Source organism: Peromyscus californicus, unplaced genomic scaffold (genome assembly GCF_007827085.1).
Source record: "Peromyscus californicus insignis strain IS unplaced genomic scaffold, ASM782708v3 Scaffold_12__1_contigs__length_115047231, whole genome shotgun sequence".
NCBI classification, from domain to species: Eukaryota; Metazoa; Chordata; class Mammalia; order Rodentia; family Cricetidae; genus Peromyscus; species Peromyscus californicus.
In genome coordinates, this window is record NW_026294413.1 from 84,404,751 (window position 1) to 84,548,929 (window position 144,179).

At 49.0% G+C, this 144,179-nt stretch overlaps 1 long non-coding RNA gene across 2 annotated transcripts; it reads right to left on the bottom strand.

Annotated features, from left to right (window-relative positions):
• Positions 1 to 30,794: 30,794 nt before the first annotated feature.
• Positions 30,795 to 86,014, bottom strand: LOC128107575 (uncharacterized). 2 transcript variants are annotated; one of them, XR_008217135.1, is made up of 6 exons: positions 85,932 to 86,014; positions 85,553 to 85,652; positions 84,585 to 84,745; positions 83,748 to 83,810; positions 38,450 to 38,574; positions 30,795 to 31,398 (listed from the first exon to the last, which is right to left on the bottom strand). It is a non-coding gene; the product is annotated as an uncharacterized LOC128107575 (long non-coding RNA). The 2 variants fall into 2 exon arrangements; XR_008217134.1 differs by lacking the exons at positions 30,795 to 31,398; positions 38,450 to 38,574 and having other exon boundaries at positions 81,311 to 83,810.
• Between the last annotated feature and the right edge of the window lie 58,165 nt (positions 86,015 to 144,179).

Consider the following 144,179-nt stretch of genomic DNA (forward strand, 5'->3'; position numbering starts at 1 on the left):
GGACCCCACATCCAAATGTCTCCCTCACTCCTAAAAGAATATGCAAGGTGTTTCTAGTATAATTACAACACACAAAATTCCAGTTGCTCCGTGAAATCACTAATTTTTTTTTAATTGTAAGGAATTTTTATTGATTGATTGGTATTTGTGATGGTTAATTTTAGTTGTAACTAGACACAACCTAGAATCACCCAGGGAGGGAGACTCAGGGAGGAATTGTCTGGATCAGGTTGGCCTGTGGGCATGTTGTGTGTGTGTGTGGGAGGGGGCAGTGTTGTCTTGGTTACATGTTAATTGATGTGCGAAGCCCCAGCCTAAAATTGGGCAGCCCCATTTCCTGGGTTTGGGTCCTGGCCTGGATGAAAGAGGAGACGGCAAGTTGAGAGTGAGCGTACATGCATGCACTCATGTCTCTCTGCTCTTGTTCGCGGATGTGATGGAAGCAGCCTTTTTAAGTTCCGGCTTCTGTGGTGATATATTGTGTCCCCCAATATATTGTGCATCCTAATAAACTTATCTGGGGTCAGAAAACAAAACAGCCACTAGATAGAGAGGCCAGAAAATGGTGGCACACACACCTTTAATACTAGCATTCCAGAGGCAGAGATCCATCTGGATCTCTGTGAGTTCAAAGCCACACTGGAAACAGTCAGGCATGGTGACTCACGCCTTTAATCCCAGGAAGTGATGGCAGAAAGCAGAAAGGTATATAAGGAGTGAAAACCAAAAACTAGGGGGGTTAAACTTTTAGGCTTTTGAGAAGCAGTTCAGCTGAGATCCATTTGGATAAAGACTCAGAGGCTTCCAGTCTGAGGAAAAAGGATCAGCTGAGGAATTGGCAAGATGAGGAAGCTGTGGCCTGTTCTGTCTCTCTGATCTTCCAGTATTCACCCCAGTGCTGACTCCAGGTTTGTCTTTATTAATAAGACCTTTTAAGATTCATGCTACAGGCTTCCTTGACGTCCCCACTACCATGAACTGCAACCTCGAATCGTGAGTTAAAACAAATCCTTCCTCCCTGAGGTTGCTTTTGTCAGGGTATTTTTATCCCAGCAACAGAAACGAAACTAGAGCATCATTCTAATACATCCTCACGGTACCTTAAGGTAATCTTACTCCATTTTGAATTTCATGAACTTCTTTATTGCCGGTGTGTCTTCAAGGAAGCCTCTGTTCAGATGTCTTGCCCACTTGGTTATTAGGTTCTTTGTATTTCTCCTGTTGAATTTGAACAATTTTTGCTCCTATCAGACACAACCACTTTGCTGGATGTGTGGTTAATAAACTTCTCTTTCAGGCTGTAGATTGTCTTTTCATTCTCTCGACACTGTTTGTCATGGGGAAACAATTTCTATTTTGTGAGAGTTCAATCTATAGATGCTGTTCCTTTTGTGAACCATACTCCAGGTGTCATGTCTAAGAACCGTTTGCCCCATGAAGCCTCGAGAAGATTTCTTCACGTTTAGCCCATCAGTTTTACCGTTTTGCATCTAGATCTGCAGTTGGTTCCGTGTCAGGTGTGAGATGTTTCTGTGTTCCAGGCTTGTGGTCTTCCATCATCTCAGGTGGTGGTTGGTGAAAAGATAATCCCGTTTCCAGTGAGTTTGTCAAAAATCACGCTGCCCTTTCTGCATCTGTCTGCATCTGGGAGTCTGCTGTACTCCACTGCTCTCTTCATGTTGCTCATTTCAACAGCCCGCGCTCTTGGATCCTGTAGGCGCAGGCTTCCAAGGTAGTGCAAGCCCTCCAGATTCACTAACCCCCAAATTGTTCTGACCCCCAGCTTTGCATGCTTCTCTTGTACGCATCACAATGCATTGTTCTTTTTATTCAGTTTTGTAGCTTTCTTTGTGTTCTATATGGGTTCATGAGGAATATTTGCTCAAAAGTTCTTTTCATTTGATTGTTACGTGGTTTTGACTTCAGAGTACTAGTAGCCCTAAGAGATGTGCTCTGAACTGTTCCTTCTTCTAGCTCTAGAAGCAGTTGTACAGAATTGGTCTTATTTTTTTTCCTTTAAATATTTGGCAGAATATGTCCATGAGACCATCTTGACCTGGAGCTTTCCTTTTGGGGAGGATTCCTTTTTAAACTAGAAGCTATTTCTTTAATAAATGTAGAACTATTCAGAGTGTCTATTATTTTCCTAAGAGGGTTTTTAGTAGATTTCTAAAATAAGTGCTCTGTTTCATTCAAATTATTGAATGTATCCGTACAAAACCACTTACAGAGCTTCTTTAGAGTCCTTTAACGTCTACAGGCTCTGTGACTTCGGGGTCTGGAGGACCATTAACTGTGGCTTCTCTTCTTACTCTCCTCTACCCAGTGTAACAGGCCCCCAGACCTTAGCACTACTAACATCATGTTAGAGGTACCATTCTGACCTTAAACTCCAGCACGCAGGTCCTGACACATGCCAAAAATGGGAACAGAGACCTAATCCATCAAAGACATGGTCCAATGTTCCAGGATCCAGGAAAAGTCTTTAAATGTACTAGCCTTGCTTTGTGACTTCTAGGGTTCTGCTTCTTGCTGACTGAGATGTGTCACTCAGGATGTAGTTTTTATGCAAAGAACTGTGGGGACAGGTCTGCATGATGTGGGCAAGTTCCCTGTTCAGCCTCTGGCCAGTGATAAAGACTTTCTTTTCTGCTTTAAGAGTATCCACGAGTGTTCTCTGGTGGGCTTACGTCACAACAACAGGGTGGAAACACTGGGCCCTGGTAAAGCCATCTTGAGAGGCATGGCTTCAATCTAGACAGTGAGGCTCCTCAAAGACCCTGGTGTACTTAACCATTGAATCCCTATGGTAACTTTTAGTCACTGTCACCTAAATATCCGAAACTTCTCCAAAGAACAAATTAACCAATCAAGTCATTAATTCTTTTGCTAATGGTTCCAGAGGGTTCAATCCATCATTTTGGGATGGCATGGGTGAGTAAAGCTGCTCACATCATGGTGGACAGGAAACAGAGGGAAGGGATAAGGCCTACTACATTCCACACACCTTGTTATGGGCTGGAGCATACCACATGAAGGATGGGTCTTTCCACCTACCTCAGTTAACCCTGTAGGGAAGAAACTTCACATACAAACCAACAGCTGTGCCTCACCAATCCCCTGGGTAAGTCTGTAGTCAGTCCAGCGGACAACAAAGATTAACTACCCAGCAGTCTTGGTCACCCTGAGGAACACAGACTCCCTTCCCTCAGGCATCTTTGGCTACTCAAGTGACTTAGAGATGTTTGCTGGGTGTTATAGGTCTCAAAGAAAAAAAAATGGAGGCATGTTCTAGCTTGCCTTCTGCTGCTGTGAGAAACACCATGACTAAAAGCAACATAGAGAGGACAGGGCTTTCTTCATTTCAGAGCTTACAGTCCATCACTGAAGGAAGCCCAGGCAGGAACTCAAGGCAGGAGCTTGAATCAGAAACCATAGAGGAATGCTGCTTACTGGCTTGCTCTCTCTGATTTGCTCAGCTCGCTCTCTCTCTCTCTCTCTCTCTCTCTCTCTCTCTCTCTCTCTCTCTCTCTGTTTAGCTTAGCTTTGTTTTTTGAAACATGGTTTCTCTGCATAGCTCTGGCTATCCTGGAACTCACTCTGTAGACCAGGCTAGCCTCAAACTTACAAAGCTCCATCTGCCTCTGCTTCTCAAGTGCTAGGATTAAAAGTGTGCACAACCACTGCCTGGCTCCACTAGCTTTCTTATATATCACAGAACCACCTTCCTAAGGATGATACTGCCCACAATGGGCTGGGCCCTTCCGTATAAATTAAAAATCAAGAAATCCCCACAGACATGCCCACAGGCCAGTCTGATCTAGGCAATTCTTCAGTTGAATTTTCCTCTTCCTAGGTGACTCTAGGTTTGTCACTAGTGGACAAAGAAAATTAAACACTGCAAGGATTAAGTCCTTGCACATCTCCTTCCCTAATTCCCACACTCACTAGACATGTAGGGCACAGATCACACAGGTACAGTGTACTGTCAGAGGTCCCTCAGCTGAGAAGCAGGAAGCCAGAGAATGGAGACTGCCTTCCAGGAAGAAGTTTTGGTAAAAGCACATGAGCTATACTCCAGCAAGCTAATAAATGTGTGTGTGTGTGTTGGGGGGGAGGTGTTGGTCTTGGGTCCTGAGGTCATGCATTGTCAATGTCTGACTCACATGAGTTCAACAAAGCACATTAAACACTAGATCAGACAATTATGGCAATGCCATGTTGCAATGTGGAGTACCAACAAGGCTTCAGGGAAAGATCATCCTTTATAAGAGTAACTGATAGAGCACCAAGGAGTCTGGGACTCTGGGATCCTGGGTAGAGGGGAAAGATGAGTTGGAGTGAGAGGAAGTTGGCTTCTGCTGTTGGGCTGGGATGTGGAGCCCTGTCCTTATTAAGGTGGAGAAACTAGGGAAGTATTCAAGCATCATACTGAGGATCAGGGGGCCACACACAGGGTCGTTCAAGGCCTCAGGGGCTCTGCCCATCTCTCTCCCCATCCCAGCATCCTAGTGCATCCCTTGGGGCCCTGGAACCCCATCACAGTCAGACCAGTAGAGGGAGATGCACGGTCCCTCAGCCCCCCCGCTCCTAGTGTTCATTCCGACAAGGGTGCATCCTGATCTCAACAGGCAGAAGAACACGCCGAATAGATTGAGGCCTCAACCTAGGTGAGGGCTGCACACTTGAGCTTTCTGCCCCAGGCCCGTTCATCTGACTGACGGCGGCTATCAGACCTCACGCCTCAGAGAACGGTCCTTGTTAGAATGTAAGAACAAAACTGTAGGATTTCTGTTTACAATAAAGAGAGGCAGCTCCTTGGACCTTGCACTCCCTTTAAGTCAAATAAACATCTGTCAAGGAGGAACAAGACAGGATTCCTCTGATCAGATGCTCCGGGTTCTAGAGACATTCATCAAAGCCCCACTCATCAATTAGAGAAATATTTGAAAAGGCACACAGCTCCCACCAGAACCTCATGCATAATTCACAGGAGCGCCGCAGTGGAGGGAGGCGGCCACAGGAGCCAGGGTGGGCTTTTGAAGGTAAACCTCCTTATTGTTCCTTTCATCCCCAACCCAGGAAGAAACTCTGGGTCCTTCAAAAATTGTGCAAGCCTTGGATGTAGGAGGTGGAGAAAGCTGGCTACTGAGGTATAGAAACTTCCTTAGCCTCCCTTTGGGCCCTCTGTAGGGGAGACCCTTTCTCGGGTCTTTGGAACTGGGTGTCCCTGTGAGCTCAAGGCAGCACGAGGTGACCCCTCATCTCAGCACTGTGTTCTACTTTTATCAGGGCTTCCAGGGCTGAGTGGTTCCGAAGGGGCTGCAAATTAAAACAGGCTGACGGGGGAGATCAAAGATACCAAGGAAGGCCCGCCTTTCCTTTTCTCCTTTCATGTAGTGTAGTGGTGTTAGGCCTGTTTTAGAGAGCAGACTGACCCCGAGAGGTAGAGACATGTTGCGAGTCACACAGCATATTTGCCCTGAATACTTATCTTGACAAGCAGAAGCTGTTTATAAGCATAAACCCATGGTAACTTCACTTCTGTTGTTCCGTTTAAACAGCAGGGTGAATGATGAACAGAAGATCAGTCTTTGTCAGTATTTTTTATTGACACTTGGTTTGGAACGATAAAGTTTTATTTAATAGAGTCAGATACTTTGTTACGGCAATCATCTTGCTTTTATCCGTAAAGCTATCCTAGGCCTGACTTCCATTTGGTAAACGGGTTCAGCTGATGTCACTTCCAAGTTGCACTACAACAAGATGCCACAGGGAGGGATGCCGGGAAAACACCACTGTTCAACATCTCCACATCGACGTCGGATGGCACCCCGAAGTTAGTTGTTCCTCCTCAAACCCGGTTAATAATTGTTCTTGCAAAATAAGCACACTCTGAGAGGGGCAGGGTGGGCTCTACAGAGGCCCCAGAAACAGGTGGATGGTCTCCCCAACTCTAGCCTCTTATTGCTGCAGAACAACACCAATGTGATCGGCTGAGCCTGCTGAAGCTCTTCATTTTAGATTCTGAGCAGTGCCAAGCTCTGGGCCTAGCAAGGACGGACCAGAGAGGCCGAGAGGTTCCAGGCAATGAGGCGGGCTCTGAGAGTCTGCTTTGGTCTAGGCAAATCATACAGGCCTCTACAACAGCCCCTGCCTGTAGTCGAGAATGTGCAAAGCACTCTGCTGGGTGGAAGGAACTCAGCATCACCTGCGGAGAAGCCCTCCAAGTGTTCAGTGGGAGTAGAGGAATGGCCTCTTCTGAATTCCCATCATGCTTTGCACTTGTTCAGAGACAGGCACATTATGGAGTAACAATGGGGTTTCTGGCCTGTTTTGCTCCAGGATCTCATTTGCATTCCCAGCATCCTCTGTAAGACATGATGCATATTAAATCCAAAGGAAGGAGGGAGGGAGGGAGGGAGAGAGAGGGGGAGGGAAGAAGGCACCTTGGCTAAAGTGGTTCACAAATAACTGAGTAAGGACAAGAAACTGGGCATTCCTAGAAGGTCCTGGCATATATCCCCCAAGTTTCCGAGGCTGCTGTTGCCTCTCTGAGGCCCACACACAGTTCTCCTACACAGGGAGCTCAGGCCTGCTGTTACTGAAAGAACATGAGTCCTATCACCTCAGAGCCCACCTTGGTCACTGGGTTGAACCAGCCACCAACCAGTAGCATGCAACTTATTACAACAGCTTCATATTAAACTGGTTGAGTTAATAAACATTGGAGTGGAGAAGTGCCGGGAGTTTTGTGGTTCTGTGTGGAGACCCAGGGTAGGAAGCTCACCTGGACGTGGTTCAGTGTGTAACCAGTCAAATGGGCAGTCAGCAGGGTTGCTGGTGGCGGTCTGCCTCCCAGGAGAGGCATGCAGCCCTGCAGCCCCAGCACCGGACAGGCTCCTCCCTCAAAACCTTCAACTTCACTGCTCCACAATACAGGCTATCAGCTTGATCACAGCCCACCTTTAGAATAGGTGTGAATGCAAGACTGCAGAGGGGTAGTCGTGGTGCTCCAGCATTTTCCTTCACCCCTGCCATCCCACCACAGGTTCCCAGGCTCTGGGACGACTTTGGTGGTCACATGCAGTCTGAACTTGAAGGAGACGTGATCGAGCTTGATTTAGTACTCGGGCCCAAGAGCCACAGCTCACTCACTGGCCCTTCTCAGGTGCAGGAGACCACTGCCAAGCCAGAATCTGGGGAGGGAGGCTTCGTGGCTCTGCGTGGGGTTGGGGAAAGACATAATCCACCATGCAACAGCACTTCAGTGAATTGTTTTCTTAAGATACTTTACAGGATGAAAATACAAACTGTGCAGGAGCCCAATGAAAGCTGTGGGCCCCACCCTCCAGAAAACAGAAAAGAGCCGACATTTACTTTGGGTGTTCCTGAGGGTGATGCAGTCCATGAAGGGCATCTGAGTACAGCCTCTCGATCTAACCGTCTAGAGCAGAGCCATCCAGGAGAGAGGGCCCTGGCTTATCAATAACTGCCCTTTGCAGGTGTGCCCTCCTTGCTCTGGATGGCCTCAGTATTGCCATCTGTGAAATGGATGGCCAGGGTTACCTAGTCAGCGCTTAGTGACCCACACACCCCAGGTACAGGCTAAGTGTGAGGCCACGCTCCTTACTGTGTGCTTGGAATTAAATGTGACCCCTGGATGGTGTCAGGTCCCAGAGAAACCAGGGACAAGTCTCACTCAGTACCTATGGCTCCTCCCAGAACTTCTCACTCCACCTTCTACCCTAAACCTCTCCCTCCCAGGAGGTGAGGTTCCCTTCCCTTCCCCCAGCTCACTTTCCTATATAATCCAGCCATTTGGGGCTCTCTTGGTTCCCATGTGCTCACCTGGTCCTCTTGGCCTCCTCTGCCTGCCTGCCTCCACCAAGTCTATCCTGCTGGCCATGCTCAGTCTGGACTCTTCCAGATTTCTCTGGTTGTGCTCTCCCTCACGTCTACAATAAAACCCTCTCCTCAACCATACCTAAGAGCAGTCATGTGTAGCAGGAATCTTAACAGGTCTTATTAATAAAATCAAACCTGAGGCCAGTTATTGGGATAAATGCTGGAAGATCAGAGAAGCAGAACAAGCCACAGCTTCCTCACCTCGCAATTCCTCAGCTGATCCTGTTTCCTCAGACTGGAAGCCTCTGAGTCCTCATGCAGAATGAATCTCAGCTGAACTGTGCTGCTCAAAAGCCTGAAAGCTTAACCAGCCAAATGCTTCTAGTTTCTGGTCCTCACGCCTTATATACCTTTCTGCTTTCTGCCATCATTCCCTGGGATTAAAGGCTCACTTTCTGGGATTAAAGGCATGTGTCACCATGCCTGGCTGTTTCCAATGTGGCCTTGAACTCACAGAGATCCAGAGGGATTTCTGCCTCTGGAATGCTAGGATTAAAGGTGCGAGTGTCACCATTTTCTGGTCTCTGTATGTAGTGGCTGTTCTGTTCTTTGACACCAGATAAGTTTATTAGGATGCACAATATTTTAGGGAACACAATACCACCACAGTCACATCCTCATTTCATTTGGAGGGGTATAGAGTGTGGGTGCAGCCTTCTCCAGGAACCAAGTTCCTGGGTCTATAGAGTCTGCTTGTTTCTATGCCTGACTTTGTTCTAATGGACATCCCGGTATGACAATGGAGCCTGGTAGGTCCCTTGTGCAGAGGAGAACTGTTCAGACTCCCTTTCCAACTCTGTCGAAAGTGGAGGAACAGTGGAGGTTGGATGTCCATTGGCAAGGGAGGCCCCACAAATGCTTCTTCCCAACCTTTCTACAGTGGATCTTCCAGAGAGCTAAATTTTAACCTCTCACCTCCCCCTATTTTTAAGAGCCAGAGCCAGAGAGCTGTAACTGGCATCATCCCTCCTAGCCTGATGCTCCTGGTGGTCCTGAAGATGACTGACTGTACCTGTGCTTTTGGTTTTGGTTGAGTGAGTTTAGTAAGCATCTAACAAGCAAAAATGAAAGAGCAAATAGCAAGCGGCAGATGGAGAGTAGCAGTGGATAGATAGACTGACATCATCAAATCCGGCATTCAAAATACCCAGAGATGACCAGAGCAGCCCGCTCGAGAGAGCAAGCAGAAGTAAACACCATCAAATCAGGGGCTCACAAACACCCAGCCGAAATGAACCAACCAAGGAAGTCGGGTTGCGGCGGCCAGCCAGAGTTCCTGATAGATAGTCCCAAGCAGAGCATTGTGGAGGTGGGTAAAAGAATAAATGACAGCAGATAAAGATAGCATCATTGGGGCTGGAGAGATGGCTCAGCAGTTAAGAGCACTGTCTGTTCTTCCAGAGGACCTGGGTTCAATTCCCAGCACCCACACGGCAGCTCACAACTGTCTATAACTCCAGTTCCAGAGGATGTAGCACCTTCACACAGACATATATGCAGACAAAACACCAATGCACGTAAAAATAAATAAATTAAAAAAAAAAAAGACAACATCATCATGTTGCAGAAACCAACTGGGAAATTCTCTAGAACTGCGTCTCTGGAGTTCTGGGAAGAGCTTGGAGCAAGGCAGCACCTTCTGCCCAGGGATGAGCATCCAGGTCCTCTTTCCCACTGCAGGCATTTTATATTACGGGGTAAGCAAGAGCAACCTCTGTTGGAAATAGCTTTTCATCTAGCTGTTCTCAAGGTCGCAATGGTTTTAATAACCCTGGTCGCTTGTTTTTCTTTCTTTTTACAGAGTTGGGAGGGGGGTAGCTTGCCCCAGGACAGGAAGCTTTGGAGGACATTTGGCATAAAGATGTCTTGAAGTTTGATGCAGGAGGGGTAACCCTACTTCTAGAGCCAGTTTCTCAGCTTCAACAGCACGAGGTTGCTAACCCACATAATGTGCATTATATTATACCCGGACTGAGGCTGAACTGTCAGCACAGCCCCGGCTACAGGAGCCCATCATCACATCTCACCCCATTTCACCTCGGAATGGCCCACTGAGGAAAAGAGAAGAAGCCTTTCACCCAGCAGTGAGACTGAGAAGGACCTGGGTCCAGGTTCTCAGCTTGGCAGACCTCACTGGTTCCCACTGGTGAGCACGCTCCATTCTTCCTCCCTCCCTCGGCTTCCTCTTCTTCCTCGCTATCTTCATCTCTGTTGCTCTGAGTGCTGGAAGCTTCCGCTGCAGCTTGCTCAGACCTACTGTGTACAGTACTGTACTCAGAAGCCACCCACCCACCTGCCCCAACTGCACAGGGTGACAGCTGTGTCCACAGTTTCTGAGGCCTGGACTCTCTTCCTCAGGAGCCTCCCAGGAGCCTGCACATCCATCTCACCATGTGTGTATCTTTTCTCCCCTGGAGCTTGAAAGGTCTCTGATGTGAGGCTTCCGAGGACACAGGGACAAAATGTTGGGGGTAAGGAGTCTAAGAGTCATTAATGCCAAAAAAGACAGACAGGCAAACAAGAACATGGAAGGGGCCCTGAAGAGAGGAATCGGGCGCCCTTTGACAGAAGTGGGGGCCTCTGCTAAGGACCAGGGTGGGGGGCGTGATTTCACATGGGGGCTTCTTGCGGGACTCTCTGGGAACAGGATGTGTGGCCATCAACACCCTGCTTTGATGTGAACTCATTTCCCCAGGTGAGGAATCCCTGCACCTGGAAGTCTGTGAGGTAGCTCTCAGGCAACATCCTAGGTAGGGTGCCTGTTGGTATCTGTTGGGAGGAGGGAGGCTGCTGCAGATACTGTGGACTGAGCAGCTGTCTGGTCCAGATTCTACCGTTACATTCTTCCAGAAAGACTCCTTCCATCCTCTCCACCCCTTTCCCTCAGGGCAGCTCTCCTCAGGGCATCTTTTCAGACCACCCAGGTGCACATGGGCAAGCCTCCCTCCTCCCTCCTCCCTCCTCCATCCTCCCTCCTCCCTCCTCCTGGCCTATCTGGGGTCTTCAGAAAAGGAGACTGGTATCTGCTCCTGCAGATAAACATCAGTATCCTCAATCGATCCATAGTCAGTGTGCAAAGTGGGTATGGCTACCTGGCTTGGAAACCGGGCTTCCTGCCTGAGACCCAGCCTGGGCTCTGCTCCACGGCCCTGCTCAGCCTCCTGTCACGGTGTTATTTACCCTGAGCTGTGCGGGTCCTGCTCTATGGGTCTGGGGTCTCCCCTAGAAGAGAGACTGCTGAGCCCTTTGGCCTCCCCCCTGGAGCCGTGCACAGAGAGACCTGCTTAGCCCGCGTCTGAAGGACTGAGGCACGTCTCCCCCCACACACAGTGGTTGGCATTTTCCCTGCACCTAGAGCTGCAGTAATGAAATTTCCACCATATGCTGCGAAGGATTGAAATGTTGAAAATGTCACAACCCGGAGGAAAGCGGGGCTCTTGAAATGTACCAATAAAAGGAGGGCTGTTGCTTACTGAGCTTCCACCGTGAGTCTGTGTGAACGTTTCTCTCTGGCCCCTGATGAGCAGCACCCTGGAAGCGGCTGTATATTCAGGCACTGTGTAACAGCCACCACGGAGTCTGTGGCTGCTGTCAGTACTGACCCATTAGAGCTGTTGTGAGAGAGCTTAATCCCAAACCTGCCTAATAGGTCAGATGCTGTTACTGACCAGACCCATCTCACAGGTGAGAGTGGTAAGCTCAGAGGGAGCAGGGTTTGCCCAAAGCCATGCAGCTGGGGGTCCTAGCCCAAAAGATAGGTCTCAGCAGGTACCTCTTAGCCAGCCGGGCACACTGTTCTGTCGTCATACAGCCTGGCTCCCCAGTCTTAACAAAACTGTGCTTAGGGTTTACCTGGAGCAGCTGGGGGCTGACTGATCTGCAATCAGGCGAGCTCACTACAACAATGAACCCGCTTGGCTCTTTGTGTTCTGGGAAGGTGGGAGGCATTCACGCTGTGTGCAGAGCCCAGAGTCCCCTGGATGCCAGATATCAGGGGATGAGGAGGGGCAGTGGTCCTGCAGAGGAAAAGGGAACCCGGAGGAAAAGCGAAGCCCAGAGTCGCTTCCTGGAGAAGTTTCTAGCTTGTGCTGATGCCATACAAGATAGACCTGAATCTGGGGTGAGAAACATGGCTGCCGTGACTGTGTGAATGTAATATTAGCTCTGATCTGGCCTCATCTCCCCACCTGCAAAGTCCCCTGTGCTATGTGGCTCTGATGCCCTCACTCCTCCAGCCTTCTACTCCGGAGATCACACGGGCTCTGAGCTCCAGGGCCAGCCATGGGACAATCCACAGCAACCGAGAGCAGGTCTTCCCTTAAGCTAAAAAAGGAGGACTTCTCTGTGTGGTATCAAGCAGCCTGACTCCCAATGCCAGCATGGGAACAGTGTGGGAGACTGTGGACCCTCCGCTTAGCAGCTGAGGCGATTTCCTTTGCTTACCAGCTGTGTGACTTTGGGCAGGTCAGCCAACCTCTCTGGACCTTGCTGTCTTCCTCTTTAAAATAAGGAAAGGCAGCCCCGCCCTCTCCACTCTCTCAGATGTTATTAACGGTAACGACAATACTAATACTTCCAAACAGAGCTTCAGTATGTACTAGTCCGCCACCGTCCCCCTTCCCTCTGACTCTGAGCCTCACAGGAAACAAACTGGTGGCCTGCTCAGACCTGTCAAAGAGGAGGAACCCATGGGGGCTGTTGACGGGGCGGGGGGTGGGGGGACCAAACCCTGGAGACAGTGCAGAGTGCGGGCAACTGGAAGAGATTATGATTGGGAGAAGTGATTATGAGGAGGAGGAGGAGGAGGAGGAGGAGGAGGAGGAGGAGGAGGAGGAGGAGGAGGAGGAGAAGGAGGGAGCACACAACAGAGGCAGGGAGGACTGAGGAGGGCGGCTAGGTTACATCAGGAAGACCCACTCCCTCCTACCGCTTCCACTTGTGCTGAGCTGACTAGCTGATAATGGGGTACACTGGAGCTAGCTAGCACCATACCCAGCCTGTCAGGGTTTATTGTAAGAGAAGATTTAGCCTCTTTTTTTTTTTCTCCCCAAGTAAAACAATGAAACCTCCATAATTGTTTCAGGAGAAATAAACATGCCAAAATATTTAAGTACTAATAAAACTTAAGAATTATCTCAGCATATTTAAATATAGATGTAATTTTACAGCAGGCAATGAAGGCAATTGCCAGGAAAAAGCATTTCATCCAGACCAGTTAATATCAAACCATCCACCCCTGCTTTGAGGCTTGGGTGAGGAGCGGGTCACAGAGGGGCAGAGCCACAGAGGGGATGGAAGAGACGCCTCGGCAGACACGCAGGTACCTCCAGGTGTAGGAAGGCACAGTCACAGGCATCAGGCAAGGAGCTGGGCCCTCGGTGAGTGGGCTCCTCCTGCAGCTCTCCATAACACCCGAAGCGTCTGTGCCTAATGTGGAAGACTCCAAGATGCATTGAGAGGAAGTGGCTTGCCCCAGGCTGCACAGCTGGTCGCTACTGGGGCTGGAAAGAGACACATGACTGAGGCACCCCTTTGGAACAGTCACTCATTACTGCCTGGCCCCAGGGTAGAAATGAGGGACACAGGTTGACCACAGGCCAAGTGCAGGGCCCTCTCAGCTTTTGCCAGGACATTCAGTAGCTTCAGGGCAACGGGTCTCAGAGATGATCCCCACATGCCTGCCCACCACCACTCCGGGCACTTCCACTGCCATGCCTCTGCCTCTGTTTGTGTGTGTGTGTGCGTGAGCGTGTGTTTGCCCTTGTGTGGACCTACGTTTCTGAATCAAGTCCTTTCCCTAATACTGTATTTCAGGACAGGACCCGACAGTAGGTGCTTCAGGCAAGTGCAGTCCTGCGCATGTGTGTACAGAGGCCGGATGTCAACATCAGATATCTTCCTCAGTCTTTCTGCACCTTAGTTGTTAGGTGGGATCTTTCCCTGAACCTGGGGCTCCCTGATTGGCTAGACTGGCTGGCCATCAGGCCTCTAAGATACTCCTCCTCGTCACCAGAATGACAGGCCTGTGCTGCTGTTTATGTGGGGGCTGGGGATCTGAACTCGGGTCCTCCTGCTTTTGCAGCAAGCTCTTTAACCATGGAGCCACCTCCTTAGCCTTCACTGCGCTTGTAATGTGTATTTCTCCAGGGATCAGTAACAGTGAGAGTCTCTGCCTGTCCTTACTGGCCCTTTGTCTATCTTCCTTGGAGAAAGGTCTATCAGATCTTTCTTTGTCCGGTTGTTTAATGGGATTGTTTTTCATTGTTGCTGAGTTATAGCCTGGGTCATATTTTAACATCCAACGAGCCGAGTCATCAACTTTCCACGGGTGACATAAATGTGTGTGTTAATTGCTGGGACACAGCACGTGCTGTGATTCTTATTTAATTCTCACAATAACTTAAGTCTGCAAGTCTATGACCTCGTGTGGGGGGGCAGAGGAAGAGAGAGAGAGAGAGAGAGAGAGAGAGAGAGAGAGAGAGAGAGAGAGATTAGGCATTATCCCCAAACTGAGCCTTGACATGTTGCTGGTTTATTCCTCATGTCAGGCTCACCATGGTCCATCTCCAAAGTGATGCACCCTCTCTCCTAGCCTGCTTCGCTGCAGAAGCTGAGGCTCCCCAAGCAGAGCAGACAGCCCTCAGTGAAGACCAATCCATTACTGTAATCTGCACTGAAGAGACACCCCAAGGTGAATGATGTCACTACGAGGCTCTGAGCAAGGACCACCATCAATCTCATGGTTACAAACAATATAGGAAGATTATGCTGGCCTCCAGCCCAGTTAAGTGGACATTTGGATTTCTTCCAAAATAAATGTGGAGACTGTAAATACAGGTCAGCTCGTTTGCAGGAAGCCAGCATGCCGTCGAAACTGTGCCTAACGAGGTTTTCCCAAAGTCCTACTCCAGAGGGACTGGGCAGGGCGTGTTGGAGTATGTCCCCACTCTTTCATCGGTGACATACCCGCTGGTTAGACTCATGGGCTTAGGCTTATAGGTGAGACACTGAGGGTGAAGGAGCCAATGAACTGGGACTAATAATAATCCAGAATATTATCTGCCTTCAAGTAATTTTTTGTTGTTGTTGTTTTGTTTTTCGAGACAGGATTTCTCTCTGTAGCTCTGCGCCTTTTCTGGAACCCTGGAACTCACTCTGTAGCCCAGGCTGGCCTTGAACACACAGAGATCCACCTGCCTCTGTCTCCCGAGTGCTGGGATTAAAGGCGTGCACCACCACCACCCAGCTAAAGTAAGATCTTGACACCCAAGGGAGGTAGGGTTTTTGTGTGAGGGCACATGGCACCTATGTGAATGAAAGAGCTAAGACATTCTAAGAGGTCAACTTCTGTCAACACTGTTATCATTGTTATTTAACCTACTGATCTTTCTAGGTTGTTACTCACACTCCAAATTATTTTCTCAAACTCATGCCCTAATTTAAATTTGTTTTCATCTGTTGACAATTTTATATGTTTATACAATATATTTACATCATATTCATACACCTCCATTACCCTCTCTCATCCCCTTCCCTCTCAATCTTTCTGGACACCTTCTTCCCAGCAAGCCACTCCCCTGCTCTGCCAATACTCCCCCATGACCCACTGAATTGTATTCTGGCCGCCTGCATGAACATGGGGATGGAGTTATTTACTGGAGCATGGGCAACTTATCCATGGCTACGCCACCAAAGAAACAAGACATCCTCTCCCTTAGCAGCCATGCTTTGGTCCCCAGCTCTCACATGGCTGCTCACAACTGTCTGTAACTCCAGTTTCAGGAAATCCAATATCCTCTGTGGCGTCAAGGGCTCCTTTATGAATATGGTCTACATAAACTCACAGAGGCTACAGACATATGCTAAATAAATACGTATTTTAAAATCCCTAGAAGTGAATATAGGTGGAACTGCCTGGCTCTGGACTCAAGCCGGGAGAAGCTAACACTGTAACATTCACCGCTTACTCCCAGAGACGGTTAGCAAGCATGAGAGAGAAGCAGAAGTCAGTTCTTTGTGGTTCTATTTGATGAAGTACCTCAGGAGTGGGGCAGGCAGTGAGTCCTTTTAATCTACTCTCATCCAGGATGTAAGAGCAGGACTGTCCCTCTGCATTAACGTGACACCCAGGAGGGCTGAGACTTCACTGCAGACTCTTCACAGAACTTAATTAAATGCTCCATGGTAGGGGCTCCCCTAGGTCCATCAGTTCCTGGGGGCAGTTGTCCGACAGGATGGCTATGTGGGATCTCCTCCGGATGTGACTCTGGCCTCGGATGGATGCTACCTCTACATGAGGAGTCGGATGATTGCCACGGCAGCAACACAGGGGAAGCGGGACAGTCAACACAGAAGGAGCTAGAAGCATTGTCTAAGCCTTCTCTGGCCACAGCTGGCCTAACCCCCAAGCTCTGTCCTAGCCTCATGCTGGAAACTAGCTGTCCATGGCCTCCCAAGACACTGTTCCTGAGCTTGGTGTGCCTGGCCCTGGGGCTTCCTCTTGGTGGGAGACACCATCTGACTGTTCTGTGAGAAGATCAATTCCTGGCTCCTTTAGCACCAAACTTAAATCTTAAGACTGTGTCAAGTAAAATGCTTGTGTAAGTTCTAATGGGAGAAGGAGAGGAAGAGAGAAAGGGAAGAGAGGAGAATGGGAAGGGAAGGGAAGGGGCAAGGGAAGAGGAGAGAGAGAGGGGAAAGAAGAGAGGGAGGGAGGGGGAAGGAGGAAGATAGAGAAAAGAGAAGAAAAAGGAGGCAGGAAAAAAGAAAGGAAGGAGGAAAGGTAAGGGAGAAGAGGAAGGAAAGAAGGAAGAATGGAGGAAGGAAGGAAAGAAGGAAGGAAGGAAAGAAGGAAGGGAGGAAAGAAGGAAGGAAGAGAGGGAGGGAGAGAGAGGGAGAAAGGAAGGAAGGAAGGGAGGGAAGGAGGGAGAGAGGAAGGGAAGCAGGCAGGCACAGAGGGGGCTGCACATAAAACTTCCTCTTAACAAAACCTACACGATTCTCTGGTGTTTCTACATGGATTGCCGGGGCAGACATGTTTGCCAGCGGCGCCTCACATCTATAGGAGCTGGTGGTCCTGTTTGCTGAGTGAAAGAGTAACGGAGATTTCTAATCTGTTTACCTAAGAGCAGATCTCTCCTGCAGCCTTATGAATCACCATCAGTACGATCAATACACAGACTCCAGCTTCGGTTTTAAGTCCCAGGGTGACATTGTCACATAGGAGGCCATTTTTAACTACAAGTAGTATGGTTATTCTCGGAGCTGTATTCGGTGAGCATGACTTCCAGGTCACAGCCAATCGTTGATTATCTCTCCCTGGGCAAATGCTCAGCTCTTTGATTGCTTGGGACAGTGTCCTTCAATGAGCACAGCCTATGACTTACCTCTATTCTCAACCCAGGAGCAGGACTAGAAAATCTTCAGTGAGCCAATGGAGGTGGTAGGTGGTAGAGAAAGTGGGGGTGAGGTGGATGTGGGAGAGCACACCTTTGTCTAGCTACTGTGAGAAACAGGCTGATTCATGCAGGCCCAAGAGACAGGTTTGGTTTTTCTTTTTTTCTTTCTTCTTTTTTTTAAAATTTTTTAATTCAAAATGATTTTATCTGATGATCTGGTTCTTCTAAATATGGCTTCAACCATCACCTGAATAATTTCCCTTCCAGGAAATCAAGACCCTTATCCACCTCCCCAGTACCTCCCGGCTCCATGATTCAGAAAATGAGGCTTGAAGAAGATGCCTAAAAATAGCAAAGAGCCCAGCAGCCCAGCAGCCCAGCAGCCCAGCAGGGTGGGACCCAACATCTCGCCACATTAACCCTGCGAACTCAGCACAGTAAACGAGGCTGCAGCCATTAAAGCCTAATGATGTTGCATTGTCTTCCGATAACAAACCATCTTACCAGTTGGTTTTATAGGGGACCAGCTGTTGTTAATTGGGGAAGATAAGCATGAAATGGCAGCTTTCACACCTGACCAAGAGAGAGCTGTGGTGTTCCACGCAGGATGGGCCTTGTCTGCTGTAAGCAGGAGGCTCCTGAGAACTTCTCGGGTAAAGGAGACAGACAGACCTCAGTTTTCCATCCTTCTTGCTGCTGCAGAGGTGGGAAGGAAAGAAAAAGGTGTCTCCCGTTCACTCAGCATCCCACAGTCACTTCCCCCAGCCTGATGGGATCCACTTATCATGAAGTGACATCCAGATTCATCTGCCAATGGTGTCTCCGGAAAAGCCAAAGGGACTCAGGGCCAGGGCCTTTGCTCCCAGAGTCTTCTGCAGCTCCTGCTGTTTCCAGCTCTGCATTAGAAGTGTAGCTGGGTTCTGTACCACTGATACAGGTGACGGAACTGGGGATGGACATCTGGTCCAAGGGACATGGTCTACAGGCCACCAAAAACCAATGACACGAGGGCCTGTCCTCCACAGTGGCTACAAAGCGAGAGGCGTGGGTAGAAGGAGGCGGGGCCTGGAGCAAGCCTGCAAGAAGGATGGTGCACAGGGACAGGAGCTCTTGGGGAAGACCAGAGATGCTGTAAGAATACTTCAAGAGCCGGGCGGTGGTGGCACACGCCTTTAATCCCAGCACTCAGGAGGCAGAGCCAGGCGGATCTCTTTGAGTTCGAGGCCAGCCTGGTCTACAAAGCAAGTTCCAGGAAAGGCGCAAAGCTACACAGAGAAACCCTGTCTCAAAAAAACCAAAAAAAAAAAAAAAAAAACTTCAAGAAAGAGCATGTAGGGTCCACAAGCCTCAGGATTGACTTCCTGGCTCTGATTTTCCAAGAGAACTGGCTGTGCCTCACTCCAAAGTTTAGAGTTTCAAGTTTAGTAAACTCAGCAAACCTAGAACTGTTGGCCTCTGTTCTTTGCAACCCAGAAGGCCTCCATAGTTAGGAAGGCCACTCCCAGGAGTCTTCAGTCAACCTCAGTGCTGAGATGTGGGTGCAGATGTGGGAAGGTGCTAGTGGAGGCCTCGTCATCAGAGCTGAAACAGCAGGGAAGTGGTACCTAGAATCTTGGCTGCATGAGCATCAACCTTGGAGTCTTACGGAGGTGTCTTCCTTAGATACCCAGGAAAACGTTACATTGTCCCCATTTCCCAGATAAAGAAGACTCTATGTTGTAGGCAAACTGCTCACCTGTACAGAATGGAAGAACTGGGACCACGTGACTCCTCTCCGGTACTCTTGACAGAACTGCACCATTACTGTGGGCCTGAGGACCTTGGGAGGCCTTTCCCATTGGTCATCAGAGGTCGGAAGTTTAGTGTCATTCGGGAAGCCCTGCCAGCTTGCCCCCTTTCCCACAGACTGAGAAAAGCACATGCCTCTCTCTGTGCCTATATTTGCCTTTCTTTTTAGCTTTGCTGTGGAAGACGGGAGTGTGCAGCATTAAAACATGTACTGTAAATAAACCAAATTAAAGTAAAATTGACTCATTTAGCAACCAGCCTCCAATCTTGCATTAAAGGCAATTGAAGAGATTTCACAGATTTTAGTAACCAGATAAGATTATTATATAAACAGACTTCTGCATTAAATGATGAGCCATATCTGAAGGAGAATATTTGAAATCAATAGCAATACAGGCTGAGAATTAAGTAATGTGGTTAAGCGCCTCTGAATGATGCCATTTTTAAGAGCTGATTAGAAATAAATATGCCAATTGCAGCAGGGCTGATAGCTGAAAGTGCCTGATGATTAATCAATTTGGGCCAGAGAACTAGGGAAGCCAATTTGGTGAGGATGTTACCAGCCCCAAACTTGCAGGAGAATGATGAGGCATGATGTGCTGCGGCCCGATGGCATGGCTTCGGGTCTGGGTGGAGGCTGGTGATAACCCAAGACATAAAGGGATAAGGAAGAAGACGTTGGTGTCCTCGTGCAGAAGTCCACCTCTGCACACTGAGGGGCTGGCAGCTGTGGTGGGTGAGGAGGGCTGAGAACTGAAGCAGCATTACCCATGAGAAGCTAAGTCCCGCTCACAATGGTGAGCCAGCAATGCAGAGGAAGGTGTGGTGGAGGATACCAAAGCCCTGGCGTCGGCAACGCCCAGTTGCCATTCAGCTGGGAAACGGTTGGTCATTTGGCTACCCTGTAATCACCTGGATGATTGTGAGGCTTCCTGGTGGGACACACACACACAGGGACACACAGACACATTCATGGAGACACACACTGACACAAATAAACACACAGACACACATAGAGACACACACACAGACATACATACATACACACACAAATGCAGACAGACACACACGCATAAACACACATAAATACAGACATGCACACAGAGAGGCATGCACACGCGCGCACACGCGCGCGCACGCGCACACACACACACACACACACACATACACACAGAGCACCATCATTACAGGGCATCACTTGGAACCTATCACTCTCATAGAAACCCACTGCTGCCTCCCTTTGCCTTAGAACAATACCCAGGAGCCTTTGCTCAGGGTTCAAAGCTACTTGTGGCTCAATGGTCTCTAGTTGCCTCATTTCTTCTTGTTCCCTGTTTTCACACTGTGACTGCACCATGCCAGCTTTGGGGAGCAACTCCATTGCATTATGTCCATGATCTATCATGGCTCTGCTTCTGCTCCTACCAGCCTTCCTTACCCCCATCTCTGGAAACCTCATCCTTTCTCTCACCTAATTCCCATCTCCTCAGGACCACCCCCCTCCCACCCCACCCCCCGGCCCAGCCCAAGCAAGACTGGCTGTGTCGTCTGTTGCCACCATCCCTGAACATTTTCTTCCCGTTCCACGTCAACTCATTCACATTTCTCACAATAAAAATACCCTTTTCATTACGTAGGCACCTTTGCTGTGGTTGGTCCTGAAGATGCAGGAGAGAATACAGATGTAATCTCTGCCAACCTGGAGCAGAACTCAGTCCCGCACTAAGTGGGTTGTACTCGATGGCACTGGCTCAGCTCCGAGAGGCAAGACAGGCCCATGTAATTCCCTAGACACAGGCAGGTGATCCGTATTAGATTTAACGAATGAATGAATGATCCAACAAATGAAAGGTAAGGTGTGTCGGTGGAAGGTGGCTGCCATGAAGCCACGTTTTGCTGGGTGGAAGGAGCTGGGACTCTGCCCAGAAGCACAGAAGCTGCCTTCTACAGGGCTGGGCTCCCAGGAACTAGAAGCATTCATGCAGAGGGAAGCCATCTGTCAAAAAGGTTCCCGAAAAGACTCAGAACTGGCTAAGGCTGAAGCTACCGTGCCATAGGCTCTCGGCCCAACCCCATCACTGACTTGATGTACAACCGCAGGTAGACCTTGGGGAGAGGACACAGTCTCTTTGAGTCTCAGTTTTCCCATCTGCCCCCCTCTCCCAGTTTCTCCATGGAGACACTAGATCACAAGCAGCCAATCCTAGAGCCTTTTGTTAACGGAAGGAAAACTGGACTCTTCTTCCCACATGTTGGTGACTTCCAACCATCCACTTCCACAGCAGATCGTGGACAGAGTTAGGATGCAGCCATGGAACGCGCACCAAAAAAATAGGACACGTGTTTGTGGGATGATGGGAGAAAACACGAGGGGCAGATTTTATGACAGAGGGAAAAAGAAGTTGGTGGGACAGTTATGTGCTCTGGTGCAGGCTGGAAGGCTTCCTGGGAGAGACAGCGTGACAGTTAAGTACTGAGCAGGAGTGAAACCCTTAGGGAAAGGAGCAGCTGCTGTAAGTACAGGTCTGAGTCAGCAAGGCAACCTCACCAGGGCCCCAAGGATGCTTCAGCACAAGGATGCTTTGGCACATCACATGCTCATCCTTAACCTGGAGCAAATGACTGGCATGCTTTGAATGCTACATGTCCCTCAACAGCCTGTGAGCTGACAGCGTGGTTCCCAGTCTGTGGTATTATTGGGAGGTGACAAGACCTTTTAAGGGTGAGGACCCAACAGGAGAAAGTAAGGTCACTAGGAATGTGTCATTGACGGCGGATTGGAATCCTCCAGCCCCTCCCATCTCTTTCCTTTGTTCCCCCAGAAGGAAACAGGCCTTAGGGTTCTTTGCCACCATGCTGCTCTTGAGGTCCTATGTGTGATACCCTGAGTCAGAAAGCAACACGGCTGGACAGCCATGGACCGAAATCTCGGAAACCATAAACCCAGTCACATCTTTACTCCTTTGAGCTGACTGTCGGGTCATTTGCCACAGTGACAGAAGGCTTCCTACTCCAACTGGAGAGACCTGGTTTGAGAGGCTAGGCTTCCTCAGAGAGAACAGACGTGCATGCATCTCTGCCGGGGTAGTGCTTTGCCCTTTCCATTCTGTTTTGTTTTCCTGTTTCCTGTCTTCACCCCCCTGCATCCTTCAGCCCCACGGACTCCCAGCCACCCATCCCGCAGACTGAGTACAGGCATGAGACTGCAGCTGGTTTCTGGGCTGAAGACTGTGAGATTACCCTGCTCAGAAGACAGGGGTCCCTGGAGGGGGTTGATGTACCCAGGGGAGCAGAGAATAAGTAGAGAACCTTACCGCATAGGTCATCAGCCAGGCTCGGGGTCTCCCACCGGGAGCTTGGAGCAGAGGCTCTTACAGGGAATGGCCATCTTTGCCTGAGCCGCTCATCAGTGGGAGGCCCTGCCTGCTACCCTGCTCCCCACAGTTCTGCCCAGCTGTCCAGACCCAGCATTCACAGCTCTGTGTAAGCTCGATACTGTAGGGACGTGAGGACATGGGTGATAGGACCCATTCAGAGGCCTTCCCCATCAGCTGCTAGAGGAACTAGGTCAGAGAGGATCACTGTGCCCTCCCCTACAGTTGACTTCCCCTCTGCCCTCCCCCTCACCACCCCTACATTTGGCTTCCCCTCTGCCCTCCCTCCTCACCACCCTACAGTTGACTTCCTCTACCCTCCCTCCTCACCACCCCTACAGTTGACTTCCCCTCTACCCTCCCCCTCACCACCCTACAGTTGACTTCCTCTACCCTCCCTCCTCACCACCCCTACAGTTGACTTCCCCTCTACCCTCCCCCTCACCACCCTACAGTTGATTTCCCCTACCCTCCCTCCTCACCACCCCTATAGCTGACTTCCCCTCTACCCTCCCTCCTCACCACCCCTACAGCTGACTTCCCCTCTACCCTCCCCTCCTCACCACCCCTACAGCTGACTTCCCCTACCCTCCCTCCTCACCACCCTACAGTTGACTTCCCCTCTACCCTCCCCCTCACCATCCTACAGTTGACTTCCCCTCTACCCTCCCCCTTACCACCCCTACAGACTTCCCCTCTAACCTCCCCTTCACCACCCCTACAGTTGACTTCCCCTCTACCCTCCCCCTCACCACCCCTACAGTTGACTTCCTCTACCCTCCCCCTCACCACCCTACAGTTGATTTCCCCTACCCTCCCTCCTCACCACCCTACAGTTGACTTCCCCTCTACCCTCCCCCTCACCACCCCTACAGTTGACTTCCTCTACCCTCCCCCTCACCACCCTACAGTTGATTTCCCCTACCCTCCCTCCTCACCACCCTACAGTTGACTTCCCCTCTACCCTCCCCCTCACCACCCCTACAGTTGACTTCCTCTACCCTCCCCCTCACCACCCTACAGTTGATTTCCCCTACCCTCCCTTCTCACCACCCCTACAGTTGACTTCCCCTCTACCCTCCCCCTCACCACCCCTACAGTTGACTTCCCCTCTACCCTCCCCCTCACCACCCCTACAGTTAGTTGACTTCCCCTACCCTCCCTCCTCACCACCCCTACAGTTGACTTCCCCTCTGCCCTCCCCCTCACCACCCTACACTTGGCTTCCCCTCTATGCTCCCCCTCACCACCCCTACAGTTGACTTCCCCTCTGCCCTCCCCCCTCACCACCCCTACACTTGACTTCCCCTCTACGCTCCCCCTCACCACCCCCACAGTTGACTTCCCCTCTACCCTCCCCCTCACCACCCCTACAGTTGACTTCCCCTCTACTCTCCCCCTCACCACCCCTACAGTTGACTTTCCCTACCCTCCCCCTCACCACCCTACAGTTGACTTCCCCTCTACCCTCCCCCCTTACCACCCATACACTTGGCTTCCCCTCTGCCCTCCCCCCTCACCACCCCTACACTTGGCTTCCCCTCTGCCCTCCCTCCTCAGCAGGACAGTAACCAGAGGCAAACTCCTACAGGTCACTAGTAAAATAGCTCATAAGAGACGGGGAAACTGAGCCTGGAAAAAGGAAGAGAGCTGCCTGGGACCCCAGGATGAACCAGTTACGGCAGAGAAGCGGGTGTCCTGACGCCGGACCTGTTTGTCGTGCGGTCAGTCAGCGGTTCTCAACCTCCCTAAGGCCATGACCCTTTAATACAGTTCCTCGTGGTGTGGGGACCCCCAACCATAAAATAGTTTTGTTCTTACTTCATAACTGTAATTTTGCTATTGTTATGAATTGTAGTGTAAACATCTGAAATGCAGGATATCTGATATGTGACCCCCGTGAACGGGTCAATCAACCCAAAGGGATGGTGACCCACCGGTTAAGAACCACTGCGTTGAAGCCTAGCACCCGCACCTCAGCCTCTGTCCATGGAGCCTCTCTCTGTCAGACAGTGACATCTGGGAACTAGGCCTATGAAAGCTACAGGGAAGCTAAGCCTCGCTCCCACAGTCCTCTTGCACCGTCTCTGACCCCCTTTCCCTAGGCCTTGGCTACACCTTCCAGGATCTTGCCCCTAGTCTGCCTTGGCCTCACCCCACCTCAGCACCCATGGCCCCCCATTGCCCACTGAAGCTTTAGGCTGTTGACAAGGGTTTGCGTTGAGACCAAGTTCTAAACATGGTCACACATTTCTCTTTCAGCTTAGTCCAGCAACAACAACAAAGAAGCAGACCACAAGTAAGGTTTATGATAAACACACATTCTAACTTCCTGGTTTCCACCACAGTCTTCATGGGTGTGGGGAAGAGGACTAGGGAACACCCCAACCTCACCACTCTGCTCACGTCTGTACGGTGAGCTCTAGAACTGCAGGATTGCTTCTTTTCCATCTACCTCGCACTTCCCACTAACTCGGAGCACGTGGCAGCCTCTCTCCTCTGAGGAGCTAAGCTCACTGAAGGCAGCTACAGGTTCAATCTGCATAGCCAGACACCCTCAGGGCTCCCACCTCGGCTTTGTCTCTGGGACTCACTCAGGCTTAAGACAAGAGGCCTGTCAGCACAGCCGCGATGTTCTAGAGTGCTAAGCCCAGGCTCTTCTGCTCATTCCACTGAGGGCAGCTGCCCTTGGGAAGGCTTCGTCTGTGGCGTGGTGTTGAGCTGGGATCCCTGGGTAAATAAAGTGAGTCCCAGGCCGTTTCCCCATGCGCCACTGTCCAAAGTCTTATTCAGCGTTTGAACTGGTCTCTGATGGACTTTGATGTGAAGAGAGCATTGATTAGAAAGCATCCCTGCTGTCCCTTTCAGGGTCAGTGGCTCCAGCTGTGACATGGCATGCCAGAGGCATTTTCTGCCCTGTTCCCAGCCTCACCAAGGAAGAAATTCAAGCCTGGGAATGTTGTTTGGGATTGATGTGTGTGTGTGTGTGTGTGTGTGCGTGCGTGCGTGCGTGCGTGCGTGCGTGCGTGCGTGCGTGCGTGCGTGTGTGTGTGTGTGTGTGTGTGTGTGTGTGTGTGTGTGTAGCAACAAGCAAAAGCACAGGTCAGAGAACAACTTCCCTTGTCATTTTCTAGGCACCTTACACTTTCTGAGGCAAGGCCTCTCGTTGGCCTGGAACACTACCAAGTAGGTTAGGTCAACTGGCCAATGAGCTTTCAGGGATCTGCCGATTCCCACCTCTCTGGCCATCAGGGGATTACAAGAGCATACGTCAAGTGTTTTACATGAACTCTGGATCCAACTCGTCATTTCGAGCTTGCAAAACAAACACTGTGCAGACCGAGCCATTCCCGCCAACCTGGGAAGCTTGTCTCCAGGAGATGGTTGGTTTGTTGTTGTTGGGTTTTATTTTTATGTTTCAGATTTAGAACAAAATGGAAGACTTTTCTAGCCTCTAGGTGAGGCATTTTGGGCTTGAAGGATGAGGCCCTAAGAGTGTTAGGTCAGGGGGTCACTAACCTTGCTGAATTGATGAGCTCCACCTTCACAAACAGAGACTCTAGCTCAAAATCTAAGGGGGCAAGTGACTGAGGAAGACGCTCAACTTCAACCTCTGGCATCCAGGTGCACACTTACATATCCGCAAGCCCATCCTCATGCACATTCTGGAGTCAGCCCTCCTCGTGCACACATGCATACACACATGAGCATGCATATATACATAACACACACACAAACACGCAATTATTTCTTTTTAAATTTATTGTCTTCTACTACCATAGACCTTGCTTCAGGCCATATGCTTGGTATCTTGTAGTAGAGATGAATCAGATGTAAGCGTACGAGTCCTAGGGAGAAAGATGGTACCAAAAGGAGAGTGAGCAAGGGAAAGACAGAGAGAGAGAGAGAGAGAGAGAGAGAGAGAGAGAGCTGGGAAGCCAGAATGGGGCAGCCATTCTGTGTTGTGGGAGGTGAGGAAAGGATTCAGAATGGCAGGTATGTATCTCTAACAGGAACGTGGGGGTGAAAAGAACCCAGCTCCTGAAAGGACCTTCCCAGCTGTCTCTCCAAGGGCTCTTCACAGTGGCTGTGGTTTCCAGCCTCCTCTGCCAGCGGTCTCATCCTCCCCAGCCGTGTGCAAACACTTGGGTGAGGTGACTGGGTGTAAGTCACCACTCCAGAAACTTAGTGCAGTGAGGCCCACGAGAGGCGTTTGAATGATGCATGTCAGCTCAAGTGACAATGGGCCCCTGTGAACACTCGGCTGGTCCTCAAGGACCCATTGCTCAGTAACAATATGAGCCGCACAAACAAACCAAATCACCCTAAGTGATCCCGCCAGGCACCAGCTCTCATCTCCAGCTCACAATAAATAACCATGTCCAACCCCCAACCCAGGGCGGGGGGGGGGGGGGATGGATTAGCAAGGAAAATGGCTGTTCAGAGACCAGGATTTCCTCCTTTCCAGAAGCTTTGGTCATCTCCTGAAGCTGTCCCATCAACATGCAGGGGTGAGGAGGACAGGCCTGAGACAGCAACAGGTGGTTCCGAAGGCTCAAGCAGACCCGTGTCCCGTGCAAGACCCCAGATATGGGGCTGAGATGTCACATGGGACAGAGAACCAAGTGAGGGATGCCTGCATCCTTTGAGCATTGACATTAGTCTCATTTGCACATCTGAGTAGAGTGTCAGGTGAATGTTATCATTTCCTGTTTACATAGGAAGAAACAGGCTGCTGCAGAGTCACTCAGCTGTGAACAGACAGAGGCAGCCCGAACCTTGGGCGGCACACATCTGTGCATCCATACTTCCTGCTTGTCTGTCACAACGGACGCGGTGAGGCCAGGGAGGCACAGCCAAAGGTGTAGATGACCCCAAGGTGGGGTCGTCTAAGGAAGGGCCTGCACCTCAGTTGAACTCTTTAAATGTGGTCTTCTTGGCTGCCCCTTGCCTTTCTCAGCTGGAAGTTGCTCTAGAACACCCTCCGGGCCCCCTGCATTGTCCCAGGTCCCCTTGAGAAGTCCCCATTTAAGGACATCCTTGTGAAGGGTACAGACTTTTCTGTGCATGACCCTCAAGAGTGAGTGAGCAACCAGTTCACAGTCATCCCTTGGCTGTTCCAGACTCTACCAGAAAACACAAAAGGAAGTGTGCACATGACCATGTTTTGCAAACACAAATCAACTGTATTTTAATCTGTAACAGAGTCCAGCAGCGTTCTGCCTTACCCAACACAAGAGAAGTTCAATGTTTATTTCTTGGAACCCCTTCCCCTGTTCTCTGATTCAGGGAAGAGTCATGATGGAATGATGACTATCCCCACACATATGCTACTAAAGCTATGAATAGTGTTCCACCTCCTCATCCTTATTTCTATTCTTGCCCCCCACCATGTTCCTGTCTTTGCCATGGCTATATCACATCCTTTTGGGAAAGGCTCAATCTGAAGACTGCCCTCACACCTCTGCTTTCACCCCCTGACACCCTGGGCTGAAGGGCTGGCCCTCAGCTCCATGTCTACAGTTCCAGGCCAGGTCTTCTACTCAAGGCTTCTAGCTTGTGGGGAGAAATGAGGGCACTGTGTTCTTCACAAGGGGTTTGTAACTCCCATCTCAGCTCACTGTCACCCCATCAATGAGGGTGACAACTCACCAGTGGCAGACACGAAGCTGACAGTGAGCCTCGGTGTGAGCCTTCTCCCTCCAGCCAGACTCTATATGGTGCCTGTGTGGTGTCTCGTGCTTCAGCTCTATGCTGCAGGCCAGGTGAGGCTTGACAAGATCTAGAGTCACCTAGAAGACAAGGGTCTGGGCAGACTGTGAGGGATAATCTGCATCAGGTTGACTGAGGTTAGAAGACTCATCTTAACTGTGAGCAGCAGTATCCCATGGGCTGGAGTCCTGGGCTGAAGGAAAAGGAAAAAGGGAGCCGAGCACCAGACTCATCTCGCTCTGCTTCCTGACTGTGGACATAATGTGGCCAGCAGCCTCATGTTCCTGACACCATGCCTTCCCCACCAGGATGGGCCTCCTGGAGACCTGCGAACCAAAACAAACCCTTCGCTTCGTCCATTGCTTTAGTCTGTGTTTAGTCGCAGAAACGAAGAAGCAGCTACCATAACTCTGTAAAAGAGAACACAAGTTCACTGGGTGCACGTGCAATCACACCATATGTGCTGAATCTACATTTACATATGCAAATCCACAGAGAAAGGTCTAGAACAGGGCTGCTTAAATGCTTTCTGCTCTCAAACCCTTTTTATCCAAGACCATTCTATACAACCCCAGTTACATATGTAAAATAGGTATACAAATCAAACACTGGGTAATAAATCATAAAGAAATTCTTAACACAATTCCTTGGTATGCACACAATTTTACCCTTTATTAAAGATGAAAGCCAAATTTGCATACTAATGAGATAGATGTGTTTGTTTAGTTTTACATAAGGAATTAAATCATAGCTAAATATTCAACATTTTTAGACTTAATTGACATATTTTTATTATTGTTATTTATTTATTTTGTATGTGTGTGTGCGGCACACATGTGTGGTGAGAGGTGTCTCTGTGCCATACAAATGGAGAAGTCAGAGAAAGGCTGTCACTGGAGACTATCTCCTGTCCCCAGGTGGGTTCTTGTCTTATACTCCTCCATGAACACACGGGGAAGAGTACAAATGGGAGGTACTTTATTGTCAAATTGGGATTAGCAACCTTAAAAGAGATGAAAAAAAAAAACTTAAAACAGATTGCCATGTGGGATTGGGTTAAAACAGGTTTGAACTCTTGGTAGCAGCAGGATCCTAGCTGAGAGCGGATGCAGCTCTGAGAAATATTACGGGTCAAAGCTCTCGAGGGCCTCATGGTGCCAATCAAGTGCTGTCTCTTGCAGAGCAAGCCTGCAGGTCTGAGAAGTGAAGAACTCGTACATACTTCCCCGAGCAGCTGGTCTCTGAAGTGGTGGGTATTCTTGATGTCTGGAGGCTGAAAACTGCCAAAGGAAGGAATCCCCTTGGCAACAGAAGCCTGGAATCAATAGGCTGTGGTGGTTTAAATGAGAGTGTCCCCCGTAGGATCAGATGCTTGAACAGTTGAGCACCAGCTGGTGGTGCTGTTTGGGAGTGGTTCAGAAAGTACAGCTTTGTAGGAGGTAATGTGTTTCTGGAGGATCCACTTCCGGTGCATCCTGTGCTTCACGCTTGTGGTTGAGGAAGTGCTCTCTCAGCTTCCTGATGTTCCTGCTACTTGTTGCCAAGCTCCCTTGAAGATGGACTCTTATCCCCCTGGGACCATAAGCCCCAATAAACTCTTCTTCTCTAGGTTGCCTTGGGCATGGTGTTTTATCACAGCATCAGAAAGGGACAGGAACAAAGGTGTTGGCAGGAATGGGTTCCCTTGGTCTGCCTCTGAAGTCCTGGAGACTAGCTCGATCTCTTACAAAGGCAAAGCTTCAGGACAGGGTCCTCTATCTGCAGTGAGTCTATCTCCCACAAGCCTCTCTGTCTCGGTCTTTGTCTCTCAGTGGATTTTAAAGCATTCATTTCTTCCTTCTCTATCAAATTCTAGTGCACCTTGCATTTTCTAAGCCTAGGTTCATGGGTGCCTAATGGTGCCAGCCAGGCCTAGTTGAGCCCTGATTGTCTGAATGTGGTCATGGAAATTAGGTGAAGAATAGGACCAATCAGGGAAGAGAGGTCAAGCCTGGTAGCAAAAGGGAAGGACTCGACCTCTAACAAAGGTGGGTTGCTAAAAAGTTCCAAATCCTTTGCTGGAGGTCTGTTTCTGCTAAAACTTAGCTTGTTAAAATGTTTCCCTCAGTTACTTCAGGCCAGACACACACACACATACACACACACACACACACACACACACACACACACACACACACACCCCACTTCCTTCCTCCAGGGGTTTTGTTTCTTTTGAAGTGGCTACAGCTGCAGAGCCACAAGTCTGCTGTGGGGTCTTGACGTGCTGGCTGTCAAAAGCACTGAATAGGCTCCATGTCCCGTAGAAGCAGACGGGGTCCAGCAATCAGTGAATTCCACAGATCCAGCTCAGGTCACCCTGCTTATGGCAACTTTGCTCTCCAAGCCATCCCCCACCCTCCCAGCTCTTGACCAGTACTTTTATTTTGTAATTGTCTACACCCACAATGACTCTTTGCCTAAATACAGAGCACAAAATGGCAGAAGCATGCCTAGGGCCATTGCAGAAACTGTTGGAAAATTCTTTCCTAATCTCAAGCAAAAATTTATTGAGTGATTTTTTTAAATTTATTTAATTTTTTATGACAGTCAAGTCAGCAACCGGTACAGCAATTTTTAAAGTCAAACATTTGAACACAATGCAATTCAGAGATATGCTAATTTCGATACATACTGAGGAAGTTGGTAGTCTTTGTTTTCTGTAATTAAGCCACTCTATTTCTATAAGGACAGGGAACTTTGTATGTACAGTCAAAACACTGCACTTCATACCATAAAGTAGTCTGGAAGCTGATCCCAGGGTCGCAGACAGCAATTCTTGGCAGGGCTTGGTGTGATGGCTTGGGCAGTGCAGAATACATGTGTGGTGTGTCCCAATCGAAGCTGCAGCATCTTTCAGTATAACAGGGGAGGATGTCCAGAACCACCTGGATTCATTTGGTAACTGCTTCTGAACTAGCAGTTGATCACTGAGTATTCAGAAGCCTCTACAGTCTCCTCATTTTTCTCAACCCTACATTCCTGTCCAGGCTCCATCCAAGGTCTAAACCAAGCTTAAGAAACTGGGGTCACTGGCTGGACAGATGGCTCAGCAGTTAAGAACACTTGCTGATCTTCAGGAGGACCAGGGTTTGGTTCTCAGCACCCACATTGGGCGCTCATAACCACTTCTGACTCCAGTTTCAGGGGATCCAATGTCCTCTTCTGACCTCTGAGGGCGCCTACAAGAAGGTGGTGAACATACATACACTTAGACACACACATACATGTAAAATAATCAGCTAAAAAAAGAAGCTGGGGTCTAAAAGCGCTCATTGGGCCGCTCCTGTCCTTGTCCCACAGTGACCACTGGATGGGAGGAGCGGTAGTCTGATGAGAGTTTCACGTTAGTTACGTGTTTTTCTTTAAGAAGCAAGTATCCTAACTTTATTTACGTAATTAAAATTAATTTTAAAATGGGAGGAAATTGCAAAATGGGACCTGGGTGCTGTGACAATGTTTGTAATTCCACACTCTGGAGTGACGTCTCCCAGCTTCTGGCAGCCTTTATTTTCCCTGCCCTGACGGATGCAGGTGGTAAGCGGGGAGTCACTTCTCTGGTCCCTCAGCACAGAGATTAGAGGAAATTTTAAAGTGTATCTATTTGCTCTTTCCTGACAAAGGTAACATATATTCATCATAGATGATTTGCAAAGGACGGATATGTAGAAAAAAAGGAAAAGGAAACATTGTTGCCGCTCACTCATCCACTGAGCCATACTCAGAGTTAACACATTAACCAGGGGTCAGTGTCCTGCCTGCCTCTGCCGCTTGCTTATGCCTTGTTAACTTAGTCCTTGAGCCATGAGAGGGGAGCGTTACTACAGGACAAGGACTAATTAACCAGGAACACTCAGCAGTGTGTGCTGGGAGTGCTCAGAACATTCTTGCTCATGCTGCATTGTAGCTGGTATTTGTGTGTGTGTGTGTGTGTGTGTGTGTGTGTGTGTGTTTATATGTGCATGAATTTGTATATGTGTGTACCTATATTATCTGCACATACTTCCCACCATGTTTAGTTCACACATAGTGTATAGCATTGTGTATTCCTATAGATACTTTTGGCATGGGCACCTTTGATATGGGCATTCTCTAGTCCTTAAGAATGTCAACCACTATGCCAAGACACCAGAGATGGAAACAAGAATAATCTCAGTGACACACCTCACCCCTCCTTCAAAGCCTTCCATGACTCCCTGATCTCTTTTTAAAAATTATTAGTGTATATTAATTATACATAGTAATAGGTTTCTGTGGTGGTATTGTGTTCCCCGAAATCTTGTGCACGCTAATAAACTTATCTGGGGTCAGAGGACAGAACAGCCACAATATTAAACATAGAGGATAGGCAGTGGTAGCACACGCCTTTAATCCTAGCTTTCCAGAGTCAGAGATCTATCTGGATCTCTGTGTGTTCAAGGATACAGCCAAGCATGGTGACTCATGCCTTTAATCCCAGAAAGTGAGCCTTTAATCCCAGGGAGTGATGGCAGAAAGCAGAAAGGTATATAAGGCGTGAAGACCAGAAACTAGAAGCTTTTGGCTGGTTAAGCATTCAGGCTTTCAAGAAGCAGTTCAGCTGAGATTCATTTGGATAAGAACTCAGAGGCTTCCAGTCTGCGGAAACAGGATCAGCTGAGGAACTGGCGAGGTGAGGAAGCTGTGGCTTGTTCTGCTTCTCTGATCTTCCAGCATTCACCTCAATAACTGGCCTCAGGTTCGATTTTATTAATAAGACCCTTTAAGATTCATGCTATAGGTTTCATTACATTTTCACACAAGCTTATAAAGTGTTTGATAGTATCCACTGATTTCTCCATTCATGACTTTCTTTATGGGTGTGCGACCCAGTTTATTAAGGGTTACTTCCAGGAAGAGGGTATTTACAGGAGCATGGGCAACTGCTACATCACTGAAGAAAATGTCCCTTCCTCCTTCCTCTAGCTACTGCCACCCAACTGTATGCCTTCGAGCAGAGACCAGACCTCATGAGTCCCTTCTCTTCCATCTCGGAATGACGATGTCTTGAACAAGTCGTGTGCAGGTAAACACAGCTGCAGTGATTTCAGGGCTGCAACAACCATGTCATGCCTGGAGTCAGTGTTCCACACTCTCCCTCACTTCCTCTGGCTCCTGCACTCTCTCTTCCCCTCCTTCCGTAATGTTCCCTGAGCTTTGGAGGGGATCATCTTTCACCTGGAGCCTGCGGTTCCTCAGCATTCTCTACCTGCTCAGCCTGCTCCTTGTTGCCTCCGGGATGTTCCCGATGTTCCCACCGTGAGTCACCCTGACAACCGCCAACATCATCCAGCCCCACACCAGAACACCTGCCTCTCTCCCTGGGTTTGTTCAAGCAGTTTCTCCATGAGCCCCCTTGTCCTTACTGTTCAGGACACTATCATCCCCTGGCTCCTTTACTCCTGAGAGCGTAGTGGGGATCACATGGCAAAAACCAAGCAATTGGCTCCATTTTCAGGCTTCATTTTAGCTCCCCAACACCACTGCATGTCCCAAGGACTGGAGTTCCACTGTTTGCCCCTTTTTTTTTTCCTTTTTAGATTTATTTATTTTATGTGTGTAAGTGGTTTCCTGTGTAGCTGTCTATACAATATGATTGGTAACTAAGGAGGCCAGAAGAGGTGACCAAATCTCCTGGCGTTGGAGTTACAGATTGTCGTGAACCACCGTGTAGGTGATGAGAACTGAGCCCAGGTCCTCTGCAAGAACAGCAAGTGCTCTTTACCTAAGTCATCCCTGCCCAGCCTTGCTTTGTGACACTTTTAACATTATTCTTCCGCAAGTCGTCTAGCAACCTGCTGAGCCCATGGGTGCCACCCACTGACTGACACATGGACCAGGTAGCCATGGGCTGTCTGTTTTTCTGTCTGTTGGTTTGCTTAGCCTCACGGATATCTCCTGACCAGGCCTGGTCCCAGATGATAAGCCCAGAGACCTCTCTGCCAGTATGCACAGCTGTGGTTGTCTCCGCAGCACCTGGTTTTCCTTCATTTTACAGCTTCCTCATTGGTTCGTGTATTTAGAAGTGATCTCAACACTGACCTAGGACTGGGCCTCCCTCCTGGCCATGGTGTGGTGCCTACTGAAAACAGAGAGAGGACCTAAGCCAATGTAATACAGCCTGACACCTCTGCCAGATGAGAAATAGAAGGGAGATGAGCCGGGTGGTGGTGGCTCATGCTTTTAATCCTAGCACTCAGGAGACAGAGGCAGGTGGATCTCCATGAGTTTGAGGCCAGCCTGGTCTACAGAGCAAGCTCCAAAGCTACACAGAGAAACCCTGTCTTGAATGCCCCCCTAAAAAAAAGCAATAGAAGGGAGATGGAAGGGTCTTTTCTTGCTGATCTCTTGGTCTTAAGGGCTGGGATGGGACATTTGTCTCAGGAGAACTGTTATTTGGGAAGGTTTTGGAGCCCTGGGTCCATCTGAACACATGACCCTATCCTATGTCTCCTAGTTGCATGTGCTGTGGTTTGGGGGTGACTTTCCCTCTAGAGACCCTTGTGCTGGAACCTTGGTCCCCAGTGCAGTGGTGTTGAGAGGGAGGAGAACCTTGAAGAGGCGGGGCCTAGTGAGAAGTAGGGAGGTCCTTGGAGGGTGCTGCTCTTGGAAGGGATTAAGGTTGGGTCCTAAAATAGAAGGTTGTTTCTAAAAGACTGAACCCACAGCTGGGGAAATGGCTCAGTTGGTAAAGTGCTTGGCATGCAAGTCTGAGGACCCAAGTTCAGATCCAGGATCCGTGTTAAAGCTAAGTGTGGTGATGTACATTTATTACCCCAGCACTAGGGACCGGGAGGCAGAGACAGATGAATCCATGGAGCTCATTGGTCAGCCAGCCTGGCTAGATTTGAAACCTCCAGATAAAGTGGAGAATAATTGAGGAAGACACTGATGTTGATCTCTGGCCTGGACACATGTGCATACATGTAGATATACACCTAAGATATACATCCACACAAAGACAACACACACACATACACACTCACACATATATATATATACATATATATATATATATACACTCTCATACACTTACACATACTCTCTCACACACTTACACACACACACATTCTCTCTCTCTCTCTCTCTCTCTCTCTCTCTCTCTCTCACACACACACACACACACACACACACACACACACACACACTCACACGAGCACACGCGCTTGTGCTCCTGGTCTGAGTCCTCAACTTTCTTCTCACTATGTGACTCCTGCTGTATCTGCTCTACCACTGCGCTGCCACCCACCATCCTGATGCTACCGGGCATGAGACTGTCACCAGACAAACAAATGTGTTCACCCACTCTTGAATTTCAGCCTCTAAAACACTGAGCTACACAGCCTTTGTTTATAGGATGTTCAGCCTCTGACTTATTGTTGCTATTGTTAGCACAGCCTGAAACAGACAGACGGGGAGCCAAAATGCTTTTCCCTCAGAAGCCAGTTTGGTTTAGGTTTTCTGCGATTCTGTTTAGTACAGTCCCCATACTAAAACTACTCAGTCTCCTATCCTTGGTTCCTTTCTACAGAAAAGAGCATTTTGGAGCCCTGAGGAACCCTGGAGTCTAAGCCCACTTGAGTCCCACAATTTAGAGACAAGAGACAATAATATTTTAAGAAGGTTTGCAATCCTCCCAAGACCCCACAAGGAACTTCAGGCTGGGACCAACTGTCTCCTGGGGACAGAGCTGCACTGTTCTCTCAAGGCCCTGGAGAGACCTGTAGGTACTCACCCATCTCCCTTGTGGTTGCAAGTCTTGGAAAACAGTGCTTAGTGGTATCCCATGGGGGACGTGAAGGTACAAGACACACAGCCTGTTTCCCATGTGTCGTCTGAAAAGCCCAAGGGAATCACTCACACTGTGTGTACAAGTGCAAGTCAGAGGATCTGCAGCTGAGGACCAGTGCCCCAGCCCAGACAGAAAGACTCAAGCATCACTGTGGCATAGCACTGCACAAATCTTTCCCAGTCGGGGGATAGTCACCGTAGTGGAGGTGGGGGGCAGACCACAGGGCTTCCATCTCATCTCCTGGAGAAGAGGATCAGCCATGGAACCCTTCTGACCAAGCTTGAATACAGATGCATTATAGCCTTAGGCTTTTTCTCCAGGCAGCTCTGGACAGCCACTGGAAGTGTTTGAGAGTCCAAAAGGAAAGCCACACGTTTTTATCTGCTATTGGAAAGGCATTTGACTTAGATATGCCATAGCGTCTAAAATAATCACACAACCAATGATAGTTTCTGTTTGCACTGGGGAAGGAATTAATCCTAGAGGTGTGTCGAATGACCCTGGTGATTCATGGACTAGGAAACTGAGACTCTGAGAAGTCAAATGGTCAGACACAAGCCATGCAGAGAATCACTATCACTCCAGATCTAGAATGGGACTCTCACGGCTTCCTGTAGGGCATTCTTCCCACTTCCTCTCAGATACTCAAACCCCACACCCAGCTCTGATCCATATCTGCGTAGATCCTTCCTCTATATCCGTGAGTTCTTGAGTCATTTGAAACAGTCTGAGTGTTGGTTGAGTACACCACATTGGTGGAGTCAACTCTGCTCTCTTACTGTGATGGCCTGAGTGTATTAAGCAGTAATTATCAATGCAACACCATGTAACAACTAACCAGTTGCTAGCCATAACAACTTCCAACTGCAAGGATGGGATCTTATGCTCACGGATCCACAGATTTGGGCATGTGAAGTGGGTGATCTTGACTCCAGGCTGAGCTGAGATTCCCTGTGGCTCAACGTGTATTCGATCTAGGCCAAGCTCAGGAGCAACAGTCGCCTGGGTGAAGCTTTTGAGTAGAAGCGTGGTGCCTTGGAAACCTCAGCTGAAACAGCCAGTCAGTCTTCACTTTCCACCTCTGTTCCATTGGCCAAAGAGAGATACCAGAGCCAATGGGCCTGGGAAGCACACTTGAGAAGGAAAAGCTGCCCTTGGCTCATGACAGAGCAGCACGCTCTCATGCAGTGAGGTGAAAAACTGAGGGCCAGTATCCAATCTGCCAGGTGAAGTGGCACAGCCCGCCCCCCTCTGTCTGTCTCCATTCTGGCTCAGTGAGCTGCCATCACTCCTACACATTTACCTCTGCTCATCTCCTCAGAGACACTCAAATTACTCCCTGACAGTGGGTTTCAGCTAAAATCCGGCACAGACATTTAACTCTCCTTCATGAGCAGAACCAATGAAAGGGTCTTGTACAGCATTCAACTCTCCCTGGATCTAGCCCATTGAAGCCAGAGAGCCTGAGGCATCTTTCTGAAGTCTAGCTTGTTCTTAGTCTGGGCCACTGAACAGGCCTTCAGTGGCTTCAATATCCATGGCATTGAGCCATGACCCTCAGTCTGGCACTGCATTCTGAAAACATGGCATTGCTCAGTCCATCTACCTCAAGGGTTTCACTGCCATGACTTAGCTGGATGGAACAAACTTCTTCACTTGCCTCTACTCTTTGGTCTGTGCCCGTCCCATAATAAATCCATAGTCTACCATGCCCTTCCCCAGGCTTCCACTGGCTGGCCTCCACAGATTGTGCCCCAGTTGGGGTGCATCCAGATCCAGAAAAATCTAATCATCAGGAGATAAAGATAAAGAAACTCATTGCAAAGAAGTGGGCAATGCAGCTCCAAGGTCTGGCTAGACAAAGGTCCCATCTGAAGAGCAGCCATTGGAAGGTTTCAGGCTGGAGGTTCCAGGCACAGGTAAAAACTAGAATCCACAGGTAGATTTCCCACCTGTGAAAGGATTCAACTATGTTCCTGAAGCCCTTAGCCTGTTTAAATCAGGCTTATCCTGACTTGCTAGGGCAATCCTATTGGAAGCTAACTGGTTACAGACTTGAACACAGCTCCAGAACCTCTGCACAGGGGCACCTAGGGTAGCTGTGGCAGGCAGCTGAGCTAGGCTGACACGTGAACTGAGCACCACCTGAAACGGTCCATCCCTTGTCAACTTGATGTTCAAACACATCTCCTGAAATCACATTTGCTTCCAAGTCAAGATGCTAATTAAGTTCTATTTTCATCTCACATGTACACGACTGTCCTGTGTACAACTGCAGGTCTACTAATCCATTCCAAAGTAGAGGGTGTAGTGGGAAGAGTGCCTGTCACTCTTCTCTTTTGATACCATGTGATGTAACTTTTAGTAATGCATCTTATATGAAATGATAAGGAGATATGAGAAAAGCAAGCAAAGTGCCTTACCTATGTTGCTGGAGAGACAACTTAGTGGTTAAAAGCATTTACTGCTCTTGCAGAGGACCCAGGTTTAGTTCTGTGAGCCACATGGAGGTTCTAGTTCCACAGGATCCAATTTCCTCATCAGGCCTCTGTGGTATCACACACGGGTGGTGCACATGCAAGCAAAAAGAAGGAGGAGGAGGAGGAGGAAGAGGAGGAAGAGGAGAAGAAAGAAGAAGAAGAAGAAGAAGAAGAAGAAGAAGAAGAAGAAGAAGAAGAAGAAGAAGAAAACTCACATGAATAAAATAAAAAGAATAAATATATTTTTTTAAAAAAACGTATTTACTTAAAGCCTGAAGAGTTAGATCAGCACTTAAGAGCACTAGCTGCTCTTCCAGAGGATTCGGCTTTGATTCCCAAGTGGCAGCTCACAACAGTGGTCTATAACCCCAGTCTCAGAGGGTTTAATGCTCTCTTCTGGTCTCTATGGGGACCATACATACATGTGGTACTCAGACATACATTCTGGCAACACACACACACACACACACACACACACACACACACACACACACACACACACACACACATTTTCTTGTATGTACACACGTTCACAACCTAACCAGAAAGCAACACATAGAACATTCCAGAATAGTTTCCTTCACTGCCCATCCCATACTCTAATGACCCTCAGCAAGTGTGTGCATGTGTCTTTGTCTAGTGAGACAGATAACTCAGAGCTTTGTTACTGAAGGGTCTAGGCCATGAGCATTACTGCCTGAATCAGCTAGTGAAGTTTCTCAATGACTTTGGTCACAGGGCATGAAGATTCTAAGACCCTGAGGGAGGTGCAGTATTTGGGACACGCTCTTCCTCCCCTCCCTTTCCTCTAAGGAGAGATCAGGGCATGTCGCCCCAGCTCCTTGTGTCCTCTGCTGATTCAGAAGCATGAGGAGTCAGAGGTGGCCAGGTGACAATCTAACACCCATCTCTGTGACATGGAGGCGGTGTGTCCTGACTGCAAATAATCTTCCTCCAGAAACTGAGGCCTCTAAGCTAGACAACCCTGAAACCATGGAACAAGAAGCAAGCCTCATGTAAGGAACTGCTCAGGGTAGAAGTGGTGGTACCATCCCTGCTTCAATTCTTGATTTCAGGACCTATAAAAATCTATATCAACCCTGATAGTGGCAGAAGTACCCCAGATCAAATACTGATTTAGATAAAGCAGGGCTTCTTAAGCATGCTATACTCACAGCTCTTCTACATCTGAGAAACTTCATACAATCCTGAGAGGATAGGTCGTTAACTAGATATTAATTTCAAATTGAAACCTTCCTTAAAGTGGTCTGAAAGTAGATGTCTCAGAAAGCTCCAGAAACTTCACAAGGCTCCCTTCCCAAAGTCATCCAAGCAGCAACAATTGCTGGGAGAGGAGCCTCTACAACCTACTGATGGAGTTGCCTACAAGGCTGGATGCAGCTTTCCCGAGTCTTCATTGAGCCTGAGGTATGCTCTTCTATGCTATGATGTCTTTGAATCTCTATGCTCCTGTGAGTAACCCTTCACTCGTACTCCTGTGGGGAACCCCAGTAAACATACTGGTTCACTAAGCTAGTATGGGATGGAACAGTATCTTTGTCTGTCAGTATCCTAACTGGAGAGAATGGACATTTGCTCATTTCTCCCCAGGAAAAGTCCTGCAACGTAGGTGCATAAAATAGCTATGCAAATCAAACACGTACTGTTAATAAATCACAGAGAATTTTATTTTAAAACAATTCTTTGCTATACATATAATTTTAGCATTCATTAAACATGAAGCAAATTTGCATACTAATGAAATGGATGCACTTGTTTAGTTAAAGAATTAAATCTTGGCTGAGTATTTGATACTGCAGTGTGTAGAGCATCGTCAACAGTTTTCAGGGTTGATCGATATTTTGATTTTATACTCATCAATGCCACAAATGCCACTTGGCATAAATACATAGTACAAAATGGCAGAACCATGCCTAGGGCTACTCAAGAAATTGTTAGAAATTTTGACCTAATTCCCAAGTCAAATTTTATTTAATGATTTATTTTTCAGAATGAAGCTCCAGTCAACAAGCGAAGCTGCAATTAAAAAAAAAAATCAAACGTTCAAACACAATACAAAGATATACTAATTTAATTTTTGCATACTCAGGAATGACAGTAGGAAAACAGTGAAAGTGTTTTCTGTAATTAAACCATTATGTTTCTAGAAGAACAGAAAACTCTGTACGGACCGCAGGATCACTGCACTTTATAACATATGATCACTTCCCATCTGCTTGGGGTGTTTTGAGATGCATTGTTTGGCGTTGCATATATGACAACATGCTCAATGCAAAGTGTGTGCGTTATATATGCAGAGCCAAGGTGCAGTGAAGTCCTTCAATGCAACATGGGTGCGGGCTCCAGAAATGCCTCACAGTCATCAAGTGCCTGGCTTCAAATTCAGTTTCGGTCTTTGTGCCTTCAGTAAACGTTTACTGTTGCCAAAATTTTCAAGACTGCCACATCAGCTTCATGACCCTAGAGCAATGGTGTCATGACCCACAGTTTGAGAAGATAGACTTTAGGAGATACACCACATCAGGGAAGCCATGCCTGAACACTGCCAGGAAGTGTCAGTTGCTTTAAGAAGAGACCATAGTACAGCCCATTGGCCTGGCCCATGGTGGCACACCATTTGCTACAAGGTGAGTCACCTGGCCAGCTGTCACTGCATAATTCCATGACACTGAGAAGAAAGCTGTCTGAGGTCCATGCATGGTGCTTTGGGCAGAAGGACTGAGCTGGGAAGGCAAAACAGTCTCCCGAGGAACTAACCCGTAGATCCCACACCCCTGTACCTCCCCCCATCCTAGGTCCCAGGAAGACTTTGGTAATGCTTCAGACTAATCAGTTACTTAGCTCTTCCACAAACATTTATTAAGTACCTTCTGTGGACTAGACAGTCTGCTGGGTGCTGTGGAGAAACTTAAGTAGTGAAATAAAATAAACAAATCTGTTCCCTGGGTCCTCACAGCCCAGTGGACATTTGGTTCTCTTTGTTGCTGGGGAGTTTTCTCTGCCTTGTCAGACTGTGGGTGTTGAATATGGTGTTCCACATTCTCACTCCCAACATGCAAAGGAGCTGAGATGTTCTGGGACCCATTGGGAAGGTCTGGGAGGCAAGAATTCATTATTTCTCAGAAGAAGCCACGGCTGTGTGGGGCCCATGGGGATTCTGCCAACTCTAGGGGGGTAGCAAGTGGGTACGATACCATGGAGAAGGCCACACTTCTGCAACTTGTTGGGTCTATCTGCATTGCCAGGCTAGCTTGGCACCACAGTCCCTCCACTTGGAGCAATCCATCTCCCTCTCTAGAGGACCACATCATTCCCAGCAAGCCACACGCAACTGCAGCCATTCTACAAGAAAGCAGAGGATGCCAGGTGACCCTACAGGGCACCTAAACATCAGAGCATCCCATTTACCTCCTAGAAAAAACCCTTCAATGCCAGGCTCAGTCCCTGTTTCTGGTCCCATGCTGCTTTTCTGTCCCTGAGCACACACCGTTCTTATTGATCAACATTGGCACTACCCACCAGGAAGTCAATATCTGGAATTACCTTTCTGCCACATGCTGTCAGTCGTGCCCAGAAGCCTCAGGGGTTGTTCTGAGCTGAACACACACGTGATGTCTCTGGCCCCTGCAGCCAGCCTCTCACCAGAAGCCCAGCACACCCTCTTGCGGAAAAGAAAAGGAGCTCTAACTGGGAGGCTAGATTTGAGCAGGCGAGCTGCTCGAGTCCCCTCCCCTTCTGGCCTTGGGTTTTCAGTGTGAGATGTGAGGTGATATTTAGATCGGGTGGTGCCTGGGATGCTTTCCTAAGCAAGTCACAAATTCCCAGCGTAAAAACCAAGTGGGGAGCTTCTGCCCAGGAAAGCTTCCGTACTCCTCGGAGCACTGGTTTTCCACTTCTGGAACAATTAGTCCCCATCTAAAGCATCTCCCTCATTCACCCACACACCGGCCGTCCTACTCCATCATGGCTACATGGTGGACCACACCCTTGGCCCCAGGTCTCGGCTCCTCCTTGCATCCCCAGGTTAGACACATTTATTTGGTGTCAGCCACGGGGCCTGGATGGTAAGCAGAAGTCACCATGACCAACCCTTGGTACCCAAAGTCCTTCCTTTCTCCCACTTGCAATCCTGCCCCCTCTGCAGTGGAGGGCTGTCACCATCCTTGCTCTAGACAGTGTGGACAACTCAAGAAGTGTGAGCTCTCTGGCGGTCATGGAGCATTTATCCTGTGCTCTAGATACCAACCCTCAGAGAGGGGGACTTATACCACACAGCAGTGTAGTCAGCAGCCATGGCTGAGATAGTTCTCAGCAGCTCTTGGGTTCCTGGGAACTGAGGGTTGTGCCGTGTTCTGTCCAGTTGGTTGAGCATCGTTTGCCTTAATGCCTCTTGTCCCTGGACGGAGGGCTCCTTCTAGGACCAGCTTCAGCCCACAGGTGAGCTGGGGCGGGCCCAGTGCAGAGAGAAGTTTGCTCAGTCATCATCCGCTACTTGGGCAGCCGTCAGTAGCTCTGTAAATGTGCACAGACTATGGGCACCTCCAGGTCCATAGAGTGCTGGCACAAGCCGGTCAGCCTACAAGCTGAATGCAGCCTTGTCTACCAAGTCCATGGTCAGTATCTTTGGGTAGTAGAGGCCTGTGTCCCAGTGGACCAGGACCAGGATCCTAGTGACTGTCAAACTAAAATAGGCCTGCCTGCCTGAGAAACAGAGAGGAAGTCATTTCAAACCCTTTCTATGGTAACTGTTTCTCCCCCCTCCCTCCATCATCCAGAGCTGGTGAGGGAGGGAGCGTTCTCATCCACACACAAGCTTCTCTGACATGTCCCTTTGTCTGGGGTGGGACAGCATGGAAAGACGATCTTGTCTAATGTAGACCTTTTTTTTTTTTTTCTGCATCTGTCTTACTTACATGTCTTCTATCACAAGGAACTCATTACCTGTTCCAAACAGCTGACAATGAATTGGAATCTGCCTTGCTCTTATTTTCTGCTCCAATCTCTGCCTGCTACAGCTACTTTAAAAGTCTCTTTCGTAAAGAGCTCATCGGGAAAGACACTGTCTCTATCTCTCACTTGTCTTCAAGCCAAATAGCCCTGACTTTGCAACTGTCTTCAGGTTGCCAATTTCTAGCCCATCATATGCTGGACTTGCCCCTGTGGCTGCCTCAGGGGGAACCAGTCCTTCTCAAAGACCCCCATCAAGCCGGATATGGCATGCAGATTTCTGGACAAGATTGGGACAGACTGTCACCAGCACCCACAGTCACGCCGCTGGGGAAATACACAATCCACTTACTCTAAGTAGCATGATGTCATTCAAGTGAGACTAGAATACCAGGCTGCATCTGATCCCACATGAGTGATGACTGACACCAGTTCTCCACTGCTACAATTGGAGAAGAGGTGTATCTGCCCTTTGGGAAACACTGCCGGAAACATGGTGCTCATGGGTCCAGCCCTTCTCAAAGTCATTCTGCAACAGAGAGGTAGTAGAGGGGCCATCATCCAGTGCCTTAGTCTCCTCCAGACAAGCTGAGCCAATAGCGTGTGTGGGTGCATGGGTGTGTGGGTGCATGGGTGCTTGCACGTGTGTGTTGCAGACATTTATGTTAAGAAATCAGGTAATATGGTTAAAAAAATCTGACTGAGTGCTGTAGAGATATCTGTCAATAAAGAACCTGCCAAGAGAGCACGCAGACCTCGCCTTCATCCCTATCACCCACGTAAAAGAACTGGGCATGTTGGGCTGGAGAGATGCTCAGTGGCTAAGAGCACTGGCTGCTCTTCCAGAGGTCCTGAGTTCAATCTCCAGCACCCACATGGTGGCTCACAATGATCTATAGTAGGATCTGGTGCCCTCTTCTCACATAAAGTTGTACATGCAGATAGAGCACTCAGATACATAGAATAAATAAATAAATAAATCTTTAAAAAATGGAACTGGACATGTTGAGACACATCTATCTCCCAGTGCTGGGAAGGACAGATGGGAGGACCCCGGGGACTCATTGGTAAGCCAGTCTTCCCTAGTAAGAGGACCGGTTTTGTTCTATTCGGTACTATCAGCAGACTGAATAAGGGCCACTCACATACAAAAGGTTGTTTGCCTCAAGTCCGCTAGTCTAAAGATGAACGTCATGGAAACGCACCCTCCCAGAAACATCTAGAACAGTGGTTCTCAACCTGTGCATTGCAGTCCCTTTGGGGTAGAATAACCCTTTCACAGGGGTCGCCTAAGACCATTGGAAAACACAGATATCTATGTTATAGCTCACAACAGTTGCAAAATCATAATTAGAGCAATGAAAATAAGTTTATGGTTGGGGTCACCACAACCTGAGGAACTGTATAAAGGGTCGCAGCACTAAGAAGGTTGAGAACCACTGGCCTAGAATAACGGTGACCACGCGTTGGGGGCTGGCCAGGTTGACACATGAGATTAACCATCCCTCCCAACAAGCCCTCCCATCCAGTGACAGAGAGGGATACTGGAGGTTCTTTGAGATGTACTTAAACTTGCAATGTCTTCCAGAAGACAATGACACCTTCAGAAACCTTCCTGAACATCACACATTCTCATATTCTTGTTGTCTAAGACAGTTGATGGGATTCCTCATGCCACAGACTACCATATGAAGGCTACCAAGCAGGGTTCAGCCATCAGGCCATCCAGCCATCAAAACTGATACTGTCTTCAAATCCTTAGTCAGGTGATGAGACATTAGTAAGTAGAGATGTCAGAATATAGTGCAATACGCATTTAAAATAAAAAAACAAAAAACAGCTTGCATCCACCAAAATGTGCGAAGCATTTACTTCTAGACATGGAACTAAAACGCGCTTTTGGTTTGTTTGTTTCTCTCGCCGCATTATGTAACATCTTCATTAAGATCCTCCACCGATCGCTAAGGGAGGCAATAAATAAAGAAAAATTTCTCATCTAGACAAAATGATTTTACAAAATCGTTCCCATCACTCAAAATACATAAAACTCCAAAGTAGATATGTCATTCCCCTGAGTGATGTTTCGGTTAAATCTAACTAAACTTTTACCCCCTAGCCTGAGGGTTCTGCTGGTGTTCTGATTGTTCAGTTGGAAAGTGTTTCCATGGGTTCTGACTGGATTGGGAGAAGAACTTTATAAACTCTATTAAGTACTATGCAGGTACCAGTTACTTTTAGGAGACATTTTCATCCCTGGATGCTGGCTGTCTTGGTACTTGCCTATAGCTGTAACAAACTACCGTAGACTGGGTAACTTATAAAGAACAGAAGTCCACTGCTCACAGTTTAGAGGCTGGCAAGGCCATGCTCCAGGCTCTAGCAGGCTGAGTCCAAGGAGGGCTGGGTCTTCTACTTCCAAGATGGAAGTTCATTGCTGTGTCTCAAGAGATAGCATGCTGTATTCTCACACAGTGGAAGGTATGAAAGGTTGAGAGGGTGCTCAGCTCCCTTGACCTCTCCTATAAGGTCATTAATCCCGTTCATGAGGTAATTGCCTCCTACAAGGCCCTCCCTGCAAAGACTACATTGACAATTAACCATCGGTGTGGGCTTTGAAGACATATCCAGAAAGACACTGGCCATAATTAATTCCTTCCCAGTCCTGTTTACAAGTAACTATTGCCCTTCCAGCTCTCAGCTGCCTCTTCTGCTGAGTTGGCTGACTTCCGTGTTTCTTTGTCAGTCCTGTGTTTGAAGGAAAAAACCTCTCACCTCTAGTTTGTAGCCACACGAGGCTTAACAGCAGGTTCTGCCTCTGTCAAGGGGATCTTACTGAGTGTCCAGGTTGCTCAGCTTAGAGCTTGGTGACTCCATGATAGGTTGAGGAGGAGATCCTGTGTAATATAGGATGGCTAATGCTATCCCTGGCTTTGATTCACTGAATTCCAGTAGCAAACAGCTAGCAATATGTCTGGGCATTTTTTTTTTCATCCTATTGGTTGAAATTCACTGTCGTATGTCTCCACGGCCTCGCACACTCTAGAATAATAAGCTTGAAAGGATGACCAGATAAGCATTTGGAAAGCAGAATGTACCTTGCCCATGGGGACCTCCAACACCACGCTTTGTGTGGTTTGATGGTGTCTGACTGGCCTCACGTTCGCACTCTGAAATCTAGAGTCATGCTCTCTCTTACATCCTTTATCACTGGTACCGTCAGCAGGGACACCCACTCACAGGAGCATTGTCCCGAGATAGACCGCACCAACATAGAACCAGGGCAAAGAAACTGCAGAAACAAAACAACAGCAAAAACCCTCCAGAAGTTGAAGGTGGCACATGGGTCTACCTGCATCTTCAGATCACTAACAAATTCCAGAAAGTGCAAGGGATGGCAAGACAGCTAGAGATGGGGGCTCTCCTGCTGCTCTGTGCCTCAGACAGCCCTGGGCCCCCCAGCCCTGGTCTTCCCAGGCCTGGTCCCCTCAGTTAGGCACCTGCTTTCAGGGCCTTTCTTACACCTGTTCCCTAAGACCAGGGCCTGCTGCCAGGGATGCAGTTTCAGCAGCTCAGAGGCTGAGGGAAAGAGGGAGGGAGATGCCTGGCTCCTGGCTTGTCTCTGCATCTGTTCTGGAATGTTTATGCTATTTTTTTTTTCAGCCTTGGCACTAAAACCCCAGATCTGGGCCTGGAGAGATGATAGATTATGCTTCAGATGTCACCAAGCTTTGTTAATGGAAGGGTAAAGACTCATCCTCACTATGGTTGACTCCAAACCGTGCGTGAGGTTCCTGACTATAAAAAAGTAGAAAGAGGCCTGAGCACCACGATTCATCTCCCTTTGTTCACTGGCTGGGGACACAAAGTGACCAGCTGCCTCAAACTCCTGCCTCTGCCACTGCGTCTTCCCTGCTATGATGGACTGTCCCTTCAAACCGTGAGCCGGAACAAACCCCCTTTTTCCCTGAGTTGTTTTTGTCGGGCATTTTTGTCACAGCAGCAGAAGTAACTAGTGCTGACTGCCCCCCCCCCCAGGTGTAAGGGCAGGAGATGCAGAGGAAAAGCCCACCACCAGGAGCTTTGCAAAGCCGAGTCATGACTAGGCTTTGATCCTTATCGTGTCCCTGTTTCCCATTGACCTCCAAGGAGCTGAGGCCTCTGCAGTGCCTTGGCCTCAAGTTCAAATTCATAAGATCAGCTGAGGCTGGGGACAGCTTTCCTGGAGCCTCTTGAAGAGACTTTCTACAGATGGCTGGGACAAAAGGCCACTGGACACGGACTCCAGTTTAGAACCTCACCACTGCTTCCTCTGCAAATGCTTCCCCCAATCCACATCGGTTTCTATCTGTCGCCTGTGTGTTGCCAGGGCCTAGGGGGTTGAGTGCCAAGGATGGAAGAAGCTGCCTGTGCAGCCTGGAGTGACCCTGACAGTGTGGCCCAGTAGGGAGGCCTCCAACCTTGGAAAGGTTTTTCACCTTTTCAGCACCAGCTGAGGGACCTCTCATCACTAGGTCCACACAGACACTATAGTATCCCTACCCTGATTTGTACTCCACCCCCTTCCGGGCCACCTCCCATCTCTCACCAGGGGCCACCAGGGGCCACCATGGCATGGTCTGCTGCAGTGCACCAGCCCCCAGCCCTGGTTACCCCTTCTCAACCCCATGCTCATTACCAAGGTATCTTTGGTGGGTAGCTATTCCAGGCTATGCAGACTGGCTCTGCTTGGAGCACATTTCCATTGCAGGCATTGTGTGGGGGGCTGCTGAGGAGGACTGAGCCTTGAGCCACGCTGCACACCTCATACTAGATCAGCACCGTTAGCTCTGTGGCTAGCCATCGTGTGCTGCATCCAGGCACCCAAGTGCCCAACACACTGAGTAGCAAGCTCCCCTGGCTTTCTGCGGTGGGTGCAGATTCTTCCTCCATTCCCAGCTCCATTTACCTAAATCCTCCTGCATTCTCTGCTACAGTCTCGGAACGAGCCCTCACTGCAGGCTTCTCCCTTGTTCCTCTTTCTGAGTGTGGCTGAAAGCCAGGAGGTTGAAGGACAAATGTAAAAAACATCTGTGATACCTCAACTTTACAACTTTCCAGATGTGTGTGTGTGTGTGTGTGTGTGTGTGTGTGTGTGTGTGTGTGTACCCAGGGACTCACACAGACTAAGAACTGAGCTATTAACATGCCCTGGTCCAACCCAGATATAGCTTCCAACAACAAAGTCAAGAAGCTCTTGGCCGGTGTCACAAAAGGCCGAGTCTGCCTCTGGACTCTAGCTCTGCAAACAGTTTCTTATTTTGAGGGAGGAGGGGCGGGCAGAGAACTGAAGGAATATAGTCGAAAGCATTTGCTTACTGCTTTATTTATCCATCTATCCGTTGACTGAATAGCTTTTTGGAGGCAAAGTGGCACACAGTAAGCTGCACATATTCAAGCCACACAATTTCATACAGTTTTGTCTTCTACTTCGTGACACCACACAACAGTGAGCACACCTGTCCCTAAGGCTCTCCAGTGGGTAAATCTTCCTTCTAAAGCTCTGCAACTCTGGGTCCCGGCCTCAGTCACAGCCGTGCTTTCCCTGACTATTGACTCACTTGAATATCCTAGCTCCCACGGGAAAGCAATCAGAGTATGCCTGCTTCAGTCTCGTCTCTTCTGCCCTTGTTATTATTTTAGGCGCATCCACGTTCTAGCACACACCCATCGTCTATCCCTTTTTGGGGCCGAGTAATATTCTTTTGGAAGAATTTACCACAGTTTGTTTCTACGTTCTTAGTTGATAGGCACTCATTCGGGCTGTTTCCTGTTTGAGCAGGGCTATGAAACAGCCGTCACGGGGTAGGTTTTCATTTTCTCCGGAGGAAACAGTGAGCATGGAAAGGCTCAGTCACACAGGAAGCAGGGAGTTAACTTTCTAAGAAACGGTATTTACCAGTGTAGCTGGGCCCTTTCGCATACCCAGCAGCCACACAAGCGGTCTGCTTCCTTCCTTTCCACCCTCACCAAGAGTGTTTCACATTTTTACCTGCTCTGACAGTAGTGTGTATGCTATTGTGCTGCTAATTTGCATCTCCCTAATTGCTAATGTGAATGAGCATCTTTTCATGTGGCTTCCCATCTGAATACCACCTTTTGTAAAGCTTCTATTCAAGTCTTTTGCTCACTTTTTATTGTGCTGTTTCCTTAAGATTGATTTTTGAAAGTTCCTTAAATATTTGGATATGAGTTCTTTATTTTCCCACAGGATGGAGCTTGTGTTTTTACACTCTGTCGATGGCGCCTTTTGAAAAACAGAAGGTTCTCATCTGGGGGGTGGTCAGGACATGTTGGTGGTCTCAGAACGGCATAAGGATTCATCGAAACATTTGAAAACAGAGAAAGCTTCTGGTGGCCATCAGTCAACATTTATGAGGGACCCACTGTGTGTCAGGAGCCAAGAACCTAGTAGGCACCGAGAACTGAGAACTTACTGTGTTCTGGGGACTGAGAGCCCTACTATCTTCCAAGGACTAAAAACCTACTGTGTGTTGGGGAATGAGAACCTACTGTGTTCCAGGAACTAAGAATCTACTATGTGCCAAGAACTACAAACCTACTGTGTATTGGGGAAATGAGAACCCGCTGTGTGCCAGGAACTGTCTAACCTCAAAGAGAAAAAAGAATGAGGTCCAGTGCCTGATTTCAGTCCTCAGACAGTAGAGGAGAAGGTGATGGCGACTGTGTGGACATTATCAATACTGTCAGAGAAGAGCGGAGGGTAATGGGACTCCCAGGGGAAGGAAGAGAAAAAACTTATGTGACTAAAAACCCATTCTTTAGGGCTTTGTTTTGTTTGTGGGAAAGTGTGAGGTTTGGGTTTAGCTCCACATACTGAAGGCTCCACTGCCAACCTACGGTTCTCTGAGGCGCTGAAGGAAGCTTCAGGGGGTGGACCTAGTGGAAGATGTTAGGCAATGGGGGCTTTGCCTTTGCAGAGGTTATTGGGACCCCAGCCCCTGCTCTCTTCCTCCATCCCTTTCCAGACATCATGAGGTAGAGTACCCACACCATGGGAAGTCCAGTCATATGCTACACCACCACAGGGCCTAGGCACTGGCACAGAACATTCTGAATCTATGAGCCCGAAGAAGCCTTTCTTCTTTTAACTCATTTTATTTACTTCCTTCTTTCTTTTTGGCTTTATGTGGTTGATGTGTGTGTCATGGGGACTGGATGTGCAAATGAGTGTGGAAGCCAGAGGTTGCCTTGGCCAGCCTCTACACAAGTGTGAGAGTTCCAAACTCGGGTCCTCACGCCTCTGCAGGAAGCACTTTAAAGGCTGGACTCTCTCCTCAGCCCCTTCTCTCCCTTAAACTGTTTACCTCAGGTGTTTTGTCCTAGCAACAGAGTGCCAACCAAAACAGAAAGAAGCCCTAAGAATTGTTTTCCCTGCTCACGGAAGCTGAAAGGCTGGAAAACAGACCTCACTGAAAACAAAAGAGGTTTGGATCAAAAACTGAGAGGAGCTGGCTGGGAGAAAAATGCCAAGAAGGGCAGGAGGGGGGTGGAGATTAAAAAGAGGAGGAAAAATAACCAGAGCAAAGAAATATCAAGGGAAGTTTCTACTCGTAAAATAGAAATAAATGGATTATAGAGCAAGGACATTAAGGAAGATCTTTAAGGGGTTGCCGGAAATGGGAGAACCAGGCAACTCTGAGCTGTCATGTAGAACGTTTTATATAACAAACTGCTGGGGATAGCTGATGTAGGCTTTATCTTCCAAAGGGTAAGAGACAGGACAAGCCCGAGAGACGAAAAGAGAGAGGAGGTAGAGCAGGGCCCACACCAGGACACACATGCTGCTGGCTACAAGGGAACCCCAAGCCGCTTCAGGTTAAGCCGCTCTCCCCTGTACCTTGCTCACTTAGGGAACCCAGGACAGAGACTCCAGCCCACTCTGATTTGGGGACAGAGGACGAGGATGTTCTCCTGCGGACTGGGGAACCTTTCCAAGGTTACATTTTCCCTGGAAATCCCTTCGGCTTGAAGGGGATTTCAAGGGAAACTAGGCAGATACAAAGTGCTTCCTCATGCTGTAGCGTGCTTTGGAGGGCCACAGAGCGCAAGGGTCCAGAGCAAGGGGTGCTCGACTAGAGAGAGCCTGAGGCACTGGATGGAATCTGCTCTTCTTGCTCCCGGCATCTGGGGGTCAGCAAGCTGACTGGAAGGCACAGGGAAGGCCAGATAAAGACACCAGGCAGGAAGAATGCTCGCTTCACCATAAACTACCATCTCAGGCGAAGAGTCATCCGTATTGCAACAGAATACCAGAGTGAGCACTCCAGTGTCAAGCAGTGGGACCATGGGACGAACTAAAGGTGAGGAAATGGCACCAAACAAAGGCCGGAAAGCTGACGATCCCACGGCCACCCGAGGCCTCCTGTTCTCCCTTCTCTGCAGCACTGTCTCCAAAGCCAAGTGATGCCTGCACTTTGTGAGTAAGTTTGAGCTCCAGCTGACAGGTATCACCTCAAACAGCAACATAATCCTTCTCAGCTATGGTAGCTGGGATTAAAATGTGACTGACTAAAACTCCAAATACAGCAGTGACTTACATACCTTGGCTTATTAATGTGGAAGTCTGGATAGGGGCTAAGAGACGATTCAGTGGGCAGAGCACTTGCTACCCAAGTGTGAGGACCTGAGGTCACGTTCCCAGAACCAATGTAAAGCCGGGTGCAGTAGCACGACTCTATAATCCCAATGTTCTTACTTCAAGATGGTAACCAGACAGGGGAATCCCAGAAGCTCACGGAACAGCAGACCTGTCTAAGCAATGGACCAAAAGAGAGACCTGTCTCAAAGAAGGTAGGAGATGAAGACTGTCACTCAAGATTGTCCTCTATCTCTGCAAGAGTTGTGACATGCATACATGTGTAAACATGCACACACGCACACACACACACACACACACACACACACACACACACCACAGCACACAAAGACTTTAAAATAGATCAAAAGACTAATAGAAGGGGAGCTCAGAGACCCTGGAAGCTTCTAGACCACTGCTTTTGGCACTCCTGCAGTATAGACCCTACCTAAATAGTCTAAAGGAACATTTGTGTCTTAGGAAAGAGCAGATAATGGGAGGGGGTAACATATCTGGTCTCTTCATAAAAGGCCTCAGACCTGTTCTAGGTAAACACTTCTGCTCACAGCCAACTGAACAGGGCTTAGCCAACTTAGTCACATGGCCATGTCACTTGGGATTAAATGTGGCTAACCATCAAAACACAAGAGTGCCTTAAAGGCAGGAGGGTGTACTGTCTCAAGGGGTGGCAGCCAGACCCTCCGACAACACTCGGAAGAAGAGGAAATAGGTATTAAAGACGGCTAATGATCTCAGCCACATTGATGACTCCCTCACATTAAGTCCTAAATTAAGAAAATGTAAAGACACCATCGTGTGTTGAACTGCATATGATCAGCAATTACAGTTAAGATTCTGTCACAGGAAATAAAGATTGGCCCATCACAGGGTCCTGGGGAGGCAAATGGACAAGGGTGTGTGTGTGTGTGTGTGTGTGTGTTCAATTGTATGCAAGCACACATGCATGTGTGCATGTGTGTGTTCCTGTGTATGCAGGTACATATGTGCATGGAAACAGAACAGAAGACAATCCCAGGTCTCATTCCTCTGGTATAGCTCTTTGTCTTTTTGTTGTTGTTGTTGTTGTTGATTTTGAGGCAGGGTCTCTCCCACTGGTCTGGAATTCCCTAGGTAAGTTAGGCTGCCTGGTCTGCAAGCCCCAGCTCTCCAGCTGGCTCCGTATCCCTAGTGCTAGAATTACGGGCACATACTGCGATGCTCAGCTTTTTTTTTTAAAAGATGGATTCTGAAAATCAAACTCATGTCCTCTTGTTCATAAAGTAAGCACTTTACTGAGCAACCTGCCTTCCAAGTCCAAATGGGCAGCTTTGACTTGAGTGAAATAGGACAGTGTTGAAGACAGACAGACAGACACACACACACAGCACAGTGAGCAACCTGTCTTCCGAGTCCAAATGGGCAGCTTTGACTTGAGTGAAATAGGACAGTGTTGCAGACAGACACACAGACACATAGACACACACACACACACACACACACACACACACACACACACACAGAGCACACTGAGCAAACTGCTTTCTGAGTCCAAATGGGCAGCTTTGACTTGAGTGAAATAGAACAGTGTTGAAGACAGACAGACAGGCAGACAGACAGACACACACACACAGAGAGCACACTGAGCAACTGAAGAATGACACTCTGAGTCACACGCTCTGCAGGTCACAGGAAAGCTATGGAACCGCGAGAAGGGGCAGAAGAGCTTCAGCCTGACATTATCAATGGAAAGGGGGATATGTAACCTGAATGGAGTGTGGCACTTGAAAAGCCAAGTTATCACTTAACTGGTCTGTGTCCTTTGGTGGTGGGACAGCCTTCATTCACCCTGAGGCTCTTCCTGGACACTTGCCTTGCACAAAGACTCATGTTGAGACCAGGAGATGAAGGAAGAGAAAGGAGATCGAGTCACATCTTTTGGGGGTGGGGTGGAGATTCTAGTCTCAGAATTTCCACTGTGTACCTTACACTGCTAAGGGACACTTTGAAACGGACCACTTCAAACTTTGTACCTTAGTTTGTAAGCACCATAGCAGAAATCTTTACTAAACAGGTACACAATGCTATTTAATAATGAAAGTTCTAATATCAGATAACGACATTTACACAGTGACTTTCCAAGAATTACCACTGAAATTCTTATATCTCAGATAAACGGCCTCATTGGTCACACATATATGTGTGTGTGTTTATGTATGTATGTCTATGTCCATATATGCTTCATATTCTGTAGTGGACACATATGAATTATGTGTCCTCTTTGGGTCTTAGTTTTTTTGAGCTGTAAAATAGGGACAATCATTTCGAGCTTTTGTACTGCTGCACATACTTCATGGGAACACATGCACAGTGCTCTCCAAGGCTCCTGGGCTCCAAAAGTGTTCAAAGCATTCTCCCATGGTACTAGAAAAATCCTTTCAGATCTGATGGCTTCCTATCTGCCTTTCCATATCCTCTTACATGGAAACCACACACTGTACTGAAAGAGCTGTGACTGGGTATTTATGATGTTTTATAACATATTTCTTGTGAACGGCAAGAAATTACTGTTGTAGGGAAATTTCTCTTTTCCAATTTAATGTAGAGCTTGATATAGAGCTCCAATTTCTGGCCTTTCGTCTCCTCTGTAGACTAATCTTGTCTCCCCATTGTTGAGTCTCGGAGATGAGACTGTACTGTGAACATCCACGTAAAGCAATTGTCTGAATCATTACAACATTTGCTTTTAAGTCCCCGTTTCAGGTACCGGAATGATAGGGGATGTTGGAAGTTACTGTTTTTATTTGTTCCTTCTTTCAATAATGTTTAATCGTGCTATTATTGGCTATCAAGCAACACATCAGAGCCTGGGTATGGGGAGCGAAAAGCCAGAGTCTCTGCCCTCTAGAGACTCACTTGGGGAGCTTGCATGAAAGTGGCAATATGGTTAAGATTCCAGCACCTAGAGTGGACCAGCATCAAATAAACAGTCCCCATTAGTGGGGCATTGAAGCCATGACTTGAGCTACAGGCTGTGTTAGCGCACATGAGCTGTCATCACAGGTCCTTGCCAGGCCTTAGTAGACCATCAGAAGCATTGGATAACCTCCGCCGTGTCCCAGGCAGATGGAAAGGAACATATTTAGGTAGAGGGGAAGGCCCCAGGCTATTTCAAGTCATGCTGGGACTCTAGTAATGAAGGGGTGTGGAGACTGTGTTTGCAAGCTCACCGAGAAATATTAGCTGGGCACCTATCACCCAGAGGATCCCAGAAAAACAACGATGTAGACTGTGTCCTTGGAAAGCTTCTGGCTTAGAGGAGAAAATAAGATGGGTACCTGGGGCTGGGGGCTGGGGACGCAGCTCAGAGACAGAGCAGTAGGAGGAGGAAAAGGAGAGATGTATTCGTAATCAACCAGACCAAGGTATCTGTTATAGACTGAAGGTTTGTGTCCTCACCCTTACCCTTAGACAAGGTGATTTGGTGAAGCCCTAACCTTCAATGAAGTTGTGTGTGGAGACAAAGCCTCTAAGGAGTTAGCTGGGATTTAAGAGGGTCATAAGGGTGGGGCCCTAGTCCTATGGGATTAGTGGACTTGAGGAAGCTAGAGCTCTCCATAGCCCCCTCCCTCAGTACACACCAAAGGAAGGTTAGGTGGAGACACGAAGATGAGCCAGGACCCTTGATCTCAGACCTCTAGCTTCCAGGAGGGTGAGGAAATTGGTACCTGAGGCTGAAGCATGCCCCCCATCACTGTGATATCTGCTGAAGCAGCCTGAGCTGACTACTACAATCACCACAAACATGCCATCAGGAGAGACACAGGGGCACTGACGGTGGAGAGGGAATATCCGTCAACTAGCTGCAGAAGGCAGCCACCCTGACTGAGCCTGGAAACACCTGCAAACACTTAGATTTAAGAGAGATTGATAGGGAATATTCCAGCTAAAGGAAATACCAAGGGCTGGTGGGCAGTAGCAGTAGGGAAGCGAGCATGAGGCCCACTGGGCTCATGCCATAAAAGACTTTGAAAGTCTGGGTAGAAACACGGAGTTGCAGCCTGAGTTTGGACAAGCTTCCTTGAGCCTTGTGCTTTGGCAGAGAGACCAAGAGGTCGTGGGAGAGGCTCCAACTACAGGGTGGCTGCAGCAATATAGGGGAACTATGGCAGCTGTGGCAATAAGGGTGCAGCCCAGGTCAGCAGAGATGGGGAGAAGGCAAGAGAGGTCCCGGAGTGCAGATCCACTGAATTTTGTAGCCAATGGATGTGAACAGGAAGAGAGAGGGATATAGATGTTAGCTGTAACGAAGTACACTCCCAGAATCATTTTGCTACTGTCCACTTCTAAATCACTTACTCCTAAACAGTCCCACCTTGGGGGTGAGGACATGTAGTGGGAAGGGTGAGTTGATATTACACCCCAAACTTTGCTCCTTTCTGATATTCAAGGCAGCTGCTGCCCACTTTGAGATCTGGCCAGGAGGTCATTAGCAAGTGTCTGCAACCAAAGGCCGAGTGAGTTCGGAACAAAGGGGGAACAGAGCTTCCAGATTTCCTAGCCCAAAGTGGCCCCATAAAGTCGGCAAAATGTCCACGTCTGTCAGAGAGACAAAGGTGAGTGAGTGGATTTGGGGATCCGGGGAACTCACTCAATGAAGGCCGCAGAAGACATAGCCCTGGGTACAGTCACACCTAGAATGCGAGAGGAGGCGAGAGATGCCCAAGAAAACTGAAGGCTCCAGAGCAATGAAGACTCGAACCCTGCTTGTGTGAGATGGTGGCGGCCGCTGGAGATCACCATGCCAGGAGAGAATTGGGGCCAGCTGAGCCAACCATTGTGGATTCTGGAAAATGGGAGTGGAAAAGCATACCCATATTATGAGAAGAGTAAAAAGCTCTCCCTCTGTCCTGGACAGCAGATCCCCTCTCCTGCCTGAGGGAGAGCTTTGGACCAGGCAGGCTCCATATCCTTAGGATGGGTCTGAAATCTGGTCTCCTGCACTTTGGGGGACCTTTGTTACACTCCACCATGTAACCAAAGGTGTATAGGGAGGTACAATGAGCAACCTGTACTTAAGGAAAACGCCACCGAGCATCCCAGCCAATGTCACGATCGTAAACAATCGGTGCTGTGCCATTTTTCTACACCTTAGCATGTATGGGGATCATCTGTATATGATACAGGAGTGCAGATCAGGGCCTGATTATCATTCCCAAGAATAAGGAATGTCAAAGTGTCTGGTTATCCAGCCAGAGATCATTAACACAAGGGTCTGTAGCACAGAACATGAACTGACGGTCCCTGGAATCTCCTGGAAAACTGTTTTCTTTGACTGGAACCAGTCCTAAAACATTAGAATTATTTGAAAAAATCTAAAACCTTTATGTTAAAAAGACTCCATGTTCCATCTTTTCTCAAGAACCCCTGGGGTTCCAGTGGTTGGCATCTGCCAGCCAGAGCAGAAGCTAGTGCCGAGCACAACCACAGATGCCCATCTGGGATGGGGGAGAAGCTCTCCATCCATTCTGTAGAGAGTTTTGCCCCAGATGGACTCCACCTCCTCACTGATGCAACCATGGGCTCTGCAATCTCCCAGAACTTTCCATTCCTGCTCTTCAGTTAGGCCCTCACCAGACAAAGGAGTCAAAATGCAGAGACGGTGGGAGCTAGGGTGCAGGGCTGTTCTACACGGCTGTCCTGGCTTCATTCCTGTTGCTGTGGCAAAATACCTGAATGAAAAGCAGCTTAGGAAAGAGTTTATTCCGCTTACAATTCCAGGTTCCAGTCCACCGTCAGGGGAAGTCAAGGCAGAAGTCACCTCACATCCACCGTCAAGAGCAAAGAAATGGATGCGTGCATGCTCACTTGTTTACTCCCCTGCTCGTGCTCAGCTCTGTTTCTCCACTCCCACACACTTCAGGACCCCTTGCCTAGGGAATGGTAACCCCGTTGGGGGTCTTCCCACATCAGTTAACTTAGTTAAGACAGTCCCCACAGACATGCCCATAGTCTGATTCGATGGAGACCAACCCTCGTTGAAACTTAACCAGATAATTCTAGGTTGTGCCAAGTTGACAAGTAAAGCCAACCATCACCGTGCCTCTGGACCTGTGGGTGCTCAGGAATTGCTCCCTAAAGATCCAAATGCCCTTGCCCGACTCCTGCTGTAATGATTAGATGCTGAACTCCTCCCATGCCAGGGGGCTCTGAACATAGCATGCTGCCCGAGACTCCTCTCTGTGGGCACACAACCGTCCAAGGAGGAGCATACAAGACCAAATCCCCCATCTCTTTGTCCTCTTCTCCTCCAGGTGCCTTCTTTTGTTTCTTGGGGAGAGGCTGAGGCACACCAACTCAAAAAAAAAAAAATGTGCTTCAACTGAAGGAGAACCTGGAGTTTATCTAATAGGCAGGTTGGGAAAAATGAAAACGCTAATTACTTCAGGGGAAGCGTGGAGAATGAGTCAGCTGATTGGGCCACAGGGCAGCCAGTAGGAGCTGATTTTTTTTTCCGTTAGAGGATAATGACTTATTCTTATTCTCGGGGATTTTAGCTGTGCACACACAACAAAAAAATCATTCCAAGTGTCTGCTAGCAAAATCCCAGGCTGCCGAACGCCACGTTTGAAAATTAATGTGACAAGCTGGAGGCCCATTTGCCCCAAGATCAGAAGACAATGAAAGCCTCCTCCCCAGGAAATGTCTCAAGGTAGAAGCAGAGACCCGGAACTGGAGAAGCAAGGGGGCAGGGCCCCACCCCGGGACCCTGAACAAGAGTCAGCTGCGAACCTGGCAGCTGCCTTTGTCTTCACAGTCAGGCCCGGCCTCCTCAGTTACTGAACATCCACAGAGAAGCTAGTGAGGCTGATCATCAATCGCCTTATTCATCCCATCATTAAAATGATAGGTCTTGCTATTGGAGCAGCGCTAGCTGTCTGTGCGTCAGGTACACCTCCTGGTAGAGAGGTCTCCCCGCAGGACCCTTCCAAGGACTTGGGGTTCATCTGATCACCACTGGACTGCAGGAGCTGGGGACCCCCAAAGTCCTAGCTCTTACTTCCCAGCTGGCCATGGAATTAATGAAGCTGGGGTAGCCCTGGATGTGGGGCACACTCTGGTCCTTTACAGTTCTTTGTCTGCAGTCAGGCTCTTGTCTTTCAGAGCTGGCTGCCGCTGTCTCTCGGGCTGATGCAGCAGTCAGATAATGAACAGTATATCAGCGCAGTGGAGAGGGGGGCCAGGGGGAGAGGGGCCAGTGAGTGCCTGAGCCAGCCAGCCTGACTTATTATTCCTTCACTCTCAAACAAAACAAAATCATTGGCCTGCCAGGGTCATTAAGGACCCCGAGGTTGTCATAGAAACGACCTTTGGGGCCCGGTGGTTGTTAATGCATGAGTGACTGCCTGCATTGTGTGTTCCAGGAGAGGTCAGAGTCTTGTTGGTGGCTTAAGAAAGAAAGAAAGAGAGAGAGGAAGAAAGAGAGCCAGCACAAAGCCCAGAATTGGACAGCTGACATTCAGGAAGAAGGCTATGTAAGATGGCACTGATTGGTTGTCTGGGATGGTGACTCTCTGGAGGTAGCTCATAGTAGGTGCTTGATAAATGTCTGCAGCGGTGAGGGGGTGCAGTCCTCTGGTTTAAAGTGCCCCTTTCTCTCTTCCTATTCTCCTATTCCCTTCCCTATAGAAACTGCCCCTCCAGGGTCCTCTCTGAGGACTAGGCAGCCAATTGCTCTTCTGTGGTCCCGGTGAAGATGAGTAAACTCACAGACCAGTTTTAGAAAATATCAGCCTTCCGTCTTGAACCACATCGTTTTTCAGGCCTCTCGGAGACCAGGAGAGCTGGGGAGGGAGGCTGTTGCAGAGCAGAAACACCAGAGAGCAGGATCTAGCTTGCCAGCCTTGGACTTTATGTAGCTTTTTCAAGTCACCTCCCAGTCAAGGGAAGAGATATCATTATCAAGTGCCAAGGCCAAGCCCAGCACCCAAATCCTAATGAACTATGCCTGGCCACAGGCCCCAGTACAATAGCTAAAGAGTTAAGAGATGGTGAAAACCAGAGATTCAATGAATGCAGCCACAAGGAATGGGTTTCAGCAGCCTTGAAGTCCAGCTTTGAGGTACCGACAAGTTCTGAGTTTAAACAGGGCAATTGAAGTGTGAAGTGGGGGGAATTGGGTGTCAAAGTGTGGTCTGGTCATCTTGCCTTAGGTTTATAGAAGGCCTTGTTGCTTGAGGGGACAAGCCAGATCCCACGAGATGATTGCTCTGGTTTGAAAATGGAGTCATGATGAGGTGGCCTGTTGTGAGGCTCTCCCGTTCCTGGAATCCAACTTGACTGTAGAATTAGGACAACGGTATGGAAAGGCTATCAGGAAGACTGACAGGAAGGTGTCCCAGCCAGTCTTTGTTCTGGAAGGGAGGTAGGGGAGCCTGTGTGTCTCTAGTTTTGAACCTTGAGTCATTCACATGACCGCGCAATTAAACCGGCAAGGGAAATGAAATGCAGAACATAGATACAAAATGAAGGCAGAGACGCATGGCCTTTATACCATTTTGGCTTGCTTGAGGGTCCAAGGTGAGGAATTGATGCCTGTTAGCCTGTTCTTGCCCCATCCTCTGAGCCCCACTGTGCTGCAGAGCACCCCCTATCAGCTGCTGCTTAGAAAGCTTAACCTACGTGGATCATCCCCAGGCTGCCTGGGAGTCCCGGAAGAACTGAGGTTGCAGAATTCGCCCTGCTATTAACTGTGCATTTTCCTGAAAGCCTCCTGCATCACTTGCCTCTGTTGGTTTTTCCCTCCACTTTCTCCAACACTGCTTAGATATTCTTTGGATGACAAGAGAACTAGTTGAGCTCTGAGACGACCCGCACTGGTCAATTTCTGTGGTGCAACCACAGAAGTGAGGTAGTTAGGACATTTCCAACCCATCTAACCAACCATCCTCCTAACCAGCCTTCTAACCCATTGCTAAGGGCGTCACCCAGCAAGGCCTGTGTTCATTCCAGCATGGCTTTACCCCAACAGCTGCCTGACGTCCCCAGGTCACAGTTAGCAGTAGGACCTGAGGCCTACTGGGAGACACACCCACTTACACACTGGACATAAACACATAGCCAGGAAGTCCAAGGGGGGACAGGAAGAACCCAGAGCCACAGCCACACTCTGCCATTGTCTGATCTGTCATGCTGGCCAAGTTGTCCCCGGTCAGTACTAGATAGGGACACCAAGCCTTATCATCTCCAGTTCTCACGTACCGCTGTCTAAAATGCACTTTCAGAGAGGTTTGTTTCCCTTTGTTTTTGTTTTTACAGTCTGCATATCTGATTTGCATAACTGTCTGGGCTGTGGTCTGGCACCTGCTCCCCCAGGGAACAAGGCAGAAGGAGGCTAGCTTTTGGAGAGCAGCATTTTCTCTTCCTTCCTGACTGCTTGTGGAAGCAGAAGCGCAGGAGCCCAGCAGAGACTCAGCTCAGCCTTATAGCTGATGGTTTGGTTTTTCTTTCTTTAGCAAACATCTTCCCAGACCACTGAGGAGACAAAGGTACCAGGGAGTTTCCTATGCTTACAAAGGCATAATGACTCCACAATAGAACACTTCATCCTTCTGGGTCTAACATGTCAAGGAAAAGTGTCGAGGGGCCTCTGGTGGGGAGGGAAGACTGAAGCTAGGTGGGCCCAGCTTCTCTGGGGCCAGAACTGCCCCTAACTCTTGCAAGAACGTTGAGCACATCACCTCTCCTCATGGAACAGACTTCCATTTCTCTAAAATGTAAAGGGGAGCCCAATGAGAAGAACTGGGTCTAGCCTCAGACCCCGCATAAAAGCTAGATACAATGATGCATGCCTGCAGGAACCCAGCTCTGAGGAGGCAGAGACAGGAGGAGTCCCAGGCATTTGCTGACCAGTCTATGTAGCAGGAATCTGTGAGCTCCAAGTGCAGTGACAGACCCAGCCTCCAAAATGTAAGTTGGGAAGGGACTGAGGAAGATACCCAGCATCAATCTCTGGCCTCCACGTGCATGTTCACACACACACCACATACACACACACACACATACACACACACACACACACCACATACACCACACACACTACACACATACACACATGCACACACCACATACACACACACACCACATACACCACACACACTACACACACACACACACACACACCACATATACACACACCACATACACACACACACCACATACACCACACACACTACACACATACACACACACACACCACATATACACACATCACATACACCACACACACTACACACACTACACACACACACAACACACACACACACACACACACACACACGCACGCACGCACGCACGCACGCACATATATATATATAAATGGGCCCACACTGTGCAGTGCTCTAACTCTGAAGCCTGTGTGCTTCTAAAGGACGATAAAGTCCAGAGCACTTGTACTTACTGAAATTAACTCCAGGTTGTAAAATCAAAGCACTTCCTGGGAGGTTGGCGCACCAGCAGGAAAGAATACAATGTTTCTCCTGGCCCTTAAGTTCAGAATGTTTCCTTAGAAATGAGAGTAAAACCCAACATTATAGAAAATGCCATGAGTATTTGCATATCATACAGAGAATATTCGCATGTAATTACTTGTATAAAGCAGGATGCTTGTTTCTCAGGATGGGAAACAGGGTAGCTGACAACTTTCCTAAGTGCCTCCAGTGTACCAGCTGCTTGTCAGGTAGGATTGAGTCCTCAGCACCCCAGATGCTCAGTACTTGGTGAACACATCTTGAAACTGAGGGCCAGAGCGGGAACTGGCCTGCGATCCCACCATGCTGTTAGGGACTTCAATAGTCCTACATAGCCTTTTTCTCTTCTACAGCATCACAGTATCTAGTGTAAGAGATGGGTCTGCAGTAACAGCAGTGAGGTGGACTCAGGTCAGTGGGTTTAGTCACATTCCTCTGTTGCATGAAGGTTTGGACAAAGTGACCTCTAAGATCCATCTGATTTTTGAAATCTCAAATTTAAGGTACTTACTTAAGTCGCAGTTACCAAAAACAAACTCTGAAACACAGTCTGCCCAGGACACCCAGGAAAGGCATGTTTTGTGGTCAAATGTGTTTGGAAAATATCCCTAATTGTGTTCCCAGTTAGAGACTTACAAAGCATGTTACAAGCATCAAAGACACTGATAAGGCCTGCAATAAAAGCTCGAGTAAGTAGTTAATCTCTTTCCCAGACTTACTGTTTTCTCAACCCCTTTTTTTCTCCCTACAAAACACTTACTGGCATTTGTTGGGGGATAGGGGACAAGAATAACAGTATGGGCTGTAATTCAGGGGTTCTCAGTTCCTTCGTTTCCTGTCTTCCTTCTTTCTCCATGTGGGCAGAGGACCAGCAGTCCTCAGAGAGACTCATGGGGTCAGAAGTGAGGACTGGGGAAAGAGTCTGTGTAAAATTAACAAGCCCAGCTTCTGCTTCCAGGCACAGCTCGCCCACCACTCTTAAAGCTCGCACATGGCTTACTCATGAAAAGCAAGAGCCTTGGCTGCCGAGCAAGCCCTCCTAGAAGAAACGGATACCACTGAAGCTGCTTCTGAAGTCTTGACGCTAGAAGCATCTCCATGTTCTCTGTGTATTTGTACACAGATCCACTTACGGATGAACCACAAAACACAGCTGCTTTTCTAATTCGGTCTTCCTTCTAAGGGCGCTCCCCTACCATACTGAAGTCGGGAAATAGCCACTCTCACCAAAAATGGTGGTTCCTGCAGGCTGTTCCTCCTCAGCTACATCAAGTGGGTTGGTTCCACGCCTGTGTGGGGACTTCCTCACTCCTTAGTAGCCCTTTTCTCTGTATCACAGTGCCATTGGCACTTGCTCACACAGCTTCCCTGACGGCAGGCCAGATCTGGTTCACTTTTTTGTTTCTGTGACAACTTGGACTAGTCGGACGAGCAGTCATCACCTTTGGTGATTCGTTTGAAATACCTGGTCTTCCCACTAGACCACAAATCTCCCAAGGACAGGGATCACACCTATTTGCTCACACTGTGTGACCACCATCTGCCCAAACCTGTGCTGAAGAACATGTTGCTGAGTAAATAAATGAAGGAATTGTTATGTGAAAGTAGCCTTGTCTACCTGGCCCTCACTGAAGTCAGGCTCCTTTGCTAGCAATTCTAATATTTCTCCTCATTTAAATTTGACCTTCCTCTCATAGCCTGACTTCAGCTCCCCACTGAGACTGACTCTAAGTCACTAGATAAGGCTCACCCATTCCCCTCTTTCCACTCCCACAGGCTCCATCATAGTTCCTGCCAATGGGAAGACCACAGGATGGGGGATCTGCAACCGACAACTAATTGACTTTTTTTTTCTATCAAAGCTATATCAGAGGACATTTGCTCAATTTTATCTTTTGTCCCAAGAAGAAAGTTGCAGTATGAGTTTCAAAATGGCACCTGCTTGGTTGGGTTTGTATCTAAAAAATTTCAAACCAATGCATGCTTGACTTTTGAAAAGTGCAAATGGGTTCTAAACTTCTGCAGAAAGTGTTCAAGGCATTGCTTACTGATGTTGCGCCTTCCTCCCATTTAACAAAGGAAGAAACTCAGATCCACAATGAGCATGAAGTCAGGAAGTGAAGCTGCCCAGGTTGAATGAAGCTCCGTCCTTGGTCCTTTGTCTGCTTTACTGAGTCCTAAGCTCAGCGAGTCAGCTCAGGCTACCATGGCTGCCTAGCTCCCCTGCGAGATCGTGAACTACTTAAAAGCAGGGGCCACTTCTCTTTGGCAACTCCAGTTCCTAGCTCAGTATCATGACATGTCATAGGCCCTAAAATTTAAAGAATATCTAGATGAATGACAGAAATATTAAAAGCTGTCACAGCAAGTCAGCTCAGCGTGAGTCTCATGAAAGATGTGTGAGATGAAGAAGTCAGAGAGTCCTGAAGGTCTGAGGAATCACAAGTTCAAGGCCAGTCTGGGCATCTTAATAAAACTGTTTAACATTAACAAAAAGTTACAAGGATATACATCAGTGCTAGACCTTAGGAGCAATCACAAGGAAGGAAGGGAGGAAAGAAAGAAGGAAGGAAGGGAGGGAGGAAAGAAGGAAGGAAGGAAGGGAGGGAGGAAGGGAAAGAGGGCAAGACAGACAAAGAGGAGGGGAATCTGGAGATAAACACTTCACTCCTTTAAGCTGAATGAACTTAAAAGAACTAATTTGCTTTACAGAAAAAGATTTGGATATAAAAATCTAAAGATATCTTATTCAAATAGTCTGGATAGGAGGATAATTGTAGTGATTCGTTATTCTTCAAATTAACCCCTAGGAATAATGATGGGAAGCACAGGAAGACAGTCACCCTCTGCTTACCATTAACTCAATACAAGCATTCCTGTGTGCGCACACGTATGTGAATGCGTAGCATTCCCGAATGACTCAAGACACTTGTAAGAAAGGGTAGATGTACATGAATTTGAGCACAAGGGAAGGAGTGCTACTTCAGTGCTTTTGATTATATATCTTACCCTTCTCTTAGAGGTTTTGAGAAGTAGTTTCAATAAATGTAATTAATGCAGAGTGCTCCCCAAGTGAACCCTTCGTCCTTTTTTAAAAAATAGCTTTAAGCCATCCTTTGTCATGGCATTTGTCACCTTGCTGAACAAGCCACCATTTCTGTTTTGCCACAGAGGTGATCCTTACCTAGACTCAAGCCCATCAAACCCACAGACTCCAGAGGGAGCAGATGCTTCCAGCCAAGCATGCGCTGTGCACCAGAGAAGGCCTGACCGGCAGGGCTGCAAGCAGTAATAACGCTAACGCAGGGTGAATGTCAGCATCTTGCTCAGCACAGGGTACAGGCTTTGAACCTGAAGACTGCAGACTGAAGCCAGGTGGGGTGGGGGCGAACCCCAGCCACAAGTGGAGGAAGGCAGGGCGGAGAGGCAGGAAATGCTCCCCTTCCCCAGGGTCCCGGGATTGTTTTGGTAATTACCCCAGCTTCTTCAACAGCTTGTGATTTGTCCAGTGCCAGGGAACCTGGATTTGCCTCACACAATGCATAATTCATAGGGCATGGACAGCAATTATGAGCTAATTGAGGGGTGTAATGTTTAAAGAAAGGATCCATTATGAGGCACATAAGGGATGTTGGAGCGAAGACACTCTTGAGTCCACGGAGGCTCGTTGCCTCTAATTCAGCTTTCCTTGAGATGACTCTAATTGTCTCCTGAAGGGCACTGAAGCTGCCTCTTCCAGGAGGCCAGGGGCTGGGCACAAGAGTGCTCCTGTTAGAGGATGCTCAAAGGGACCCAGAGTGACTTTCCCACTCTTGTGTGCTTAGTCTCCCACTTGTCACACTGACACTGTTACCTGGATTCATAGGACTTGACAGATGCAGTGTAATCCTAACCATATTTTCAAAAGGAAAGTCAAGATCACGTTTCAGGGCGTGAAGGATGCTATAGTCTTTAAAACAGTGCAGTAAAGAATTTATGCCACTTCCACCAGAAAATTACCTCTTAACCGGGTTAAGAGAGATCTTAGGTGGTACATCCTGGAAAACTGGGAGCTAGGTGTGTTCATAAGAAGCCCCTGGGCTGGTATCCTGTATGTGACTAGTTTTCCCTCTTGCCAAGGACCACAGAAACACCACCACCCACCTGTGGCCTCAGCTTCACCACGTGAACCGAGGAATGCAGGTGGGAGGGATGGTCTTCAGACCCTCCTGGCCCTGATGCATCGTTTCTCTGCACCAAGACTCATCTTTCTGACTGCAAAAAAGAAAAGTTTGAGACAGAGCATCTATGTATGCAGACTAGGCTGTCCTCAAATCCGTGAGGAGATCCACCTGCCCCTGGCCCCTGAGTGTGGAATCACAGGCTTATGCTACATGCCTGGCTCTGACTGAAAAATTTAAACCATCTCTATAGGAAAGTCTTGCTTTCCTTGGGACCAACTCTGTGTGCCCTGACTCCCACAGGATACCTACAATGTGACTGCCATACATATAGGGTCATGTGATAGCATATCAAGAAAAATATTTCCCTTTCGGTTCCACTACCAAGTCAGTTGCACATCTCATAACAATTAGTCAAAGACACTTGGTAAAAAAGACTCTGCCAATGTCTGTTCTTTGAGTAAGAGGGAGATTGAGGTAGTTGTATACCATGTACAGGTTGCCACCTTTCTGGAACTCTCTAGACCTCAGCATACATCTCACTTGGATTGTTCTAGGATGGCCCTTTAGAAATTGGATTTCCTCTTGGTCTCCAACCAAGTACTTCCACAACAATTTGTTGACATCATGTGAAGCCCTACTTAACGAACCTCTTCTGAGTGTGGTACTGCTGCTACTCAAGTTGGGTTGCAGCACCCCACAGCACCAGTAGAGGCTGCTTTTTGAAATGTGTTACACACAACCCAAAGATCAAACCATCATGGGGTCATCCCATGGGCACTAGAGGTCCTATTAACCACTTTGTCCAAACAGGCCCTGAATAGGTGTCCTTGCTTTGTCCTGGATGGAACTTACTCTGTCTTCAAGGAATCCTCAGCTGTGGCATGCATCGACTGTCATTGACTGTTACACAGCACCCCTAGAATGTATCATTTAAGCAGAGTCCTGGCCAGTTTGCCTGGCTGCTGAATAATGGCCCCTTAGAGCACCGGAACTGATGGCCTCTGCTCCCCGTGTCCTGGTGAGAATAACAACTGCTGAATAGTTTTTAATCTTTATTTTTGAAGCTTCCAAGGTGAGAAATTGAAGGAAAGCAAAATGACAGTGTTGCTCCAAGGGTTAATCACACAAAGCCCAGAAGAAACTGTCTCCTTCTTTCTGCTTCAGAGCTGAGCTTTTTTTCATTGTGCACGGATGTTGGCTTCTGACCAGCGGAGTAAGACAAATGGGGGTGGGGGTGGGTCAATCCCTTTCCCTTCTTATGGGGGTTCAGGGATTTCTGGAAGGAACTCTTCATAGATTAAAAGAAAAAAAAACTTTCTCAACTCTTCCCTCTCTTCCCTAATCTGAAGATCTTCCCACAATGTTGGCCACCGCACTCTTGTTCACTGAGTTATCCAAACCCTTTCAAAACCTTTTTATTTCCCTCCTTCAAGGTTGTAACTGGTTCCACACCCATCAGTTCATATGATCACTTTAAATTGTTCCTTTTGCCCCCCAATTCATCTTCTATCATGTTACTCAATGGATTGGTTTCCCAAGGTCCTTCTTGGCTCCCTCATCAAACTCCTGCCTCTTGGCCATCTCCTCACGGTTGAAGTGCCAGGCCAGGACTGACAGTTAGCTGAGCTCTACCTTCCCACTCGATGCCTCCTTCACTCAAGGGTTCATTTAACCTGTATGCTCATCAGTCTCGGATCGGGCACAAAGACAGGATCCAGGTTACAAATACCATAATAAGGAGCTGCCTTCAATGAGCTTGTAGGTTTTTTTGTGACAGCAAGCTGATATCACTGTCCCCATCTTGGCTGAGGGCTATGACAGGGGTGGTAAGGGTCAGTTGAAGCACAGAAAAATGTGTGGCCAGTGGTCTGTCCTGGGAAGACTTCCATCGTTAACTATGCTGATTTGGCAACTTGACACAAATCTAGGATCATCTGGGGAGAGGCGACCTCAACTGAGAAAAGGCCTGCATCAGACTGGCCTACAGACAGTATGTGGGGCATTTTCTTGATTAATGGTTGGTGTGGGAGGGCCCAGCCCACTATGGGCAGTGTCATCCTTAGACGGGTCGTCCTGGAGGGTATAAGAGAACAGGCTGGGCAAGCCACAGAGAACAAGTCAATAGACAGAGTTCCTCCATATTCTCTGCTGCAGTTCCTGCCTCCAGGTTCCGGTCCTGCTGGAGTCCCATCTGGCTTCCCTCGATGACAGACTGTAACCTGGGAAACGGAACAAACCTTTTCTTCCCCAGCTGTTTTTGATTGTGGTGTTTTATCATAGCGACACAAAGCAAGCCATCACACTGGCCTACCTTCCTTTTTTTCCAATCTTTTTTTTTCCCTCTGACATCTGGAGGGCCATCTGAATGCTGAGCTTTCTCAGAAAGCCAGAAGACAAGGAGAGGCAGTCTTCAACCTGCTTTCCTTGAGAGTAAACACTGGGAGGCTCAATAGATCCCCCCTCCTTTGGGCCACCCACTAACATCATCTTGAGAATTCCGATCATCTTTTGGTTTTGCACACATAGGGGCTTATTTCCCATAGGATGGTTTCCAGGAACCCACCTGGTACGGATAGATGAGATGGATGTGTAGCTGTTTCTCTTGGAGACTGTTTCCCAGGTGTCCCAATCCTGAACTTAAGTTTCAATTTACACAGCAAATCATTCACAGTTGTGTAGGTTATAAAGTGTGTTAGCATATGTTCAAACCTCATAAGGAGGTTACCAGCCATGATTCCCCTTATTCTCATCTTCAAGATGCTGATAAAGGCCTTGGCTGGCCCCACACAGCAGGCAAGCAGTGCGACTAGATCCAAAGCCAAGCCATCTGGTCACTTAGCAAAGCCTGACTCCTACATCGTGCCTCATTGCGCTTCAGCAGCTCCTCTGTGAGACAGACGGCACACTCACCAAAGACTGGGATTCATAGGGACTAGTGATTGGCCAGAGGTCACAAATAGCAAGTGAGGAGATGGTGGGTCTGAGTCCCATGCTGAGCCCACGTCATGGACATGTCTCCTACTGGGGATCTAAATGCATTCTCTAGATAGTTAGATCACTGAAGTTGTTGGTTTCCAAAATCTGAGCAGGAACAGCAGGGCACCTGTGAGAAATACCACTTTTTGTGGCCACCCATAACCTATCCGACTTAGGAACTGCAGGGGTGGGTCTTCTGTGTTTGGCCCGCTCAGATTCACCACATGTTTCTGATGCAAGTTTGTGGCTGGAAAGCTGGCCTGTATCATGGTTTCACCACAGTGGTGCACCTTGGACTCGGCTTCACGGGTCTCAGATAGGCCTGGATATGGACATTTTTCACCTTTCCTCTTGAGACCCCAGTGGGCAACAGAGGATGAGGACTGAGAGACTAGCTGATACTTTCCCCCGTAGTGGCTACATTGTCAGATATCCTGTTCTTCTTATAGGTATGCTACAAGCATATAGGCAAGGGGCAACTCCAGCCATGTGGCCCTGATGAGGTGAGGCCCTATGGCATGGTGGCACATGCATGAATGGATGCTGCTGAGGTCCCAGAGGAGAGGCATGATGGGGAACTGTCAACTCCTACCCTCCCAGGAGAAGCAGGAAAAAATTCACAGTGCGGCTGTGCCCTGCCAGCTGTCCTCCTACGTGGATTACAGGTGTAAATCTGCACACAGCAAAGGCTGCGTTATGCCACTGGTGTGACGTGGCATCTTTACTTTTGCCAGCTATAAGCCTTGTGTTTAAAACTGCAGTGAGGGATGAGGCTGTTCCACTGGTAGAGTGCTTGCCTAGCATGCATGAGGCCCCGGGTTTGATTCTCAGCGCCACATAAATGTGACTGCACTGGAGAGGTAGCGGCAGGAAGATCAGAAGTTCAAGGTGAAAGGCAGCTTGTTGTACTTGACACTCCGTCTCCGAAACAAACAAACCAACAGTAAATCTGCAATGGTGCTTTGGCGTCCCGTCAGAGGAAAGTAGGCATGGGTCTGGTGTAGCTTTGTTTCAATTTAAGCAACATTCCACTATGATCGCTGAAGCCCACACTACGGAGCTGTGCGAACACGCTTTCCTCTGTTAATTCTTGGGTTTGAAGGATCGTCACACCGTGCTTCCTGCAGAAGTTGACTTGTGTTCCAGTCACGTGTCCATAGATTCCCCTCTTGTGTATAGGCATTCAAAAGTTAACTGTTGGAGGCACCCTGGCAAGCCCAGGGACCCCAGACCCTCTAGAGGGCACCCAAGGACTCTAGCATGCCCTCCGCACCTTGGGTTGAAGCAGGAGTTATCTTTCAAGATTTCCAGGCAGTAATTAAATGTAATTTCAGGGGAAGAAAACTTGGTCAGTTTCAATGTGGGACAAATTGGCTTCCCCTATCTGTCTTGGAGGAAGCTTTGTGTGCTAGTCTGCTATCGGCCCTTTTCCTGGAAGCATTGTTTCCCATTTCAATATAATTGCTTCAAAATAACGTGGAGAGATCAATTGCCACTTGTCAGATGTAATTTTCTGTCACCGGGGGAAAAATAACATGGGGAGGAAAGCAAAATATGAGCTGGCTTATTAGCCAAGATGGAGGGAGGGTGGAAAGTCTGCCTCCACGTGGGACAGGGGGCTTATCCGGAGGACAACACGCCATTAGGGCTCCCATTCCTGTGGCCCTCCATGCCCAGAACTAGCAAAATCTCACCTGCTTCTTCCAATACCATGTCTACTCTTCACATGAAAAGCCTTCCTGGCCTCCAGCTGTGGAGATCTGGCCTCTCTTCTAGCTTAGCGACTTAGCCAATAAATACAGATCAAACACCCAGGTTTCCATAGGAGTCTTTAGGCTTCAAGGAACCAGAAGCCTCGCAGACAGAGATTTCAACAAGCAACTCATTTTCTTCCTATCACAAGAAGGTGACTTCAGGTTGGGTTTAGAACCCACTTCCTTAAGGACTCATTTGTTCTGAGATGGTTAAATGGCCACCCAGGCTGCAGACATCCACCTGCCTCCCTGCAGGAGAAGAGGCCAGGGCAGGCACCTCCCATGGAGGAGATAGCTCTTGTTAGGAAAGTCAATCTTAGCCAGGAACCCCTGGCAGTGTTTAGAAACATCTCCAAGGTAGAAGCGACATATAACAAATTGCACCTATTTAGAGTGCACACGATCTGATTCGCCTTGATGAAGTCCTCAGTCAAGACCGTCCAGAGATCAATCGTCCCCCCCACACACAGAGACACAAAAAAATCTCTTCCAGAAGTACACCCTTCACCCCAAAGTTTGGAAAAAGAAATCAACCGAGCCCCATTGTCCAAACTTGTTTCAGTAACCACCTAGAACTTGGAAAACACCCAGGAAAGCCAGAACTTTGATTTCCAAGACACATGAGAGAAAGAAGCTGGCGAGTAAACTTTGGCCAGCTGATGAGCACGTCTGCTTTGCCCACTGCCCTGGAATCAGGAAAAGGCAGAGGGCTGGGCAGCCAGGCTCTCTGGCCATGCAACACTCTCAGCATGGCTGGATGGCAGCAGAATTCTGTTGCTGTCCGCCCTTGGGTGGGCTGCCCACGCCCCCTTTGTGATGCTGAGAGATAGTGGGACTTTTGAGAGGAGGGATCTGCTTGGAGATTCCTAGTTCACTGAGGTCATGGTCACCAGAGAATCACGCCTCCCAGACATGAGGTGGACAGTTTGCTATGTCATGCAGGCCCACCATGATGAGTTTCCTCCCCACAGACAAACAGCAGTGGGACCCATCAGTAAAGGGCCGAAACCCAAAACCATGAGCCAAATGCACCCTTTTCTCTGTATAGACTAGTGTCTTGAGTGTTTTGTGACATAGACAGAAGCCGACTCATATACTCCATAGCTGCCCAGGAGCCAAAGAAGGAAGGGAACTAGATCCCTGCATTTGTTGTACGTCTGGTACACCTGTTGTTTGCTAAGTGTTGAGCACCTCCTGCAAGTCCCGTCATTACAGAGCCCCTGTGTGGTATGCGAAGTGTGTGTTTCTCAGCCTTTCTTCAGTGAGGTCTGCAGAGGCAACACCACTGGCCTGGAGGAACAGAGATGTAAGATGGCAAGTAGGATCGGTGATCAACCTGAGACTACAAGGGCCTGGGCTCTTTTTTCTTAAGAAATCGCTGCATCGGGCCTTGCAGTAATGGCAGGCTCATGCTTGACTCCAACAGGCACTACAGGTGACCAGACCTGCCCAAAGCCTGGCATGCAGAAGTCATGAGGCTTGAGTCGGAACCCTCACCTCTGGGCACCTGCCATTCGTCATTCTCTGTGCCCAGAAGGAAATGCATGGGGAAAGGCAGGGACAGGATGCATAGAAAATCTTGGAGAAAAACTACCATAGCTTGCAAAATTTGGAACTATTACCAGCTGCAGGATCTTGGGGCTCCTATGATCCTATGAACGTGTAGAGGATCCCTCACTTCCTCCTGCAAGATTACTTCGGAGGTCTGGAGACCAGCTGTGGTCATGTAACTACGGATACTGCTTCCACCGTGTAGTGATGAAGAGCCAGAATGGAGTCTCTGAACTGCAATAAACTGACCAGCTCTGCCACCTTTGGCAAGGCAGACAACTTCTCTGTGCCCATCTTTCCCACTCACGTGTAGGGACAGTCTTTCTGTTCCTTGGATCTATGCCAGTGGTTCTCAACCTTCCTAATACTGCGACCCTTCAATACTTGCCTACGGTTCCTCAGGCCGCGGTGACTCCCAACCACAAAGTTATTTTCATCTATTTATTTCACTATTTTCAAATTACTGTTATGAATCATAATGCAAGTACCTGTGTTTTCTGAAGGTCTTGGGCGACCCCTGCGAAGTGTGATCCACAGGTTGAGAACCACTGAGCTGTGCTGTTCCCGTGGAGGCAGTCTCCTCCCAGTAGGTCTCCGGGGCTTGGTGCAAATGAGTCACAGTAGAAAGAAACTCCCCAGGTGAATCTGAGAATTCTTCACCAAGAGCTAGATCTTGCTTGGAAATAAGACCCCACTGTTTGACACAGATACTGGAAGCCACAAGTCAGGCACCCCCAGGACACCTTCTTGGGGCTCATTCATTTGCTGTTGCAAAACCCTGAGACGGTCACTCAAGTGTTTCCTGTGCGAGCTTGAGGACCTGAGTTTGGATCCCTAGCACCCAAGGTTATGGTCTGGGCCTGAGCTTCTAAGTCCAACACTGAGGAGGGAGAGACAGACAGCTCCCTGGGACTCTGTGGCCAGTCAGCACAGCTAAAATTGTAGAGCTTCAAGTACAAGGGACAGCCTCTGTTTCAAAGAAGGAAGGCAGAGGGCTCTTGAAGAAGGATGCTATGAGTTGACTTCTTGCCTCCACAGGCCACATGTAGCCCTCCCCCCCACACACATGTTAACCCTGTGCTTGTCACCTACACAGAGTCCCACCCTACTCAGGAGGGTCTTCTGGTCATGGCCAGCTGGCACCATGTGCCCACTTGCCTTGGCCTCAACCCAAGGATAATGTTTGAGGCTTTTGAAACTCTGGAGCTTTGGGTCACTAACATCAGAAGGCCTCTGGGCACGTGCCACAAGCTACAGGCCAGAGATTGAGTCCCAGTCACTGTGCTTGAACATCTGTAGTGTTCTTTTTCCTAGTCTCAGAGCCCCTGAAGGGAGGCAGAGGGCCCTGCTGAACTCTGAGCTGCCTGTGGAGGCAGGAAATCGCCCACAGTGGTAACACCAAATTTCCAATGGTGGAAATGCCCCCAAACTGACCTGCGGAACGCGGCCTTGAAACAAGCCATCCAAGGTCAGAATAATCTTGACTGGATCTTTTGCCTACTCAGAGCCTCGCTTATTCTAGTATGCCGCAGAACTCAATATTGTAGACGGGGGAAGGGCCGGCGGAAGACAGATATACCCACACCTTTAGGGAATCATGTCTCTGTGTGAGAGTTTGGGAGACATGGACCTCACTAGCCCCTGGCTCCTGGCCAGCCAGCTGCCAGGGGAGGCTAATGAAGGCCTGTCAGTTCCCTGCTTTGCCCTTCCCTCTGGTTAATGGGGGTGGTCTTCATGGTGGCCGAATTGAGCCCAGGAGCCTGGAGCAGAGCCCTTAATGAGGGCGGCTTGGTGATGAAAGGCCCCTTAAGCTTCAGCCACCATTACTACATGATGAAATAAATGCAGCCGGGCTCAGAGCCGCACAAGAATAAATTTGAATAGCGAGACACAAATGCGGCCCTTAACTCTGACGCGCAAATAAGAGTTTAATACCGAGGTAAACTGAGACCGCTTTTATTTATTGCCGTGTAAATGTATTTAAAAAAGTATTGGCTTTGTGCAGCTACAGAGGGCCGGCTCCTCCGCAGCCTGGCACTTCCGTGCCCGCCGCTGTTATTAGAGTCCTAATGAATGGGCCGCTGTGAGTGCACTCTTCAGAAGGGCTGCAGAGGTACAAGATTAATGAGATGACAGGTACCGACAGCCCCGTCTCCCAGCCGCGGTGCGCGCTGTCTGCAGCAGCACCTCTCTGCCTTTGTTTGCTCTGCTGTAGCTGTGAAGCTGCTGCAGATAAATGTTGGCAGGATCCGGGCTCCGGGATGGAGACTGCAAAGCGGAGGCATTCCCGAGATAACTGAACTGGGGGTCAGAAGCATGCATGTCCCACTAGCCTCCACCCTAGGGTCCAGCACCTTCTCCCTGCAGGGGGCCGATCCTTTGTCAGCCCCTCCCCAGAGCAAGCTGCTCCAGCTACTGTCCCCACCCACCCCAGCCTGCACGGCACCTGCAGCTTTCCCTGCAATGCACGCTTGGTTTTGTGTCTGATTGACCGTCACCTCCCCACATTCTCTTTTTGAGGGCCTGTTGGAATCCTCCCATTGCTCCTGAGACCCAGTAGCCGCATTCAAGGTAGGGAGTTGCGCATGCTGTGCTGTAGGGTAGCTTCTTAAGAATATCCTGCTGTGTGGAGGTTTGCAGGGCAGAGTGGTCAAATGCTAACGCAAAAGTAAACTTGGGTGGTGGCAAAAGGGAATGGACTGTCCTGGGCTGCGAATTCACAAATCACTTTCAGGAAGATTATCTGAGGCAGGGTTCTCAACCTTCCTAATGCTGAGACCCTTTAATACCGTTTCTCATGTTGTGATGACCACCCCCCCAACCATAAAATTATCTCCTTGCTATTTCATACCTGTGATTTTGCTACTGTTATGAATGGTAATATAAATATCTGATATGAGACCCCCAAAGGGGTCGTGACTTACAGGTTAAGAACCACTGATCTAGGGGGTTAGAAAAAAAATCAGCTTGTGTCTCACATCCCTAGAGGGAGGGTACAAACCCATTTTATAGCTATGAACACAGAGGCAGAAAGAGAAAAATGTCACATGGTCGAGGTGCTGGATTCCAGACCCATTCTTCAGTGAAAAACTTCTGTGTGTCAGTGTGGTGACATGCCACGGCTGGCTAGGGGGCCCTTCTCTTTTCTTGTCCACACTTCAGTCACGGCCTGGATAGATTGCAAAGAACGGATGCTGGCTAGGGAAAAGAGATCCCGGGGTGAGGATCTGGCAAAGGTACCTGCCCACAGCCGCTGTGCGAGCCAGGTGAATCATTCTGCCTCTCTGAGCCTCAACTTGCCCATCTATCCAACGGAGGTGGCACTATTGCCGTGATCTTTGCATAGAAACACATACATCTGAAAACACTTAAAAACCGCGTGACAAGGGGCTGGGGAGATGGCGAGGTCAGTAAAACACTTGTGCAAGCAGAGGGACCTGAGTTCAAATCCAGCACACACGTAAAAGGCGGTGTGCTGTGGTTGTGTGCCTGTAATCCCAGAACAGGAGCAGTGGATACAGGAGGATGCCCGGAGCTCAGTGGACTTAAGCAAGCTGGTGAACTGCAAGTCTAGTGAAAGACTCACAAAATTAGGTGGAGAGCAATAGAGAGGATGCCTGACTTTAACTGCTGGACTCCAAATTCTAATTCTCCCTCTCCCTCTCTCTCTCTCTCTCTCTCTCTCTCTCTCTCTCTCTCTCTCTCTCTCTCGTGAACACACATACATGTGTATGTTCATGTACGCCCCCATCAAAAAAAAATAAAATGCATGGTAAATCCTTAAAAAAAAAAATCCTTCCCCCACTCAAAAAAAAAAAAAAAAAAGAACCAAAAATATGAGAAGGTGATGCTGAGTCTATATTTAACATACTTAGCACAGCAAGGAGAGTTCCTGGTGTGAAGTGAGTTTTTGTGTTCACTGGTTTTGTGTACAGTTGGATGTTCATAGTTAATAATAACATTGTATCTCTCAAAATCACCACAAGAGAGGTCTTTGAGTGTTCTACCTCTAACAAATTGGCCAGTATATAAGGGGATAGAGGTGCTAGCTGCCCCGATTTGATTGTTATACAATGGATTCACAAACAATGCAACCATAAACATGAATACTTACTAAGCACATCAGTGTGTGGTTTGTGTGTGTGTGTTTTGTTATGTTTTGTTTGAGACAGCATCTCACTATGTAGCCCTGGCTGGCCTGGAACTTGCTTTGTAGACCAGACTGGCCTCAAACTCACACAGATCTGCCTGCTTTTGCCTCCTGAGTGCTGGGGTTAAAGGCGTGGGCTGCTACACCCAGCTAATCAGAGTATGTCTTTAGTCCCAGGACTCGAGAGGCAGAGGGATGACCCGGTGGAGGGTGGGATCTGGACATGTGTCTCTCTCATTCACTTTTTAGCAGACAATAGTGGGATGGCTTCCTTCCCCACATGGGATCTTGTGTTGGCTATGAGTGATACAGCAGTGACCACAGGACCCTGGCGTGTGCCTTTCTATAGCTTACTGTCATGGGACATGCTCAGCGCTTTGGCAGTGACAAGGGTGAGCCAGAAACTCAGTGGAGGATGGACAGGCCTGGCTTCACTGAAAAGACATCTCAAAACACCTTAGCAAGGTAGTAAATGAGTTATTCAGGTGTCCGATGAGAAAACTTTCCAGACAAGAGCTCCGACCCACAGCCCCAGACTGAACAACTCTGGCCCAATTCTGCAAGCCGTGAGTAGTCTCAAGTGCTTCAGAGGAAGAAAGGACAATTTAGGGTCATTGTGGACTTAGGGGATACAGGATGTCCTGGACAAGAGCTAGGGCAGTACCACGGGCAAACAGTATGCTGGTGGGTAGACTCGAACCTGAACCAGGAGGAGGCAGCAGGTGGGTAGAGCTGGGAGTCCCAGAGGCAGAAGTAGGGATGACCCAGCTGATGCCCAAGCCTGAGCCCACCCCAGCCCTCCTGGCCCCACATTAGTACTCATTAGCACATCTTCTAACTTACCAAGAAATTCAATTTTCTACAAAATCACCCGCCAAGTCCCCAGGGAAGCAAGGCCCTATTCATCACAGCCAGCCTCACTAAGGACCTCACTGTCCGCCCTGTGGCTCTCCTCCGGTAGGGAGGCTGGCCCACCGTGGGAAGAGGGACTAATTGGCACCACAGCAGGCTGGGGTGTTTTTTCCACTGGATCTGCAGTTTCTGAGTAAACAGGGCATCAAATGAGCAGAACGCATGAGCCAGGGAAAAGTCTGCACACCGGCCATGTGGCTTGAATTTAAGAGCCGCGCAGTCACCAAGGCCTGTGTGCTAAAAAACAAACTTCCAGGATGGCAGGAATGGAGATTTTTTTTTTTTGTGGCCTTTTAAGGGAGGCAGATGTCAATTTTTTAAAATTCCAAATAAAAATGTCCCTGGCAATATTTCTGACAGTCCTTCACAAACATCAGCCCGTGCAAGCTGTAGTGGATATGAATATAGATGAGGGTGTGCGTGAGAGAGCACCTAGAAAGTTTTCGGACACACGTGTATCACAGTGGGTAAACCATGTAAGTGTGTGTAAATCTGCATGTGTACGCATGGAGGCGGCATGGATGTGTGTGTGTGTGTGTGTGTGTGTGTGTGTGTGGTTATGTGTGGGAGAATGCACATGAGCACATACATGTGTGCCTGCACGAGTGTGATATATGAGAGGATATGAGTGAGTCCAGGCGTTGGTGTGTGTGAATGAGTGGATGTTTGTGGGCACCTGTGTGGACTGTGTGTGAATGTGTGAGTATACTGCACGTGTGTTTCGTGTGTGGACAGATAGGTGGTCGTGTGTATGAGCGAGGGGACTGAATACCTGTGCCTCCCTCCTGCCTTCTTCAGCGGTGGAGGCGCCAGGGCTGCAGCCAAGAAAGCAATCAGACCTCCCATTTGTGTCCCGTCTGTCTGTCACCCACAGGGGCTGATGGTGTGGCAGGTTGCGGCGCGGGAGGGGGAGGGAGTGCAGTCCCCCTCCTCCGAGGATGCCAGGACTCACTGTAACAGAAGAGCACTGAGCCTGCTGGGGGCAGGGTGCGGGTTTCCATCGTGCTCCCAATTACTGGCACCTTCTGAGCCGCTTATGGAAAAGGCCTCGGTTGCCACGAGGAAGATATTCCACTGAAGCATTCCCGTCCCCACAAAAAGAGCCTTCCGCATATTAGCCACATTTTTCAATGTAATTATCCCCAGCCCACACACACAGCTTGGAGGATTAAAACATAAAATACAGTCTGCTCCCCACACATGAGACCAACGCTACAACTGGCATCATAATAAATAAATGAGTGGCCTCTCTCCTCCTTCTCCCCTGCTCTGCTTCCTCCCCCTCCTCCTTTCCCCCCTCCCCTCCCTTCCCCCTCCACTCTGTTTGGCACTGGGCTTGTTTTGCATCCTGTCTTCTGGTTCCAATCCATCCCTCCCACCCTCTCCCAGGGCAGCCCAGGGTGGGCAGCATCGCCATCGCCACCGCCACCGAGACAGTCACCCCACACTGCTGCCGCTGCCACGGATCTAAGGCTTTGTTCGACACACCACCGGGGTTCCGTTTGGTGCTCTGCCGCAGTATTCACAGTGCTCTCAGAGCTGGCTGATGGGGTGGGGGTGGGAAGAGGGAGGGGAAGGAGAGGGGGGAGGTTTTCTAAGCAAATGGCTTCTTGGATCATTGGAGGGACATTAAGAAGCCTCCCGGAGCACCTCCGAGCACCTAAAACCCATGCCTCCTGCAAATGGATGGAAGGGCATCAGCTGTGGACCTGCAGCTGTGGCCAGCAGCTCGGGTTGCTAGGGAACAGCCCTGAAAATGTTTTGTCTTCCTGCTTCTGATCTGGATCCACCTGGGATTTCTAAGTCCAGGGCCCCTGCCAGTCTGTGGTTCCAGCAACAAGGGCCGGTGGAAGCAGGCAAGTGATCCGGTCAGGCTCTGAGACACCATACAGGCATCAGGCCGTTCTGGGTGAGGTGAGCATGCACCCACGGGCCTGTCAATCAGCTAAGGATGGCCCCATTTGGACCCAGAGCTAGTTGGTCTTGACCCTAATACTTCCTGCTCCCTGGCTCCTCCTCACACTTCGAGTTTCTCTCCACCATGCCACCTTTCAGAAGCATCTGCTGACCATGTTCAAGCTCTTTGAGGGTCAGAGGTGAGGGGTCCTCCCCTACCCCACCTTACATCAGAAATACTGATATGTCAGCTAAATAACAAAACGTTGGGTGCGGTTCTCCGTAGTCCAGATAAATAAGAAGTTTAGGGGAAGGGCAGAGCCTAATTCTGTTTATACCACATCTCTACATGTGAACTGTCTCAGGTTTGGACTCAGTGTCCAGATTTTTAGGAGGCTGAGAAAATACTTACTGAGCAGGTGGGGCCAGAGTTGAGGTGGTCAACTTGGGTTCTCATCACACCTCTGCTCCTAGGTACTGTTAAACGAGACATGGACCCCACTGGGCCTCAGTTTCCTAATCTATAAAATGGGCCAGAGAGAATCAGGTAAAGTAGTGTACTGAAAGTTCAGGGCCCAGGCTATAAGGCAATTTCTTCTCTGCTTCCTACCTACCACCTCACCCTACCTCACTCTACCACTCCTCTGTGAGTCAAAGTGCCTCTCTGTGCCCACATAAGTCTGCATAGGTGTCCGAGAACTGTGATCTTGCTCACCTACCTTCTGCCCTAATGTCTGCCCCCCATACACACACCAGCCTGCTTACCCTGGAACCTGCCTGAACTCTCCATTCTGAGCTCAAGCCAGACCTTGCCCCACTGGTGAGGAGCGGGCTGAGGGCTCAGACTTTTAAGACTAGCTGTTCTCCTGCCTTATTACTACCCAAAAGCTGGCTGCTAAGTTGGAGTCTTACTCCCACCCCAGGATGCCACACCTGACCACACAGTCCTAAGGTGTGGCTTTGCACACTTGTTCCGGGGAGCAGTCGCACCAAAGTTCAGCCACAATTGCCCTGCAGTGCTGGCCTGAGGAAAAGAATGCATGCTCCTTCCTGGGGTCTCTGGAATCTCTTGGGATAAAAGAAAGGGAAAAGGAACTCAGATACAAAAGAAGAGCCTACTGTGCTCCTGACTCTAGACAGGCCCCGCACAGGTCCATACAAAATACCTACTGAATGAGAGTGGGCATCTAGAGGCTGCCCCCACCACCACCACCTCCACCTCACCCCACCCCCGTCCCACAGGACTCAGTAAACCTAAGAGCTGGGTATGAATCCCTCTTTGCAGGTGGCAAAACTGAGGCTTGGGGGTTTCATCTGTGGCTGTGCCAACAGCCCCTAGGGCTCAGATTTAAGGCACACGGACACCTGAGTGCCTGTCACCTGTGCAGGAGCTCACTTATCCCACTCCGATGCTTTGCTGACACAACGTGACCCAAGACTTCAGGAGATACGGCCTTTGGAATCAGGCGCATGGCCCAGTCTAAAGTCTAATGAGAGCCAGGAGTCCCACAGCTTTCTCCTGTTTCCAAGGCCAAGGAGGGCACCCGAGCAGCAGGCAACTGCCAGGCGAGACAGAAGCAAGAAGCCAGGAGAAGAGGGGAGGCAGAGCCTGTGGGATGTTAGGGGTCCACTCTGCAAAGGTGGAACCACTGAAGGACTGGCTTGAGGGTCCCTGGATAGCAGCGTAGAGTGCAGGGGTGTGTGTGTGTGTGTGTGTGTGTGTGTGTGTGTGTGTGTGTGTGTGTGTATGTGTCCCTCTGTGTGTCTATCTGTGTATATGTCTCTGTGTGTGAGAGACCTTTTGTGTGTCTGTCCGTCTGTCTGTTTGTCCATGTATTGTATGTGTCCCTCTTGTGTGTCAGTGCCTGTGTATATCTGTGTGTGTATGTGTCCCTCCACCCTCTGTGTGTATCTGTGTGTGTATGTGTCCCTTTGTATGTGTGTGTGTGTATCTGTGTATGTGATTCAGTGTGTATGACCCTTTTGTGTGTGTCTGTCTGTCTGTGTATGTGTGCCTCTTGTGTGTCTGTCTGTGTGTGTCTGTGCCTGTATATGTCTGTGTGATCCCACCCTATCCCCCATATGTGTGTGTGTCCCTTTGTGTGTGTCTGTCTGTGTTTATGTCTGTGTGTGTGTGACCCTTTGTGTGTTTGTATGTATATGTGTCCCTCTTGTGTGTTTGTCTGTGTGTGTCTATGCCCATGTATGTCTGTGTCCCCTTCCCCCACCCCCGTATGTGTATGGCCTGGGTCATCCCTGAAAACCCCGAGGGGCAGAGAAGGCCTGCACCCGGGTGTCCCAGCATCAGCAGACAACTTAAAGCCCCCAAGGTTAGAGAGGACTGAGCTCAAAGAGCCCAAAGGGGCTGCCACTCTTCTCCTCTGTCTCCTTAGGAGACAGCACATCTCTGGCCACACAAATCCTCTAATGGAGTGTGGGAGTCTGGGTCAGACTTTGAGTTCAGGACAGGAGTTCCTCAGAGAGAAGGGAGCTGGTGTCTTCTGGGCTCTACCTCCTTTCCTGCCTCCCCAGAGCTGGTCTTATCTCTAAATTCCCCAAGCTGCTTCAAAATCTACAGTTGAAATTAAACTCCATTAAAGTCACTTGGGAGTCTGGACTGCTCAGTGCTCCACAGCTTTTCATCCACATGGAGAGACAGGGTCGTGCAGGCCTGTGCTCACCCAGAAACAGCAGCTGAAAGACAGAGGTACTCCTGGCCAGCCTCAGGGCCACCTCCTCTACAGGACCTTCCAGGACTGCTTGCCCCAACCCCTCCCCCATCTCTGTCTGTATGACAGACACAGTGACAGGGCCTGTCCATCATCACCAGCACTAGGACACGTTAGCCAGGCCTTTGTGGATGCAAACCTCCCCCTTTCGGGTGGGGAGGTTGGGATGGGAAATGGCTGGTCCCTTTCTCAAATCTCACGCTACATGGCAGTTTATTAAGTGTCCAGCTCCTGCAGGTCTCTAAGTATTTGTCTGAAATGCTCTTCTATTCCTTGGCTGTCTGGAAGGCTCCTTCGCAGCCAACAGAACCTACATTAACAGTCCCCTCCTCTGGGACACCATCGCTGACTTTCTCTCTCTCCAAGTTCCTAGCAGAGCGATGGTCACCCTCAGAGCCCACCTTTGCAACTGCCTGTGGCTTGAACTGAAATACTGCATCTCTGTCCCTCAGAGCACTCTCTCTGTTCAGGACTGTACCTGCCTCTGGACAAAGGGCCATGTAACCCTGCGATAGCAGTCAGCAGAGTAGGCTGGACTTTCAGAATCCTAGGTGCCAATGAGCCTCGCCTCTCCTGCCAGTGTCCCCAAGCACCTCCTCCCCTCAAGAGCCCAAGCAGGAGGGAGATCATGGGGTTTGACTGCGGACCCTCTGTCCAGGACCCTTCCAACTAGGATCTAGAAGTAGGATCCACCTGATTTATACAGTTTAATCTTTTAAGAGTATTATAAAGGTTAAATTGTAGGACTTGGTGGGGGGGAGACCCTAATAATTTGTATGTCCTGAAAATTAAAACTTACCAAGAAATATCATGAAGAACTGGAAAAGCAAATCACAGAACAAGAGAGGACATCCTCAGTCAGTGCGTGTGACAAAGGACTTCTATTCAGAATATATAAAGAGCCTTCCAAATCAATAAGACGTGACAGCTCACAGGAAGACGAGCAAAAGGTTGGAATGGTACCTCCACAAAACCGCATACCTGAATGGCCAATGGACAGAAGGAACTCAGCTTCAACAGGCAGTAGAGACATGTCAATTAAGCCTGTAATAAGATACACATTTCAGAACGGTTAAACTCCACGGCCTGACAAGACTAAGTGTTGGCAAGGGTACAGAGCAGCTGGAATGCTTCAGCACTGCTGGTGGAAGTTAAAAAAAAAATGGCCCAATCAATTTGGGAAGTTGTCAGGATCCACTAATGTGGGATATTTGCATATTTGCATGCTAGATAAGCTAACCACTCTGTTCCTACGAACCAACACACAAGTATGTATGTATGATCTCTGCCACAGCATTCAAAAGTATTAAAAAAAAAAAAAAAGAGGAAACAACCCATATACATGGAAGTGGGTATAGGAGCAACAGAATTCTATGCGACCTTGAAAATGAAAATGAACCACTTCTCTACCCAGCAACATGCATGAATCTCAGGAGTCTATGCTGAGCCAAGAAACTACACTCTGTAAGGTTTCAGTTCATCTTCCCAAATGGGCAAACTCGGAAAGGGCCAGAAGAATGGTGGTAGCTTCATTACTTTTACATAATAACAGAGCTGAGACATATTCTTCTCATCTCTTTCTCTCTCACTGCACGACTGTGGATTTACATATACATGCCCATACACATGTATTTCAGGAAATTAGGTATACATAATCATAAAACATCAACCCATGTGTACAATACATTTTGAACAAATATGGTTCAGGAAATTTTTACGTATTTGCATATAATTATATATGATACAGCAGTGTTCTGAATTAAACACTAAAACAATATACCAACATGATCTAGGCTGCACACCCTGTTCTAATTTTACCTGTTGTCCAAGTAATCCGGTTGTGCCCATGTTTCCCAGTCCTGGGTCCCGTCAACTGGCCCAGCTTTACACATTATATTCAGGTGTCACATCTCTGTGGTCTCCTCTGGTCCATGGCTCTTCTTCAGCCTTTTTCCTTTTATCTCTTCACTGACCAATCCCTGCACAGAGAGAGGACCCCTCAGCCGGCCTCATCATTTCCCAGGTTGCAGTTTTCTGACAGGATCTCACAGCACACGGTTGCATCCTTCTGGGTGCAGTAGAACAGGGAGCTCATGGTGTCGGCTTGTCCTCAGGCTGCTCCTGTTTGCGTCACCCCTGGCTAACTGTGCCTGTTTGCTTTTTCTCCCTTCTTGCTGAGCAAGCAATTTATGAGGAGATGCTCTTAGGGCCCCCACATACATCCTCTTGAGTATCTGTCTGCGGTGTGCAACAGCTTGGAAGGGAGGCATGCCTTCATTCTTGCATTCGGACAGAACCCAGAGACAATTTTTAATTTTTTTCAGATCTGAGAATAGAGCCAGGGCCTCACATGTGCCAGGCAAATACCTTGCCACTGAGTCACCACACCAGCCCCATTTTTAAATATATAGGGCTAACATGGTGCCAGGAATTTAGCTAAATGTGTTCAGTGTAGTATTTCAGCTAAACTTTTCAGCTTACCTGAGGAAAGAAAGCGAAATCTATGACTTGACCACAGCCACATTATTTTGAAGAAATGGCTATAATGTCAAATATTTTAGAAAGAGTAATAATAATAATAATAATAATAATAATAATAATAATAACAGTTGTCATCATTTTAGCACTAAGGAGAAGACTTCCTGGTCTTAGGACATACAAGTTTGCAATGGGAATTATTGGTACGTAGGATTCACATCCAGGAAATTGGACTCCAGGTCCACATCCTTAACCTCTACTCCATCTAATCCTGATATGGGGGTGCTGAGCAGTGGGGGCACACTCACTTCCAAATGAGTGCTTCTTGTCTTATTTCTTCTTTTGCCTCCAAAGCAGTTTTCTGCAGCCAGTTGAGTCCAGGATGGCTCTTGAGATGAAGGTGTTTACCTGCGTCAAGGAAGAAGACAGAGGCAGAGGGTGAGAGGAAAAAGATGGCTGAGCAGTGGGGAGAGGGAGCCTCATCCAGCCCAGAGGACACCCACAGCACACCCTCTCCATAGCACACCTATGCCACCTGGGCTCCCAACCCCACAGCTGCCTAACAGGAAACACTGTTCTATGTCTGCGGGGAGCCCTTGTGCCAGGGGAAGTATGGAGCTCTCTGATAAGTTCCTGGGTCCAAAAGCCCACAGGCCCCATTTTTCTGCCAGCTCCTCTAACACACACCCCAGCCTGCTGGCATTGCCTGGTGTCTGCAGCCCTCTTGTGCCACCCCAAGACACCCTGGTTGTGGCCTGTGAACATCATTATGCTGAGCTGAGGGAGGCTGTGTTGACGGCTTGGCATGGGGGAAGAACACACAGATCTTTGTTGCCAGGCTACAAATGACTCTTTTTTTTTTTTCTCCCCAGAAGAGAGAAACAATGATTAAAAACTCCTCAGTTGCTTGGCAGGCTTCTGGGTGGTTTGCTTCGAATGTTCGGAGGCCAGGAGAGACCTTGTCTTTCACAAAGCCTCTGCCTCACTTGTTCCCTTGGTTTGGGGCCTGTGATCTTTCCATCTTCTGAAGAAAGATGGGAGATTGACCCATGATCGACCAAAGAATGATGTTCTCTTTTAAAATATTTTTCCAGAAAGAGTCAGTATATTAGTGATTTGGTCCAGAGTGGCAGGGAGAACCCCCAAAGGACAGAGGCAGTGTTACCTCAAGTGGAGGACTGAGATCAAGGTCAATGAAGGAAGGGTAAATGCAGGGTAAGAGGGCAGAAGGTACCAACGCAATGCCATGAAGCAGGGAGGCTGTGGGGAAAAGATGCAACTGGAGCCTAGTGTCCAGAGTGGGCAGTAGTCCGGCCCAGTTTGTGCGCTCTTCCTGGTAGCCAGTGGCTTCTCCCTGCAAAAGCCCAAGTTCTGGCTCTGCTCAGATCCTGCTCCTCTTCAAAGGCCACAACACCAGAACTTTTCATTTCTGTATGGCCTGGATGATGGGATTCTTCATGCAACTCCAATATTTTTGATAAAGCTAATGAGTTCATTGCTGGTTGCCTAGAGTGTCCCTGTAAGATTTCCCATACAAATATTTGCAACATTTTGAAGACAGTCTTCTACGACAGAACACTGCAGACTAGGTAATGTATGAGGAACAGAGGTCCATCTCTTAAGCACATGGAGGTCGGCAAACCTGTGATGGAGGGTCCCACTTGCTGCACTGGAATATGGCACAGGGCATCATATAGTGAGAGGTAGCCAATGATCTGTCTTGTGACTTCATATCCCTTTATAGTAGGCATGAACCCATCTACAAAGAGAGGTGTGCCCTTCATAATCTGGGCACCTTCCCATAGTTGCCCCTCCCACCACTGTGTGGACTAATCACATTTCCAACTCACAAATCTGGGATCACACTCACATCACAGTAAGACCACACTACCTTTTGTTACTATTGGTTGGGTTTGCCCAATGAGGGAAGATGGGGGCCTTTCATCTAAAACCCACTAAGGGACCCTGATGGGTGATGTTGCTCTATATGCTGTGAATCTGTTGCTTTGATTGATTGATAAATAAAATGCTGATTGGCCAGTAGCCAGGCAGGAAGGATAGTATAGGCGGGACAAAGCAGAGAGAAGAATTCTGGGAAGTGGAAGGCTGAGTCAGGAGATGCTGCCAGCTGCACTGTCATGAGAAGTAAGATGTAAAGTACCAGTAAGCTGCAAGCCACGTGGCAACTTACAGATTAATAGAAATGAATTAATTTAAGGTATAAGAACTAGATAGCAAGAAGCCTGCCACGGCTATACAGTTTATAAGTAATATTAGTCTCTGTGTGTTTACTTGGGTCTGAGGGGCTGTGGCCCGAGCAGGACTGGAGAAAACTCCAGCTACAGGACCCAATCATGTTCTGCAGAGATCCTGGGAAGAAATCAAAGGTCATAAATTACTCATAGCTCACCTAACTTCACGAGCTAATAGAGTAGAAACGGTGTCCAACAGGGACATAAGAGAGTTCAAAGGTTAGATGTTTGTCCTTCCAGAAAGTCACCTTGATGCCAAATGTGATGGTACAGAACTGTCATCCCAACACTTAAGTCATGGAGGCAGGAGGATTACAAGTTGGAAAATGGCCTGGGCTAGCTAGTAAGATTTTTATCTCAAAAAGACCTCCCTCAAAAGAAAAGCACAAAGGCTGGTCCCTGGGTTTCCTGACTCCTGAGAATCCCCGGGGGAAGTAAAATCCCTTGGGCATCCATTTGTTATTTCTGTTCTCACCATCCCAAGAGCCTTCCCCGGGACCCCTGCCTCTGCTTTGAGTTCACCTGCACAGGCATGAAACACAGAATGACTGTTCCAGGCAGATTTCCTTCCTGGAGCTACTCTCCCTCACAGATTGAAGCAGCCTGATTAATCAGAAGGGATGCTGTGACGAATGCCATCAGACATCCTCCATCCCCTTACAGCAGGGGAGGAAGCCCAGCCTTTAGTCACTCTCTGGGCTGCAATCAGAGCTTCCTGCATGAGCATGAAGGTGAGCAGGTAATCAGCGCCATCATTGCCTGAAGGAGAACTCCCTCTCATGAGCCTGCTCCACCAGGGCTACCGCACAAATCACACAGGCTCCAGAGCCAGCACAGGCCCAGCACCCTCATGTGTGGGGGTCAGAAAACCAGGCAAGTCTTTGCCGCTCCTCACCTGTGGGTTGATTGCAGTGGTTGTGGGTTAATTCATTCTCAGACTTTCAGGAGTCATGTGCACGGATGTTCTTAGCTATGATTGTAAATGTGAGTCATTTCACCTTCACGGCCCAGGCATAGAAGCAGACCGTTGATGGAAGCAGGTAGAATCATCCCTGGGCTCCAGTCATGCTTTGTGAGGATGTACTTTCAAAGAGATGAGTTGGCTTTGATATTAGAGTTAAGTTTCCCTTGAGTCAAGGGTTTATTCCCTCATCCTTTGAACAAATATTTAGTTAGTATCATGGACTATCTGAGAGCATCTCTAGGCCTGGCAATATGGTCCACGAACAAGGCATGGCTTCTGGTCTGTCAGGGCTGATATTTGGGCCCTATTGGGATCTGAAGATCTGAGTAGCTGCGGCCCAAGCAGGACTAGAGAAAACTCCAGCTACTGGACCCAATCATGTTCTGCAGAGATCCTGGGAACAAACCAAAGGTCATTCTCAGGAGGACATCCAGAGGTTGGGAGCTAGTGGACCATCCTCATAATACAGATCCTAGCACTGAGACAGGAGAATCACATTTTGGAAGTCAGCCTTGTAACTTGTCATCTCTCAGTCAGAAAAAAAAATGTCACTGCAAATAGAAAGCAATGATTTTGACTGAGGCAGGGCATGGCTGGGATGGTGCCCTTCTGGGCAGATCAGCTGATTGGGAGGCACAGTAGGTCTGTCTGAACTCCAACTTCCTCCTCAACTTCCTGGGGCTGTGACCTTAGATGGATCAAGGGCAGCCTCTGCCTTCATGAGACATGGAATCCAAAGCGCTTGGTGCTTGGTAGAGCCTCTGGAGCAATGATCTCCTCTCTTCCTCCACTGGTGAGAGACTCAAGGATGTTCACCTGTGTCCAACTTCCTCCTTCTAGAACATTCTAATGCACTGTGGAAATGTGCCACTGCTTCTTTAGACTTTCTACAGTCTCCTCCCAGCAGGGTTTGTGTGGAGCTCCCTGTAGGCCATCAGGACCTAAAGGCCACCTTTGCACCTCTGGGATTGCCAGCTGCAGGACTGGAACAGAACAGTCGGCAAAGCTCAGAATCACAGCCAGATGTGAGCTTTCTCACTGCCACACAGAATCATGGCAGCTCCCCAGCAGCCTGTGTGCAGAAGCCTGGCCGAATCATCTTCCCATAAGCCAAGTGGAACCCGGGTCTGCGATGTCCTGTAGTCGACATGGTTAGGGCACATCTGGGCAAAGGGGAAAGGATTTCCTGGCACAACCGAAGTGTGAAAAAATGGAAGGAGAGCTCGGCCTGGGAAGGCCTGACTCGATTGGGTCAGCGTGCTTCTTGAAGAGGCAGACGTAAGAAGCAGCTGTGTTGAGTGGTTGGAGGGGTGGCATGTGACTGTCTACCTACAGGCTGCTTCCAGGAACTAAGACCGGTCAGGGGACAGAGAGAACATGGAAAGCCCAGCTCCATAATTGCAAAGAAAATTCTTCCAAGGACCCAAGGGAGATAGGAAGCAAAAGTCACCCCATGTGAGCCTCCTGATGAGGACGCAACCTGGCCAGTGGCTGCATTCCAACCTCCTTAGGCCAGGGATGGAGATTCCAGTGAAATCCTCCAGACTGTGCCCTGCAGCAGCCACCACCAACAAGCAGGGCTGTTTCAAGCCACCAGGCTTCTGACAGTGCAGTAGGCAGCATTAGAATTCTAATGCCACACCAAGTCATTGAGTCACACTCTTCTCCCAGCAGGTTCAGCCACAACCTCAAGTCCCTAGGCCCCATCTCTAGGCTTGGCTCACCACTCCCTGTTCCATGCTCCTGGCCCTCCCCCTCCCGCTCCCCCCCACAGACACACACACACACACACACACACACACACACACACACACACACACACACACACACACACACAGGCTCTGGTCAGTGCTCATGTCCCCAGAAAGCAACTTTGTCTGACTAATTTTGATTGGAACCTGGTGTGAGGCTGGTCCTGTGGAACCTGTGAGGCAGGTCCTAGCACTTCAGAGCTCTCCCACAGTCAGCAGATGAAGCCTCAGTGTGAAGTGCTTCACCCAGGTGGAAGTGGGATTTCAAGCAGGACCTTCCAACTCCCATGCCTGCTCTCCTCCCTCCTGGCAGGGGAGGGGCCATCAAAGGCCTCAGTGCCTGCAGACCCCAGAGCGTGGGGTGGGTGTGCTGCTTGACACTTGGTGTCGCCCCCAGACTCTGAGAGGCACTGTCACCTCCAGTTCGCAGAGGAGGACAGTACGACACCAAGGATGCTGTTTACTGGTTCCCTTCACACACGTGGGCTACATTCCCATGAGGTACCCGAGAGTACAAGGCCCTGGAAGACAGAAGGGGACCAACCACCTGCTGGTCCTGGGGAGGCACGGGTATGAAGACAGTGCCTGAGCCAGGCCACGATGGATCCATAATGCCCTGACATTGACTAAAGCCTGGCAAGCATGGGCTGAGAGTACAAATTGGAAGTTCTCTTACAGCGAGTAGAAAGGAGATATACAACCGTGTGAGGCAGAAGACCCATAATGTAGGCTGTAATGTACCCCACAGGGTAAGGCTGCTGGTTGAGTGTGGCAGCCACATATGTGTCCCTCCAACTCCTGAAGGTTTAACTCCACAGGTGTCTCATCCAGCACAGAAGGAAGTGGGGACAAACACATATGAATCCAAATACAAACACACACATATACACACAAAACAATCCTCGGGCTAATACACTCTAAAACTCACACATACTGTGTCCAAATATATACACAGATGCCCATACACTCACACATATGCTTATATACTTGCACATACATATATACATAGCTACATATGCCCCCATACATGACCACATGCATACACACATAGCCATATATGTGCATATACACATGAGTGAGTACCCTCTGAACATTCACGTACACAAAAATCATACCTATACACATATCCATGTGAATGTACACATGCTTAAACATGCACCTCCGTACATAGACATACACATTCCTACAGGCAAGCACACATAAACACACATATCCACAAGAGCGTATACACACACTAGTAATTCACCTCCCCATTCACACATAAGCCTACCCTAGACCAGGTCAGTGGAACACTGGGAGACCACAGAGCTGATTCCTATTGTGAAGAACAGGAAGGCAGGTGAGGCTCCATCAAAGGCAGTCCTGTCCCCAGCCACCCATTGACAAACAAGCAATTACTGTGGTTTCCAAGCAAATTCCAACAGCTTCCCCAGCACCCAGGGTACAGAAACCCAAAAGCCAAACTATGGCTTTCCCTTTCAGAAGAATCGCACCAGCCATCCCTCCCTTCCCAGCTAGTAAAGATTTTGCTCCCTTCTGGCCCAGCCCAGAGCACACCAGGCCAACCTAGCAGGCCGATATACCAGCTCAGGAACCAGGCAGCTCCATCAATATCTCTCAAAAAGCTCAGAAGAAATTTAGTCATCGAAAATCCCTTCCCTCTTTGCTAATAAAACTTATCAGTGCGGGGCAGGAGGCCATGAGGAGAGGGACGGCAGACAGTTGCCTTACTAAATTGCTTGGAGAAATGGCCCTGATCAGCCATTCAGGAGCAGAAAGAGAGGAGGCAATGTCACATTTATGGAGTGGGATTTTTCCACCTAGCACCGCCTACCCAGGTCTCTGAAGCTCTGTAATGTGTCCCCTCCATCTCACAGATGAAGAAAACCAACCTGGGCTAAACACCAGAGAGAACCAAAGAGGGCCCAGGGTGCCCTGCTGTATGTGCTGTGTGGCTCAGCCTCGACTGTTTCTCTCTGTATATGCCCCCCCCTTAGAACCCCAACCCTTAAAGGCAAGGAGGGGTGGAAAGCTGGGCATGGGCGAACCAGCAGCACAGATCCCAGGCTCACAAGACACTTGACCAAGCTCCACCTGTCTCCCCTGAGTCACACATGGACACACCTGGGCTCTCTTAAGAGTGACCTGTGAACTTTCCTCAGTCCTGGAGATCCTAGAAGCTTGTCAACCTGGGATGTGACACCTTGCCCTTCTTACCGGAAGCCTAGGAAAATCCATCTCCCCAGCCTCCTTCCATATAACATAAATGTGATGGGGAGGGGTGGCAAGTCATTCCTCCCAAACTACAGAGAGGGTTCTCCAACGTCTTGACATGGAGCCTCTTGGACTCAGTGTTTGCTTGCCTCAGCCATGGTTGAACCCTCAAGAGCCTAAGAACACACGGGGCCACTCTCGCCAAGGGTCTCCTTAGTAAGCCTTCATCTGTGACACCCAGAGTTTACCCAACAACTCAGAAAGAGGCCAGCTCTGAGGGTGTGAACCATGGGGGCCCCAAGCAGACACATCCGTCCAGAATGGTATGGTCTTGAGGAAGCAGTGGACGTGAACGTAGCGAGTAATGTGGCTAAGTAAGAGAGAAAATTCCCCGAGGAAGCTCTATTAGGCTGTGAAATAGTATTCCACAGGAAGTGGTGGAGGGGGTGCCCGGAGGTATTTAAAGCTGTGCTGGTCTAAGTAATAGAAGCCGCGTGGTGTGTGGAGTGGCTGAGAACTGGCCTCAGGGGAGCGGCTGTTGTGCCCTAATAGGTCGTCTCCAATAGAAGTAATTTCCGAGCCCGCCTCAGCGTTCCACGGAGCTATACTGCTCTTGCCAGGCAAAGAAGGCGCTCACTTACAGCTCAGAAAAAGCCACAGGGTTTGACGCTGGCTCAGCCGTCATTTGTTAACAGGCTGGCGGCTCCCAACAAACAGATGTCTGCATTCAGCAAACCCCTCTCAAAATCACATCCGCCTTTCCAGTGGAAATTGACAAGCCGATCCTCAAATTCACATAGAATCACAAGACACTCAACAGAACCCAAAGAGATGGCTAGACAGGATCAAGTAGGAAAATTCCCACTTCCTCATGTCAAAATTCACCACAGAGACTGCACTACCGACCTAAGAATAAGCATATAGATCCGTAGCATAGATCTCAGAGCCCATAAATAAAATCTTTACACGTATGGTGGGTTAATTTTTTTTATCCTTTTTCTTTTTTTATGTGTTTGTATATGTGGTATATATGTAGGCATGTTTGTATCTGTGTTCACGTGTGTGGGCACACGTGTACGGGTGAGTGCCTGTCCTCATGTGTGTGCATGCGTGTAGAGGCCAGAGGTTGATGTCAGGGATCTTCTTGATCGCTGGTCCACCTTATTGTTTTTGAGGCAGCATCTCTTACTGAATGAACCCATAACTCACTAACACAGCTGATCTCACCAGCCAACTTGATCCAGGATTTCCTGTTTCCACCTTCTGAGGCCGGAAGTACAGACAGGCTACCACACTCACCCAGCGTATACATGGGTTCTGGGGATCTGAACTCTGGTCCCCTGGCTTGCATGACTAGTGGTTTAAACACTAAGCCACATCCCCACTTGTGGTCCGTTGCTTTTTGACGAGCAGGCCAAGACAAGGGAACAAGAGAGAGCAAGCTCTTCAGCAAATGCTGCTGGAACGGTTGAATAACCACAAACCAAACAATGACGTCAGATCCCTACCTCACACCACATGCAACGGAACGTCTGAACATGTGAAATGTATGTGTGAACATGCTCACGGAAAACAGGGCTGTCTGAGCAGGTGAAAATGCCTAGAAGGGTGCGTGAGTGAAGCAGTTCGCCAACCTTGGATTTGGTTCTGATTTCTTAAATCTGGGGCCGAAATACAAGCACCAAAGAGAGAAACAGACTAGATCCCATCACAATATCATCAGGAGGGTAAAATGCTAGCAAACTATGTATTTGAAAAGACTCTAGAATCTTCTGTGTGTATAATCTGAATCTCTTATAGTTCAGTAACAAATAGAAAAATGGTGCATGTCTTAGAACACGCAAAGGGTTTCGAGAGATGTTTCTCCAGCAAAGAGACACAAACGATGAACAAAGGTGACCAAAATGCTTAGTGATTAGGAAATGCGAACCCAAACCGTAACAAGAGTCCAGTTCGAAGCTGCTGGTGTGGTTTAAATAGGAAAGACGCTGCCAAGTGCTGCCAGGATGTTGACAAACAGGACCCTCCTTGCATCACTGAACGAGGAGAGAACGCAAACACTTCAGCAGCTTTTCAAAATGTGAAAATGTCAACAGCGACAATCCCACTTCTCATCACAGACCCAGAGGATTGGAGGCATGATGTTCCTTAGTGTTTGCATGAATAATATTCATTATGGGGCCAGAGAGATGACTCATTAGGTAAAGATGTCTGTCAGCAAGTCTGATGCCCTGAGTTCAATCCCCAGGACTCACCTGGAAGAAAAGAACTGAACCCTGCAAACCCATAGAACTGAATACTGTTCCACTGAACGGAGAATGGTATGCACTATGACACAGAAGAAAGCTGCTTGTATTTGTTGTTGGTTTGTTTGTGTGTTTATGTATTTTTATGTTTATAGACAGTTGATGTTTGTATACCAAAAGTATGCCAAGACACAGGAGAGAGCAGGCAAATGAGCATATCTTCCCGGACAACAGGATATCCACAGGGGATGGAGCTGAGTCCCTACCTCACACCACACACACACACACACACACACACACACACACACACACACACACACACACGGATTAAAGACTTACATGTAAGATGTGAAGCCATTAGAGGAAAGCACGTCTGTAAATCTTCCCCAACTTGGATCTTAAGCCTAAGGAACCAGTCACAAAAAGCTACATATCATGATTTCATTTATATGAAGTGTCTGTAATAGGCAGATTTATAGAGACAGAAAATGTATTCATGTTCAGCAAGGTCTGGGGGGGGGGAGAGGAACGAGATTATGAAATTTTCATCAGATAGTGATGATGACCGTACAATTCTGGGAATACACTAAATCATAAATATTGCACAGTGAAGGGGCAAATATCTTGGTCTATGAAGTACACCTCTTTGAAGCTATTCCTTAAAAACTAAAGCCACCTGTGAACCTACCACACACAGACTGGGTCTGCATCTCTCTTGTATAAACATTATTTCACTTATGTGAGTCTTCACCATATACAAAATGTTGAACCTGGCCTTGCTGTCCATCACATTTTAATCTCTTCTGTGTTCTTAGCATCTCTTCCTTCATGTGTTCCGTGGTTGCTATTTCCACACAGCCAAGGCCACGGCTTTCCTCTTCAGTGTTATGTCAGGCTGTGTTAGAGTTCTTTCCTTGGGTTTTGCTGTTATAAACAACATTGGTACTGAGCATCTCTGTGTATGAACTCTTATCTGTATTGTGGGGAGGGTATGCTTGCTTAGGTTAAATTCCTGAAGTTGAGGTGGCTTGGAGAAAGCAGTAAATTTTATGATTCTGCCGCTGATGATGGCACCACCCTTCCTCAGAGGTGTGATATAGACCATTTCATTCAGAATACAGAGTCACAGTCACAAGAATAACCCCCTGGTATACTGCAAGTTTATTGTCCTTGAAGTCAGACTTTCCCAGGGTCATATCCCAGCTCCAGCCCCTTGACACTGAGAGTGAACTTAGCCAAGAAACCCAGGGAAACAAGCTCAGTGAAATTCTAGTTTTTCCTGCTACAAAAAAGGGCGTAATTATACCTACTTATTGTAAAGATAATAATATGCATAACACACTATGACTGACCCTCAGAGTTAGGCATTCTCTGTCTGTGTTTCTCCTCTTCCTTCTCTGCCTGTCCTAACTCCATCCTTTCCTTTTGGGTACCAACTCTAGCACAGGTCTGTGTCTTAGTCACTGTTCTATTACTGAGAAGAGACACCATGACCAAGGCAGCTCTTAGAAAATCAAGCATTTAACTGGAGCGGGCTTACAGTTTCGGAGTCCGCGATCATCATAGCAGGGAAGCACAGGGGCTGAGATCATGGCAGCAGGCATGCTGGAGAAATAGCTGAGGACTGTATCCTGACCAACAAGAAGAGAGGGACTGGACCTGGTGTGGGCTTTTGAAATCTCGAAGTCCACCCACCAGAGGCATACTTCCTCCAACAAAGCCACACCTCCTAACTCTTCTTATCCTTTCAAATAGTCCCACTCCCCGGTGACTAAGCATCCAAATATATGAGCCTGTGGGGGCCATTCTTTTTCAAACCACCACACTTTGAATCCATAGATGTGAGGATAGTCCTCCAGTGATGCAGCTATGATTTTAGAAACCCATAGCAAGTGTATGCAGAGCAGTAAATTTATCATCAGCAAACTCTTTGCAGATATACCGCGCTCAGGCAGGGTGTGCCCACTCAGCAGGTAGAGTACTTGTCTGGCACACACAGAACCCTGGCTTCCATCCTTGGTGCTGCATAGGTAGTGCACGCCTATAATCCTGACTCTCGGGAGGTCGGAAGCAGGACCAGGAGTTCAAAGTCAGTGTGAGATTCATGATACAGCAACTCCCAAATAAACAATAACAACCCCTCCCAAAGGGCCAGCAGGATGGATCAGCAGATGAAGGCCCTTCCTGCCAAGCTGGGTGACCTGAGTTTGACTCCCAAGGACAAGCATGCTGGAATCAGTTCCCACAAGTTGTTCTCTGACCTCCATATGCACCCCCATGGAATGCAAGACCCCCCTCCTTCCAACACACACACATACACATAGGGGGAAAAAGGCAATAGAAATTTTAAAATAAAAGATATGGATGTGTATGGATGTATGACAGACTTGTTTCTTAACACTGAGTTCATTTTCTTTTCTGCCAGTAGATTATAGACCCACAGACTGCCTGGGTAAGCCCTGGATCACCACATACTAGAGTAATTACTAATTACACGTTTCCCCATTCTGTAGCTTATTAGTAAATTGCATGTAGAGGGATCTGAAAGTAATTGCACTTCTCCTGTAACTTCAGCAGCTTGTAGAAATCAGAAGGAATTACCTTATTTACCTCCTAAGCGATTCCCAGTGGTGGTTTGTCAAATATACAGAAGGGAAGGGTGTACAATCTCCAAATCCTCTCCTGCTCGCTAATGCGGTGTGAGGGTCACAAGAAACCTTGAGTAGAAAAGGGTTGTTAAAGAGCCACTGACAAACTGTATGTAAATATCCCCAAGTGGCTAATAGATTAATTTTGATCATTGCTCAGAAGAGTGGGCTCTTTAAATTATTAATAGGTGTCAGCTACAAGCGAATGTTTAACTGGAAACTTAGAAGAGAGCTTGAGCTGTATGAATGATGCCGTCTTTACCACCCTTGTGTGTGGAGAAGAAAGGCCGGTCGAAAGAAAGAAGAAATAAAAAACTCAGTGAGCAGAAAGCCCGGTTCTCATTTTGATGGCTATGGGTAAATGATTTACTACCCTGGGAACCAAATAGGGCTCCCTTTATTATCTAATAAATTGTAGCTATACTAGGTTCCTTTCATGTGTGTGTGTGTGTGTGTGTGTGTGTGTGCATGCATGTGTGTATGTGTGGGTGCACACAAGGATGTGTGTTCCTGGCTCCTGGGAGCCAGATGATGACCCCAATTGTTAGTCTTCAGGTACCTTCTACCTTTTGAATGAGACAAACATTAGCTTGGAACTCTACCCACTTATGGGGCTATCTGTCCCCGCCTCCCATCTCACCAGCTCTGGGATTACAAGTACGTACCACCACCCCTTAACTTTATGTGGGTTCTGGGGATCCCAACTCAGGTCTCCACACTGTGAGGCCAGTGCTTTGCCAGCTAGAGTCATTGCCCCAGTCTCTTTATGGGGGGGCGGGTTCCGAGACAGTTTTTCCATGTAGTCCTGACTGTCTTAGAACCCACTCTGTAGACCAGGCTGGCCTTGAACTCACAGAGATCTGCCTGCCTCTGCCTCCCAAGTGCTTGGATTAAAGGCGTACGCCACCACACCCAGCTTTCCCTAACCTTTTTTCAAAAAGAAATTTAGAACTTGAGAAGAAATTTCCTTCTTTTTAAAAGATATGACCTCAGTGCAGCTGAAAGCTTCTGGAAGCACCTAGCTGGGACACAGGGTTTCTATCTTTGCTGGGAAGGAACATTTTTTCATACCCAGACATGTGCTGTGGTGAAAGAACCCTGAGTAGTTCTGCTGAAATACACCAGGAACTTCCTCAAAGAACCCATCCAATGGAAGTCCAAAAAGGCTGACCCCGGAGATCCCTTCTCGGAAAGCACATGCAATGCATCATGGGAAGCTTGCGTTAGCAACAAAGAAGGCACGGGCAGTCTTCCTGTTTGGTTGGCTTGGTCTGCAAGGTGGTGCACGATTCTGGCCTTTTGAGTAACTTGGCAGTGTTAGGGGGAGAGGTGGGGGCCCAAAGGACTGGGGCTGGTTTGGTGATCACCTGAAGACACTTGATCCTGGTATGTCCTCTTTCCTCTCTCCAGGCCTGCAGGACAAAGAGCTGACACAGCCAAACGACACACTCAACAGACTCTGCCTCTGGCTGGCTATGAGGCACTGGGAGTGCATTGCTGATACAGGACAGAAGTCCTAAGAAAAATGGTAATTAGAAGTGACAGCCGACTACTCCTGGACACCACTAGTAGATGCTGGAGGTGCGGTTTATTCTATGATTATTCTCATTGGTCCTCTAATGATGACCTGGGCTCCAGTCACATGGGTGGTGGCAAGACCAGATACCTCTTTTATACAGAGACTGCATCATCTTGGTAGCAGCAAGAGGCTAAAACTGAAGGCTGTGATCTCATGGGCTGTTCACTCTGGGGCAGGAATACAGCCGGCTACCTCCCTAGCTGCCCTTCTATAAATCCATTCACCCCACTCATCCGCAGGCATCCCCTTGCCCCCCAGGCATCCCATCCTCTACCCAGTGTTGATCAGGATGGATGGATCTAGAACCAAGACAGAATCATCAACACACTATCTCCCTGGCAGCAGGGTCGTGTGTGGGGTGGAAGGGATTCCACCAAAGAAATAGAGTTCCCCAGAGAAAATGAAAGAGCAGTGACTGGGCATATCCTGTACCAGGCTTGGGAGTAACTAATCTATTGCGGGGAGCAGACATCAGCAACCGAGTACCCCCATCAGAGAGGTGGCCACATCTGGAAAAGAACAAGGGACAGCAGTGATGTGGAAGCCACGTGTCTGCTTGGGGTGGAGGGACATTTTCTGAGCAACTATGTCTAGATTGCTATTTTAGGGGTACAGAGGGGCTCTTCAAACAGAAAGCAATCCCCCAGAAAATCCTTTGCTCCGTGGTAGCTGATTGGCTTTTCCCCTAGCCTCTGCACAGAAATGGCCCAGAGTAAAGACGGCACTAATTAACTCTTCGTGTTCTCCGATCTGGTTGGCCAGGGCAGGCAGTATGAAAGCCTTAGGCCAAATGGCCTGATCCCTTTTTGAAATGTTCACCCATTCCTGGAAATGAGATCTCCCCAGAAGCCCATCCACCCAACATGTTAGTTTATGCTACTCAAGAGATCATCCTAAAACAGTAGAAGCCGGTAGACTGGAGCCCTACTGTGTAGCAAGCACAGAGCCTCACACACTAGGTGTCTTGCCTCGAGTTAAGATGCGGATGGTCGTGCTAACAAAATTCCGGTTTTACGGATGAGCCCAAGGAGGCTTGGTGACGTGACATCATTTGTCCAGTTGCACCACTTGCCCCTGGGCAAAGCCAGGAGCAAGCAACGCTTTGTCTGGTGTCCACATCGAAACTCTTGGCCAGGTGCTTCCTAGTGACTACTCAGCATATGGCACTTTGCACAGTGGTTTGGGGCTCTCTGGAAGGTGGTAGGCAGGAGTTAGCAGAAGGAACAGGTGTCTATCCCAGAAGCTGAGTTCAGGACAGGGAGACTCACCATGGTGCCATAAAAGGTCCAATTTAGGGCTTCACAAAGGAGACAGACAACTGGGGAGTGTGGTGGGCTTCTTGGGAGACATTCACCACTGAGGATGAATAGATGGGCAAGATGCCCAAGAACTCAGAGATATGAAACCATCTGCTCAACCCTGGTTCCATGTGGCCAGAGAGGAAGCTTCACTCAGGAGGCCAGGGAGGCAGTGGAGCTGAGAGACCAGATATGACTGGAAAGACCCTTGGAAGAAGAAACACCATGTCTCCCGTATAAAGTTTTAGCTGATCCTACGTTTCATCTTTTAAATTTTAATTTACTTATTTATTGTGTTGTAAGGGGGTGGGTGGAGTAAGACAGAGACAGAGACAGAGAGTCTGTGTAAGCTCCTATGTGCCATGGTATGCACATGGAGGTCAGAGGACAACTCTCGCCTTCCTCTGCTTTGAGGCAGAGTCTCTCTTGTTTCTGCTGCTACATATTCTAGGCTAGCTGGCCCTTAGCAAGCTTCTAGCAAATCCACCTCTGATGTTCCCTAGGAGTGTTGGGATTACAGATGTAAACCCTGACTTCTATATTTTTGCAATTCCAGGATTTAACTCAGTCCACCAGGCACAGGTGCCTAGGACTTTACCCACTGAGCTGTCTCTCTCCCTGGCCGTCCATCACTGAGCCTTTAAAACCTAGTCCTGTAGTACCATCCAACCTGGGCTTTTGGTTTGCTGGCTTGAAAGGTTCATGGACTTGAACCTGAATCAGGACCACCCCCCAGCCCTCCGGGAAGGTTTATTTGAACACAGATTGAGCCTCAACCCCAGAAATTCTGATTCAGTAGGATGGGGAAGGGCTGCTGTTGGTCCATGGCCACCCTTGGAGGACAGGGGCCTGCCATGGGATTCCTATTTCCATCACCAGCTGTGAGGTTGGGGTGGGCCTATGCAGTAAGGGGCTTCTGAGGAAAGTCCTTTAGTGTTATAAATGAGCAACAGGAAGAGGGGTGCCTGCCTCCATCTGGAGAGCTTCGGGTCCTGTGTGAAACTTGCTTCTGCTGAAACCAGCTTACAGTGGGATCAGGTGAACTCCCCGATCAGAAAGATGGAAAAACTCCCCATCCCTGGTGGAGCAGTTGAGCTATAAAGTCTGCTGAGCTGGAAGTGCTCAGCCTCTGGACTAAGTGCGGAAGTCTGAGGTGGGGTTTCATGGTTCGAGTCCACTCTGACCTGGCTCCCTGTTTCCCGTCTCTGCAGTCACCCCCAACCCATAAAGTACCCACCATTGACGCGTTCCCTTGATGTGTAAGCAGAAGTCCTTCCTCTTGGGCCTTCCCAGGTGTCTCACACAGCTCTGCTTTGGAAAGGCACCTGTCTTTCTGTCCCAGTGTCTCTTCCTATCTCCCACCCGCCTGCTGCATAACCCCACAGAGGTGCCACCAGCCCTTCCCTTCCACACACACACACACACCGAGCTCACTTCCACAGAAAGTTCTAGTCCCTCACAGCTCTCCATTTCTATGAGGATCTCCTTTCTTGGGGGTTGGGGGGTGACTTTTGTTTTCTTTTTTCAGCCTCTGTAGCCAACCTGCCGACAAGTCTCCCTGCCTCTGCCCCTGCAATCCTGACCCCTCCATGTGCCCTCTGTCCAGGCCCAGGGCCCCCACTCACTCCTGCCTCTCCTCTCCTCACTTTGAGCCTTGTGAAGATGGCCTTCACCTGATGGTTTCCCTTGGAGCGTCCTACCTCTCCACAGTCCCTCCTGACCAGAGTGACCCCTCTAGAAGACTCTCCTCGAGAGTGGCCCTGTGCTGGCTGCCAGTCCATAGTAAGGAGCCCTGAGCACCTGGAGCTTGACAACTCAAAGTTTCTGTGAAGCAGGTTGCCTCTACCCCAGGAATCACCTTTCTGGCAGCATGGAGACCTCTGGATCTCTCCAAGTTGGGTTCTTCTTACAAGGGAAGAAGAGAGGGAGAAGCTCTTTGGGATATCATTAGTAAGGACATAAGAGAAAGATGGGCATGGAAATATGTTACGGATGCCAGATTTTTAAAGACCACTCACCAAAGATTTATGGAGTTGCTGCTCTAGGCCAGGCACCCTCTAACCCGGAAGCTCTTCCACAATGCTTTCTGAAACTTAGTACGGGTTCCCTCTCTTTCTGTAGTCACTCTGCTCTTGGGCATTCCTTGAGAAACCTGCTCACACCTGGTTCTAGTATCGAGTGCAGCTGGCTCTAGCCCCAGGTCTGGGAGTGGACACATCAGAGTACAACATTGCCTTGCAGTGGTGATTAGCTTGAGACCAAGCATGCAAACCAAGGCTCCTTTCTGGGCCAACCCAGACATTCTCTCTTGGTGATTCTTCACGTGGTCCACAGCAAAGAAGAATATGGACACACCTCAGAGACAACACCACTGCCTTTCCACAGTACTGTGTTAAAGCAAATATCTCAGCACAATAAGCCACATGGATGTTTTGATTTCCCAGTACATACAGGCAGTTATGTTCCCACCAGACCCTGCTAAGTGTTCAATAGCATTATGACTAAAACAAATCTACCTGTGATGGCCGATCATGATTGCATCTTGATTGGATAGAGAATCACCCAGGGAACCAGGAAAGCACACCCCTGGGTGTGTCCATGATCATTCCAGATTAACTACAGAGAGGGGAAGAAAACTGCCCTGAACATAGGCAACGCCATGCTATAGGCTGGGGTCCTGGATGGAATAAAAGGGGAAAGGAGGAGAAATCCAGCTCGGAGCCCAGGCAGACTCCCTCTCTGCATCCTCACTACCACGATGTGAGATACCCTGCTCACCATGATATGAGATACCCTGCTCACCATGCCTTCCTACCACGATGGGAGGAAACCTCTGAAGGTGCAAGAAGAATAGCCCTTCCTCCCTTAAGGTGCTCAGTCTGTTGTTTCATCAGAATAACGCAATGCTCAAATTAGCACTCATTTCTTCTCTTAAAGTACTGGTTACCATCTATTGGGAGAATGGCCCTGCAGGCTGGCTGAGCAGAAAGTTGTCACTTAGTGAAGTGCCTTAAAGCCTGTGTAAACCCTGAGTTTCTCAGGAGTCAGAGATGCCCTTCAGTGTGTAACTGAGGAGACCTCAGAGAGAGTGAGGAGTTTGGGGCTGGTGACAACATGTGCACTCTGAACAGGACAGTTCCTAGGGCATGATCTGCCCTACAACTTTCCAACTACCCAACAGACAGATCACCTGTTTGGCTTTAGCTGGCTTCCACTTGGTTCTCTGTCACGGTGAAGACCTAAGTCCTGCCATGTGTAGGCGGGGCCACCATGGAGGTCTGGGGGAAATGAATTTTAAATCCATACTCAGAGCAATGTGGGGAAGGGACTAAGGAGATAGTTCATTTGATACAGTGGTTGCTTCACAAGTGTGAGGACCTGGGTTTGAGTCCCAGAAACCAGGTAAAAAGACAAGTATAAGGGGCACGTGCAGTCTCAGAGATGGGGCGATGGGAGGCAGAGGAGAGTCGCTGGAAGCTCACTGCCCTTAAGTGGTGAAGTTCCAGGCTGTTGAGAGAGCCTACCTCAAACAGAAGGTGGACAGCATCTGAAGAGGGACAGCTGAGTTGTTCTCTGAGCTCCACAGACATTTAAACACATGTGCACACAGGCAGGCACACACACACAGAGTGAGGCAGATGTGGAGCCACTGCTCATGATCAATACAGTGTGAAGCAGTGATAGCAAAACCACCTTTGTTCTCCAGGCCCAGATGAGGCTCTTTGGAGTGCAGAGAGGAAAGAGAAGCCTCCTAGGGGATTACACACGTCCAAGACCTCTGGCCACCGGGCAGAAAGGGTCCTTGGCTGTCCATGTTGAGGAGTTGAGAAATGGAGATACAAAGACACTGGGCATTTTGTAGGCCTGTGTCCCTACCCTGGGTCCCCACCCTGTGTGCCTGGCTGCTGGCCCAGTGACCAGCTGAGAGTGGGCCCCTGACAAAAGCCAAGAGATGGACGAAGATGAGAAACCTGCAGATTTCAGGATGGCATAAGGGCCACAAGCAGAGGCCAATGGCGGGAATGGACATGAGCCACACTCCATCCATAACCCGGGAGACCTTTGTGATCTGGGGGAACTTACACTGCAGCCTGTCCTGGCGACTGAGGTGTCCGCTCAAACACCAGCCCTCGGAAAGCAACCACGTTTTCTTTTCTGCCCTCTCCTCCCTTCATCTCTCCCCACTTCCCTCCCTTCCCTTCTCCTTCTTTTCCTCTTCTCTTCTTTTTTCCTTCTTTCTTCCTTCCTTCTCTTTCTTTTCTTTCTGCCCTTCCCTTCCCCTCTCCCTCCCTCCCTCTCTTCCTTCCTCCCCCCCCCCTTCCCTTTCCTGGTGTGTGACTGTGCAGTTGAGTACAATGCACTGATCTCCCGGAGGCGCGCTCTAAAGCCAGTACACTACCTTCTAGGGTGACGAGGAGAGCTCTAGCTGAGCTAACACGCAATCAGGAAGGTGGACATACAGTCACTTCAAGAGCCATGCTCTGGGCATGCTGATTAATTCATTGCCGTTCAGCTTGTCAGTTCCGCGGCTCTCCAGAGCCTGAGATAAGCCTTTGTCCTTGACTCTCTCCTGTTCAAACAAATTTTGTGAATACTTGAATGAAACATACAAAGCTCCTTATCAAACCCATGGATTCCGGGGAGCTGAGAGGGGCTGACAAACAAGACAGAGGGGGGGGGTGAGGGTGGGGGTGGCGGCGGCCATGTCACTCAGTGAGAGAGGGAGACGCAACCAGCCCCCCAGGCTTGCAAAGCTGCGTGAGAACAAATCAGGTGTGCAAGTCCAGGGAGAGGGAGCCAGAGCTGGGCCTTGGAGCTCCTGGGCCAGAGAAGAGGATGCAGGGGCGACAACATGAGGACGCATAACAGAAATAGAGGGTGGGGGACGAAGAAGCCATGGTCCCGTTCAAGGGCTTCCTAGTCCGACTTCCCTTGAATCTTAGAGTCAGTTCTCGCTCTGATACTGAAGAAGAAAACTGACCATTTTCAACAAGCTCAAACATCAACTTCAGAGGGGAACTAGGAAAATTAAGAAAGTAGTTTCTATTTTCAAGTCATCAAAGGACTGCCATGATGTATCCACTGCCCATGATATCCATTGCCCATGATATCCACTGCCTAAGGGTCACACCTAGCGTCAGGAAGTAACACCCTCCTTCTTTGGGGCCCCTATATATTTTTAGTCTGTAGGACAACAGTATAGCTACTCACAGTTGAAGCTGTTTATTGGTGAGAAGTAAGGAAGTGAGTTCCCCACAAAGAGAGGCATCCAAGCAGAAGCTGAACTGATCATCGAGAGTTTTCTCAAGGTTTGAGCATCCACAGAGAGATGAGGGTGACAACCAGAACAAGATCCTCTGTCTCCCACAGCTGGGTCCTGGTGACTTGGATGCTCACCGAAGACCCAGATGGGAGGGAGAGAGCTAGCAAGACCCCCATGGAACAGTCAGTGACCCATGCTGCCCCCAAGTGCAAGAGCAAGAGCAAGAAGAATTCTCCTGGTCAGCTGCCCAGAGTCACAGTAGTCACTGACCATCTTCAAGGAGGCAGTAGGCATTTTTTGTCTTTTCAAGGAGTCTCCACAGGGACATGAAAAAACACTTCAGCATGACCCTTCCATGGAGAGCATGTGTAGAGAGCAGGGTATGAGACGTCTTCCTCTATTGCTTTTAGTCCTATTGACTTTTTGTTGTTGTTGTTTTTGTTTTTGTTTTGTTTTTTGTTTTTCGAGACAGGGTTTCTCTGTGTAGCTTTGCGCCTTTCCTGGAACTCACTTGGTAGCCCAGGCTGGCCTCAAACTCACAGAGATCCGCCTGGCTCTGCCTCCCAAGTGCTGGGATTAAAGGCGTGCGCCACCACCGCCCGGCTCCTATTGACTTTTGATGGGGTATTATAACCAGAAGCTCACCATTTTTTGAAGAGTCTGGTTGACTCTCAAGTCCTTGGGATCTGCCTGTCTCTGCACCCCCAGTGCTAGTATGACAGGTATGAGCAGCCTTGGCCAGCTTTGTATGTAGATTGGATTTCAGGACCTCATACTTGCATAACAAGCACAAGTCTTGAGCCATTTCATTGGCTAAAGGACCCATAAATCACACATCCCATTGCAGATGCACACCAAATGCTGTTACGTTCCAATCATTCCAACATATACATCATGGTTAAGCTAGTACTGGTGGCCAGGAAGCCCTGTGGCGACTCACAATAAAAACCAAACCGAGCAATCTGCACGGATGAGCCCCTCAACAGCTGCCTCGATGTGGTGTAATCTTTAATCATGATCCTACCACATACGTGATTTCAAAGTTTGAGCAAACCCCTAGCCTCTCAGAGCCTCAGTTTCCCAGTCTATGAGAAGTCTGTCGATGTGGGGCTAAGAGCAGTGTTTGCAAGAATGACTTTCTGTACAAGGTGAAGTCAGGAGACCAAAGAAGGGAGCAGAGAAGGGAGAGGAAGTTAGCCATGAGTGAAGTCACTTTGCATAGAAAGAGCGACTTGCTCAGGGCAGGGTCTCTCCCAGATCTCCTGGGCACGACTGCGCATGTCTGACCACAGACAGCTGAATGTCAGAATCCTCCAACAGCCTGCGCGTGTCACACGTGCACTTCAAGTGGGCATTTCCAGTTATTTTTAAACCGGAATGAGAGGGCTGAACTCGTAGCTGACAGGGTGACAGTCTCCCACCTACAGTGAGGGGGCTGTCATCTGTTTGGAGCCACACTTGTAGCCCTCGAGAATGACTAATAATCGATGTGTTCAGCAAGTCAATCACAGCTCTGTCTGGTTCATGCTTATTTAGCAAGGCGGTTGCAGCATACAAGAAAGACACCAGGCTGGGTGTCATTGGAGAGGCACCCACACCGGGCGTCTCCAGGAAGATGTGACTTCAGATCGATCCGCTCCCTCATCCCAACCCACAATGTCATCATCTGGTCCTCAAGACAGTCCTCTCAGACATCTATTATTACCATCTTGTGTAGAAAAGTAGCATTTTATCGAAATCTCTCAACCCTCTCTTCATACACATTTGCATGCAAATCCCAGAGCAGGTGTGCCAGTTTGCTTTGGATGACTTTCCTCGTGGATGGATAGCTTCCTCGCCCCACTCTGTTCCTTTCCTTCTGCCTCATGATCTCACTTTGCAAGTCATCTCCCCAATATCCAGGCCACCAGCTCCTATAGCAGTCTACCAGGTGCCCCCCCCATACTGTCCTCCGTGCTCACATGGTTATCTGTAGGAACTCTGATTCTTTTGCTCTCACACAATGGGATCGTATATTATAGACTTTTCTGTGTTAGAAGCAGACCTCTCTGGGTGAGCTCATCTGTCATACAATGATCCTCACTGGAGAGAGGGCCTGCTGTGCTTATACCAGCTCCTCTCCTGCTGGGCACCTACCTTGCTATTTCAGTCAAGCTCATTCGAGACAGACAGACTGCAGTAAGCATCTTCGAACACACACACACAGACAGACAAACATAAACACACACAAACAAACATACAGACAAACATACACACAAGGGACACACACAAACATACACAAATACACAAACATACACAGACAGACACACATTCACACATATACACACAGACAAACAGACACACAAGTACTGGCACATACGAATACACACACACAAACATACAATGACACACACAAAAACAGACCCATACACATAACATTTACACACGAACATTTACACAGAAAAAGAGACACACACAAACATACACACAGACAAACCACACATACAGACACACACACAGACACACAAACACATAAAAACAGAAACGGACACACAGGGACACTCATAGGCACAGACACACATACAGACAAACTTCCTTCCCACTTCCTCATTTAAACAGCTTAGACCCTTCCATCATTATTAAGTCAGAGAAGAAAGCCAGACTTACAGATATTAAGGGCTATTTCTGACATCACATGACCCGTAAGTGCCATCAGCAGTGGGAGACACTAAACACTGTATTGCTCACAATTTAGTATCTGATGCCTGCCCCCACCTTCCAACTACCCACCCCCAAAACAGTTTCTATTCATCTGGGCTATGCTTGCCCTGGGGTCTTACCTACTGATAATGTGAGCAGGTCATGGGCTCTCAGAGAGTGTCCCAGGGACTCTGGGCAGAGAACTCATTGAGAGCAGTAATCAGGAGCCCATACCAGCATGCAGCAAGGACCTAAGGAAGGCAAGCTAAAAAAAACTTTGTTCATTCAGAGAGTCAGCGTCAGACACTAACAGTGCCCAAGGCCAGCAGAGAGTAGTGGACTCCCTCAGCCCTCCCTGAAAGTGTGTGAATATCCCTGGGCCTAGTCCATTTCCCTGCTGAGGGAAGGACCTTCTGGGCAAACTGTCCAGGGCTTTTCAGGTCCCCATGACTAGAGAGATGGGTTATATAGCCAGCCCTGTCATAATTTTCATACCTTGTAGCCCCCCCTCTGGGAACAGGGAGAAGAGACATTCCTAAGGAATCTTGCCATCTGGCAAGCTGGAAAATTGGTGCCCAGAACAGCAAGGAGGCACTTCCAACACGTGCCGTGGCACTGGGATGGGGTGGGCTGTGAACCTTGGACTTCCTGGCCTCCTCATGCTGGTACTTTTGTTGTGAATATATATATATATAAACCTGTGTTCTCTCCATGACCCCAAGGACCTGCAAACAAGCTTGAAATCATGAGTTGTGAGGCCCAAGTAGGCCCAGGTTCCAGTCTCAAATGTGCCATCTGCTTGGTTATCTCAGGAGGAGTTTTAAACTCATGAAGGTTCCTGGGAGCATTAGTCCTCTGGAATTCCATGAACTGTAAAAAATATTTTAAAAGGCTTTATACCTCTGAAAGCACTCCACCGTAGGCCGTCAAGAAAATATCAATGTGCGTGTGATGCTTGTGGGACTTTTCGCAAACCTCCCTGCGGTGGCCTCAGCCTCCAGGGTGATGACTTTTCCACAAATGACATGTCTCTTGATGTATGTGGATCCTCTACAAAGTCTGTCTAAACCAAGTTTGTTGGCTGCTGCTGCTGCTGCTGCTGCTGCTGCTGTTTGTAACTTGTCATCCGCAGGGTCCCCAGAGTCACTGGCTGGGGCTCAGCCTCCTGACTGCGGGTGCCTCTCCAGCTAACACAGCAATGAATGTGGAGTAGGTGTGTGTCTGACAGGGAAGGGCCGGCATGTGCACTGGGAACCTTTCTCCAAGTACAAAGGCCTTGTTTCTGCAAGGCTGTCTTCACTCGCCTCAGGGAAAGAGCCATTTAATGTGAATTTTCGCTTCTACCATGGGGTAAATTCTGCAGGCAATTAGGCTTCTCTGCTTTCTTAGGAAAAAGAATCACCTTCTGACCAGCCTCAGAAAGACAGAAGTTGCATGTTCTCTCATATGCATATCCTAATTCTTAATGTCTGTATACATGTAAATAAGGGGGTGCAAGAGTGAGTATAGATTATGAAATTAGGTAAGAGACCACTCGAGGGGAGAAAGAGTTATTAAAGGTTGCTGTAACACGAAAATGGGAAGCAGACTACTGGGGGAGGGGCACAAAGGGGGGAGGGGGTGGTGGAGAAGGGAGGGAGGGGGAGAAACAACAAGAAATGTTGTTTGAAAAATGTCATAATGAGGGGCTGGAGAGATGGCTCAGAGGTTGAGAGCACTGGCTGTTCTTCCAGAGGTCCTGAGTTCAATTCCCAGCACCCACATGGTGGCTCACAACCATCTGAAATGAGATTTGGCGCCCTCTTCTGGCCTGCAAGCATGCATGTAGGCAGAACACTGTATACATAATAAATAAATAAAAATTTAAAAAAAAAAAAAAAAAAAAAAAAAAAAAAATGTCATAATGAGGCCTAATCCTCCATAAGCAAATAGAAAATAAACAAAAGGAACAGAAGTCACCTTCCGACATAGAGAGAATGGACCTTTCTGAGTGACTCCTGTGGGTGAGCCTGTGTGGAAACCTACACTGACCCGTGTAGGGGGGGGGGGGGTCATCCTTATCCTTCTCACCTCTGAAATGCTCACTCTTCTGGAAAGCCAATCAAATTAATGGAAAGTGTGAAATCCACGCTAACAGACTAATTAGAATTAGAAGACTAATTCATCGCAAAGGTGGCAATGTCACATGTCCACACCTCAGAGTGCACGCCCACACCCATCCTTTCCTCGGGAGGGGAGGAGGGTAAGCCTCAGTGCCATTTTCTAATATGCAGGGCCCAGCTCCTCCTTCAGAGGGTATGTGTCCCCATGTGATCCCTGCTTTAATCCTACAGCCAGAATTCATGCAGCTGTGGTGACCCTCAAAGTCATCCATGTCTTAATGGCTGTGGGGACCTGCTCAGCTCCGTGGCAGAGTTAGACCGTGGCAGCACCCTCTGTTCCAAGAGCATCTTTGGAGATCACATCCTGGAATGCTGCCAGGTACTTGGTCAGCCTCTTTGTTTGGGCTGTTCCAACACACCTTGACCTTCTGTTTCTTTATGTGCACACGCCCACCCCATATCCACATCAGACCCTTGACACCTAGGGCAAGAGCGCAGCTGCTGGAGCCCCATGTGCATGCTCACCACTGTGTGTCCTGCCCACAGTCCTGCAAAGAAAGGCCGGGGTCATCATTGGGCCCAACAGCTGAGGAGCAGGCTTTGAGGTTGCTTGTGCCCCAAGAGGTAAAGAGTGTTGTTTCCGGGTATTTGGGGGCAGGGCAGTGTTTTCTACCGAGCAATTTCATCACTACTCAATGGTGAACTGTGATGTGGAAGACATGCTTGCCCGGCATCCAGTCTCAGTTCCACTACATCCTTAGAAACAGCTCTAAAACTCGGCATCGTCATTTGTGAAACAGCAGCTCCCTTAAATGACTGCTGTGGTTTCCAGAAACTGATCTTTGAAATTCTTCTGTTAATCAGCTTTTCTTCCAGGGATAAAGTCTGAAGGAACAGAGAACATGGAAACCCATAGAATGGGGGAGCTGCCAGCGGGTCCAGGTGAGGAAAGGAGGAGCTAGAGAAGATACTCACTGCACTAATGGGACAAAGGGAAGCCAAGCAGTGGTGTGACAGGAGCCCACTGTGGCCCTGAGGGGAGGTCACAGGCCTGGCAGTATAAAAGATGCCGGCATCGAAGTCAACTAGGATTTTCTACAAAACATACATCGCTAAAATTAACTTCAAAAGTGGACATTTCATTAGATGAAACCCCGAAATGAATTGGAGGGAAAAGTTAAAGGATTGCATTACTAAACATTTTACATAGAAATACAGGCTCAAAATTTTTTTTTCAAGAGATAAACTGTTTCCAAGGTTTATAAGCTGTTCTAAAGTATCAAAACATGAAAAAAAGGTAAACAATTCATTTTATAAGTTGAAACATTTCTTTTTATTTGTGTGTGTGTGTGTGTGTGTGTGTGTGTGTGTGTATGTGTGTGTGTTATGTGCACCACATATATGCAGGAGATACTGTAGCCAGAAGAGGGTGTTAGATCCTAGAACTGGTTTTATAGGTAGCTGTGTGCTACTGTGTGGATGCTGGGAACCAAATCCGTGTCCTCTGCAAGAGTAACAAACACTCTTAACCACTGAGCCACCTCTCCGGCCCCTCTACCATATTTGAGACCCGTGTCTCTTCAATGAACCTGCAGCATGCTGTCTAGCTAGACTGGCTGGTCAGTGAGTCTCTGGGACGTTCCTGTCTCTGCCTTCCCCAGCACTGGGTTACAGATGTGACATATCTCTCATGTCATTTACTGGGTGTCTACACCACAGTGCTCACGCTGATGTAGGAAACATTTCACCTACTGAGTCACATCCCCAGTCCCAAGTTGGAATAGTTTTAATAACTATGTCTGACAAGTACAATATACAAAAAAAAACAAATCCATAAGATCATATCACTAGGGGATTTATATGTAAAAATTCTAAATAAATATGTATATGTATCAGCTTTCAGAAGGGTGTTAAAAGAATAATGAAGTATGATTAGGCAAAATACAGTCTGGAAACATTGGGTTCAAAGTCAATTGATATATCAAGTTAAAAATAGTAAGAGAAGGCATGATTGTACCTTTGCAATCCTCTTCAAATGTATTTACACAGAAAGTTCTGTGAAAGGAGAAATTGTTAGGCTGGATTTAATCAAAATAAAATACCTTTTGCTCTTCTCAAGATCATTGAGAATGTGAAAAGATGATGCACAGATGTGGAGAAAACGGTTGTAAGCCATGCATCTGATAGAGAAAAAATGTGCATCTAGAATGTATCAAAAACTCTTCCAACCCAATAAAAAGGAAAACAGCACGCAGTTTTGAAAAGAGTAAGTATTTGAGCAGACCACCACCAAAGACTACACTCCGGCAGCCAATAACACAGGAGAAGACATGCCACGACTGGTCTGGAGGATGTAATGTTAGAGTAAGATCAAAATGATAGTTCAGTGCCCATATGTCACGTCTGTCAGGATGCCTCTAAGCAGCAGGACTGGAAATGTTGAAGAGAACCTACTTCAGCAAGGTAGGAGCAGGGAGACACAGGACATGACTGTGCCACAGTGAGGACGGACTGGTCACAAGAAAGACACGCGAGCAAGTTTTGGGACGATAGATGAGTTCTAAGACTTGATTGCTGTGGAATTTCCCATTATACATGTTCGCTAAAACTCACCTAACTGTGCCCAAAACATGGGCCAGTTTTACAGTGGATGTGTCGCGCCCAACAGTGCTGATCTCCAGCGTGTCTGGAGAGCTCTTCAGCAATCCCACTCATTGCTACCTCTGACCAGCAAAGTGAGAAGTCAATGTGTTTGTCTTGTTTGGGATTTTTCCTTTTTTTTCCTGTCAATTAGTGTCACTGCATGTGGAATGTCCTTTAAATTCTCCCAAGGAGGACGCTGTAAGGATTGTGGAAGACACCACCTCTTACACAACTTCTTGTATTGAGATGGGTGCACAATAAACAGAAAGCTTCTCTCTCTCTCTCTCTCTCTCTCTCTCTCTCTCTCTCTCTCTCTCTCTCTCTCTCTCTCTCTCTCTCTGTTTAAAAAGAAAATCGCCTTAACTCCATCTCCTTGGCCCAGATATGGGTTCTCATCTTCCAGAAACATGAAGCACCCCAGGTAACATTAACAGCTGAGCCAGTGTTCTCAGGAAGGAGACTGCCTGCCCCACCCGACCCTGTCTGCAGGATGCATTACCTGCACCGATCTTCCCCTCTGACTTGTAGCTTCCAATGCTCCCTGAGGGAAGATGTGCACAGTCCCAACAGATGGAGACACATGAGTTCAGCAGGTAAAGCATAAGAGCATCGCCCATGGAGAGGTAAGCTAGGAGTCACTGTGGCACTCTCTGTCTGTCACACACACCCCTGAAGAATGGGGTGAAGGGTCAAAACCCGGCGTCATCAGGTCCATTCTGACTCAAAAGATGGCAGGTCCCCTGAAGACTCCTGGAACACGCTCTGTGCATCTCTGAACTGTGTTTCTTGGGCACCTTTCAATATTTTTGTGAAAATGACTTTGAGTAACCATCTCTCACAATCATGTGACAGTGGGTTTCCTGGCAGTGGGGAACCCTAGGAACCAGACTGTAGTTTGGGCTTGGTGTAACTCACCAATAAAGAGAACTGTCCCCACCCCCAAAGCATCATACTTTTGAGGGCACTGTCTTAGTTAGAGTTTCTATTGATGTGATAAAACACCATGACCATAATCAACTTGGGGAGAATAGTTTTTCTGCTTGTACTTCCCAGTCACAGTCCATCACTGATGGAAATCAGGGCGGGAACTCCAGCGGGAACCTGGAGGCAGGAACTGAAGCAGAGGCCATGGAAGAACTCTGCTTACTGGCTAGTTCCTCATGGTTTGCTCAGCCTGCTTTAGTTAGTTAGTTAGTTAGTTAGTTAGTTAGTTAGTTAGTCAGTCAGTCAGTTAGTTAGTTAGTTTTTACATTTTTCCTTTTATTGAAAATAGATTCTTTTTCAAATAAAACACACTGATTATTAGTCCCCTCCCTCTCTTCCTCCCAGTTCTTCCCCATCTCCTTTTCCATCTGAATCCACTCCCTTTCTGTCTCTCAATACAAAAGAATAGGCTTCTAAGTGATAATAAAATATAACAAAATAAAATACGGTAAGATAAAATAAAAACTATCATATCCAAGATGGACAAGACAAATAGAAGAAAAAGAGTCTAAATCAGGCACAAGAACCAGAGACCCACTCTTTTGCACACTCAGGAATCCCATAAAAACACTAAACTGGAAGCCATAATATATACGCAGAGAACCTGGTGCAGACCCATGCAGGTCCTGTTCAGCTTGCTTTCTTATAGGCCCCCAGAACTACCAGCCCACAGTGAGCTAGGCCCTTCCAGAACAACCAATCAAGAAAACACACCATAGACTTGCCCACAAACTAATCCGGTAAGAGAATTTTCTCAGTTGAGGTTCCCTCTTCCCGAAGGACTCTAGCTGCTCTCAAGTTGACATAAAACTAGGCAGCATAGGCACTGAGGGAGACTGGAGAGCCCACAGGGAGGGTCAGCCAGGAAGAGCATTGTCACGCCCTGTGCGGGCAGCAGGTGGCAATACTAGGGGCAACTTCCCTTCCAGCTGCCAACATGTGGGACAGCAGACAAGGCAGGGCAGAAGCCCCAGAGAAGGACAGTGCCTAAGCTGGTCCTTTAGCCTGGCATCATCACCCTGTGTCCTGCCTATAGACCCAAGGAAGCAGAGGTCAGGCTGACATACGTCACAGTTTGGCTGAGGCCAAAAAGACATCTGGGAGGCAGAATTAGCTGTATGGTGCAAGACCAACTTCTGAATCCAAAAACGAACGTATTAAAAACCTACGTAAAGTGTTCTCCAGAAACCTGCAGGATGTCTTGCTTGGTAGGTCTCTGATGAGTACTGGGCTGTGCTTTCCTAGCATGAAATACCACAAAATGGGACAGACAGCAAGTAGGAGGTTGTTCGATGCCTGTTGCCAAAGCGATCAGACAGGGAAGTATTCACACTGTACAAGGATAGTAGAACATCCTTAAGGTCCCCTGTACAATGAATGGAAGGGGCCTCTGGAGGTGAGTCTGGCTCCCTCCAGTGAACACCACTCCAGACCAACCCAGGAACTCTCAGAAGCCAACTAAAACGGACCGAATAAGCCACAGGTAGCAACTGGTTTCCAGAGCCAAATCCACTTCCTTGAAAGCAGTGGTTCTCAACCTTCCTAATGCTGTCATCTGTGAACACAGTTCCTCCTGTTGTGGTGACCCCACCATAAATTATTTTCATGGCTACTTTATAACTGTAGCTTTGCTACTGTTATGAATCATAGTGTAAATACCGGCGCTTTCCAATGGTCTCAGGTGACCCCTGAGGAAAAGTTGTTCCACCCCTGAAGAAGTTGTGACCCACAGGTTCTCACCACTGCGTTAAAGAAAGGCAGGAAACCCCAGACACCTGACTGCACCCGAGGCGTCCTGTCCATTAAGCGCCACACGCCATCAGCTGCACCAAGAAGTAGGACAGCGTGGACTGTAAACAAACAGGATGTCTGTGTGAAGATGGAGATGGCAAACAGTAGAGATGGTGGAGTTGGCAGCTGCTTCAACAGCCATTAGCAGAATGCACCCAAAATGGGAGAGAGGAGCAGGGAGAGGAGAAAGAGGGAGAGAAAGGCCAAAGAAGAAAAACAACACATATGACAGATATGTTTGACTGCATGGGATTATCCAGGGATTAGACACTCCAGGGTGAGGAGACCAGTGGACCTGAAGACAGAGAATGGGCTGATCCTGCAGGAAGTGAAATATTGAAAGCTGGTTGGGCCTCTGTGGGTCCTGGAGACAATATTAAATCACCAAACAGAAGCATAAGATGAAGGGAAAGAAACTTTTTTTAAACCAAATAATAGTTAAGCATTTCCAAACTTAATGAAATTTATAAACTCCCGGATTCAGAGTCAACACCCCCAGGCAGGATCAACACACAAAAGAACTGAACCCAATACGTCAGAATCAAATTGCTGGAATCAATGACTAGAATAAAAAATGCAAAGCAGCCAAAGAAGAAAAGACAAATCCCGGGGATTCCTGTGGGGCCCAGGTTGTGGTTCCCCAGAGGGGAAAGAGTGGCTACCTTCCCGCCAAGGTGGAAGCCCCCCACCCCAGGGGCTTAGGGGTCTGAAGAGGGCTTCATTGGGAAAACAGACCCTCAGATCCACAGAAAAGGAAAGACAATTAAGCCTTAGTGGGAGAGCTATCAGAACGCCCAGACAAGACTAGGGGTGATGGGACAGTCACAGCAGGGACAGGTACAAGTACACCAGTCAAGTGACATGTAGCAATTTGCATTCCTAGACTCGGGGAACAGAAGGGATGGCATTGGTTTAGTCTTTGGATACAGAACAAGGTCTGGCCTTGGAATCAAGAGCACAGGGTATGGAGGGAGTTGCACAGAGCGATGGCATTGTCAGTATCGGGCCATCCCCACTGGAGAGGCCCGACCCAATGCCATGCGGGTAGGAGTACAAGCGTGTGCACCTCCACTGTCAGAGATGAGGGCTTCTCCACTGGAAGCTCACCATGTCCGCTCCATCATCTGAAGACCTTGTCAGAGAACAGGTTTGGCCTGAAGAGAGGCTAAGACACACTCCCAGGCAGATCCCATGATGCTGATGTGGCTGGGGTCTTCCTTCACAGAGCAGCGGCACAAACACACCCAGATAAAATGGTATTTTATGTGTTTCTCTTGCCCTCGCTCCAGTATGCCTTTTCAGAGGAAGTACGCTGTCTCTAAATAATAATAATAATAATAATAATAATAATAATAATAATAATAATAATAATAATAAAACCTTCCATCCTTCCCCACCCTCCCTGTCAGCCCAAACTCCACTCCACAGACAAGTGTCAGGGAGCTGGCTGCTCTCCAAATCTGCCTGGCTCACTCACTCTTAAAATACCCTCAGCCATAGATGCTTCTAGAATGTGAACTGACCTGGAACACTTTTCGTCAAGGGCAGCAAAGCTTTCAAGCAGTTTCTTGGAACAGAAGAAGAGACGGGGGACTGTTGCTGAAAATGAGACTTAGCAGATCACACAAGCGGCAGAAGGAGAGTGGCCCAGAGGCTGCTGGGAAGGCCGGCTGCCCCAGCTGCCTCAGAAAATCAACCTTTTACACAAGACGTGGGGCCTTAGCAGCCACTTTGGAGACTGCCATGAGGAGACAGCAAGATGCCCTTTGTCGATTGGAGGGCGGGGCAGGCAGGGAGGGAGGGAGAGAGTGCAGGGAGCCCATGGAACATTCTAGAGCCTGTCTTCAGAGTTGTGTGGTCTGAGGGTCAGTGGTACCTTGGCTTTCACTCTGGTCTCATCACTTAGTACATGTAGATTTTAAACAGCTTTCTAAATCTCACTAGGTCATCCATCAACTAAGGACATGGAACTCACCACACCAGTGTGTGCAGAGGATAGGAAGCATTGTGCTGTATGTTTGATTGCACAGAACCCAGACCACTGTCTACACAGAAATAGGCACTGTCCATGCCCCTCCTTCCTCTGGCTTCCACCGTGGAAGCACTTGCTAGGGCGGTGGCCAAGACCCCCGCATATCCTTCTGGTTATTTTTCAGCACACACATCCAGCATGCCTTTCTTTCTTCCTCTGCCTCTCCCAGGCCCCCTTTGACAGGCCTCCCACATTCCACCCACATTGCAGCCTGGAATTCAAAAGGCAGCAGTCACCCTCAGTGGGGTTTGACAGGTGACAACACAAAGCAGCGTCGTTTTCTCATCAGGCATTCAGAAGGTGCTGACGTTATGATCACTGCCTCTCTCCTGCCCAGTTTGTCCCCTGCCCCGGTGCCCAACTAGATGACCTGCTTTCCAGTGTCGGCTCACTTCGTCGCTTACATCCCAAGGCCGGGGGTTCCCCACTTTATGAGAAAGAAAACTCACATTGTGCCCACAAGTTGCCAGCTGGTCTCAGAACCAAAGCTTCCTTCGGGGCTCCGAGCTCACTCTTGACACTGCAAGCAGGAAGCCCATTGAAAGTGACCTCAAGTCCAGGACCACAAGTCCCTGCCTCAGTGGCTGCATCCCTGCAGAGCAGCTCAGCCCAGCCCCCACACCCTAGGCCCTGGTCTTGATGGAAAATATGTCCCTGAACGGGCAACTCTTGAAATTCAGATTTGTGGATAGCGGTTAACAGGATAGAAACAGGGAGTAAGAGTCTAGGGAGCATTCTAGAGCTTTCTAGAACTTTATATCAGAGTAGCCCCTAGCCTAAGGGTTAGCTGCATTTTAGCTTCAACCCTGGTCCCATCACTTATTACAGACATCACACTTAAACTTTTTTATTTATTTTATTTTATTTTATTTTATTTTGGTCATTTGAGACATGTTTTCTCTATGTAGCCCTGGGTGTCTTGGAATTCACTCTGTAGATCCGCCTGCCCTCAGAGATCCATTTGCCTCTGCCTCCCAAGTCCTGGGATTAAAGGCATGAGTCACCGTCACCTGGCTCTTAAATATCTTTCTTAACAGAGAGAGAGAAGGTGGCAGCTTTGAGAGGTGGAGGCACGGGATGTGGAGCTTTGTCCCAAGGACCTGCTGCTCATCTCATGGAAGGTGGAAGGGAAGATGCAGAGCCCTGGGAGGCAGACAGGCACCGCACCTGGCCATCAGAACTGTTCCAAACACCCTCCTAGGACCAGACACATGGCCATGGAGAGCCAAAGGACTTTGCACTAGGGTGGTTCCACCTCCTGGATCCCATAAGTGGCCCGTTCCCACTCCAAGTAGCACCAAGCTGCAATATAGAGAAAGAGAAGCCCTAGGGTCTCCTGGGAGATTGTTATACCCCCATGCTGTGTTTGACCATCACAGGGGACTCAAACATGGAATTGATGCCTGCTTGTCAACCTTCCCGGACATGCTGATCAGGACTTCCTATCCATCTCTTAAACCAGTAGGACATTGCACCAAGTCTTCCCTGCACAAAACTTCACCCAACAAGTGAAGTATTCTTGTAAGTGGTCTCACAAGAATGGCATGTCTTCGGGAGGCAGGGGTCATCACCCTGAGCAGCTGTGTCTCCCTCCCACAAGGGCTGAAAGACATGGCCTTTGTTAAAGAACTGAGCCATAAGTTCTTTTCCAAGGCCAGTATCACCATGTAGAAATATCTAGAACTGTATAAGCTGTCCAAGTGGCAGATCAAGAACAGCCTTTGTGGTCTTCCTAAGCCTTACCTCAGGTTTTTTATATGCCTAGTGAAACTTCCACACAGAAAATTGAGCAAAATCTTGAAAGGGGCATAAAGCATCCGATCCAGGCAAGCCAAAGTGCGTTTGGTGACTCACCTGTCTCTCAGTCTCTCCATCACAGTAAGAAGTCATGCAGTCTGAGCAGAGAGGTGCAGGGACTCACTGTAGTGGTTTGAATAGATATGGAGACCCATAGACTCAGGTGTTTGAATGTTTGGTCCATAGGGAGTGACTCTATTAGGGGATGTGGCCTTGTTGGAGTAGGTGCAGCTTTGTCGGAGGAAGTATGTCACTATGGGGCAGGCTTTGAGGTCTCAGAAGCACAAGCTAGTTTACTTCCTACTGCCTGCAGATCAAGATGTAGAGCCCTCAGCTCCTTCTCCAGCACCACGCATGCCTGCATGCCACCATGCTTTCTGGAATGATGATAATGGACTAAACCTCTGCACTGTAAGCCACCCCCCAATTAAATGTTTTCCTTTAGAAGAGTTGCAGTGGTCATGGCGTCTCTTCACAACAATAAAACCCTAAGACACTGTCCCCAGGAGCACCCTTCAGATCAGGGTCCCAGAGCTGGGGGACAAGAGTCCAACCCTCAGCCTTCCCCAGACAATGCAGAAGAGAGTCCTCAGAGCATCTCAGAAGTTTTGGGAAGCCAGATCCAGCCAGACAAGAGTCTGCCTGAGGCAGTGATGTCACCACGGACCCTGCGACTGGATTTCCCTCCCCAGCTTCCCTCACCCTTCTCAGCCTGTTTCTTGAGATCACCTCCTGATACGCCACCCACACCCCCATCGACGCGTCAGCATCCACCTTCTGGAGAATCGATGCTGGAATTATACACAAACATACTCTGTGAGCACCGTGAGGCTCCACTGTGTGCAGTGCACGCCAGAGACGGATGACCCTGGAGCCAATGTCCAGGAGCCTACCCTCGTCGCTTCAAGGTCCACTGTGTGCAGTGCACGCCGGAGACGGATGACCCTGGAGCCTACCCTCGTCGCTTGAAGCTTGGACAGATCTGAGATTTCTTGGAGAGGACGCCAGCCCGTACTCCTGTCACCCCTGTCACTCATTGTCCTAGAAGCTGTGTCTAAGACGGTAGAATCTCCCCTCTCATGTCTTCCCTCTCAGAAGTCACAGCCACACCCCTCTGGACCCATGCTGCCAAACCGATCCTTCGTGGCTCTGCCCAGGGACAGGATGGAGGCATGCGACTCCCTGTGCCTGAGGGAAGTATCTGTGGAGCTCACACCCCACGAAGGTCCCTCCAGCCGAAGCAAAGGCTGCACTTTGCAGACCAGCTTCCAGGACAGTCCTGTCGTCTCCCTAGAAGCTCACCTCCAGTCTAGGTTTGGTTTGGGGACTGACAAGACTGGGGTAGAGCTTGTGCGTGTCACAGACTGGTGTCATTGTCCCGGAAGCTTAAGTGGCTACCTCATTCTCTTCACCCACTCAACCAGCATTTGTTTCAAAACCCAGTGTCTTCCGGTTACTCTGGATGCCAGTGGGTTCTGGTACATAGCGGAGAATACTGGATTCGGCCCATGAGCGCTCACAGTGTGGTCTAGGAGTGTAAGGCAAACCAGGAACAGTGGTGGCTGGAGGTGTTGGAACGCTGGGCCTACTCCAAGTTCAGAGCTTTTCCTTTCGGCTCAGTCCTTTCTTGAGTACTCCAGAGACTCCCAGTGATGAACTCTCTTACTATTTACCCACTGCCTCTGGGAACTGTCTCTTCCAATCTTTGCTCTGCCAATGCCTAGTCGTCAACTCTTGGCCCCTCCTGGGTCCTCTCCTGACCTCAGCCTGTCCACCTCCAGCCACCTAGTCAGCATTTCATGTTGTCTTCGCTGCCTTCATCCCTACCAGTAGACACTGCTCCTCTTCTTTGTTCCCCTCCCCCACTCTACAGCTCGAACTCAAATATACCCCGATCCCACCTCTGTTCTCGGGACACCAACAACGCTGCCTAGTGTCTGTCTAGGTCACCTCAAGACCCCAAACAGATGCTGGAGCTCCAAGCATAAAATATCCATTGCAAAGATCAGAAAGTAGGATCTGTGACATCACTTTTTAAAAAGAAATGCACAAACCCAGGCACTGGAAGACACTGAGAGCAGTGTCTTCACAGGCATTGTGGCTGCTCTAAAAGCAGGTGTGTACTGGAGAGATGAATGGAAGGATGTTGTGGAAAGACCCTGCAGCCTCTGCCATTAGACATCTGCATCCCTTCCTGGGGGAGGAGACCCCCATCAGCTCCTGAGAATGGAAGCAGTTATCCTAGGGAACCCTGGGGGAGAGGACTTGGCGGCCATTGGGATTCTGTCTGCTGAACTCTGGTGGTCACCCATGGGAAGAGAAGACGGGGTCCTGGCTACAGTGCCCCTCAGTGCTCAATCAGAGTCCACTTGACAAGGTCTATTAAAGGGACTCTCTGGGATTCCCCTGGCACCTTGGCACCAAGTCTTCAGAACCACCCATCTTTCAATAGAGAAGTAAGAAGACTGTGGCCCCCAGCTTTTCTCCTTGGCAACACCGAGCACAACTGTGAGTGAGGCCTCCGTGTGAAGCCTCCAGGTGAAACCTCCGTGTGAAGGCAGATGTCACCGTGGACCCGAACTCCAGGCCTCAGAGTTGCCGAGCTCATGGTACTTTCCAGTGGGGTGCAGACGCTGTTGGAAGAGGACAAAATGCTCCTTTGCTTTCAGCTGAAAGCTGGTGGAGCTGGGACCCAATGCACCCTGCCTGGAGCAGGTGCCTCAAAGTGCTGCGGCCTTTAATGGAGAGGTGGCCACTGTCCCCTAAAACCTCCTGGGACAATACACAGCAGGTATGCTCAGACACTCTGAGTGGGTCCATCCCTCCTTGGCTCTGGGTTCCTTGGGTGTAGCATGAATCTTAGAGAGTCTTATAAATAAAATCAAACCCGGGGCCAGTTATTGGGGTGAAATGCTGGATGGTCAGAGAGACAAAACAAGCCACAGCTACCTCACCTCGCCGGATGATCTTGGCACTGATACCCCCGAATGGTAAAGAAAGCAATGACCCGTGAGTCATATTTCCTCCGAGGAGATAGGCATGTCTGAGCAGGAGAGGATTGAAACCATGACCTGCCCTCCCCAGGGTTCAAGGCTACAGATGATGGTGAAGCTGGGGTCTAGCTGACTCTAATCCACAGGAGGGGTGACCAAGACAAGATGACATAGAAGGGAGGCCATCTCCCAGGCTACATATTATCACCTCTGTCATTTGAGGGACCAAGAAGGAGACACAGCCTACATCTGTTCCTCCTTTCCTCGGGAGGCAATGGTGTCCTGGCTTGAGGGTTAGCTGCACCATCCAGCCTCAGGAATAGAAACATTCAATTTCCACTCTATGGAAATAAGCACATGCCTCAACCATTCCAACTCGACCTTTGTCCCTAACTCTTTGTGACTTCTACTGGCTGACTTGATGTCCCAACTCTGGTCTGGCTGATGCTTGAGAAACAAAACTCATGGTATTGTGGCTTTTCCTGGCCTCTGCGGGCCTGCAGCTGGACAAAGGTGGTAGCCCCCTGGCCTGCAGTCCCTGCCTAGCACAAACCAATATCCATAGTTCCCTGACCGTGGCTTTAGGTTCTCAGAGCTTTGTTAGAGCAAATTTCTCATGGGAGTTGGGCTGTGATGGAGGGTACAGACCTGCACCCTCATCATAAAGTCTGCACAGAAGCATCACCCAGGCAGAGGAAGGGGTTTTAAGAAGCTGAAGGAAGAACCCTCGGTACACAGATGGGAATAGTCTAGACCCTTGAGATACTTAGGGTCATAAATCTAAAGTGAGTAGGTAGGAAAACCCCTGGGGCTGGGCCAAGAAAGACACATGAAAGATGGGGATGCTGGCCCTCTGTAGGTCATCCTGCCCCTGTCCACCCCTACCGACCCCCGCTGTCACCATCCCGTCTGTTCCTGGAGTCTCTGGAGTAGAGACGTCCTTGTATGGTTGTAGCAGGGTGTTGCACAGATGAGGATAGAAAGATCCAGGAATGAACCCTGGGAAGGATCAGAGAGAAAGATGACAGAAACCCCTGCACCCTTCCTACCAAGCAGTCCCCAGGTCATCTGGTGGCCACCCTTGACCAGTGTTTCCCAGACTGTTTACAAAGACCGTTCACATCTTTCGCACAGCTTAGTTTACTCTGAGGTATTGACCATAGCCCAGTTTGCAGACTGGGAAGATAACACAGTAAGTAAAGGGTAGACCAGATGCAGGTTTCCATGAATCTTGCCAAGCAAGACAGCAGGGTACCAGGAGACCATACATCTGTGGAGGAACTGTGGGAAGAAATAGTTTACCAAAGATGCCGACCATGTGTGCGGGAATGTGTATAAAGGCTGACTGTGGGGGGTGGCGTGTGAGGGGGTGGAGGGTTTGTGTATGTGTGGAAAGAGAGACAATGTCTTGGCTCTGGCTGGAAACTTTGTTACAGAGGCTGTGCTTCTATCTGTTTTTCTCATTGTCTTTCGCATTTCTTACAATGTTACTTCTGTAATTAGATATTTTAAAACAGTGTTTTTCAGGCCGGGGAAACTCCTTCAGGCGCTCAGGCTTGGGGTCCTGGGTCTAAACTCCAGAGCCCGTGGAGTGGAAGGAAAGAACAGCCTCCTGACCCCGAGTTGTTCTCTAACATCCGTGTGTGTACTCTGATGAACACACAGACGATAAATACACAAACAAATGTAATTTTAAAAGGTTTTAAAAGCCAATGTTTTCTCCTAAGCCCTTGTAAGTTTAAGTGAGAGAGGGCAAGCTGGGTAATGAGGAAACCAGCTCTGATCTGGGGTAAGGAAACTTGGCTCCCCTCCCAGCAATCCGATCTTTTCCTGGCCTGCTGTGTGGCCTTGGCCTGTGCCATTTCCCTCTCTGAGCTCTGTTTCTCTCATCTATAACCGGAGCTTTGGGCCAAAAGTGCCTGCAGATCCTTTGCTTATATCCTCTGTAGGTCACGGTTGCTTCAAAGAAGAAAGACGCTCAAGAAGTCCCAGGACCCAGCCTTAGGCTCTGGGCTTCCAAGCCCATCCCTCCTCCCTTCGGGATGGAGGCCACAGCCATGGCTACTCCAGCCTCTGCTGGAAAGATTGAGAAACAGGTCCCTGTGAATCTGACAAGCTGTTTCCAGCATACTGTGTCTCAGCAGGGTTTTCCTACCCCTTGTGTCTGTTTTCCAAAGTCTCCCACACCAGGCACAGTGGCTTTCTTGTCCTTTTGCCCAGCTGTCCAGACCTCTGCCCCCTCAGGGGATGGATACACACTCCCCTTTTTCTTCACAACAGGGTCTCTCCTAGCAGGTCCCAGGCAGGTGGCAGCTTAGAACCTCCTGGAGTCGTCGGGACGTGCTGATCCCTGCTTTCACTCTTGGGTCTGTCTCTGCTCTGTCCAGATGTTTACACAGCTGGCTGGATTACTTAACTGCACTGACATCATATACCTTGATATTTCCTCTCCGCAGAAATGGCTCAGATGGGAGAGGAGTAAGCTGTTGAGAATCAGGGTTCTCCACAACCGACCCATAGGACATTCCCACTTAGGGAGAAGGCTTTGGACTCGATCACTTACAAACACTTCCCTTAGCCTCAAAGGCCTCAGTTTCCCCATCTATAAGTTGAAGGATTCTGTTTGGGCTGCCTCAGAGTACCTTTGAGTGCATAAAATGGATCTGAAAGACCACTTCCTTCTCCACGCAGATTTGAGGCCCAGAATGGGAGCTGATTCCACGTGACCGGCAACTAAGAATGGAGATCTGCCAAGACACAGGTAGGGAGATGTCTCCAAGTGGTTCTGGGTGCCAGGAGCTGTGCCAACCTGCCCATGGCTGGCATTTCTTCCAAGTCTCGAGTCCAACAGGTCTGGCTTTCTTTTGGCTCCTGAGACTGAAGCTCGGAGAATCACAACTTCACCAAACAGCAACCTGGCACCAACCGGATCCCACCCACACCTGACTGGACACCTAGAGCCTTAAATGTTTCCAGCACTCATGCCCGACTTTCCTTGTTCTTGAGTTTAAACTGTGACACAAGGTGAGTCAAAAACCGATGTTAACATACTCGGGACCAAGGTGGGTACCCGGTGCTGGGAGGACGCTGCTCTGGTGATAAGTGGCCTACAGAAAGTGGCATTTAGACTGGTCTTTGAAGATCAAGCAAGAGCCTGCAGGCAGCCTTTGTGAGTACATACTGTCTGTGGCTGATGACCTTAGCTAGTGCTCATTCTGGTCGTCGCCGCTTTCAAAGCATTCTCTTCAGAGGGAAGACCCAAGAGCACTGGATCTGAAAGATGACTCTATAGTCAAGGGTGACCTGCTGGTCCAGGCTTCTCCTACTTGTCTGTTCCTCAGGTCCTATCCTGTTTGTGCCCCAACATCTGGCACAGGGCAGGGCCCAGCTCACATTTGTAGAGCAAGCAAACACATCTGCAGGAATCCTCTCTAGCAGCAGTGGGACGGGGGAACCTTGTTGATCATGTGTATAGACAATAAGCTGCCTCCTTTCACCTCCCAGGGCACTACACTACCCAAGCCACACTCCAAGCAGGGCACAGGTAAGTTCCCTACTGACTTTTGAGATAAAATAGCATTGATCCAAAGTCCCCTGATTAGCATGTGGCAGAGGCAGGATTCATGCACAGGCCACAGGGACCTCAAAGCCCACACGTGCTCTTAATGCCTCTTTAGCATGCTCTAAGCAGCATGCTCTTTCCTCCTGGGAGAAGGACCGTGCTCTCAGGCCTGAGATGCCACAGCCCTTGGGACCCATTCTGAGCCTCCTTCTTCTCCCACATCTGTTGTTACTCCCCTTCTGGGCCAGTTAGACTTTGCCTCCTGCTCGTTGTAACTCATGTGAGGGAAGCGGGAGCCAGGGCCTGTGGCCTGACATTCCACGCAGGCAGGGAAGAATGTCTGGTGCACTCAGAGTTTGTTTTGTTAGCCTGCGGTGGGATTTCTCAGAGGCAGATCCCTATACCTCCCTGGCTTCTCAGGTCGCCAGCCCATGCCCTCAGCACTGTCCTACAAGGTCTTAACTCTGGAAGACGAGAGAAGGGGGAACTTTACCTCCAGCCCCTCCCTGCATCTCATCCTGCACACTTCCTTCCCCCTATTCTGCTGCAAGCCCCCACCAGGATGGAATGCCTCTTTCCCTCTGGAGCAAGAACAGAGGTGTTTTTAAAACAGTGTTTCTTTTCAAGGCACGGTCTCCAAATACTGGCCCTGAGAGACGCCTGAGAAAGAAAGAAAGAGGCCCCGGACGCCACAATATATGATGATGCTATGTGCTCTGCCTGTGGGTCCCCAAAGCCCATGAAGACCTGCAGTATGTCCCAGAGGTGCTCTGTACCCTCACAGCACGTGTTCCTAATGCAAGGCTGGAACTGGGGGGGGGGGGACTGAAGCTCTAAAAGGAGCCCCCCTTCTCTACAGACTTGCGCCCCTGGAGCCCCTTCTCATCACACTAAATACGTGCCTGGTTTCTCCTGAGGAGGGAAACTTCTTCTCCACAGAAAGGGCTTTCCCTGCTAACTCCAAAGGCAAGAAGCTAGGTTAGGAGGGACAGCTCAAAGGAGGCTGGGAGCACCCCATGCAGGCTCCTGGGCTGCTTGAGTACCATGCATGTTCCAGTCATGGCAGGACACAGGACAAGCTATGACATCTCAGAGAGGCTAGACTTACCTCCTTGCTTCTCCAGAATCCTGGGCTATACTTGAGGGATGGAAAGGTGGGTGCCTAGGCCTCTAGGAACTGATCCTTAGGACAGCAAGTTCCCCCTTTATAGTAAAAAGAGGTCATATGAGGGTCCCTGGGTCCTGTACATGCCATCTGGGGAGGAGCTGGAGGAAGACTGGTTGATCGATTAGTGGCTACTGCCATCAGTCACCCTGCAGGTTGGATGCCATTCATGGGACACTGACTCTGAGCAGGAGATCGGCAGCAGGACCAACAACTAACTTCTCTTTTTTTTAGGACGTATACCTATTTTAGGCTGAATATTCAACAGTCACTTATTCTCAGTGTTTTGACCAATTATTAATTCTGTAGCAACTGCTGGCCACTGTAAAAAACAAGCTCCTCTGACCAAAGCTTTGAGCTGCACTCCTCTGTGGACAGAAACATTTAGAAAGTGGTTTTAGGGGGCAACATATCTATTTAACAAAGCACCGTGGAAGCTTCTCCATTAGAGCATATGACCTCACCAGCTAAGGGCTTTTGACTGGGTTTACAGTACCAACACATGAATGCCCTCCTGTGGAGCAGCCCTCAAATCTGCTAAGAAAGCAGCTGGTTACCCCCCTAACAGCCATGCCGCTATCGCACAAGTCGGAGCATCTCGCCTGTTACGTCAAGAGTGTCGTCTGCAGTGTCCACAGCGGGTTATGACCACTGAAGACTTCTCTTTTTCAGCAGCTTCTCTAACATCTTCAAATGATAGCCCGTGGGGGATGAAACCGCCAGCTCAGTTCTAGCATGAACTCTCTTGCGTTCTGCAACCCAAGGGTGTGGTGTCTTCTACAACAGGGTTATACAATCTAGTTCTGTTGGTTAACTAAGAGTGGTGGTGATGTTTTGGCTCTACTGCATTGGGAGCCTTAGGGACCTCCCTGCCAAACAGCTCACAGGGAAGTAGCCTCCCTCGGGAGCCACACCTATATATGTAGAGCCACAATCATAAGAATAAGGGAGAAATTGGCCTGGGGTGGCCTCTAAGCAAGGCTGTTGATGGTCCCCTGGATCCCGGTTTGAGCATCCTGAGCACAAATGATCACACACCTTCATTCAGGTTCTTGTGTTTTTGAAACTCCAGTTATTCTATAAAATGAAATGTGAGCCTGTTGGGAAAATGATGGGGAGCTAGGATGGAGAGTGCTGCTCACATACCCAGTCAAGGACAAGGCTGGGCTTGGAGAACATCCATGATCCAGTGCTTAAGATACAGGAGCTGGGGATGTAGCTCAGTTGGTAGAGTACTGGCTAGTATACATGAAGCCTTGGGTCCAATTCCCAACACCACATAAAACAGGCATTGCATACCTATAATTCCAGCACTCTAGAGGTGGGGGGGGAGGAAGATCTGAAGTTCAAGGTCATCCTGTGCTACAGAGTGAGTTCAAGACCAGGAGGAGATGGAGAGAGACAGTCCTTCATTGCATATGAGCTGTACACTTTTAAGGAGCCTGTGCAAGCTCTGTCCTTGGCTTCCTCTTTGCAAGGAAAGACAACAACCTCCAGTCTAGCCCTCCAATAGAATTCGAGCACACAAGGTCAAGTGCTGGGCACCCTGTCATGACTGAGGACAGGTGTGTTTTTCTTCTAGCACTGTGATCCCTGCTGCTTGGCTCTGTATCCAGAGATCTTTTCATGAGGAGTACAGCTTTCTCCCAGCTGGCTAGGATCCACTTGAGGCAGAGCCAGACTGTCCTGGCAAGGGAGTTCAGGGCAGCCTAGAACCTAGAGATGGAGGTTGGAGACCCCAGACACAGACCATCCCCTGGTTTGTCTTTACCTCCCAGGGTGCTGGCCCTATGAGAAATGCCTCCCAGGTTCTCTGTCCCCGATGGAAGTCCTCAGGCCCCTGAGGTGCATGCCTGCGAGATCCCAGGGGCTTTCTTAACAAGCTGGCAAGAAAAAGAAGGTGCATAGTATGGACCCAGACCCCAAGGCAGGTTATTGGTCAGTACCCAGTGGCTTTGCTGGTCTCTGCCTAGTACTGGGCATGCAGCCGTAGGTGTTCAGTACTTGGTGTTCCGTGGAGTCTGGGAGGTAACAGCTCCAGAGTTTAGGGGCTGGCACAATTTGGAAGGTGTCCAGTTCAGAACGAGACCCCTATTAGCACTCAGAAGGGAGGAGCAAAGTCCAGCTCACAGAGAGTTCATGTGTGCAGTTATTAGAGATTCGGACAGAGGGGTTGTGGGTAAGGGCAACCTGGTCCAGAAAAGCCCATTAATAGTCCTGGGACGCCCATGAGGATGAAGGAAGGATGAGATGACATGGCGGCACAGGCTTAGGGGACCAGGAGGAAGCTCTTTAAGTTAGTGGTCCCTTTGTGTCGTCCTGTTTTTACAATCTCTCAGGGCCTGCCCCCCCCCGTCCTGGTAGGCTCTTCATCCCCTTGCAACACCCTCCTCACCCCCTCTTCTCAAGCCGGATCCTCTGAGTCCTGTGGGATGCTGGCAAGCTTTTCCCACTCCAGGCCTTTACACAGAGCACTTTCTCCATGAGAAGAAATGCATTTCCCTCAGCCTTCAACACCACACCCATCCCACCCTCCTCAAAGGCTCCACCTAGATAGACATCCTCTCCAGAGAAGGACCACCCCCACCTGCTCGCCCTACGGCACCTGTCACGCTAGTCTACCTAAGCATCTGGCTCGGTCTCCTGTAGCCTTTATTTCGTAATTTCCTTTGTTTCTCCAGTCGTTCACACGCTTATGGTCTGTCTCCTCCATTTGAAAACCCCTCCAAGAGGGCATTGCCCTCAACAACTGACAACTACTATTTTTGCTAGTCTGTCTGTCATGGGGTCGGCTACCAAGGCCTGTGATGAGTGCAGTGGGGGTGCTGAGCCAGTACGGAGTCTCACTTGCTTGAGGAGCTATCCTGCCTGGCCTCCTCCATCGCAGGGCAGGCCGGGATGTCCCTGCCACACTGTCCAGTGGCCCTTCCTCAGTGACAGAAACCCTCCCTGGGTTCCAACGTGCCCAGTTGCTAGAGTTGCCCATGCGATCCCCCAGCACAGACACTGCCACCTACTCCCCGTGAACTGTATTTAAAATGTAAATAAAAAAAGGCTTTTAGGAGATTTAAGTGTTTCCCTTGGTATTTAAATTATTCAATTATAACTAAAGCTATTAAAATACAGTTAATTAAAATTGTTAGATTGTTTTCCTTCGCACTGATCGCGGCATCGCCGACTTCTCCCTCTAGCTGTTTAATTCCTATTAAAAATGATAATGCCCTGCTTTATTCATAAACGCAGCAACCTTCCCGTACGTTCTTCAAGCGCTCTCCCTTCCCCAAGCCACACCATCGTCTTTGCTCCTAGCAGTGAAGCGGAAACTCTGCCTTAGTCTTCAGAGGTTTAATCAGCAGTAAAAAAGACTCAAAATTTAAACATTAGCGTGACTCACAACAAATACTACAGCCCCCTGTTTTTAAAAAAAAAAAATAGTTTCTAATTCTGATGCAACATAATGTCATTAGAGACCAAAGCAGGACCCCAGGGTTTAATAGAAGGTGGGACCCAGATAAAGGCTTTATGACTTACAACATAAAATTATCGGATCGTACACTAAATATTTATTTGAAAGGGTTTGCAGCATTTCTGGTGGGAATAGCTCCGTGTGCTTGTGCAGAGAGGTATGTGCTGCTGGAACATAAGAAAAGAGTTCAGAAAGGAAGAGAAAATGCAGGCAAAGCCAGTACCTGTCTTGTGAAGCTTGGCATCTAAACAGGTACCTTCTGAGAACCTAACGGTTGTGGTGTTTCCATGCCTGAACTGTGTGTTACATGACAATAATGGCTCTCCTAGGTGATGATGGCCTCGTGGCAAAGGATTTAGCTTTATCAGAAGGGCCAGGTACTACCTCTGGCATTGGGGGCGATTTGTGAACATATAGGAATGATGCCTCCTCATGTGTCCCGAAATGTCACGGGTGTGGCTACAAACTATGAAGTGTTTCACTTACTAAGAGGTGTGTGTGGCTGTCTTCAGGGAGCTTGGATCAAGCCATGCAAGCTGTGTGGGGTGCAAGTTCTGTTAATATACTCCCTAAGGTTTTCCTGTGTGGATATGGAAGAGTCCACAAAGAGGTGGACTGGGCTGGCTGAGGTCTCCTCTGACCAAAGTCAAAAGGAAGAGGAAGGTGAGGGGACAAGAGGAGTTGGGTCTGGGACACTGGGACCCTGCTGCAGCTGGGACATAGGCCAGGCGCAAGTGTATCGAAGGAAGACATGGATTTAGGGACCTGGTCAAGAGTAACCCTAGACATGTCTTCTCTGAAGGTTGTCCACCAACTAAGGAGTGACCACTATGCCTCATCAAAGACATATGCAGCTCTCAGAGCTGGGCTCCAGGTGGTTTGGGAATAACCAGATGAAGGGCTGCAGTGATACCTTATATGTTCTGGGTACTGACTGGAAATGCCCCAGGCCTGACTTCTGAGCTGCTGGGGACCAGTCAAAAGTGTGGGTTCAGCAACCTGAGCTCTTAAATGTGCTCTGCGGTGTACTGAGTGCTCACACTGGAGCTGCAGGCTTTCTACCCAGGCCCACCTGACTCTGTGCCCTTCAGAGCCCTACCAGCTGTTTTGCCCCAGGGAAGTGGAGAGAGGGTACGAGCTTCACTGCTGGTCCCAGGGGAGTGTAAATCTAAACCACAGTGACACACCATTGTGCAACCAGCTGGGTGAGCACAGCCAAAAAGAGTGTGAGAGGTCAGCTCAGTCCATCATGGGGGAGCTCAGGGGAAATGAGTTGCCACACACCACTGGTGGATATTCTTTGGATATCTACTATACTTTGGAAGACAGTAGGCAGCTTCTCCATTCCTGGGGAGACAAATGAAAACATACGTCCACTCTGAGATTTGGATCAGCTGTTGGCAACGGCTGTCCTCACAGCTGCCTGAGTAGAAACAACCCAAGAGCCCATCCACAGGGGGAATGGTTAAATAAACTGTGGTATATCCATTCAAGTGAACATGACTCAGCTGTGAAAAAGAGGAAACTGCTGAAACACGGAGGATGGATAAACGTCAGCGTAGTTATTTATTCAGAGTGAAAGAAGTCAGGCAGAAGGGGGAGGGGTGTGCAAACGATCTACAGGTGCAGAGTGTATGTGCCTGGAGACGGGTCGTGGGGGTGGGATGGCATAAGGAAGCGGAAAGATAGATTTGGGTATGACGGCTACATTCACTCTTGACTGTGGTGATAGATTCATGCCTCAGACAGATGTCAAAACTTATCCAAGCACACACTTTTAGTTTATTATACATCAAACACCCTTCAAAACCGTGGCTTAAAAAAAAAAAAATTAAAAGCCCAGACTTTAGAGGTTTCTTTTTTATAATTTTGACCGTGGCATAATTTTGAGTGTATAAAGTAGCAAGAACAGTCGAGAGTCCCTGAATGCGCTTCCCTCAATCATCAAGCCCCTTCCCCACCCCCCACCACCTTTACCTCTCTCTCCCTCTTCCCCTTCTTCCTGAACCAGCCGAGAGGTGAGTCCGAGATAGTGTCCTCCTCTAGCCAAACACCTCAGGGTGTATGGACCCCGTAGAGAATGTCAACAACTGTCCTGTAATGTGCGTGGCAGGTGTCTCTGGGCTGAGATGTCCTTTCAGGATCTCACCGCTATCAGTTGTCAATGGCTCTGGCCCCTCTGACCTGAGTTCAAGGGCTGACTGTCACTCACTAACAGTCCTGTGACCTTGAGCCTTCACCTCCAGACCCTGATCCGTGCAACAAGAATAAAATGGGCCAGCCTCTGGATGGAGGAAGTGAGTGAGAGGGTGACTGTGTGTGTCATTAGCATAGAGGGACTGGGATACAGTGAGCAGACAGACGCCCAGGGCCATCATCCTGGGTGGTCCACAAACACTGGGTATTCAGGCTCGATATTCCGGTGCTTGTTATTCTGGGTCACGACCCAGAGCAATGAGCCCCTCTGAGACAGGAGCATCTTGGCCTGTGTAATGACCCTTTCTAGAGTTTCAGGGTGCAAAATTTCCCTTCTGTGTTTTAAAACCCCCTCTTCCTTCCCCAGTTCCTTCCCTGCTAACATTGTTCAAGTTCATAGGAAATGGGTCTTAGCAGTGGTTGCCCCTGCCATGGCGGGATGGATCCTGTCTCTTGCAGCTTCTTTCTGCTGATGTCAGAACACAAGGCTTGTACCTCATGACACAGTAGAGCTGCCTGCTACCTAGGAACCCCCAGCTGAAGGTGTTGCCCGGTTGGGATGACTTCTGTTTGTTACGTCATAACGTTAGCTCTTGATGGCTTCAGGGAAGCAAGAGCTGGCTAGCTGATGTGAGAAGGCTACCCAGCAGAAGGGCATCAGGGAGCTGGGGATGTAGGGTCACCCGCGGTCCTAAGATAGAGATACATGAGCAGAGGGGAACGAGACCAGCTCGGGCTAAGGGTGAGCACGTACTGGAAAGACCTAGAGGTACCCAGGTGGGAAACAAAGCAGGAAGGGCCCACCCACGATGGCAAAGGCAGGGGGAGATGGTCTGCTTGCACTCCATCCTCAGAGCTCTGCAGGCCCTGCCCAGGTTCTCATACTGCCTGGCTCTGTTTGTTTCCTAGTGCTGCCTAGGTAACAAATGACCACACACTGGGTGGCTTAAAACACCCGCTGCACAGGCCAGAAGTCTAAAGGAAAGGTGCCAGGGCTGGCTGTGTGGGGTATGCAGGCTGACCTCACATCAGTCAGGCCTCCTCTCCCTCCCTCCCTCCCCTCTCTCTCTCTCTCTCTCTCTCTCTCTCTCTCTCTCTCTCTCTCTCTCTCTCTCTCTCTCTCTCTCTTTCTCTCTCTCTCTGTGTCTCCCTGTCTCTCTGTCCCTCTCTCTGTGTGTCTCTCTCTTTGTCATGCATTATTTATCCATGGCCCCCAGCTTCCACGGGGTTCTCCCATCCTGCATGAGACTCTAGACTCTGCAGTCCTTGCGACCTTTGCCTCCCAGCTGCATTACTCCAGCCCCTACCTCCACCTTTACAAGCATCATTGCTTGGGCTTATGGACCATGACACTGAGTGTCTTGTCCTTTCTACTCCTTATAAGGGTACCTGCCACTGGATTCATGCCACCCTGCTCTGGGGTAGGCTCATCCAAAGACTGACACATGTATTATGTCACACAAAGATCCTTATTTGACTCGTGCTCCATTCTGAGGTTCTGCGAGACGCCATTGCATACGGAACACCATTCAATCCAATGCATAGGTTGTGAGCAAAGAGTTTGTCTTCACCATGGCTTCCCTGGATCCTTCCTGGTCTGTGTGAGTTTCTAGTATGAGCAACTTGGGAAGCCTCATTTTCAAAGGTCTCCTGAGCGTCAAGGAAGGGAAGAGTACGGGCTTATGGGTGGGGAATGCAGAGGTGGCTCTGGTGACCTCAGAGCCACACTTTCCCACATCCAAGCTTCCCTGTGGTGCAAAGCTGAGGCACACTGCAGATGATGCATGGGTGAGGAGAGACTGTTGCAGCTGGATTGTGCTCTGGAGTCCCAGAACACATAGACACTCTCTTGGAGCCTCACTGCCCTTCCCGGGAAGCTCAATTTCAAACATGAGGTTTGAGCATCTATTGAGATCTGCAGCAGGCATGTGGTGTGAGGGATGCAAAGCTTCTCGGCTTGAGAAGTTTCCAGGGTGATGGAGGAGTCAAGGTATCATAGCTGGTGAGAGCTAACCACAAGAGCATCTGGTCCAAACACCTCAGGACCAAGACAGACAGGGAAACCCTACCACAGCCCAGTTCTACCAAAGGAGGTAGAACTGAGCTGTGGCATAAAGGACACTGAAGCATTAGATAGAACAGGGAAGCCCAGAGGTGGAGTGAACTCAGGGTGAGCCTGGGAAGTGTTGGATGCATTGAGAAAGTGCACTTTGCTCTCTGGCCTGGGGGGCAGGGTGGGGATACTGTGGGAGTCCCAGAAAAGACTAGAGAGAGATGGAAAGCAACCTTGGGTGCAAAGAAGTCAGGATTTTATTCTGCTCCCTCCGGCGGCTGACGGAGGCTGTCCAGCCAACTGCAGAATGAACAAATTTGTGGTGCAGAATGATCGCTCAGGCGGCTAGAGGGCACAGGCTGGGAGCGGGAGAGGAGCAGAAACCTATTGCCTCACCCAGGAGAGATGATAAGGGCCGAGGTGCAATGGAGGGGAAGGAATGGACACAAGAGGCTTTGGAGGGCGGCACGCACAGGGCACAGTGACCTCACACAAGCCCGCCTGGCAGGCCTGTCTCTGGGTCGCAGAGATAATGGATGTGATGCGCTTTGGAAAGGGTGGAACACCTCGCCCTGGCAGGGGCTGGTTTGAGCTGGATCCTGAAGTGCGGCCTCCCTCATCTCCTCCTGGGAGTCTCTCCTCCCTGCTTTCCTTTGCCTGTAAGCAAAAGAGAGAGGGGAGGTGAAAAACAGACACATTAAGTGCCAAAGCTTATGTTAATACAGCATTAAGGTTGAAAATGTAATCTCCTAGGAGTCAGGAAATTCCGAACAAGGGGTTTCCATGGCAACACAGCCACACTGCTCCTCTGTCCATTCGGGCCCTGTTTTCCTTGTTAAATATGATCCCGTCGTATATTATATTTTAACCAGCTAAATGTGCTACCCACAGCACACAGAGCTCTGGTGATGGCACATGGAGCTGCCAGAAATGAGTGTGTGTGCACGCACATGTGTGGCAAGGAGCAGGTGCCTGCAGGGTGAGCCTGACATAACACAGCCACACTCTGGTATCTAATAAATGAGTTGTAATTGCATTAAGGACAGCTCCCTGATACATCAGTGAGCAAGGGCTCTGCAACCTTTGTGTTCAGAAGGGGTGGATCAGAATGCCCAGTCTGGGTCCCCAGAGGATGAGCAGGCACAGTAGGACTCCTCCCAGACCCCAAGGGGAGACAACAGGCTCCAGCCTGAATGGTCAGGAGCCCTCTTAGATAGTGTTGTCAAGATGTGGGTCAGAATTACCTGGTCCACTGACTCCTCATGAGTGCCAGCCAATCAGAGATTATCTGTCACTGTTCATTAACATCCCCGGGGTTCACCCACACAGCAAACACATGCATAAAGGAAATGTGATCACATGCATGCGCACACACACACACACACACACACACACATGCACACACACACACACACACACACACACACACACACAGTGTAGCCCAGTGGACAAAAGCCTTCTACAGTGACTACAGGGATGTAAGAAGGGAGATGGGAGAAATGGACCAGAGGCCGGGCAGTGGGATGACTTTGGTAGCAGAACGTGTGAAACATCTGCCCCATAATGCAGTGGAAAAAGACTGGAATTTTTGACTCAGGCTGCTGGGACTCAGTTATCTCCCAGACATGTGGTCTTCAGCAAGCCCCTTAATTTCTCTTTGTCTTAGTTTTTCATCTGCAAAATTGGGATAAAATTACCATTAACCTCACACAGGCTTGTTGGAGGATTAAATCGGATAATGGATGCAAAAGCTTGCTGGAAACTTCTAAATCCCTAATACACATGTCAAGCTGCCAGGGAGCTCTAGAAAGCCATGCTGCGTTCTGGATTTATACTGGGTCTAGATATTTTGTGCTTGATTCTGAAATTTTTCCAATGGGTTCCAGTATTCAGGGGTATTAAAGGATCTAGAACAGGGATGACTGAACGTTTTCTGGGGAGATTCAAACAGTAAGTATTTTGAGCTTTTTGGGCCATATTGTGACTTCTTTGCCCTAAGCAGGACATAAAACAAATGAATGTGGCTGAGTTTCAATAAAGCTTTATTTTCAATAGCAGGAGGTAGACAGAGCTTCTGATCTAGGGACTGTAGTATACTGGTCCCTGGTCTCTGCTTTTCTCTGTAAGGAAGTGTGTGGTATTTGTGAATATAGCTTCTGTGCTCAGAATTCAACTCTTCCCCATATCTCCACCCATCCCCACACAGGCATAACCTCTTTTCAGCCAAGTTCACCTTCCAAAACCAGTGAGCGTGACCGGCAGGGAGCGGCTGTGCTAGTCTCTTGACCCTTGCCTGCCTCTTTCATAGACTGGGAGAGTCTGCAGCAACCAGCTCTGTCACCCAGTTAGTAATCCTTGGTTAGTGGTCCAACAATGGGAGCAGTGTGTGTGTGTGTGTGTGTGTGTGTGTGTGTGTGTGTGTGTGTGTGTGTTTCCAGCTCACTGAAGGCTTCTAGAGCAGTCAGGGACATGATCACGTCAGCAGATAAAGCTCACGTCTGTGCCCACTTCATGGCATGTGCCCAGCTCCCTCTACGGTGTGAGGGTGTCCCTGGGCGGCAGGCCAGACGGCAGGAGCAGGTGGGCAGACGGTTCAAGCTCTGATGAGACATTCTCCAGCCTCCCTCCCTCTGACGGAAGAGCACTGTGTCATCGTGAACAAGCATTCATGTCAGTGACGCAGAACAGCCTCCACATGCTGCCCTCTGGGAGCCTCAGCCTCCTCCAACTGGAGATTCTGGAAGCTTCCAGAAGTGTGGCAGACTTTCAGCTTTCTCACTGGCAAGCTTCCCTCCTCCTCCCCATCCTGGGCTGAACAGTTGGGCAGAACCAAGTTGTGTAACTCACCTCTGAGTCACACCTCTCCAGCATGGTGTCTGCTGTGTGCCCTATGGAACAAAGCTTTCTTGGATCATGAGACCCAAGCAGGTGACTTGTCCAGGAGTGAAGGCCGGTTGGTGGTTCTTCCCCCACCACATCAACTAAGATACTACTTTTAGTTACATTAGTGAGAAGAATATATAAATACACACACACACACACACACACACACACACACACACACACACACACATAAGGGTGTGTTCGTGTATGTGTTGTGAGGCTCCAGAGGTAGCTCAGATTGCTGCATGCATGTGTAGGGGGCAGGCTGTGTGTGCATTCGTGTGTGTGTGTGTGTGCGTGTGTGTGTGTGTGTGTGTGTGTGTGTGTGTGTGTGTGTGTGTGTGTGATTTCATATGTGTGCTTATGTGGTGAAGTTCTACAGGCATGTGCATTGCAAACACATAACCTCCCATTGAGGTATGCACACGTAGTTGGCTCTATGTCCACACCCATGTGATCTCCCATGTGGGCATGTAGGAGGGTGCTCCATGTGTGGGTTCAGGCACATATTTCTGAGCATGTTGAAGGTTGTCTGTTTCCCAAATATGCTGTGTGTAAGCCTGCGAATGTCTGCTGCTCTGGCACATAATTCTGTCTGGGTCTGTGTGCGTCTTTAATGTAGACCTCCACTTTTCCTGGGGGACACAGTGGCCTCTGTCCTCCAGCCTCAGATGAATATTTCATTCCCTTGCTTTGTGGTGGCAATAGCTAGTGTTCCTGTGAAGGGCCAGGGCTTGACAAACTCCAGGTGGCAGGCAGAGCCCAGGCTCTAATGACAGAGTCTTGAAAAGCAAGCCACTCCTACAGTGTCCTGGAGTAGCGGTCTCCCCATGCTGGTGCCCAGTGTCATTAGGAGCTGATGAGTCACTTCCTCCACCAGTGTTCTCTAAGTGTGAAGCCTGCCCAGGAGGTGGCAGGGAACTCCCTGCTGGTCCTGTAAGAACCAGTCTGGAGCCTTTTCATGATTTCTCCACTTCCTGGTGAAGCAAGATGCTCCTGGGAGCAGAAGGTCACTGCCGAACCCAGAGCAACAATGCAATCCTGGCTTCTCCTCCTCCTCCTCCGGACACTGGCTATGTGGGGAAGGCAGCTATGTTGAGGAGAAGGATGGGGGCGTAGAGTCAGGAGGCTGTGGACAATGCTCAGCCAGGCCGCCTTTTAGAATCTTCTCACAGTGTAGTGGGCGAGGCACTGCTGGCGGCCTTTCTCAGATGAAGATCCTGAGGTTTAAGAAGGCCTCACCCCAAGGCATCCTGCCAAGTGTGCGCCTGAGGTTTCTCCAGCTCTGGGCTTGGGGATCACATCTCACATACTTGTCACCTATTCCGTATGGGTCTTTGCATTCCTTGAGGATGAGGAGCAGCCTGGCATACACCTGAGAACCCTCCACAGAGCCGCTGCTGGTGTGGAGAAGATGTCTGACTCCGTGTGGCCCGCTGTACACTCCAGCAAGAGTGACTGAGTGCTGTGTACCACAATAACCACTTGAAGGGTCTCGGGCCACCCCAGTAGTCTTCACACCCTCTGCAGGGGAAAGTGTGAGCTTGCTCCAGGAAACAGGCGGGCATGAGTCAGGTAAACGGATTTAAAAGGCACTCCCACGCACCCCTGCTGTGTGACCCTGCCTGGGTCACTCAGTATCTCTGGGCCTGTTTCATCCCCTGGTGATTCAGACCTCTTCTAGGAATGCTCTAAGCAGGGAACTTGAGAGGTGACTGCCTTAGGAAGCTCACACTGACTAGAAGCCATGTGACCAGATAAGGGCTCCACAGCACAGGAAGAGAGGGGGTGTGTGTCCCCCTGTGCCTACTGCCCCCCCAACTCAGGGCCTAACACCCTGCAGGCTCCTGGTAAGTGACAATATGTCTGAGTCACTCTCAGTGTGGTAGCATTAAAAAGGACTCACTCTGGCTTGTAGGCCTGTGGCAATCTGGCCAAACAAGAGACAAACATATGCTTTAGAGTTGGAACGTATAGAAGGTGTGCACAAAGGCTCGAAACTGGTAGTCAGACACCCCCACACACCCTGTTATTCACTGGCTTCCACTCTTGGCTCGATAGCTGTAGCCACAGGTGGAAAGCACCAAGTCTTTTCCTGACGCTGGGCAAGAAAGAACTGGATCTGAAACAGGATGGCCCATCAGCATTAAGGATATGGCAGGCCAGTTCTGTCATCACGGTAAGGCATGAGTCCTGTTGCCTGGCCTGCACAGAGGGTGCCCCTGCACTCAGCCCTGGTCCCTCTCATGGTTCAAGCTCTCCCCAAGCTCTCCTTACAGCCCCTGCCTGCTTCTGGTCCCAGCTTCACTCCTACCCGACTCCCCTTCTGAGTAACGACCCAAGTGGACCCTCTCTCTGCTCATCCCTTGCCTACTGGTACCCACTCCAAGGAGCTCAGTAGCACTTTGAGGTGGAAGTGACCAGCCATTCTTTCTCTCCCCCCTCCCCCCCCCCGCCCAGCCTTGGGTGCAACCCTTTTAGCTCTGTTCCGTGCCAGCAAGGTGCATATGGGGGTGCTGCTGCCCCCAGGAGTCTAGCCCATCAGTGGCCATGAAGACGCTTAGACCAGCTGCACTGGAGAACCCGTGGTGGCCTAATCAACGCAAGTGTCCACCTCCTCTGACTTCTCCAAGCCCCAAGGCTCGTCGCCCTCTTCTCAGCCTGGGTGGCCATAGCAGTGGGGGAGCCTTAATTCTCCCCCAGCCACCCACTCCTCCAGCCGACCTCCCATGCCAACCCTGGCATGGGCATCAGGCGCCGTGGAGGGTAGACTACTAGCTGCAGGATAAAAACCTTCATTCACAACAGTCTCAAACCCTTGGCTCTGGAGAGAGACAGATTTGCTCTGGGTCTGAGCTGTCGCCGGGAAAGGAAAGCCGATCTGCAGAGAAACGCTGGTTAATGCGCCTCTGTTCTGCTCACCTGGCAGGCCAGCACAGCAGCCCGCTTGTGCCTCTGAAATCCTAGCTGGCCTCTGGCTGGGAGCTTTGGGGACTGCAGGGGAGACACTGAGTAGAGTGTGCCAGGCATGCACACCCAGCCAACTCTACACCCGGCCAGGGCCAGGAGCAAAGAGGAAGGCCAGTGATAAAAGCCACCCCCTCGTCCCTGTGAGCAGCAGTCTCTCTCAGTTGTCCTTGGGGCTGTCTAAATGCACACTGCAAAGCTGTACATGGGGATGGTAGAACATGGGTACCAAGGGCCCAGCAGTCGCTTTACAATTTTTTTTTAGTGTAGCAGACGACTCCCTTACAAATCTCATGAAGTTGTATGTTAATGGAATTCACATCCCAGAACTACTCAGTTGGCCCCATAGAGATCACTCCCAGAAGTTTCTAACATCTACTTCCACAGTGTGGGAAAACCCAGTCCAAGTAAGGGTATCAGAGACCCCCCCTGGGGGGGGGACATGGGGTATGGTTGACAGAGGATGGATCATATTTCTCATTTACTTGATGAAAAAATATGAATATTTGCAGAGTATATTTTGCAAATGAGAACTACTGAGCTCAGAAAAGCCCCACTCAGATCCTTTCTCCCCTCTTCCACAATAGAGGATAGTCTAGCTGGGTATGTGGCAAGCCTGTAGTTTCCAGCCTCCCTTTCAGCTAAATATTGTATTGTCTCTAAGCTTTGTGGCTAAGATGCTAACCAAGATGTATGGAATATGAAGGGAAAACCTTGAAATGAATAAACGTGCTGCCTCTTGTGCTTTTCCCTCAGCCCTTTAAGTGGGGTGCCTCTCAGTGAATGAGGCTTGCATTGGAGAAGTCATTTTGGACCAGGCAATCACAGCTGGTTATTGAGGATGGCAGAGCAACAAGACAGAAGAGGCCTGAGTCTCTGACACTCAAGGAGCTGCCATCCCAGTCTGGGACCCTGTACCTGGATTTGTAGCTTTATACTGCTGTCACTTTGAGTTCTTTTGATATTGCATTTGAAGAAGTAACTTAGCAGATTACCTCAGTGCCCCAAACATCAACAGACCTCCACTTCTCTTCACTCAGTTTCCTTCCCGGGGCCATGGGGGCTCCCTGTTCCTGGTCACTCTTCTCAACTGCTTAGTCTTTATTCTCCAAGGTATCTTTCTCTCTCTCTCTCTGAAGCATGCAGGACCTCCTAGGAGCTCTAGTCTCCAGTCCTAAACAGGGGCTGAGGACCTATGTTCTGTGATGTTGGTGTACAGCTTTGTAGCATGGGCTCAGACAGGGACAACTAAAAGAAACGAGGATACCCCACCTCATTCCCACCAGAGCAAGACTTAACAATCTCCTCATTCTCTCCAAAGACTTAACAATCACCATTCTCTCCACCTCACACCACTGGGGCCCCAGAGTCTGCTGCCCTGCATCATCTCTACCTAACTAACTGCCACTTGCAAGCATGTCTAACCCACGGCCCATGGGCCACATGCAGCCAAGCTAACTATGAATACAGTCCAAAAGAAAATGATAAACGTGCTTAAAGCCTTTGGGATTTTTTTTTTTTTTAATTCTGATGGAGGTAAATTCAACTGCAAGGTAGTGTCACAAGGTTGTGGTGCAATGTTAAAAGGTTGGACACCCCTGCATGTGCTCTGGACCCTCAACAGATCTTCCCGGAGCCCCAGATCTGTCCCTCTACCTCCTGAGTAGCCTGTGGTCATCATCCTTCAAGGTCACCTCCTTGGCCAGCACTCCAGCTTTTGCCTTGTCTGCCCCACACAACTTTGTCCACACTTCTGTGTGGTGGCAGCCTGTGTCACTGAGGCCATCTGTATGCCAAGCAGAACAGCCCAGGCCAAAATGCCAGCCCAGGCCTTAGGAGCTGGGTGCCTGCCATGTCCCCGCATGTGGAGCCCACAGTGTTGACAAGAAACACCTTACAGGAACGGGAGCCAGAAGCAGTGTCCTTTGTAGCTCTCTCTTAGGGGATACTACTCTCATCACCCTGTTGCCTAGTGAGGAGCCCAGCCCCCACCCCACCCCCACCCATAGCATCCCCTCTATCTGTAGGCATAACCCAAGGCCAGCACAATGATCAGAGAGGCAAGCTAACTGCTCAACTAAATGCCAGTTGAAAGCATGAGTGTATTCATTTCTCGGGTGATTCTTTTTTTTTTTTCAGCTCCCTAAGCATCTGAGCTTCTAGGCACATGGAGCTGAAGGAGGCTGATGCTCAGCCTGGTAGACAGGTAGTGTCCCCAGTTATACAAGGAAGTGGAGTACCAGATCCCTGGCCCTTGTAGATAGGTCTCTGAAACATTTCTTTTGGCTGGGTGACGTAAGCGGCCCTGAGGCACTTGTGTGGGCAGGTCGTGAGAGGTGAGAAGCAGGGTGATCCAGGGCTGCTGGCAGCCAGAGGGTCGTTTGCAGAAAGACGGTCTTGTTCTGCCTGAGTGTTTTTCCTCATGACTTCATTCTGCGACAGGCTCTGCCTGGGTCATATTCTTCTGATGGGCCCCAGCCCCAGTCCCAGCTGCATGGAGAGAATGGTCTCTGACCCCATTCCAGGGTGGCCACGCCAGGACAAGCAGGGTCTGTTCACTGCCTGGGGCTGAGCACCTGGCTTGCCACCTACCACCCTGCAAAGCCTAGGCAGCCTGGACCTGGCCTGGAAAAAGTTGCACAGGCCTATGGGCTTCCCTCTACAGTCCCCACCTCTCTGAGTTCTTTGTCCCCACAGCAATGTCAGGATATTCCGTCACAGTTCACAGGGACATCAAGGTGAGCACATAGCAGGCTTTGCTCACACCACCTAGGAGTGCTTCTGCATTCAGCATCCCAGAAAGCCCGCTTCCTCCAACCTTGATTGTTACCTGAACTACCACAGCCCCTCCTCCCAGGGCTCCCACAGACGGGAAGAGATGCAGAGAGACTCCCCTGAGCTGAGGATTGCAAAAAGTAAAGTGTGTTAGGGGTACACGATGGATGCTCAGAGGAGGAGACAATGAATTCTGTGGATGAAGTTACTGTCTCAGTCTTCACAGTTGAGCTGTAGTTTGCCTAGCAAGCCCAGAGGACAGGGCACTACAGGAGAAGAAGAGGAAGGAGACGCAGCGCGCTGAGTGTCCATCACCGTGTGTCCAGCGCAAGAGGCAGAGCGGTAGGAGAAGCAGGAGAGCATGCCTTTCCCGCCTCGTTAGAATTCCAGGGTGGTCTTGGGAGGCCACATGACACTCACAGCGACCTGAACGCACCTCCTTCCGCTCTGCCGGCCTCTACGGACAATCTATCTTTTTGTTGGTTAGTTGGTTTAGTTTTGTCTGTCACCACATAGTCAAACCATGGCTGCTGCAGCCCCCAACATCTTACCCACTTACTTTCAGGTCAGGAAAAAATAAACGAGTTCACTGGGACTCTTCCCTCTGTCCTGCAGCCCCTCGAGAAGAGAAG